The sequence below is a fragment of the Tauraco erythrolophus genome, chromosome 4 (genome assembly GCF_009769465.1).
Source record: "Tauraco erythrolophus isolate bTauEry1 chromosome 4, bTauEry1.pri, whole genome shotgun sequence".
In the NCBI taxonomy this organism is placed as follows: domain Eukaryota; kingdom Metazoa; phylum Chordata; class Aves; order Musophagiformes; family Musophagidae; genus Tauraco; species Tauraco erythrolophus.
In genome coordinates this window covers 22,564,670-22,708,848 of record NC_141468.1, presented here as the reverse complement: position 1 = coordinate 22,708,848, position 144,179 = coordinate 22,564,670, and positions in this window count along the sequence as shown.

Sequence of the window (144,179 nt, the reverse complement as noted above, 5' to 3'; positions counted from 1 at the left end):
AAGCAATACCGCGTATGTAAGTCATCCATGCATCAAAACCAATCATCTAAAGTAAATTCCAGTTCACCTTTAAGTATCAAAAGCTTTAAGCCTATTTACAGCTTGGATTTACTAATATTTAGAGAAAAAATATAGTTTAGCAAATCCTGTCTGAAGTTACAAATCACATAATACAATGTTTGTCTTCTAAATGTCAGATTGAAGGAAGTTTCTTCGCAGAGCAGAGTTTAATATGGTGGTTGAATCCAATTTCTCAAGAATCCTTGGGAACCAGGATAGAGAAAGCTCATTCATTCTCATATTTAAAGCACACATTTCTGTAAATGCATGTTTGCCTTCCCTTTTACCACAACTTTTGACATGACTAAATACTCTGAAGAATTATTTATTTGGACTGCACTGCATGTGTCCTCTTCATTATTTAAGATCCACAACATGCTGAGGAAAATAAATTTGCTTCAATTATTTTTTTCAATCAGTGCTTTAATTTTGTATGTTTTTCACTTCAGTACTTCATTGTACTAAAAGTACAAAAGTGAACAAAATATCCAGGTATTTTCTGTTAAAAAATAAAAATTAAAAAAAAATCGTTGCATCACATTCTTCTTCTTTTCCTCTTGTACGTATTGAAACAGTCACCATACAAATATGAATGTTCAAATAGATGGGCTTGTTTTTATAAACTGTAAAGAGCTCAGTGAACAGTTCCATTTATTGTGCCTACATCTTAATTATTAAAGACCCAAAGTGAGTTTGAATATCTTAGGCTGGAAGGCATACTTTTTCATATGAGACAGTTTACATACTTTAAAACTAGAGAAGATATGAGATGTTGTAAATCAGCATGTGTTTGCTGATAAAGGTGTTTTTATGAAGGCGGATCCTATGCCAGAGAAGAACAAAGAAAATTAAATTGTCTATGCATCTTATTAATGTCACCTCAATCTAATATCTTCTGCTTCCTTCTCACTACCTGGATCTCAGACAAGAAGCTGAAGCAGTTCTGTATAGTTGTGATACAAATGTAGAAAAAAACATAACTTAGCTAGAGACTGTAATTTTATATTCTTTTATTTTTTCTATGTATCATATTCAGCTATGACAGATATTTAAACACATAAGAGAGTAAAAGTCAAGTTAATAATTTGTGTTGTATAGCTATTAATGTGCTTCAAGTATCTTTCATTTTAAGTGATTAAAATCTATGGAAAACAGTATTAAATATAAACCTAAACTATAGCAAGCATGGCATACATACATCTGATTGAATATGGCATGAGGATGGATTGGTTAACACTTAAAATGTGTGCATCTGTTGTTAATATGATTCTGTGCAGTCCTGATCAAAGGCTCTAAGGAATGAACTGAAGTCCCCACTTGACTTCGGGAGACTGGATCAGTCCTTACAGTGACCATGTTGGGTCCTGAACACTCTCAGGCACTTCTCTGCTAAGGTCATTCTCTCAGGGCTGGAAATTAGTGGTTTGCATAGCCTGCACTGTACAGCCTGGGCTGTGCATGTCACATGTGCTTAACTGTGATCTGAACAGCAACAGGATTGCTCATCCGCTCTGAAGGTAAGCAGACTCAAAGCCCTTTGTTTGCATCTCCCCTGTGGGTGCTGACCGTGTCAGTTCGAGTTTAGCCAGGATCTCCTTGTTTATCCACTTTTGTTTTATTTGCTGTATGGATATGGGCCATTCTTGAGCTTGGAGGAAGTGATCCTTGAAAATAACCAACTCTCATGAACTCCACATCTCTCCACCACCATCTCTCACAGGTTTCTTCCAGGTAGATCCTTGAATAGACAAAAGTCTTCTCTCCCAAAGTCACATATCAAAGTGAATCATTGCAGTGGGTAACCACCTTTCTTCTTAAGAAAGTATATACTGTCTTTTCTATGAGGATGGACCCAAAACTGAAGCTTGTATAGATTCAGAACTACTCTAAGCTGCTCTGGCTGCTAATGGAGGCATCATGGCTTGTGCTATTTAGGCAAAAGTGGCAAGTCCCGAGGTTACTGGGAAGGTCTCTTTTCCTTCCATAGTAAGCACCTGTTTTGGTTTTTGATTTCTTCAGTCCTCTTCATTCTGAAAGGCAGCTGATGACACAGTTAAAATGTTATCTGTGTATGATGCGAAGCACTTGCTTCCCAAACACTGGAAGCCCGGATGTTCTGTGGACAGTATGAGTATATACTTATAAGAACAGAAATACTGTCAGAGTACATGTATAGAGCTGTTTTCCTACAGTTTTCTCTCAAAACGTAGATAATGAAGATAATTCTTTATACATTATAATGATGATTATTATTGCTATTGTTATTGTTCTCTGTGATATCTTGTTCTCTATGATACACTATAGATAGAATTACCTATCATTTTTTATCACAGTTATTATCATGCCTTATTGACCTGTTTGATAGGAGACATCCAGAAAAAAGAGATTTCCTGGCCCAGCTAGCAACTAATAATATACTAGTTTAACATGCAATATTCCTAAACACTAATAAGGTTTCTGTTGGGATGTCTTGAACTGCTGTGCTTACTTTACAAACTGGGTTTTACTAAATACTTAGGAAAAAGTATATTTTGTACTTAAAACTGATGTTTGAGGGTTTAGTACTCAGTAAATTATACCTATCACTTCACTATTTTAGCTGGATGATTTGATGCAATATTAACTTGTGCAAAATGAGAAACAATATTTCAACACAGTGCTCTAAGATTTAGATAAAATATATTCAAATGTTTCATACTTAGACATTTCCTCCCACTACCCCAGTGATGTTAACTTTAATTTCCTTTCAGAGAACCAACATTTCTGGTTCATGAAGTGCCAAACACATTCTCAGTCCTAAACAAGTTCTAAAATACATGACACCAATGTAAGCAGTAAGAATACTACCTATAAAAACAAATGAGGAGGATTTTAATGAAAACCTCTGCATACATTTCAGCATCTAAGAACCTTCTTAGGAATTAAATTTGCAAAACAAATTCTCTAGTCTCAGTTTTCAGAAGAGTTAATTATCAACTAGCAGACCAATGTCTCACCGCATGCAAAATGCTAGGAAAGTTAGAAAATAACATTTATGATTTAGATTAAATATCATAGCTCATGATAATAAGATTATGTTCTGTGGAAGTAAGAATTTACAATGCTGGTTTTGCAATTATATAAATATCAGCTGGATTTTTGGGTTTTGGTCTTTTTCTGTTTAACAAAAAGAACAAAATTTATCACAGTAATTCAGAAAGATATTTGCATTTTACTCCATATTATACATTTTTAACATAAGACGTCATGAACAGTTATACGGGCTCAGACCAGAGGGCTGTTTAGTATAGGATCTTGTCTCTCTAAGGCAGGCTAATAATGGATACTCACGAGGAATGTATACAAAACAGTACAAGTACACAGAAGGAGTTTATTCTTTTTATAGTCCAGCCAAAAATGGTTTCCAAGAGCTTCCTGAGTTGGTGATTACCTGCAAACCGTTATCTTCAATTGACATCAGGGGACCTGTTACAGTGAATTTGTCTAATTTTTTTCTGAATCCCCTTGTATTTTTCACCTTATCAACATCTTGTTGAAGAAAATTCGTAATTTTATTATGAATTGAATGAAAAAATATTTTCGTTGTATGAAAGTTTTCAGCTTGATGATATTATGGGATGCACTTAATATTGAGGAGAAAATGGTGAATGCTTGTTTCCTGTTCATTCTTTCATTTTACAGTCTTAGTCATCTTTTTAATATGTTGAAAAAATCTAGTTGTCCTCCATTCATAAAGAACCTTCTCATGTATATGAAAAAGAGGCTGGTTATTTTTAGTTCAGCAAGTTGCTCATCAAAATAATTTCAGTCTGACTTCCTAAGATTTTATGTCTAATTTGCCACTGTTTCTTCTTCTTACTTTTTAAATACTGACACATTTTATAGTTTCTAAACAGTATCCTCCTTTTTTTTTAGCACCTTAATTTGCTCTTAAACTCCACTGATTTTTATTTTTATTTCTTTACATTTCGGTGTTTGCATTTTTTTCCATCAAGGATATGCATGAACAGTGAACCGCTGATGTGCTAACCATAAGCAGTCTAAGTTTCACTCTTTTGTTGTTGCTTTTAATATCTCATTTTAATATCATTCTCTTTTTTGGAAGGTAAACAATATGTGGATTTTTATATGGCTCCTGTCATCCAACCAAGATAGTGAATTTTGCACCTCATACTCACTATGATAGAATGGTTCTAGAATAGGTTTATCTAGAACTGTGCCCCTGCACTGCCTAAAATTAAATCAAAGATTACTTCTGTTCTTATAAGTTTTTTGAGTGTTTTCTCCAAGTAACAACTGGGTTTCATTATTTGAAAACATAGTCTCTGCACTATGCCTCTAAATGACATTTATCTTGTTTACTTGGGTAAATGACCAGCCTAAAGAACTACTGCTGTTGCTTTACAGCTTCGCTAATCCCCCTTGACATTTTGTGGTCATAACTGTTATCTGGGTCAGACTGCTGGTCGTTTAATTCTCTGACCACTTCTTATTTGGGCAATAAGCTCAATTAATTTAAACTGAATGATACATTTTGACAGCATTAACCTATTTACTTTAATTGAATTATCCTTTTTTAGTATATACTATCCTCTAGAATTATATAAAAAAGAAGTAGATGTATGTTCATGTCAGCTGATCTACAATGCATACTTCCCCTGTAAGGGGCAATCCCAGCCTGGACCACCGTATGCTTAGTTACCTGGAAGACCATCCTTCTGATGCCTCTCCAGACAGAGTTGCCTTCTGGTGCTTAAGGAACCTGGAAAGGGTAAGTCTAACGCTGTGCTTCCTCATCCAGTGAACTTTCCATAGGAGGCTGTTTGAAGAACAGTACAAGTAGAAGTAGTTCTTCAACTGTGATGTCTGGGAGACAGTGTACAGATTGTTGGGTCTCTAAAGCACCAACCATGACACACTGACTATCCATATAGTATAGCAAGTAGTTTGGGTCTTTGCTTCTGTCTTTATTTAGATTCATAGAATCATAGAATGGTTAGGGTTGAAAGGGACCTCAAAGATCATCTAGTTCCAACCCTCTGACATGGGCGTGGACACCCTCCACTACACCAGGTTGCCCAAAGCCTCATCCAACCTGGCCTTGAACACTTCCAGGGATGGGGCATCTACAACTTCTCTGGGCAACCTGTTCCACTGCCTCACCACCCTCTGAGTGAAAAATTTCTTCCTTATATCTATTCTACATCTCCCCTCTTTCAGTTTAAATCCATTGCCTCTTGTCCTGTTACTACACACCCTTACAAAAAGTCCCTCTCCAGCTTTTCTGTAGGCCCCCTTTAAGTACTGGAAGGCTGCTATAAGATCACCCTGGAGCCTTCTCTTCTCCAGGCTGAACAGCCACAACTCTCTCAGCCTGTCTTCATAGCAGAGGTGTTCCAGCCCTTGGATCATCTTCGTGGCCCTGCTCTGGACCTGCTCCAGCAGCTCTATGTCCTTCTTGTGTTGGGGACTCCAGAGCTGAATACAGTATTCCAGGTGGGGTCTCATGATTTGCAGTTTAGTGAATTGCAAAATAATATTAGATGATGAAAAGATCAAACATACACTTTTGATATTCCACACAGTCATTTGGAGTACATTGATAAACAGGGGGTCCAGAGATGTTTTCTCCTCTTTGCATATGGAGAAGTACACCTCATCCTGTCTTATGATCTTCATTAAAAGTTTAAAGAATAAAATCTTGTTACTTTATATAGGACAGAAAGAGGGATTGTTTGATCAGAGGGAGAATCAGAAACTAAAGGTCCTGCCCAGTATATTTAATTTCTTCCTTTGCAATTTTTCAGACACATGGAGTAGTTTCTAGCACTTTTTTTTTTGTTTCCTTCCCCACTTCCTTTAAAGTATTTGACCTACGGTGAGGTAATGGAAGAAAAGGAAAAGAGTAGTGCTTCGTCCACACAAATCTGTTGGCCAATAGCATGTTGCAGCAAAAAATGTCTGCTTTCTGAGTGTTCTTTCCTCTCCATAATGCAGTACTTAGAATCATGTTGAAAAATCTGGACTTTCCTGACACTTGAATGCCAGTTTTCAGACACACCCATGGGTTTTTAAAGTCTAATTTTTATGCTAGAAAAATGACCTGATTTGAGCTAATCATGTACAACTGTTAGTGTTGTTCAGGGTGCCAGACTGAATCTGGAGTCACTCAAAGATAAATCATTGTAAATGACTCAAGAAGAGAATCAAGTGATTCTCACTGAAATGAAGCTGGAACACGTAATCTCTCTTTCATCTCTAATGCATGTAATTATAAGCATTTTGGAAAACCAGGTTTTTCTCTATTTGCATTTTAACTTACAGAAAAAATGAAATGCAGTTCTATATATTGTTTCAAATTGCATGCAGTATTTTGATAGTATCTGTATATATTTTAGAAGGAATTTTTATTATTAACATTTGGTTTACTTCTTTTGCTGTCTGATTTTGTGAAGTTCTGCATGACTCCCGACTGGGCTAAAGCATACGAGTCATATGGCACTCTTGGATTTCAGAGTCATGTTTTAAATTGTTTGTATAGTTTCTGTTCCTCATTGACTAAGTTTTGTTCATACTTTCAAAAAGCAGCAGCTGCCCAGTGTTGCAAAGGCCTAATTTCGAAGCAGAGGCGTGCGGGCTGAGAGCTGGAATGCTGGCGTAGCTGGTTGGGGATCTAGCCAGAATTCTGACTATTTACTGACAGCTGAGGTGACTGTGAGTCCACTCCGCATGAAAGGGGTCTTCTCATGTTTCTTAGAGAAGAGAATTTAGCACGTATGTGCACATGTCTTTAGTGATTCTCTTCTGAAATAAAGAGAACTTATGTTGGGTCAGACGACAGCGTGCAGACTACACAAATGTATAATTTATGGTTAGTGCTCAGGATAGCCTTTGGGAAACACACAGGCAAACACGTTCCAGGCCCTTAGGAGCTTGCATGTCTAATAGCAGACCTGACAAAACCAGTGGGAGCTGCAAACAATAGATGGAGAAATGAGAAAACAGACAGATGTAGTTTTCAAGATCAAAGGTAAATTAGGTAGTTCGTCATATGTGTCCTTCCAAAATATTTCCTCACTCTGCTAAGTAATTCACTCCAAGCCAGTGGAATTTCCTCACATGGCAAAAAACCTCTGAACTACTTCATAGGCATCTTGACTTTTTTAGTTTCCAACTTGCACCATGTCTAAGTCCTCCCATACATGCCTTTCCCCACTCCCCACCCCACACTGGATTTCACATCTCATGAAGACAAACCCTCCGTGGCTCCCCAATTCTCCCCAGGGCTAACATCCCATGAGTAAAAGAAAAGATACCACTTTGAAGAACATCCATATCTGATCTCAGTGAATTTGAATGTCTAAATTCCTCCTTCTATATTAAGATATGTGAAAAGACCCAAGGACTTCAATTGAAGAGTAATGAGGTTATGGCAATTTGTTGCCATGTTGAAAGTTCGAGATGGCTGAATTTTCAAGATTTTTATTTTCTACTAGATTTAATAATATTTACAATCATAACCTAACCTAAACCTGACCATTTCAATGGCAAAATTGTATAGATATTTGGTAACCTTTAAAATGTGTAGACATGGGCTAGCTAAAGTAGAATATAGAATTATTAATATTGTTCTCATAGTAAACAGGGAATATTTTGTGGAAAATTATGTCTAATATTAAACCTAAAGATGAGTCTTCAAATTTCAGTAACCAATCAGAAAGCTTATAATATCATTGAAGAACCATTAATAAATTTGCAGTAATAATGCAATGCCTCTTAACTTCCACAGAGCATCCGAAAGACAAAGATACTTCCCTTAGTAGTTTATCCACAGCTGCAAGAATAGGCAGATACTCTAGAATTCAGCTACTGATTTCTATTAAAGGCAAATAACAACATCCAAAAACTGTTTTTCATCTTACCCTCACTTTGGTCCAATACAAATTATTTATGTTTTTAAAATTTAAGCCTCAATAAGCCTTCTGTAGACACTTCACAGAAAACATTGCACAAAGTATGTCTGTCTCTGCTGTGTCTTCTGAGCAATACTGTGATGGAGAAAATGGCTATCAGTTTTGTGCTAACAGATTATTGATCATACCTGTCTTCTGAATCACTTGACACTGGATTTTTGCTGAAACCATTAAGGGACCAGCCTCAAACTCTCCATGCCCTGTATATACTGACAATATTCTCACATTTGAATTTGCATGCCGATAATGGCCACAAGGAGAAAACAAAATCTTAAAAAGACATTTCTGAAGTAGGTGGTTTAAGCACAGGAAATTAGAGAAAGATAAAAAATGCTTATAAATATGCAAATTTATAGCTAGTCATTCAAACAGAAAGCATGAGATGAGTGCCTAGAATGTGCATAGCATTTTTAAACAGACGACTTAAGATTCAGGCCAATTGAAAAATAGAAGAGTGGTACTAATGCATCTTTTTATTTCATCAGAAAGTCTTTAATTTTCAAAATATTTTTCTTTATGGACAGAAATAGTTTTCAGCTGTGCCGGTACTAAAGCAATGGACAGGTGGGCTGTTAACCTCTGTCTCCTAAGGCACAGGTCAGAAAAAATGGAGAACCAGTTCTATGTTCTTGTCACATTGCAATCCCTGGACTGTCAAACAGCACAGAAAATAAGTCATTGGCTGCACCACAAGTTCTGCTACACCTAAGATTCTTAAGATAAAACCACTGATATCCTAACTGCAGTCTGAGCGGGTATATGAGAGGAAGACTTCCTTCACATTCTCCTTCATTTTCTCATTCAAACAATAGTTGTTAAAATTTAACTTATGATTCATGCAATAGAAAAATACCATGTGTTGAACTGTCATCTTGTATAAAAGATGACCTTGAGTCTTCCTATTATGAAGCCCCATTTTCAGTTGTTTCCAACCTTGCCAGATTTTGACTCTTTATGCTGAACATTTCAGTGATGGGTAATTTTACCAAAAACATTCTAGTTATTTCTCATGCTAACATTCAGGAAAGAAAATGCTGTCAGTTTCTCCTAGACAATAAGGCAATATCTGAGGCTTAGCTGAGGAGAGGCAGCTGTGGGATTCAAGTAGAAGGAAGTCAATGTAAGATAATTTTGTTTCGCTGCTACCTTATTTATTGCCTGCTAAGGAGCTATCAATATTTCTGTACTTCCAGAGAGAGAAATGATCACTTAACAGGTAGGAGACAGGCGCTTTGCACTTTTGACATCTGAGCAAGAATATACTCAAAAGTATAAAACTTTGCATCTCATCAAAGTCTCAGTTCATACAAACTCAATAGCTTCTTGCTAGTAAAACTCTCAGAATAGTCTGTCTTCATGACAATAAAGGACTAAAATGAATGTGGAGAATACTGTCAGCAACCTGCCTATAGGAAACTCTCGGTGCTTCTGCTGAGACATCATTTCTTCTTTCCCTTCAGTGTTCTGCCCTCCCCATCCAGTGAATCACCACAAAAGCATTTGACTCAAATGTAGAAAGATCAAACATGATCAAAAGAAAGGGTAGGATATTCGGGTACAGGGAGGGGTGTTGAAGACTGACTTGGAGAAAGGATGAGTTAAATCCATTGTGAAGAAATTTGAGTGATGGGAAAAGGAAGAGAAAAATATGAGGAAGGTTCAGAAGAAGGTATCAGAAGGGAAATATGTATAGAATTCATGTATAGAAGCTGGAGTCGGAGCAGAGACAGAAAGGAAAAGGCGAAGAGCAGAGGGGACTAGGAATCTACCACAAGGCAATCTCAATCTATGGCATCTGTAGGAGTTTGATACGCTCCTCTAGCAAGTCACATAGCTAACACAGGAGAACCTGAGGTGCACAGTAAAGACCTCATGCCAGATGATATTTTGTGAAATTGGAGAGCAACAGAATTAAGTTCACCAGAAATCTTATTTGGTTACATGTGCATATTTGCTATGATTCAAACTTCAAATATCGTATCTTACATTTTCAGCAAGAGTTTTGCCTTATATAGTCTTCTGTGGTTTTTTCTGTTTCTTTACTGTGGTATGTTAATATTTTTTTTTTGGAAAGCAAATAGTATAACTTATTCTTTGTTTCTGTCTGTCATGTACCCTCCCTCCTTTGAACAGTTCTTTTTATTAACTGCTTATAATGAGATCTCAAATGATTAAAATTGGCTAAAACTGTTCAACATGGATATGCTTAAAGCTTTTTGTAAACCTACCCTGTTTACAAAGTTTCTTGGAGACTTGCACACCACTGTTGAAATTTGGTGAGTGTTAAGAGCCATTTTGGGTAAAATTTTACTCCCTCATGATTTTATTACATTAGTAATTGGCTTCAAAAGCAATAAAATGGTATCACATGTACAAGATGACAAACCTTAAGTTGAAATAGTTGTGTAGGAGGTTCTTAAAATGTGAATGTACTAGTCTCACCCCACCAAAACTACAGAGTATTGGATAATTCTTTGTTAAATTTTGCAACACTCTCAAAATACAGATATTTTGGAATCAGTTCTCATGCACAAGTCTTAAACAAATACTTGACATCATACTGCAAAAGGAAATTCTGTAAAAATTACTTAAAATCCATATACTGTGTAAGGAAACTTTACCTAGGTGCATTCTTCTATCTTTTACTCAAAAATAGGCTAGAGAAACGTGGTATTAAGGTGCATGGGCCCTTCACATACTGGAAGATTTAAGAGCTTCCAAATGTATTTACAGTTTCTAACTTTGGGGCCCTATTTTAATACCACTTCCTTTAGCTTTTGTTCTGATTCCCAGGATTTACAGACTTTCAGAAAGAGAACAGACTACCTACCTGTAAGAGATTTTAGATAAGGCTGCAACCGTCTTCATTCTTTGCATTTTTTGGTCTATATTTCCTGCTAATGTGATTTGAATAAGTCAATTACATTGAAATTTGGTCCATCATCATGCAAATAAGTTAATGACTGTGGATGCCTCTGTCTTCTGTGGAATTGCACGGGGAGTAAAACTGGTCTGACATTTGGTTGTACAAGGAGTCTGCACGGGATGCAGGGGTCATGCTTTGTGCTCATTTCTAAGGTTTCATTTGCACTACATTGGAAGAAGATTTCAGGCAGATAGGATATTTAAAGAAAATAAAGAAAGCTTTTAAAAAATACTGAAATGCTACAAATACAGGCTAAATTTTGTTTCTATGTGCAGGCTGCAAGTATGGAGTTTAAACGTGCAGTTTAAATATGAGATTTTCTAAAAAGTAATGCCTGGGAAAATATCTCTTGAAGCTTGATGAAAATACCCACAAATATCCATTGTGTACAGTTTAAAACTGATCAAAAGTGGTATTAAAATAAGTGTTTTATTTGACTGTTAAATCTTTTTATTGATGAGATAACATGCACAATTAAGCTTGATTCACACTAACCAGGAACTCAAGAAAAAAACTACTTATTTTTCAAAGCCATGGGACTCCTTCGTGCTCTCTAAGAGATAATGACCTTTTGAGAGAATAATTTTTCAACCACCACTTCTTCACACACTGGCACTGACAGACCTTTAACTGCCTGGCCTCTGTGTGTTACACTTGCTTCACTGCTCTGCAGGGATACCATATGAAGTCAAACAGTTGGGATTTCTTCAGGACACTATAACCCAGGCAGAAAACAACAATCCTGGTCCCTATTCTATTTGAAGGAGACGTTCCTGAGACAAAAACACTGTAGGGCTCTGTGTGCAGGGTGATGTTCACAACTGCTGAATTCCACAATTAGTTTGTAAACAATGGAGATGTGGGCTAAATCGAGAGACTTGCCAAATTTGCTGAGGTAAGGGTTGCTGGAAACAAACAGGAATAAATATAAATGCCTCGGTATGTGAACACCTACAACAACAATTATCCACTCCCTCCCTAGTTAAGCAGGTTGAGTTCCCACGTTATAATGTTCTTAGTTTTGGGAGAAAGCCAGGTATCAAATTCTGTTCTAGAGAGGAGAGAAAAAGACCAAACCACTTAGTGTCTGAGGTATTGCATCAAAAATGGTTCAATGTCATTTTATCTAAAGATACACAGCCAAATGCTACACAGTACAAACTTGATCTCGGCTACCTTTTCATTTAAAGGCAAAGTATATAACTGCAACTGCCTACATAGACATGCAAGCTGTTGAAACAAACAGCTTTGGGAGTGAAATCATGGCCACATTGAAGCAAATATGAATTTTGTTTTTAAAAAATCTCTCAAAGATAGTAGAGATCATCATTATGCTAGAAAACTTTAGAAATAATATATATATAACAGGAAAATACTTCTTTAAAAATACAGTTACTTGACATTCAGGTATTTTACCAGATCTAAATGGCCATAATAATACACCCAAACTAAGAATGACTGTAAAATGACCTTTATGTCATCATGAAAAAACTATTCCTTCTCCCTTACACTGTAATACTAAGAAATTAGAGAAAAAAAGTATCATTAAACTCTTGCACCACTCAGTCGTAGTCCTTTACAAATATGAATGTAACTTTCCTTTATTTCTAAATGAAAACAGATTCTTTCTAAGACTCCAATTTTGATGCAAGTTCTTTTCAAATTTCCTTTTGGGAGTTATGAAGCACCCTAGAAAATCTGTGATTACCAAATGGGTCTAATTTACATAGGAGACATTCTGACGTCATAGTGACAACAATAACACAAAATCTCAAGATAAGTAGATTGTTGTTTATTTTCTCCCTCAGTTTCCTATTTCTGTTCCTTGTGAGAATTCTATGTCATTAAAAGCAGAGCAAGGTGTAAGAGGCATAAGAACACTAGTGGGAATTTTTGTTGCATATGCTTTTCAATAAACATGAAAATTATTTCTGCCTAAAGAATTTTTGCCTAAATAGCTTATTTATATTTTTCTTCTGCCCAGTGCCTCCTTTTTTTGAATGCTTAATGTTCAGTCTCTTACACACGGTTTCTGATAGCAACAAGTCAAATTTTCCAAGAGATCCAAACCCAGTGTCTGAACTGTTACACACAGAGCCTGAGACTCCTGCTGTGAGTTCACAGCACTTACACATGAATACATGTCCGGAGTCCATCCAGCAAAATTTCTGTGCATTCAAAAGATAACTGTGACAAGCAACGCCAGCCTTTGAATCAGGACTCCACTTTCAGTTAAGTATATTTTTCTGTGGTAGGAACAGTGGCTCTGTATGATCTGAAACTCTTAGAAAAAAACCCAAAACTACTGTACTTGGATCTCACAAGGGGATCAAGACCAAAGAAGAGGACATTTGATCTATACATACTTTTCCCAAACTTCCCCATTGCCTTCTGCTGCAGGAAGTCCTCATATTCAAATCAACAGGACTTCACAAGTGCTTGAAGACAGGCATGTGCACAATGGCTTTCTGAGCTTGAGGCCACTCTTTAAATTTTTATTAAATAAGAGAAGCTTATAATCTGATGTTAAATAGTGGGCCAGACCTCAAGACCTACCCAGTTTTTACTCAGTCAATGCAATTCTGTTTGACTGATGACCTCAGGGTTTGGCAAGCCTGATTTTTGTGAAAAAAACTTCCTGTACAGTATGTCAAAGCTGGTATGTCCACTAGTTCCGCTAAGAACACAGACGATGGCCCTGCAGGCAAGAGCAGTAAATCAGTCACAGATTAGAGCCAGGTTCACTTATGTGGCACACAAAAGCTGTTCCTAATGTAAATGGCTGGGAAAAATGCATACAGTGTGACAGAACTAAATAACAAAAGTTATTCCTCAGTGACAATGACTGCAACACAATTTATCAGTAGTGCAAGGTACATAATACTCTCACTAAATTACAATTCAACTTTAAATACTCTTAAATCATAACTCATAAAATGACTACACAGCATATTGATTTCTTTTCTTTCTTTTTCTGTTTAATCTAGTGGGTTTTGTTTTGTTTTGTTTTGTTTTTAAATGGTGATGAGAAATTTTTTTCCAATGAGCAACTTGTTTCTCACCATGTTTATGAACTGAAGACATGCTTAATTAAAGTCAGTGTAAAGAATAACTAATGTTCATTAGTACTTTGGGGATCACAAAATATAAGTATATCAAAATATGAAATATACAATTATTTGTGTAAATATTTTATAAGCCGGTTTGTGCTCCCACCCACCTTTTTTCCTCTCTGTTGCTGATAGTTTCAAAATCAATTTAAAGTGCTTTTTGCATCTGAATAAATTGCCTCAGAACTGTCATTTGAATAATGCATAACTTCCTACTGAAACAAAAAATATTTATTTAAATCATGTAATGAAAAAAAGCATTTAAAGTGGGTGGAGGCTGTCCTGCAAGTTGCTGGAACAATTTTGTTACCCTGATGTACGTTTCCAATAGTTTGGTCAATACCTTCGAGAAGCAGTACCATACAAAGATCTCAGCCCTCCCTCGTCCCTCCCTACTTCTTGCAGTCTATCTGCAGTGGGGACACTGGCTCTGCTCAGGCTGGTTCTGTGTGGAACTCATTCTCTTAGCTCCACTTCCGTAAGAACGAGACTGTATTTCACAACACTGCTTACAGCCCATGTGCACTTAGTGTCTGTCTCATTCACTGAAACAGATAACACCAGCACATAACGACGCATCTCACTTGGACATAATTATTCCAAAACCTTAGGCTGGCCAGGCTGTGAGAAGGGGAAGTAGTGGAGAAAGGAGATGACTATTGCTTCTATTCAGGTTGAATCTCTGGGCTCTGACAGGAGTGTGAGGGCAAACGGAAACCAAAAGAAATGAGCTACTATTGTGGAGCGTTTCCTCTTGCTCATGCGTAGAAAACTGCAGCACTGTGTTAGGACAGCAGAGATATCACATCATGTAGGTTCAAATCAACAGCTTAGAACAGAAATCTCAATTTCTAGTGCTAAAAACCCAACTAAACAAAAAAAAAAAAACAAAAACACACCCCACCTTTATCCAAACCTCTCTACATATCATACATGACTAGATCCCTTGGACATCCTCTTTTTCTCCTCTTTATTCCTGCTCCTCATGGGGATCCAGTGCCTGAGGACCTCTACTTTCTGCAGCTGATCTGGCAGGCTTACATGAGAAAGGTAATAGGATAGGGGAGCACGACAAACAGGTGTTTTCTCTGAAAATTTGAATAGAACCTGTGAGGCTTATTTCCCTGTGAGTGAATTGCAATCAAATCTCAGTTTCATAATCCCAGTAACAGCTTATGTAACAGCCATGAAGTCTCCCCTGCTCCCACCCTTTATTTACAGTAAAGCCTCAAACTGTCAAAACTTTTCCATTATTATAACTTCAAGCAACACAATCGCTTCACATTTCTTAACTAACGAACTGTACCCAACTCTTTCTTTTTTTCTCCTCCTTCTCGGACATGCAATGACATCAGGAGATTATGTTTAGTTTAACCAAGTTGGGAAGATACAAATATTCTTGAAAATATATTCATTCCTTACTACTCAACAGATTAATAGCATTTGATTTGACATGGCTGTAACTTTACACACTTCAAGGAATTTTTGAAGTGATACTTTCTAAAAAAGGAAGGAATAACAAAAAAAAAATCTTGTATATTCTGCATGACTAAGTGATTAATTGTTTTTTTTCAGTATTCACAATTTGTTTTCATGCCTTGGTGCTAACAGTTGTGAACAAAAATCAACTCCAGTATTGTAGCATTAATGGGGAACAGTCCAGCCTCCACCTAACTCTGAAGATGATTATGCTAAAACAATAGTGATGAGCACTCAGCTAACTAGCTGTAACTAGGAAAGACTGCTGCTGCCATTCATCAAAAAGGCCATTTGGATAATGAGGAGAGATGGCTACTGACATATTTCAGCAGGGGAGGCCATCCTGCTGGGAACTTCTTTCAAAGTGCCAAATTCTATCAATATAAAAAGCAAACATCACGCTCTCTTTGGTTTGTCCGGTGATCTGGGGAGCAGACACAGAAGTCATATAATAACGCCCAAGTTGGAATAAAGAGCTGGAAGAGATACCTAAGGAGAAAAAAATGCTGCAGTGTACGTATCATTGTAATCATCAGTCTCCTGGAAGGACTAATCCTAATTATGAGCTACATGACTGCTGTCAGTCAGGGACAGCAAATCCCTTGCTTTCTGTAAGAAACTACTAATCTGATTATTGATTTACAATTCTGATGATTAGTTAAAACAATGTACATCTCAAGGAATCCGAACGTCCCAACTGGACAGACAATAAAACAGCCATTTAGAAGAAAAATTTTTCTTTAAATAAATGTACAGTTTCAAAACATAACATATTTAAATTAGCAAATATTGCCACAATAAAACGGAAGTAATGTCACCCATTTCTTCTGCTTTTGTAGGTAGTGTCTAATATGACAGTCACTTTGTCACAACAGAGATCACAGCTGATTTTCTAAAATAACCCCAATAGGAAAGATAAAACGGCAATGGACCATTCAACTACAAATCAGTACGAATGTGTTGTACTGGCCTGTGTTTCCTACCTGAAGGCATTTTCTTCCATTTAAAATTCGTAGCTGCCATGATGGTGAGGAAAATATTTTAATTCACCTGTGGAAAATATGTAAGAAAAGGTGTCTTTTCATAGGAAAATGGAAACAAAAGAAGTGTATGTAGTATTTTCCAGTGACTTGCTATTGCAGACAGCAAAGTTGCAGATACCTCCCACGCTGTAAACGGTCTTGACTGCTAAAGCTACTGTAGGTTTTCTCATATTCATCCCTGTCATTATCAAATACACTTTAACTGATTATGGAAAAAACACCATTGTGAACAGAGGTGCTTTCCAGACTAACCAGCAAGAACCATGTTCAAAATTTCTCCAACAACATCCATTGTCAGCTGCTGAAGACAGTGAAAATCACAAGCAGCACAGCTTCAGCTCTTCTGCTGTCAGGAAGCCAAGGGCTTCTTTCTCTGCTGACTTGCTGACAAAGGGGAATATATTGACTTTGTTAAAAGCCCACCAGAAAATCCAAGACTATAAGGCAAAGAAGATGCTGATAGGTGAAAAAGAAAAGCAGCTGGAGGAGTGGGAAATTCGGTGCTCAGATTCAAGCAAACATGACCTCAGTAAAACTAATCTCCGTAGGTTTCTTCTACAGTTCATAGAGGGTATGACATTCTTCCATGAAGTTATTCAGAGCAGGAGCTTGAGAACTGTTTCTGAAAGGACCTATCTTTCTCCACAGACTATATAAGAGACCTACGGAAACTAGCTTCAGTAGGCTAAAATTCACCTCTCGGCATACTTTGTACAAAAAGCCCACTCCTGAGTGATGGTGTTAAGGAGGCAACTATTCTCTTCTATATCCAAAGGGTCAAATTTAAAGAAGCATTTTGAGGTGCTAGAACTTAGAGCTGAAAATTGAAATTTTTGCCCTTCTGAGGGCAAAAAGTCTTTTTGCATTGTTCTGGACCCCGGTGTCAAAAAGGGTTTGTATTCCTCACTTAGAACTCAAATAAACACGTTTTTCCAGTACTGATTGTAAAGTGAGTCCATGAGTCTTTTAAGGTTTCAGTCATTACACTGTCTAGAAACAGAGTATGATACATAAAACTAAGGAGCAGTGAATAATTTTAAAATCTAAAACCTTAACATGCAGGTACCCATGTTTCAGCTACATGAATTGGATTGTATCACAAAATGGTGTATTTGTACTGAACTATGTTTGCTCCATGCTGAAGTCATTGGAAGAGGCTGATAATAATGTACTTGGTTTCTTTGGTATGTTTGAAGGCAGCCCACTGAGTGCCATTAGGAGCAGATACCTAAAGTTATATCTTGTGTAAAAACTGTTAATTGAAATCAGCTTCAAACTCATTGACTACTTTTGGCACAACATGATTTCTGCTATGTGCATTTCTAACTTGATGATCTCTGTGAAAGACAACCCTTTAACTGTTTATATTGTGTGTTCCTAATACTAATCTATGTTTTCTTAGTGCTATGTGAAAAATGAAGAAATAGAAAAGGAAAAATTATTTGCCTTTCCTTGTGTCATACATGATCATGACTAATTTGATACTAGAACTGAAATCAAAGGAACCTAGTAAACGGTCTCATATCTAATCCTTTCCCACGTTCAGTCTTACCTTGATCTCTGAAATGCTTTCATTCTCTCCTTAGGGCATGAATACTTGGTGTTATAAAATTTACATGTCTGTATTTTTGTAGGAGACACATATTAAGGCAAAAATTCACAACAAACTTCTGTAGTGAAGACAAATCATGTCATATTTCTAGCCATGCTGAACGATGGGAAAATCCAGCTCACTGCAGCTCTGTGTAAATGGTCACAGAAATACATCTTGGCTCAAAACCCAGGCATGCAGCGTAGTTTTGCCTTAATAAAGCTAACTGTCTCTAATACTGGGAGCCAGTAACAATAACTCTTTTACTGAAAGCATGGCCTTTTGGACTATATAGCATTCAAATACAAAACAAACAAACCCCTTATATTTCTTTGTGCACTAATGATAAAACAAAAGAACAGGGTGGTGCCATGTTGGCAGCACCGCCAGATTGCACCGATCTCTGTCATTTTTGGCAAATAATGAATCGACTCGGCCCCTCTAAAGACCGCATGTGAGGTTAGAGACATGCTATTAGTGTAGAGCTAAAAAATACTGCTGTGGTGTTTACAGAACTCAGATTATTCTATTTGAAGTCAATTAGAAGAATCCTCTGATCTTACTGGCATGAATTCTCACAGCAAACACTAGACAGTTGTTATCACTAACCCCAAAGAATGCAGCTATGCTGGGAGAATGCAAAGGCCGTTTTAAAGAGCTATTCACTATCTGTGTTGATGCTTATGGCTTATATGTCTGTTTTGCAAAGTCAGATCAAAATGATTGCCTCCAACCATTATGCAGACAAGCAAAGGTTGTCAAGTACCTGCCAGTTTTCACAGTACAATTCATGTATCTGCTGGGTATTGTGGTTCCACTCAGTGTTATTCTTTCCAGGAATAAGTTTTTTGAAACCTTACCAGTGTCCAACACACCACTGCTCTGAAGAAAGCAGCAACTCAAGCGCAGAAAGAGAATGTAGGTCAGTATGATATTTTCCTCATTCATTTTTAATTTGGTTTTTTTTTTTATGTTTTCATTGTTCCCACAAACTCAATTATGAACTGTTTCCTGTTCACTTTGGTGATATTGAAAAGCACTTATCTGTGAAGCTTTCCTTATAGTAGTCTTCCACACCAAAACCAGGTTACATGCACATACCTCCATCTCTCTGTCTCACCCATATGAACACAGTAAAGTATAATACAAAAAGTCACCATGTCTGCTTCATGCTTGATAGACAGGAAAGTATAATGTTAAGATCTCCTGAAGAGATCTTACCAAACTGCAAGATCTAAAATATATGTGCAAGGGAAATCTGAAAGTATTCCGAAGTAGAGGTGATGTCTTTTGTTTACCTTTTCTACACGTTTTAGTGCTTGCGACTTTGTGATGCTACAATAAGAAACAAAAGGTTTTTTAATGAATGAAATGAAATAAAGAGGTAAACATTCTTTGAGGAGAGAGAAAGAAGTTAATCTTAAGGTTATGGTCCTTTTTGTCTGCAGTCTTGTCTACTGTTCTCGAACTCAGGAGAGACTTCTCAGAAGGTAGCTTCATCTTTATGTGTTGGAGTCCCTGCTTTCAAGGCATTTTGCAAAATAAAAAGGGCAAGATCAGAGGGAGAGGAGAGAAGGATTTTCAGGTTTCATAAGTTAGATGTTGGACAAGATGTTGTTAGATGTTGCCAAGTTTGCATCATATACATTCTGATTTTGTACCCACATGAAAAACACAGGTTGATTTCAGTCTTAATTTGATGTTTCCCTTTCTAAGCCCACAATTTATATTCATGCTGTTTTCTTTCTCTGACTTTTTAAGAAACATTATTACGCTTCAGATACAGAAAACCTCTTCTCTAAATTACTGTGTTCTGAGAGCTTCAATAGTGCGCCATCAAGTACAGTTCTTTCTACACACCATCAGACATCTCTGAAGAACAACATTGAGACATCAGCCTGGAGTTTGAATGTAAACACAGAAGCCATAAAGTTAATAATAAATCCTATTAGGTATAATACAATACTATTTTGCAGAGCCAACATTTTTTCCCTGATTTTCACAGCCAAAAAACATGTACAATTCAATATCTCAGCTACACGTGCACACACACGTGCAGACATCTAGCATACAATTTACTATTTCAGATAAATCATTTGTAAAATAGAATTTTACCTACTACAAGATCAAAGTCTCAACATGCAGTGTGATTACTGATAGATAAATGACTTGCTGTATTTGTTCCCTCTTGAACATACTGAGCTGACTTTTTTAAACTCCAGAAAATTATGTGCATCTGCCTTCTAAAATGATCTCTCAGCCCTGGTTTCCAGTATCACCAATGATTTCTGTGAATTTAGACCAATATTATCATTCATATTACAAAGACAGGATGGACATTTTGAAACTGATCTAACATTTTCTTATTTGGCAAATATGAATCATAGTTTTAAAAGTCTTGCTGATAACAAGGAAAATCTTTTCACTTGTAGACTGCATGGTCTACTTGTTAAAGTATCTTCTTCAGATAGACATCTGTTCACCCGGCTCTGGAGAGTTGAATGAGCAATGACACACTTATAAAGACTTATTTAGTTGAAGCATTAATTCACCAGGAAAGCAATCTTTTTATCTTGCAGTGGATTATTTTAACTGTTGACCAAAAACTTAAAACGTTGATGTTTTTAAGACTAATGATGGGTTTACTTTCCCATGTATTTATGCTTCTGATTGCTCTTATGATATGATTAACTGAAAATAGTCATGGATAAAAAGCAAATATTTACTTTATGCTTCTATTCATCATCATCAATGAAGTAGAGATATGGGTACAACATACCAAGCACATCTTCAGAACTTTACAGCAATAGAATTGGATAAAACTTCTCTCCAGAGCACATCACTGTTTTGATAAATAAGAATGTGATAAACTTCACAAGAAAATCTTGTGAAATTGTAAGGCAATGTGTTCAATGTTCCTGAACAGACTATGTATAACAAATAAATACTATATTCCCCAAATTAGAATTGAAAATACTCCACTTATCCACTCTTACTCTCACCTACCATCTCTTCTATTCTTGCTGGCAAATGAATGTATCCTTTTATTTCAAATCTACAAAAAATATTTCATCACCTACTACTCCTTTTGCAAACATTTCATATATTTGGGAACATAAGTGAGGATTTTTAAAAAGTCCTGGTGAATAAAAATATGGGTTAAATGCGATTTTTATTTTTGTTTTAACAAAAAAACAAATTTAATCAGAACACTGATGTCTTCCTGAGTCTGCAAGCTGACTAAGTTATGGGGAACTTTGGTCACATAATTAGTTTTGGAGCTTAGTTATGGTGATTTAAATGCCTCTACTGCTAATTATTTCACTAATTGTTCTAGCAGAAAGAGAAAGAAGAAAAAATGGCAATTAATGTGCTTATTCTACAATTCCTAACTGTTTGTAGTACTTTCCTTGCCTTCAGATCCTATTTTAAAATAGATCTACAGTGATCTTCTCATTCTTCAGATCTTCTTCAATGATCTGAAGAACTTCAAGAAACCTTTCCTGTCTTTACTAACAGTCAGAAAATGAACAAAACAAAAATTCTCCTCCTCAACTTCCAATAAATACATTACCAATGACCTTTTGAGATCAAATGTTAAAAGTGAAAAAATATGAGATGTTCTTGAGAAAAATAATGATATAATCAAAAGATCATAGAGTACCACTTCTTTTTCCTTCTGGAAAAATTGAGTTGACAATCCTCTCTGACCTTGTTTGTCTGTTTTTCTCTAGAGTTATGCCAAATTATCTGAAGGTCTTTTATACAGTCAGAGACCCTGAATAGCTGTTATTTCAGAGAAGTTGCAGATGTGGCTGGATATTCACTACTACAAACACAGCTCTCATCAAGCTGCATCGCACCATTCTGTATCCGCAGTCAGCAGTGTATAAAAAGCACATAAAATTAGCAATCTGCTTTTCACAGTAAAATAGACAATATTTTAGCATGTCTGCTCTCATGCCTTTACTTTTATGCTACGTAAATTCTGGAAAGTCATCATGTGCAATAGGGCCAAGTGTTTTTTACAGTCTAAATAATGGCCAAAAGAGGTAAATTTTTTCATTATTAGAAAGGCAGAGCCACAGCATTACTGCTTGTTCATAAATTCCATTAAGATTCTGAAAAGAATCCTACTATGACAAATACATCTCCCAGGTGTGACAGTCTTCATGTCACTCTCTCCCAAGTATCTCTGCATTATTTCAGTTCAGTGTTATCTCTGTATCTCAATATATTACTGAGTCAATACACTGAAAAACAGGAAAAGATTTTTAAATGGCTCTTATCTACGCAAAAGTCTAATACATCTTTAAGAGTTACGTGAAACAGCAACTGGTAAACAAAAGCCCTCTTCAAAGACTGGTGTTTGCATAGCAGGTCATTGCATCTTAATAGAATTCTCACAGCTCTGACGTGCATGCAGTCAATGAAAGAAGTTCCCATAAGAGATTATCGCAGGAAAAAACTCATTCGTGTATGCAATTGTTTGCTATCAATAGACAGCATGTACTCTAATTTATTTTGACTTGTTGGATTTGATTCACTGCTTTTGCATATGTTTGCTTTAAACTGGATAATCAAATCTGGCTGTGTATGAGCTGAACTTTCTGCTTCTATAAAAACATGCATTGACCATTCAGTGGCAATTCTCCAAAGGGAAGTACACAGTCTTTCTCACTGACTTGACCCTTCCATATTACTTTCCCTTTCTCAGAGTGACAGACAGACATTCTCTTTGGAAAGCTCAGTAAGTAATGCACCCTCCTTTAGTCAGACTAGAGAAAATAATAAGGTATTTACTAGTATTTTTGCCTCTTTGCCTAAGAAAAAAAATTACATACGTTTTTGCATACGTTTTTTACATACGCTTTTATGATGATTACATACGCTTTGCCAAAGCGTATGTAATCATGATGTTCAGTGTTTGTCTCTCCCTGTCTAGGAGGAAGATAAAGTTAGTGATATAGTTTGATAAGATCTGAAGGACAATTAATTTCTTCTAAACATGAAGATAAATGGTTAGGGGCGACTAAATGTATCAGAATTTCCTATAAATAGCCGTGCTTAAGGGAAAGGCTGTGGTGCAAGACATTAATACTATATACAGTAAAATCTTCATAAATGTCCTAATTGAGACTGTCTGTCCAAGCTGGTAGTCAACAAGTCAGAGTTTTGTAGGAAACCAAGTTTCATTAGTGCCAATCCTCACAGAATCACCAGGAGCTACTAGTTTGGTAACAGTTGTAGAAACACAGTCTTATTTGTGGATTGCAAAACCGGTCCCTGGGAGGATGCTTAGCATCCTACTTACAACAGTGAAACAAACTTCTCCTTTTTTTACCCTGATACAGGAAAAGTAGTTGCAGAGGACAAGGCCTGGTCTCTGCAGATGCTGTGACTGATGCAAAATACACCTTCTTGAGGAAGTTTAAGCTATTTATTTTCTGAAGCTTTTACAAGAGACATTGAGGAAGAATCCTGCCTGCATTTTTTCTGGGGTTCTGGCTGAAGGGTGACAAGCCCTGAGCGTAGTTTCTATAAAGGCGGGCTTAGTCATATCGGATGGAGTTAGTTAGCAGCAAAAGCCTCTAAGCTGGTTCTGTAATCACATTGCAGGATCTGTATAGCAGGGAGCGACTAAAGCTGCTGCAAGGGGCAGGGGCCGGGAGGGGACTGACGGCAGGGACTTCCCACTTGCCTCTGCGGGTCAGCTTTGTCTTTGCTTTGTCCTGCCAGGATGTGAAGTGCACAAATGAAACAAATCACCAGCTGCGGGCCAGGTGTCAACCAGGGAGCCTTAGTGAAAGTGTCACAAGGCAACCTAGGAATTGAGCTTCCCAGAGGGGCAGCGCTGGCTGGTTAACTGGAAACGCACAGAGGGACCATCATGCTGGCTGTGCCACTGATTCACGCTCGCTTTAGCAAGCCACCTGTCTCAGCTTCCTCTCCCTGTAAAACAGGAATACTAGTAAAGACTTCCCTATACTTTGCCAGACTATCATTAGAACTAATGAATTTCTGATATAAAAGTGCACTGAAGATTAAACACTATATAAGAATTTGGTATAATTTTAAATGCATTTTTGTGTTATTAGATACATACACATGGCACTATTACTAAGTTTGTATATATGCTTACAAACAAACCAGTTGTAGTAAATATGTACTGGTATACCTTGGGCAACACAATAGTGTCCAAAAGCACCATGGAGATAGCAGCTGCATAAATTCCAGAAGATGCTTCTGTGTTCCAAAACATTATCAACTTTACCTGCTGAAGCTATAAACAATATATAAAATGTAGAATTCCATTATCTTCTGTTACTACACATTCACTGAAATAAGAATAGTTAAAATTCCATTCCTGGAATAAATGTATATATTACAAATATATGCTTTTTTATTATCCTTTTTAATTTCTTTATTATTCTTGCTTATCTGTTCCAACAAGCCTTAAGGATTTTGTTGCTGTTGTGGTTTGGTTTTTTTTATTTCTTTTTAAACTTGCTTGATTAATTAAAGAAAGTATTAGATATTTTTTTCCCTGACAGACAGTCCTCATCGTAAAAGTAGGCAGGTGGACCAGGGATAATTAATACCTTGTATTTATAAAATACCTTTCCTCAATAGTTATTCTGGTTCTTTGCAGACAAATTTTCTGTGGTCTCCATTTTGCAGATGGAGTAACTGAAATATTTCTGAAGAAAAAATGTAGGATGATAAGTAAATCCTGCATAGCCTAGGTGTCCTGCAGAAGTGTAATTAGATGAAGGAAAAAAAAACGTCAAGAATCCGCACTACAGTCATTGTTCACTATTTCATTCTCTCTGAGACTTTCAAAATTGATTTGCTTTACCATGAGAAAGAAACTGATGGATTTTTTTTCTTGATGAATTTTTGGGACAATATATGTCTTATGTATGGGATTAGTAGTAGGACTAATTTGCATTTGGCCAACCGTTCTGCAAAGCCTTGGGCTTCTCTGTCCTGGCTCACGCAACAGCCATCCCATGTGTGTTCCTCTGCTAGGGCTCCCCGCCGGCTGCCTATGCCATCACTTACACAATGGGAACACCCATTTTTTGGTTTCATGTGTTTCTTTAGACAGCGTGGTCTTGTCAGGAGGCATTGGGTTTTGGCTCCTGCTTATACAGCTGGTTTTACTGCTCAAGGTAGTTGGATACTTACTCCACCCATTAGCTTAATGAGACCTGTAATCAGCTTCAATTCCAATAGGTCATTAACACCTCTCCCACAGCAATACCAAGCCAAAATTGAGCAGGTTTGTTTTGCCTGTTACAGCATGCAGTGGAGATACTTTCTGCAGGTTTTTTAAATGTCTTTATTATAATTCATGTTCATAATAATTGCAGTGAGCCATCCTCCTTGCTACAGTAGCAACAAAAATGAGTAGCTCCTCTTGTCTTTTTTCTGTCTGATTATGCCTTGAAGTGCAAATCATTCTCCTAACCTCTGAATTCCATTTCATGAACGTATCAACCAAATAAAAGCACTACTGTGACTGGCTGTCAATTTTTGGTTCCTTACAAGAGAAAGATGCCAAGGATGAATATGTACATAGGAACTACATCTGGCTTAGAAAATCCCCACTTAGTAACTGGTGGAATAAAAGGTGTCATAAGCATCTGTTCTTGTAATTGTCTGCCAATATCTACTTTTGTCCTTTTTTGGTAAAATATACTGGTTTGGATGGATCGTGCATAGCCTGTTCTTAAAGGACAGGAAATATTTGTTACTTCAACACATGGAGTTCAGCTGCTAAACGCACCTTGCTGCAGCATCTAACATCAGGCAGCCAGTGTTTCCAGAGAAGAGAGTTGATATGTGAATGACACACACCTTCATTCATTTTTGCTGGGTTGTTTTTTTTTCCTTTCTGGGAATGAACATGAGGCTATTAGCATGATATCTGCTTTTGCCTGAGACAAAAGAGGAACATGATAGATACAAGACAGCAGAATATGACAGAGGAGAAGATAACGTATTCCACAATACATATCACAATACATCAGATCGCATCAGTGATCTGATCAGTAAACTGGGCAATGACTGCTTCTTTACACTAAAAAGGCCCTGATGAAGAAAAGTAACATTTAGTTTTAGCATATTTTCAATAACTGCCGCATGTGTAATCATTTGTCTGTGAACTATTGTTGTAACATGGAGGGCTGTACAGATAGAGTTTATAAACAAGGCTGAGCATTAGCAAGTGCTTTGAATTTAGCAATGAGCAGAGAAACAGTATTACATGCTCAAAGCCCAGCCTCCTGCCCAGGACTCCTCCGCCTGGTATGTTACATCTCTGTATTTTACTAATATAGTTACACAATATCTGTATACATCTGTTCTCTGAAAGCGAATAAGATCTATAAATAAGGGACAAGAATGGGCTCTCTTTCAGTGGATTGTCATCCTGATTTTATATCTATACATTTGCACCATCTGGAATTAGAGTTAACTGAGAGAGTTGGATCCTAGCAGAAAAATGAGCTGATTTTCACAACTGAACATCTGTCTCTTTTCCTTTCAGAAAAATATAGATGAGTATATATTAATTTGATACAGGTAGTTCAAAAAGATGGATAGCAGAAGACATAATACGTGAAACTTTTATCATTTTGTTGGTATGTGAGGTGCAGAAGAGGAATGCAGGTATTCAGTGCAATTATGATTTGACAATTGCCAATATGACAAAATCTACCATTAATTTTGTTCCACCTTGGTGAAAAGGCCAAGGACAGAAAGTATATGAAGATGGAGCTCCACCTTTCACTCCCAAAAATCTCCTCTCTGTGACACACCTCAACTGGTCTGCTGGGAACGTACAGAACCATTCAACTTCTCTGTCTAAGTCTGCAACAAAAACATCTCTGTGTTATCAACACTGTTTTCAGCACAAATCAAAAACATAGCCTCATACTAGCTACTGTGAAGAAAATTAACTCTATCCCAGCCAAAAGCAACGCATAGATCTAAGGCTGTTGAATGGAATCTTTTTAATTGAAAAAAAAAGTATTTAAAAATTTAATTTGTTAATGCCAGAACTAGATAAAAAGACAACATTGTGTTTGTATATTAATCATGGGAAGTTGGATACAATTTGTCGTGTTACAGTTTTAACTCTTCCCTCAAGCTTCCAGACAGCACTTCAGAAAGAAAATCTGAGCCTTGAGTTTCATACTTCATATGCCACAAAAATAAGTGTAGGTTATGTGACTCAAAGAGAAGATGTACTTTTTAAAAGATACAGATGCTGGTTGCACTGTTTAAAACATCTTACTGGCAAGACTATGCCAGTTTAATCATACAGAGTGGCAATGGCCCAAAAATACTCATCAGCAAAGGCAGAAAATTTACTTAAGTTGGGTGTAGATGACTTGGGTTTACATGATACTGCCAAGCTATTTTTATCGTTGTAGTCTAGGCCTTGGCCAAAAGTTAGGAACAAAATCTAAGCACATGTAAACTTCAAAGATCTTTTACATTTGAACTAAATCCAAACTGTGTTGGCATTTCCATGTCTGAGTTGAGAAGCTATCAATTTTATGACATTTTAAAACCTTTGCATAAGTTTGTGTCTGTAAATAGCACAAGAAACAAAAGAATAAACAAAACAGTAGTCCAGAGTGAAGTACTGGGGCTTTTGAGGAGCTCCAAGAGCAATCCTAAGAGACTTTTTTCTGTTGTTATATTTCCAATAGCAGAAAAAGTATAAATATATAGCTAGTTTATACTTTTGCTCATAAATAACAAGGGTCTGGTCCTAATTTCAGTGAAAGACTGCTGATTTATACACAGTAAAAATGTATCTCTTCTTTTAAAATGTAGAAATACATTGGTGTTTAGCAGGGAACCAGTCTTGGTTTATAACAGTGTGATATTGAGGGTAATCTATCTATTCACAACTGACTAGTTCTACTTGATTCTGACAACTATTACATTAGGTCTGTGGGGACTTGTTGAAACATGCTATAAATTTTCTGTTTGCTGTGTTATCACTTTAATTTCATCTTGGACTGAAAACATACAGGACTGGTCACAGGCCTAAGGAAAAAACTTAAATTTTCATGGTCCTCTATGACATGGAAACCTCTGAACAAAGGGTGGGAAACTCATGAGGACCAGTTCCTTGTTTCAAGGCTAAACTGTGGGAGAGTGGGAGGAAGCTAAGCAATAGGGCACTGACCCTGATACCTCAGCAGGGCTGATCAGGGGCTACGTTCTGACAGAACCGTATGCTGTTTTGAACAGAGAAGGTCATTTTGTGACGAGGAGAAGAAATGTAGTGTAAGAAGTAGTGGTGTTTTAGAAGTGCTTTGTAAATGCCCTGCTAAAATCCTGGTGATCTTGAAGGTAACTAAAATCTGACTATGATCCAAAATGTGTACTAATCTTGCTCTAACTTAACACATGGACATATGCTTCTTCCATATACATGCAATTTAGTGAATGAATGAAGTGCAACTGTGCAGAGATCTCTGGACATAGAATAGCAAACGTGGTTTACAAAAGTGTGAAATACAAAGTAGCAGAATTTTACTTCATGAGTTAGAGGGTCTCATGTTATGTTTATGAATATACAATACGCATAAATTACAGGTTAAGATCCAGATTCTACTAAAGAATTTAGCAACTTTTTCAGGCTAGTTTTTATCTCCTGACAGCACCTTACTACATAAACAGTCACTAGGATTATTTCAGTCTTTAATGGTTTTACATTATACAATAATGAAACCACCAGTATGCTTCACAGTGTTAATTCTGTCATGTGTTCATTGACTATATATATTGTTGCCCAGTACAAAGATATCAAAGTTTTGCCCTTTTGGAAAACCCTTTTTAAACTGGTGAGACATTTACAGAGGAAAAAGACAACTCACTTTGAATTAAAATAATAGAATATAACTCTCATTGTAGGAATGATCTCTTTAATCCTTCTAGTGATCTCCACAAGGGTAGAGTATTGATGATAGGGGAGGGAAAGCATAGAGGTTGCACTTATGTGGGAGAAACACAGCACACAATGTCGAAAGACCATCTCTAAATAGTGCTCCAGTATCCCTATAGAAAAAGCACAGCTCATTCAAAATGCAAATCTAACAGGCATAAACCTCAGTACAACCACTTGTCTAAGAATGGAGCAGAAGTGTTTACTTTTTTTTCTTCTACTCTGAGGAGTAATTTATAACAACAATATTCATTCTGTCTAAGCAGTCTCTGGCACCAGAGTATGCATATCAGCAATTGTAATACAGTTATTCACTATTGGCACTTCAGGCCAATAAAGTTTATTTCACTTGGAGTGCTGACATGGCTGTCTGCAAACAAGGCTCTGAGAACTAAGACAGCTGGAATGTCATTAAAGAATATTGACTTTCTCTCTTCTTTTTTATCTTTTTCCCTTTGGTGGAACTTTAGTGCATTTAGGAATGCTACTCACCTCCCAAACACACGAAAGCAAAACTGGTAATATCTATTTTTATGTTTTTCTCCATGCATATCCCAAGTAACGTAAAACAATGAAGAAGATTAAACCATACAACAGATTTGGGCAAGAAAATAAAAGATTTTATACATTGTCCAGATGGTTGTACCAGAGATCTCATAAAGGCTTTTTGTGATTTTAAAGCTGACTGTGTAGGGAGGGGCTGATTATTAATAATTTAGTACCTTTGACAGGATCAATATGACTAATTTGTTATGTCTGCAGAGCTAATTCCTATTCCTTTGTGAACTGAAGACTTGAAAACTTGAAGTAATAATTTAAACGGAAGAGCATTTATAGAGATTAAGGGGAATTGATTGATTCTGTCTTAAGGTTAAGAAGAACTGATAGTCTAAGAATAAATTTAAGGTCTTCTTTTACAGTTGTTAAGACGTGCAACTTGAACTTACTGCTGCACTTTTTTTACTACTAGAAGTGGATTTTGATAATTGGGTTTCACAACTAATGCACATTTGAATAACTTAAAATAAACACTCTTGCTGTAACACCTCTCTGGTCTGAGTCATAGAATCATAGAATCATAGAATGGTTAGAGTTGGAAGGGACCTCAAAGATCATCTAGTTCCAACACCCCTGCCATGGGGCAGGGAAATCCTCCACTACACCAGGTTGCCCAAAACCTCATCCAACCTGGCCTTGAACACCTCCAGGGATGGGGCATCTGATAGAGTCTGATAGAGGCTCTGTAGAAGGAGTTCTAAGCAGTCCCTACTGTGAAGATACATAGCATAATACAGGCTAGAGGAATATGAGAAGTTGAGTTCCAGCCAAAGGTGAGGGACTTTGCAAGAAACTGGTCTTTTTCCATTTCTTTCCTGAGCTATTCAATCCATTGAGCAAAGTTCATCCCAGAGCAAGTGTATGACATCCTTCATAGATGTTTCTGTGCTGACTCAGACTCAGTCGGAAGAGCCCTGAAGAGCAAATGCCACAGATAAAGGTTTGCAAGGGCAGAAAGCAGCCACACCCTCTTGTTTCATGACAGGTGAAGGGCCAAGTACAAATCTACGGCATGGAAATACCAGGCACTGCTGCCAATGGCATTCTTATTCATCTGCTCTGTCATCTGCTCCATCTACGGCCTAAAGGACTCTCATATGCTCAGCTCACAATCTTTGGTGTGAATCTTCCCCAAATGACAGACCCTCAGCAGTCCTCTCTCTTTCTCTGGTGGCAGTCATCATGGTTACAGGGCATGACTGGTTTCCTGGTCTTTCTCATTGATCTGCATTTTCATGATCTTTACATTAGCGTTTCATGGGACAGAATGCTGGTCTCTGCCACAGTTGTGGATGAACTGTCTGCCATGTAATGATGGGAAAGCACCTCTCTGCAGCATGGATTAAAAGGAAAGACAGAAATGTTTTATGCAAAAGGAGAACAAAAAATAAAAAGCACATGGAAAAATTGGATCACACTCGAGGAAATTTTCAAGAGAAATTAAGGGTGAAATTCATCTCTTGTGATGCTTACAGCTATGAAATAAAGAAAAATAATATTATATTTAGCTATAGCAAATACAAAAGGCATTATTACCCAAATGTCAGTTTTCAGTGTGTGCTAGAGTGAGTTCCATTCCATACAAAGCTGAATCAAAGCTGAAAAACTTGCAAAACTTTTGAATAATACAGTTTAAATAAATATAATAAACAATGTGGGGGAATTACAACTTGCAAAAGACAGTTTCAAGAAATATCAGCATAGACTGGCAGTACTTGGTGCAAAGAAATATATTACACTACTGCAATTAAAATACGCCTGTAAGATTCTAGTCCTCAGTCACCGGCAACAGGCTGTGAAGCACAAATTACTTCAATGCTCTATTAACACCTGAACCCTGGAAGGAAAGTTACACTAAGAGCAGTCCCTATTAACACGTTCGACCAGTTTCTCAATTTTTTTTTACAGGAAGTTGATTGTCGGGGGTTTGGGTTGTTTATTTTGTTTTGTTTTCTTTTCTTTTATTTTAATAATTGTCAGATTTGTAGTGAGGAGTGGATATTTGGACTCTTTTCTAAATCTTTATACACTTTATTTGCTGACAAGTACATCACTAACACAAATATGTGTATATATATACACATCCTTAAAAGCAGTAAAGCCAGTTGTAGCTCAACATCTGGTTGATTTGGTTTGTAAAGTGGGCAGAATAGTACTCTGAAGATTAGGATAGTTATGTTCTTTCTCCTGCAAAAGCAGTAGTTAAATAAGTTATTAGAAGAACTGGAATAGTCACTGTGAAATAAAGCTATTTTCATTTCATATGAAGAAATTTCAATTCTAATTGAAGTGATATTGGGTTTAATAGTTTTCCTACATAAAAAAAAAAAAAAAAATTGATGAAAAGAACTCTTTATAATGGTGTAAAGAATTACACAAGGATAACTATGATCCTAGCATTATTAACAAGAATAAGTAATTTTCATGCACATGTATGCATCTAATATACTCCTTTGTATACAGGTATAAGATATACAAGCATTCTGCTTTTCATATACACTTTGAAAGTACATAAAATTATATAAACAATAACACTGTACAAGGCAACAGAGAATCTAAGCCCTATATGTATAGAGGAGAACAATAATTTTGATTTTATTATAAGGGTAAATATAAAGTCTTTCTTTGACAGAAGTAATGAAAAGGATGTTGATGGAGAATCCTGTCCAATGTAATCCGCAAATGAATAAATGGCAACTATCAGAAATAATAATTATAATGGAATTGTCTTTTTTTTCAAGGTTACTTTATGGTTTTTATTTTATAGTCCCAGAATGTTCCTATGCCACTCGCTGGTGACTTCATGTGTTTGGGGGCTCATATTGCATTATTTTTGTTTAAAAAATATTAGATGATTGACTAAAGAGATTGCCAGCAAAACTGGCAGCCTTTCAGTCAGGGTTAAAATTCAGAGCTAATTTTGCATGAACCACTTACTTATGCTCCAGGATTCCTCTTATATTTCAGAGAGTTACAACACCCTTCCACAGTGTACCGACTTTTTCTTCTGTACTCCATGGCAAAAGACTTGTATATAATAACTTCAACCTTCAAAAAATTTGCGTAGCATTTTTCTTAGGTCTTGAAGCACTGAGCCACAAATTAGGACTGTGACTGTCAGGTCAACTAAAAATATAAATTCCATGCTGGGTTCTTCTCCTCAACAGTACTCAATTAGCAATTTTTTTACTAATTAAAGGGCCTCAGCTGACCTAGTACTTCAGGAACCACACCACGGAGATTTTTAAATTTTTAGAAAATTTAATTACAGCAAATAAATTTACCAGCAGGAACAAATTGATTGTTAATAGAACCTATCACCATCCCAAAGTCCTTGTGTTCCAAATAGAGAGAAATAAAAGACTGAAATAAACCTTCTGGTGAAAGTATTTCTGGACACATCTCAAATAAAATACGACTTTCAGAGTGATGACAGGGTTGTAACAAAATACTATTTGTCAGTAGCAAAAAAACCCCTACAAGTTATCCCTAATCCCTAGTCAATCCAGAAAATGTTATCTTTTGTATTACCCTGCCTTTTGTTTGTTGCATTAAATATAATGGCAAAACCTCTGGATTGCAGTGCTTCTGGAAACTTTGTTTTAACTGACCTAGACTACAGATATAACTAGGAAAATCAAGGTGAGTCAGTGTTATTTTTATATAACATATTGAAAATAGTCATGACCAAATTACAGAAGCTGCTGGAAAAGTTGTGTGTGGCTCAATACTCACGAAGGGACCTGTTGTAAATACTTCTTTTCTTCCTGGAAAACACATTACTATATTAGCTGGTTCAGGAGTTTTTACAAGGAATATTACTGGATAAAGAGGAGCTACAATGGTTTGAAAATGAGCCATGAAATATGCATTTTATAAGTGCAAGTTCAGTATGACTTCATCATATTGTAGTTCTCTTCTGGCACCTCATTCATATCCTTTAAATAACAAGCAGCAGCTCCAAAGTCTTTATATTATTCAAAGACAGTCAAGTGCTTCCTTCATGCTTACACCACATGACTTGACAGAGATGGGCACGTGGCTGGGGGAGCTCTGAAAGAAACAGGAGAGACAGTGCTGTACCACCTGGAGATAGAGCAACCAGCCTTGCAGAGCTGGTGTTATCTCTTACCTACAGACTGTTTCTGGAGGTCCCTCTCCTCTTGACTGTGTGTGGATATACCTCTTGTGTCTTGGCCTCATGAAGATTATCCTGGGCAGCTCATGGGGCAAGTAAAGTTGCTTACTCCTCCTTGAAAGAAACTTCTTGTAACCCCAAACTCTTTTTAAGCTATGCTTCATTTCACCTCTTCAGAAAGGCCAACGGCAGACTCAGCCAATTTTGCTTTGCACTAAGCTGTGTGAGTAACTGTGTTGAGGCACAATGTATTCATCCTGGTAAGGAAAAGAAATTACTAATTACCAGAAAGATTTAATTGCACTTCTTTTAAATCAATATAAAATATTTAAATTATTTCTATTATCTCTACCTCACAGAATTCTTAAACTTGCAGTCTATTTTGTTAGCTTTTTCAATTAGTTTAGCAGACCTAATCAATAGATCAGTTGCTATATATAGAATGAGCAAAGTAGGGCCTTCTAAATTACACTCCTAACTGAAGAACAGCTCTTTTCAGCTCATTAGACTTGTAGAAAAGTGTATTTAATTCATAGACTTTATAAATTTTTCTCAAACAACAGAATTTTCCTCTCTATCAAATTTAGCTTAATAGTAGGTTATTTAGAGATAAGTGAGGAAACAATCTCCAGCTTTCCACCAGACACTGATAAGCTAATTCGTTTCACTTAGCTCTGAGTGTGCTCAGAATGTCTTCTCACTGTCTAAGGACTTGGATTGTGCCATATAATCATAGTCCTATGCTGAGCGAAACTCCAGTACTGACACCTGAGGGAGCACAGAAAAGACATTGCATGCAACTGCAAAGGGGGGATATAGAGAGTTCATCTAAACATTGACCCTTCTTCCTGTTTTTAAATTCATTGTCTCCTGATAAGGAAGGAAGTTAATTACTTTGTCCAGGAACACTAGGCAGTCTTTGTCCATTCATTCCTCGTCCTGTCCATCTGGGTAAGGAGCAAGAAGATGTCATTTCACTTTTTCCCCACTACAAAAATGTAGTTTTATTGCCTTAGTAACTTGCAGATCATTCCATGCCCTACAGCTATCCCACACAGTATGGCATGGAGACATCCACGAGGCAAGAACATTTTTCATCATAAAATGATTGCTCCTGATAGAAATCTCCACTTGTAAAAATACCAGGCTCAGGGAGGACACATAGTTTCCCAAAGAAGGAAGCCTTTTACTGTAATAGAAGCCCAGAAAATGGCTCTAATTCTCCTGAAGGCAGGTCATTTCATCTAACTAACTGTTACTGCAGAGCTGTAGAAAAGCAAGTATTTCTGGGTAACTTGACCAGAGGGAAAACAATTGGGCTACATTACTGAACTGTAGTAATATGTTTTCTTGGCAGCAGACATGCCTCTGTGGTTGCCGCCACATATAATGTACCCTCTTTAAAGACCTGAGGCTGGAAAAACAAACAATTCAGAAGCGTACAGTGTCGAGTCCCACACACTGAATACATTTTAGAAAACTCTATTTCAGTTGTGGATTCATGAGCTTGCTTTACTTCATTTTACACATACTGGGACCTGCTGGTTCAGATACTTTGTTTTAGTTTAAGAATCTGGTCCATTTTCAAAACTCAGCTAAATCATTACTGAATTCCCCTAATTCATTGGCAAAGTGATGGAAAGAGAAGCAGCAAGAGTGTGTGATGAAAAGAGCAGTGAAAAAAACAGGTATTATGGATATACAAGACACACACTCATGGAGTTTGTAAATACTTCTATGCCTAAATGCACATGCAATGCTGTTAGAACTGTACTAACATATTTATTGCTCAGAGATTAGAAAAAAGCACCTTTAAGATTACCTATGCAACTTTAATTCTGCCTTCTTGTGTATTTACATTAGGACATTAACTTTAATTACATGACTATGTACTCTGGTTTTTAAGGGCCCTTTATTGCTTAATGCAAATGATAGAAGATGGTTACTCGTTTGAGAAACTGTTTAAAATTAGGTTTTAGGTTAATCAAGTGTAGTTATCAGTGAAAAAGACCAATATCCCAGGCTTTATCTGCTTCCAAGAATCCCCACGCTACACGTAGGCCGAATGTTAATTTTCAGGTTAGTACTTCTTATGGTGTCCAATACTAGAGATTAATGTTTGATTGCTTCACGATGATTCCTGGATTTATTTCTGCAACACTGCTATTAACCAAGGGCATTGTAACCTCCAGTTTGCAAATGGGAGACCAGGGTAGAAGAGAAGAGTTAGGTGTGTAAAGGTCAGAGCATCCGTAGTACTTTATAAGGTGCTTGCTTGGGACATTTATTTAATTTTCCTGAACATATGTTATACAGCTCTTCATGTTTCTCAAGTTCAGGTTCCAGTAAGTTCAGTTGCAGTTCTGACTTCTTATAGGTGCTAATATCTCATACTGGACATGTAGGACATGAGGACATGTAATTAACGATGACCTCAGAGAAGTCTGGTTTGCATGACTTGCTTAGCATCACACGGGAAGAGGGAGGGAAGGAATGAAATTCCTCAGAACCATATTCAAAGATCTCAACAAGGAAATCCTTCCTTTTCTTTTTGATGTCCCATTTTAGTTACAAACAACCTCTCAATAATAGGACCTGATTTACTCTTTGAATATGCCTCATGCACTCAATGCGCCAAGATTCCTGTGGAAATGATCCCATCACTAAAGACTGTACCATAATGCATATGTGGAAGGAGGCTGAATTAATACTACTTGAATAATTTTTTCCTAGAATTTTGTGACTTCTCAGTCCTTCAAGGTTTGTTTTCTTTCTTATATGTAGGTATGCATCTGTGTACATGTTTTGTGTGTGTATGTGTGACTCCCTTCCAGCTGCAACCTGAAAGTAGACACACTCCATCATCAGTGCCTCCCCATGTGTCCTGAGCAGGGATCAGAGTCTTGAGCTAAAGGAGTAACTAAGAGATAGTAATTGCAAGTTTTTATGCTTTGTGCAAAATAAATAAATGTAAATATTTCCCACAAAAAGTGCTTATATCAACAGATAGAAGAGTAAATTTGCTTATAGAAGAAATTTGGAATTAAAAAAATCAAAGGCCATTCTGGATTTTAGCAAGAGCTTCTATTCACTCCAACCTTCAGTCATTTTGCGTTGTCCCCTCTAATCATCCTATTGCCATTTCACCATCCTAGTCTCTTGTTCCCTCCTATTTTCCGCTTTACTTGATCTTAGTCCCGACGTAGCTGGTTCGCTATCTCTCTGAGCCTTCTGAAACTACTAAAACAAAAAAAAAAACACCACCCACTTCTTCTGTTTTACTGTTCCTACCATTTCCTTTTACAATTTTACACTCAGTTGCCGTAATATTTGGTCTGTTCCATTCTGCTTAAGCTTTCCAAACTGTCCTTCTTCCAGTCTACTGTATTATGTTCCTGTTTTACTCTTTGCCTCAGAAAGCTATTTAATCTCAGTAATCATTCTTTTCCAGCAAACCAGATGCCATTTCCTCCACTGTTTCCTTGATTCATGTTATTTTTCTTGTCAGACCAATCTATAATTTATCTCTTCTCTAGCTCATGGATGCAATCGCCCACACACCAGACTCCAGACTCATGCTCCACAGAAAACCTTGTGCAGCTTTGTTTCCCTCAGGCATTCAGTCTCAGGCTTGATTGGCCCAATTTTCTGTTTTCCAACTGTCCACCCTATTTCTCCTCCTCCCCAATCCTGTTGTCACTTGTGTTTATTCATTAATACAATTTTATTCCTCCCTCATTCTTCTGCCTTGCATTTCTCTTTTTACTGTTTGGGGAAGAGCCTGAGAGAGGGCCAGGAGCAGATTATTCAGACTGCAGGATGGGCAGGTTTACTGCCTGTGGTTGTGATGATAGGCTTAGTATTCCTGCTAGTACACTCACATAGGTATGATTGTATACAGGTTTTCCAGAGAATTAGTCAAAGCAGGCTCTTGCCTATCAAAAGATAGGTGCAGCAGGCAGAGGTCCACACAAGAGTATTCTTAGGTAAAGAGTCTGGTACAAGCTGAACAGTCTTGCCAAATAGCAGGTAAAAGAAAGGGAGCAAAAGAAGACATATTTATGGATCATGAGCTCTTCCTGTGCTGTATAATAGATAAAGCATGTAAAAATCCAGATCAGAACCCAAGTACAACGTAATATGCAAGTATCTTGACCGCTATAAAAAAATGAGGATAAAAAAACTTGCAAAGTTTTATTGGTCTCAGAAATCCTTCGTGGTGTTGCGCCAATACATGGCAAGAGCATACACGAGTTAGCATGTGTCTGTCAGAGTGTGAGTGTGTCAGAGCTCTACCCTAAATGCTGGATTTAGTCCACGGCCGTTCTCTGAAAAAAAAATAGTGCTGGAGTCCCTGGACAGCAGATTTGTCAGCCCCAAGGACTCTAAGATTATAACAGTGGTAAAAATAGTGAACTAGCAAATGCTAGACAAACAGGTCCAAGCTCAGATAAAAGCAACTCTAGCATTTGATGGGTTTTTTAAGTTTTCACATTGGACTTGTTAACTCTAAACAGACTTAAAATCCAGACAAATCTGCGCAGCTTTTCCTGAGGGTGGCAAAAGGAACATACTTGATATAAAGGCTTTTTCCTTTCCTTCAGATAACTTTTAATTTCTCTCAAAGGAAATATTTCTCTTGTTTGGTATGAACAAAGTAATACATTTTTTTCTCAAGCTTCATTTTCAAAAGTATTCAAATCATTCCAATTCAAATTAAAATATATATAAAAATAATGTAATTTTGTATAAAAAAGGCAACCAGCTTTTGAAATGTCAGCTCACTTATTTAAAATACAACAAAATTATATGTGGTAGAATACAGCATCTTATAATGTGAACCTTAATAAAAGACATAGTTACCATTTCCGTCTCTAATACTGAAATCAATTTAGAGTACTCTTTTCCTAGAGGGTGTTTTACCTGTTTTGGAATTGTTTCTATCTTTGTTTGATTTTCTGTTTTTTATCACCACAAAAAAAAAAAAACACCAAACCACAACAAACAAACAGAAAACAACTCTCTGTTTCAATTCAGATTACAAGGGAGAAAAAGTGTTGCAAAATGGACCACAATTAGTGAAAGTTGATCTGAAGAAATATTCAACAGCAACAGTTGCCTATCTGCATGGCTACAGAAGAGATTGCCCTTTACAGAACAAATTAGTCTTGGGACTCTCTTCTAGTGAATCTACCCACCTAAAACATTCAACAGTAGCAAGAATCTCAAACATCATAAAATTCACACTTTTTTTTTGACAGCTTTTCAATCAAAACCTTTCAATTTTGAGCTTGAAATATTTAAGCATTTCCAGCTCCCAGCCCATATAGGAAATATTCAGGGATGGATGGGTTAGACAATGTTTCAATTTCTTTGTTTTCTCTTCTAAAATATTTAAAGATAATTCTAAATGTTTCTGGAATCTCTTTCAACAATCTGCTTTCTGAGGTCTAGTCTACCGTGGGATTTACTGAATGGCGTAGCTCTATCCCTTTCGTAGACTCACATACATCTTTCCCTATTGTGCCTCACCCCAGCACAGCTCATATTCCAGTAAAACCACAGCTGTAAAGCTCCCATAAAACTTTTCAAAACACTGTCTTGCCAGCATGCCGTTTCCATTATCATGTTTCTGTTCAATCCTTGACATGGCCTTGGTTATGGGACCTGGTCAAACTCTAACAGCTGGATGTAAAACAGCTCAGCGGAGAGTGGAAAATCAAACAGTAGGAAAGATCTGAGGAGCGCTGGGAAGCTACAGGTGACAGAGCTCTCACAGGCCAATAACCTTGGAAGGATCCTTACACTCTGTCTGTCTAAAACCTCTTTTATCAGTTTTGCTCAGGGATTAAATACTTTGTTTTGGAAAAATGAAATCAAAATGAGATGGAAAATAAACCTGTGTCATTTGGAAGATTAGGGCACATTTAAATGCTAGACTTTTTGTCTGCCTAATTTAAATACCTGCTTTCCCTCTCAAAATATGTATGTGTGTATACACATGAACATATATACATATATGTCTATGCATGTACTATTTTGTTTATGCAAACCCTGATTTGCACACTTATAGCATAGTTAATTTCCAGTGAAATGTGGTTGAATTCTTTCTCTCAATTGTAACTATTTGCATGTGATCTCAAACTTCACAATATTTAATCTGGATATCTTCAAAACACTCTTTAAAGGGTAGGACTGCTCATGTGGCTGGAGAGACACAGTCTAAGTGATTTGCAAGAGCAATGTCTCAGATGGAATAGGAACTGAAATAGGATGAGTAAGGGCTTCAAACACTTCCTATCTTTTGATATTAAAATAAAGGCACAATCAAATGTATCTTATAACTTAAATATGAATAGACTTAATATCAAAATGGGTATTATATACATTAAAAATCCTGTGATTCAAAGTGATTCTTAAGCTTTCACTTTTTCTAAGACTTAAATCATAATAAATAAGTAGACATGTTTGCAAAAGCCTCTGAAAAGTATATGAATCTTTTAAAGAATCCTTTTGTTCTTTTGAAGAAAGAATTTGAATAGTTATTTTCCCAGTTGTATCCCCAGATTCTCAAGCTCCTTCCAAATTCTGCTCCTCATCACTTACGTGCAAGTTCATTATTTTAAAACCTGATCTCACTGTCTCTGTGCAAATCCATACCAATTACACTGTTCAAATTGTATTTTACTGACACCGAGAACATCAGATAAAAAAATTAAAAACCTGAAAAGGACAACAGCCATAACAAAAGCAGGAATAAAAAGGAAATGAGAATGATAGGGAGTTTAAAAATAAGTTCCCACATGTACGCCTGATTTATATATTCTTTTCTGTAATGACTGAAAATTTTAATCACCTTTCATCAAAGGTTATAGATGTTTTCCATTGTTACCTTTTTTAAAAGCTCCAGAGGCATACATCTCATCTTAGCTCTGGAGAGACGTGTGTTTTGTATTACTAGCAGACACCTATGGGCATTCTTCTGTTCTGTCATGAGGGACTATGGTCTAAACTGCTGTATCTGAGATCATTTCTAACACTGTTTTGGTAGCTGCCTGACAGCTCTTCAGCCAGACTTCAGGCTTTTCACCTTGCTTTTTCACCAGAGGGGAACTCAAGTACAGAGGGTTAAAGAGAACCACAGCATTCTTAGAGACTGGAACCTAAATGCCCCCAGAGAGGGATCAGTCTCAAAATTAAATAGTCTTTTGCTAACAGATGGTCTTTCATGTGATAGATGAAACATATGGATAAAGGAAGATGGAGAAGTTTAAAAAGCTGATGCCTCTTTTGAATTATTTCTGAGGTAGATAGAACATTTCACTTTGCATTGCTTTCAAAAGTATTAAAACACTTATGGAAATTAAAAAAAAAAAAAAGGAAAAAATGCCACTGCACATTTGTTTTCCTTTTGTTTGACTTGTTTTTCTGTCACAATCCAGTTTACCTGTGCTTTAATATGCTACAAAAATGCATTCTTATGTTCTTTGCATATTTTTAGCACTTCTCTCCCAGTGTAAGATCTGTACACAGACTTATTGGATACTTTCTATTTGTTGTACTCTGAATGAGCCAGCTCAAAAAGTCCTGTTCTTCCATCCTTCATAGATCAGAGTGGTTTGTCTCAGCCAACTGCTCAACAAACCAAAGGCCCAAAGTGAGGTTATCCATTTTATGAGAAGTTATGCAGATATCTCTTCTGTCACCTGTCTTGTTCAGTGTGTAGATGAGGTTGCCTGGGTAATTAGAATGAAAATCTGTGCTACACTGACATAACACACAGATCAATGTTTCTTTCTCAGCAGACCAGCGAACCCAGATGGCACGATGTCCTTGCCTTCGCAGTGTCTGGGTGCGATTGAAACTTGGCACTCAGTTCAGACAAAAGAGAGATTATCAAGGGAGACAGGAGGGGGAGGAGGTGGGCAGTAAAAAGGAATGGCTGGAATTGTTTTTACTCCTATAATCATAACTATAGCTCATCCTTATCAAAGAAGTTCATAGTATAGAGCTGTGTCATGTAACTAATTATTCTTGGTTCATCCAGTGTCGTCTTGAGTCAAATCCACTCCTTTATACAGCATAGCTTTTTGCAAGACAGAAAAAAACAAACAAAAAACAAACAAACAAACAAACAAAACCCCACAAAGTAAAACCAGCTTAGTTTTGTAAGTGCTTCAACATGCAGCTCAACATGCTGATTCAAATCTGTACATATCCAGGTTGTAGATACACAAGAGACAACCCTTTCCTGCATGTGTTAGGGCAGTGGTTTGTTTTAGATGTATTACTCATAAGTGTGATGTCCAGATATCAGACAGCAAGTGCTTGGTTTGGAAGCCATGGTAGGTGCTACCTACATGTGCTATCATATCTCAAGGTTTGAGGTGATGGAGAGACAGCACGCTAATCAGCAGACGTGTATTTCACCTTTAATATAGTTCAGTACGAATTTCATAGTGGGTAGGGCTGTATCAAAAGCAAGAAAATTCTCTTGATTCTAAACTGAAAATAGCCCATGGAGGCATATCTTTATCTCATATGATGTGATTTTGGAGAAACATGCTATCTAAGGAAAAGTGAGATCATTCTTCCGGCCATTCTGCAGTGAATAAAACCAGAGAAACTTCAGTTATCATGTCAAGGTGCTTGAGCTACTAATCTTCCTTCCCAGCAGCACTTACTCATTCAGTCTTGACATTGTTGTAACGACATCACATGGTTTGTATCCTACTATCTTGGAACTGTCATAAGCACATAGGCTCCTGTCTGCCCATATTCTAGTGTTTAGAAGTATCTTGAGTGAACCATTAGCCTGTGACATAGCTCATATCACCCTCATGCCTACGGATCAGTAGACAGTTTTCATGTGTACCTCAGAGAAAAAAGTTCTCAGGGAAATGAGTCTGAAACTAGACATTTCTGAAAAATTCAGTTATCTTTATCAAAACACTTTCTCCTGCACAAATTATGAACCAATTTTGAATCTCACCAATTCATATTCAATGTCATTAATCATCAGACAAAAATCTATGCAGTTGATATTTATAGAGAGGAATAACAGTAAAAATATAAAAAATGCGTTGATCCTGTCATTCTTTACTTGAAATAGTTAAAAGAACTGTGTGGAATAACCCAAGATGGAGGTGTAAAGCTAAAATATATCAGTATAAAACATTTCTTTTTATAATGCTATACTCCTCTTCCATTTTTTTTCTACATTACTTTTCAGGTAATTATCTCTCTCCTAGACCTTTAATAAACAACAAGGGATAAATACCTACATCAGCATTACTTTTTTACTTTCTATGATTTTTAGCTAAAAGTGTGTTTATTATGTAGAAGCACTAGAGCGTGTTAATTTGTCTTGGAAAAAAATGACATTCAGCAAACAAGAAAAAGACATGGGTAATGATGTGCATGTATCTGCTTATTAATGCTCTTCACACAAGCATGTTCTATCAGTATTTCTGGTAGTCCTGTGTGGAAGCTACTGTTGATGCACACAAATCTGAGGAACAGAGCACTTCCAATTTCAATAATTGACTGCAAGGTCTACTTCTCCAATCCCTCATGGGAGTCACGAGGACACACATCTGGCACAATGTTAATCATATTTGTTCTGACACGCAGCAGTGCACCAACTATTTCCTTTGGCAGATTACTTTCTATTACCCTGTATAAAAATGGCTGACATCTTCAAAATGCTAATGAGAGATATATCAATTTTTGTAAGAGCTTGGATGGCTTCCAGATATTTTTAAATGTACTCAACAGATTGTGAAATATACTCAGTATATGGTTATAAATGCAATATGTTAACTTACTTTGTTGTTGCATGCCTTGTAATCTACACTGGCAGAGATTAAATATAAGCGGATGAACAAATGTCAGAAAAATTATTGGTTTATTTTTATTTCTTTTGCCTCATTTCTTGCTTTTCTTCAGCCATTTCTTACAGCCTAATTGAACAAAATATAATATCTTTACAGAAGCTACATCAATTTGCACCACTGAAAAGTTTGGCCCCTTGCATTTTGAGCCAGGAGATGAAATTATGATTGGATTACAGAAATAAAACTCTAAACCAATTGGAGTGTGGAAATACTTCTTCTTACTTATTTCACTGTGATGAAAATGCTCAAAAATTAAGCCTCTACCTACTCTTTTTTAAACATTTTCCTAACAGAATAGCTTCAATTTAAGGGTAATCTGGTTTTATCTCAAGCTTTATCATAACAGAGACACTAATATTCTCAGCTGAGTATAATGACACACACACACACATAGAGTGGATCAACCTTCCAAGATGTAGACTTTGGATTAGTACTGTGATATACTATTCTTTGAACAAAATTATTTATAGACACAAAAAAAATAACAACTTGATATTTCTTCTTTACTTACTCTAATCTGACTGAAGTTAAAAAAAGAAGAAAACAATGCAAAGCAAAGCGAAGTGAGGGAGGAAGGAAGGAGGGAAGGAAGGAGTGAAGGCAGAAAGGCAGAAATGCAGGAGAGAAAGATGGAGGGAAGGCAGGAAGGTGTGAAGGTAGGCAGGAGACAGGGCAAGAAGACCAAACAGAGGGCAATTAGGAGCATGAATGAGGTGAGTTTCTGAAAGTTCTGATAGTTACTTTTGAGTCATGACCAATGAATAAGAAACTGATTTATTTAATGCTACAGTTAGCTACAGTCCAGTGCTACTGCTAAAAAATATAGAACTAAGTGTCTTTCTCTGAAACACTGGGCATGTAACCGCTCCAAAGTGAGAGTCAAAACACACGAAAATAAATGGAAAATTTATTTCTGGTTTCAGACAACTAAACTTATATTTTGAACAATTTCTCCTCTTCTTTTTTCCTTAGTTATGTGAAGGAATGAGAACACTGTAAACAGATCAAAACATTATGATTTAATGCTGTTTTTGCAGAGGATCTGCAACACATACTGATTTTGTGACATGGTCGAAAATGTGACATTGTCTTTTCTAAGTCTGATGTCATTAACAAACTATAATAATTCAGTAAGAATAGCTTTCTGATAGAAGAAGGTACTTGCACGACTTGCAAGACAGTGAATATTCTTGGAAAATCTGTACCTTCTGAACAAGTTTTAATTATTATCTATAACTCTAGGAAAAGTTTGTGTTTGGTCAGTTGGTTTCTTGGTGTTTTTTTTTTTATAATAAGACACAATAGTAATGTTGAAAGCATCACAAACTGTAGAGTACAATGCATACATGGCAAAAGATACAACATTAGTTTTAGTATAACAAATGAAAGATAAATGCCAAAAGCACAAAACACTTAGCCAAGGTAATAATTTTGAACAATATCAATAAAATAATTATTGTGCCCACAAAAGTATGTAATAAACTAAAAAAATTAGCTCCTGAAAGTATCCTGATCTTGACAATATGTAATTATTAGTTAGATTAGTTTCTTATTGTATCCACAATGGAACGACAATTGGATTGCTGTAAATGAAAAACATTTAATTTTACATCTTTGATTTTGTGCATGCATTCTGAAAAAGGCTAGTTATAGGCAAAATTATTCTGCTTTATTTCTAAAGGTTTAGCTGTAAATCTAAAGACTCTGACATACAAACATTTCTGGATTTAGGTACACAGTTGTGATGTTTCTACTCTCATCCTTCTGTCTAGTCTCCCAGAGATTTCTGCATTAGTAACACCATTAGAGAAAAGAAATGGATGTTGGCACCCTAGCCATCATGGTTCATAAGCCAGCACACTAGCTCAAACTCACCTTCAGTAACGGCTTCAGCCAAATATCTTCAGACTGTGCTCTGACATTGCTGTGGTATGGACATGTTTTATTGACTCTGCTATGGGAGCAGGAAGTTATGAGTAGTTAAAACTTCGCTTGTTGGTAGGAGTCATCAAAACTCCCTGTTGGCACATCAGCCTTGCAAATCTGTTGATCAGTGTACACAAAAACACTGGTACTATCATCACAGATACTCTAGCAGTTTTATGAGGTCATATTTTAATAAACAAAACATTCAGAAGATGTTTTGCCAGTGCTGAGGAGATGAGGGAGGGCATCTGGTTTGGAAGGTCTTATAGGCACAAGAACAGTGAACGTGTCATGATGGAAACTGTGTAGCTGCCATCCTGGGAACATTCTCCTTGAACTCATGTTATTGCAACACAGAAGTCACTGAGTAGACTGTGGGCTGTGACATGAAGAGAAATACTATAAATACCCTATAAATAGATATTAATAAGTAATAAGGAGTGTCTTGAGAACAGAAAACATACAAGATGACTAGAATCTGTGAAGGTAAGCACAGGATTAGGGGGCACTTACCAAAATCCTAGACTTGTCTTGGAAGCGTGTGAAGTTTCCGGTATGCCAAGTAGTAAGGTAGTATGAATTGGTCAGGGATGTTCCCAAAACTTTTCCAGAAACCTCAGTCTTGATTTGTAGTTTAGATAAGTTGAATCTAAATCCAGACACTAATGGGCTATTTCATCTCTAGAAACAAAAATAAAACATGTCATATTTGAGAAAGTCTGATAAAAATACATTGATTTACAGTAGATGAAGACAAAACCTGCTATGAAGAATTTTTTATGTGCTCACATAAAGGGTAAATAACCATACAAATAACCTGAGATTTCAAGTCACTGAGAAGTCCCGTGAAACAGATTTTACCCTTCCTTCTAATGATCTCCAGATTTCAGGGAAATATTCATACCCAGCCATTGAAACAATTTTAAAATATCATTCAGAACACGAGGTTCTATGAAAAGCCGAAACAGTCTGAGGTTAAATCAAACAGTAAGTTGTTGAAGAAGTGTTTATATTATGCTTTGTAAAGTATGATTCCTATAAGCATCTTGGTGCTATTGTAGCACAATATAAGAAGTATAATAATAATAATAATCATCATCATCATCATCATCATCATCATCTATTACCTTATGTAACAATACAAAACAAATTGGTTGTAGTAATAAGATTATAGCTGATCTTATGTATTAATTTTTGCTTATACAGAGCTGGTGCTTGCTGTACAATTAATTTTTGTAATCAGTTTTATTCTTTTTTTTTTTTTCTGGACATGTTAAGCGAGACACACGAACTGTTATAAAACTTTTACGACAAATATCAGTTTAGCATTGCATTGCACACTTGTAAGCATTGAAGCTGTAGCACACTTGGTAGAACTATTCCAGCAGATGAGCAAATATAAACTGTTGGAAAAGTAACAGTAAGCTGTTGACCCTCACGTTAAATTCAGCTAATTTACTGATAACTTGTTCTTAAACTCTATGCCTGCTAAATATAAACCATTGCCTTATTACAGCTGCAAGATAGACAAATTGCTGCAAAAAGCAAACGAAGTCTGATAAGAGAACTCAGCTGAATCAATGGTCAGCTAATTACCTGTGCTGGGACCTCTTCCAGTTCATAGCAGTATTGGCACATGGATAAAGTACTGAAGCATGAGAAATGGTTATCATGAAGGCTGGATGGACATTTTTTGCACTAGATACATTATTTAGTGAAGTCTTCTTCACTGCATTGAATAAAGTATTTGCAATAATTTGCTTCATATGCAAATGTACTTAATAAAATACTGTTCATGTATTTCAAGAATAGTAACAAGTGTTATTTGGACAATTTGCTAAGAATCGTTTTTGCAGATGTTTAAGCAGTGTTGTCCTGCAAAAACTGCTCTCTACTGATGGCATTTATATTTATGTGGATTCCTACTGAAATGAATGGGACCCTGAGATTATATCTATACTGCTGTATCAAAATAAGACTACAACTGTTCTCTTGTATCAGGGCAATTAGGCATGGAATGATCAATTTACATACTACCAAACACACTTAGGGTCTATGACAGGGAAGCCACATGCAAACTACCATAGTCCTGGACTATGCCGCTTCATGCAACATGGCCAAGAAAGGTTTGAACAAGGAAGAACTGCAATGTTGTATATATGGTCTATATAGTGTATGTATCAATGCCAGTGAATATCATGTGTCTGTCTACTGAAGACAGAATGTATTTCAAGATGTATTTTTACAATATTTCTGAGACATCATTAGTGTATAGGATTTTAAGCTTTTGATATATGTGCTTATGGAGATAAGTAGAGATATCAAAGCAGTGTCTTTAGTCCTTTGAGTGTGGTGCAGACATCCTAATCTTGTGGGGTTTAGAGCATTCCTTACTGTGTCAGTTATCAAGGCCTCCAAGGAGAAGTAAACTATGGCAGAATGCCTATAACCATCTGGATGAGTATGTGACATGATGGCAAATGAACCAGTGGAACAAAACATGAGGAATCTGTACTTCTTGAATGGGCTTTACTCATGCTTTTGTGCCTGGGGGTCCCTCTTGGACAACATTAAATAAATAAATAGAATGCAAAGTTTAAACAAAAGCTTAAACTAGAAGGCTGGGCTGAAGAAGGAGTTTATTCACTTATTTTTTGTTTTGTTTTCCTCAGTTTCAATATCTGATATTTTGTGGAGGAAATATATGATCATTAGATAGAGGTATGGCAGGTTAACACAGTTTGCATGAAAGCAGTTTAAGAGTAGGACACCTACAAATAATATATCAGAGTTGATAAATTTGGAGAAATACAGTGTTTTATAAAAAAAAATCAAAAAATAGTCATGTCAATGCGTTCTACGAAGGAGGCTGATATTACTATCTCAGTTTTACAAACTCAGAAATTGAGACTCAAGTATGTGAGTCCACTTGACCATCTTATGCTGCTAGCTGCCATTCTAACATCAGATTTAAGATTCAAATTTAAGATTCTTAACCCATGATTTTACCTGAATTCTTATCCATGTTTGTCAACGGACATGCAGAAATCTTATTTTGGAGAGTAAAGTTCAAATCCCAGCTTTGCTTGACCCTTTGCTTGAGAGAAATGAAAATTTCACTTTGCAAAGCATAGTCAAATGAAAAAATGACAAGATATTCTGGTTTTCAGAATTTCTCCTATTCAACCTGTGGCCCTTTCCATAAATAATCTTCTAATCACTTTTTGTTCACTGAAATTTCTATGTCCATAGAAAGAGGTTAGAGAAAATTCATGTCAAAACTTTTTTGACACAGTTAGTTACAACACATTTCAGACAGGAACTGCTGGTTCAATGTCAGCTTCATATCAAACAGACTCTGTACTTGAATCTGAATCTCTTATCTACTAGGCGAATACAAACTTTAATGACTCTGCTTTTTTAGAAAGAATAGTGTCCTTACACTGTATAGAAACTGTTAACAAGATCAAAGAAGAATGACTTCAACATTCTTTTTTAAACAGGAAAGGCAGTTGGGTTTTCCTGCTAAAATGAGAAAGTGTCAAATGCCACGAAGCTAAAATTTATTTCAGTATAAATGGAAAATATCTGCATTTTTCTAACCATATAGGAAAAATGTTAGTCATTAGAGGTCTATTCCTGCTGAAATCACCATGAAAGCCTCTACTGACACAATGAGATTTTTCAACAATACTGACTGCCTACCCAATGCCTACAGATTTTCTAGATTTATCTACATTTGCAAGTGGAAAATTGGACATCTATTGTCCTGAGCTACGGTAGAAGCCACAGAAGAAAACAGATGAAACAAATTTTATGAGTATTCTTCATGGCATTTCACTGGTTCATTGTTTTAAAATTATTTACTTTGTTCTCACCTATTTAGATTAAGCCATTAAAATTAACACCAAGCTTAGATAATCCCTGAGAAGGAAGAAAATAAGGTTGTCTCAAACTTCTCAACTGACCTGGAGAAGCCTTTGCTGCTCTCCTACAACATCTTTGTTAGCGTGACTCAGTGGAAGACATGACTGATCACTCAATTAGCATTTCTTGTTCTTGCTGCTGCACTAGACATACGGTCCCAGATGTTCCATGAATAAAATAATTGTAGTGTCCCTGACAGTGTCAATTTTTATTTGTCACTTCTCTTCCTGAATCTGCTAGGGCCCATCCCAACTCCTTTAAAGCTCATCTGTCCATTTTTTTTTCTCTAAATGGTTTCTGTCCTGTAGAAAACCCAAGAACAGAGGATATAGTCCTTCAAAGAGTTCTTCATTTCAGGGTGATGCAGATGAAGAGAGATCATCCCTGAACAGATTTGCAGTCAAGAGACTATTTGCTATTTACATTTTAATAGTAGCTAAAGCCTAAGAATTGTTAAGCACTTGACTCCATTAGTTAGTGTCTCATCCGTTTTAGGATGATTTTAGGATTCTTCTACCTGAAGAAGGTAGGGCAGGTCAAATGGTAAAACGTGCAAGCTATCCTCCAAGGTCCTGAGATTGAGGTGTAGTTTTTTGTTTCTGTTCTTTGCTTCGCTTGATACTTTTCTTTTTGTAACAGGCAAACTGAAAATAAATGTAATACAATCCCAGCTACAACATCCTGAAGAAGACTGGCACTGAGTCATAAATTAAAGATTGCTCCCACTAAAATATTCTCATCAGAACAGATTTACGTCGTGCCATTAACTAACATTATTTGGTTCATGAGAAATTATCCTTAGATTTCTGTGTCTGACTCACTGTGAATTCTATGGAGTATTGTAATATCATATTACATAGACATTCTCAATATGATGCCATAGATTTTTGTTGGCATGTTATTTTCTCTCTTCCAATGATTTTAAGTGAATCATAAACAAGGTAAGACACTAATAGCTAGGAAATCACATTACTGAATAATAAAAAGGTCTAAGGGGGACAGAACTCAGAAATTCAAAATATATGATAATAATAATAATAATAATAATAATAATAATAATAATAATAATAATAATAATAATAATAATAATAATAATAATAATGTATTTCCTGTTAATAGGAAATTTTAGTCTTAAAGATGAACACGAGAAGGAAAGAAAATAGAACTTCTGACACCACAATGAAAATAGAAAGCTATTGAATGGAATTGGCTTTAACAGAGTTTTAGAAGAAATTTTGATGTGGCCATTTACATAAGGAGAACCTGTTACTAGTGGTGTAAATATCTCCTAAGTGGAAAAAAATAACGTCCTTATATGATAAGCCTGTAAGATAAGCTTTACTGCTGTTGCATTTGAGAAGGGGTGGGAAGTGTTAGAAAAAGCTTTCCACTTACCGAACTGTTTATTCTCAACTTAGGTTCACTAATTTAAATGTCACAGTTGAAAGTTTATCTCTAGTTGTGTGAAAAGTGCAGGCACATACCTCAGGCAAGCATTTCACTTAATCTGCAACTTCTTACTGTGTAATCATTAACCTGGCTAAAACTTTACATAGTTGTTGATCATTCCATTACTTAAGCAGCTGATAGAGCAGAGGTTAAGTTTATGGAAAAGTAACAAAGTTTTACCTGGTTTTATCCTTTAGATTCTGTGCTCTGAATACTTGAGCCCAAATCTACAAAGCTTGTGTGAACTTGTTTAAGAGTATAAATGGTGTCCCTGAAGTCAAGAATATTATTTGCTTGCTTAAAATCAATATATGTTTAAGAGTTGTGATAGATGAAGGTCATATCTGATGCAGCACAATCAAGCTTCAATGAAGTTAGTGTTAAACTTTATATTACTGTATAGTTCCTACACTAAGAAGAATTTTACTTTCACAAGACAGTATTTTGAGAAATAAATTTCATTCTTTTTTTAATGATTCTTGTTAGATTGTCTCCTTTTAACTTTTCAGTTTTGATCAGATGTGTTTTACTGAGGCAGATGATAGAATCATAGAATAGAATCATAGAATGGTTAGGGTTGGAAGGGACCTTAAAGATCATCTAGTTCCAACTCCCCTGCCATCGGCAGAGAAATCCTCCACGACACCAGGTTGCCCAAAGCCTCATCTAACCTGGCCTTGAACACTTCCAGGGATGGGGCATCCACAACTTCTCTGGGCAACCTGTTCCAGTGCCTCACCACCCTCTAAGTGAAAAATCTCCGCTCTTTTAGTTTAAATCCATTGTCCCTTGTCCTATCACTACACGCCCTTGCAAAAAGTCCCTCTCCAGCTTTCCTGTAGGCCTCCTTTAGGTACTGGAAAGCTGCTATAAGATCACCCTGGAGCCAGGGGTGATCTGGGGACTCCAGAGCTGAACACAGTATTCCAGGTGGGGTCTTGCGTGAGCTGAGTAGAGGGGCAGAATCACCTCCCTCGACCTGCTGGCCACGCTCCTTTTGATACAGCCCAGGACACGGTTGGCTTTCCGGGCTGCCAGTGCACATTGCCGGCTCATATTGAGCTTCTCATCCACCAGCACTCCCAAGACCTTTTCCTCAGGGCTGCTCTCAATCCATTCTCCACCCAGCCTGTACTTGTGCTTGGGATTGCCCCGACCCATGTGCAGGACCTTGCACTTGGCCTTGTTGAACTTCATGAGGTTCTCACAGGCCCACCTCTCCAGCCTGTCAAGGTCCCTCTGGATGGCATCCCTTCCCTCCAGCGTGTCCACAACACCACACAACTTGGTGTCATCTGCAGACTTGCTGAGGGTGCAAGATGATGGCTGAAGAGCAAAAAGTATACAGGCAACATAAGACAAAAAATTATATTAGGGAAATCTTTTCTGCATCCTGAAGCTGTGAAGTTTACTGATATAGTGTGAGCATATTCCCATTGCTGTAATAGCACTTACTATTCCTAAGTATGCTACTGGGAACTCTTAGTCTCCTTTATGTTTAGTGAATAAGACTAGATTTTATTTGCTTGCAAAATTTTCCATTGTCTTTTGCACCTAAGCAGAATGGAAAAGAGTCGTAATAGGTGAGATGTATCTCAGCCTACCTTCAGGTATCACAAAAAAAACATGCATCATAAAGCAGACATCTTAAGAATTTTTGCAAAATATCAGTTCCTTCCACTTGTTAGAACAGGAGAGCTAATGAATTGCTCACATTTAATCATTTATATCATAGGCATGTAAAGCTATACAGGAGGAGTTCCCGTCAGAATATCCCATAACCTTTCTACAGGGATTACTTGTTTAACTACAGGTAACAGTGAAGGGAATAAAGCAGCCCCTAGTGCTCTTACTGCTATATTTGAGCCAACATAATTCAGTTCTTCTGCTAGCTCGAATAACAAATGGGCCACTCCATTGATGAAGAGGAGAACTAGAACATGTTAAGATTTAATGTATGATATGTTTTTCTCTGAAAACAGGGTGGCTAACATGTTGTCCTTGTTCAGGACAAGTTGTGAAATGATGATCTCGTTAAAATGGAAATAGGATTTATTTTAATAATTCCTTTTTTTAATCAATGTATTCAAAACACTTTCCAAGCTAATATTCTTAATGTTGATATACTGTAATCATGTTTTACATAGGAATAGATACAGCTGTAGCTATTAAGGTCCTCTATTTCTGTGAAATTCCTGTCCAGTAAAACCTGCTTCACTGAGTAAAGATAAAACAGGATACTGGGTTCACTTTCTAGTTTTAGCAATGACCTTCTGTGCTACAGAAATAACATTTACAACACACAAAGCAGCAGTATGGATATGCAGATTTCAATTTAATGCTTTTTCTTACAAAGTGAACTTGGATACTTCTTAAAAAAAGATGTATGCATCAATATTAATGTATCACTTCAGCATTTTGGCCCATTGTTATAAAGCCCCTAAATTTTACTTAGATGTAAGAATAGGAAAATTGACTTAAAGAGATCCAAACCAAGTTCTATTCAAGTACTTTAATAAAGTTTAACAATACAAAAAAAATATGCACATATCATTGCTTCTATCTTCCATCATTTAATCTCTGCATGATTTACATCAAGTCAGGACAGCCCTGTAAGTACAGAATTGGTAAGAGTGATTGCTGTCTGTGATCCAGTCCAAAAAGGATTAGCAATCCTAGATTTAAAATGAAATGAAAAAGTTTTCTAACAAGATTTTTGTTTAAATCAGTACTGATAATTTAGATATGTTCAAATCAACATTGGGATTATCTGCTGTATTGGGAAGGTTAGTGTGGAGGGAGAGAAGAAAAGATTCCTGACACCACAGCAGTATTCTTGAACACGAAATGTGTAGTATTCCAACCTCAAGAATATCTGACAGTATGTTTGCTCTACATAGACCTCAAATTATAGTTCACTCACTCCTGAAGTCATTGTATTCCATGAACATTCCATCTGCATTATAATTTAGATAAATCCATTTCTCATTGTTTAATTGACTAGCAGGTTTGGAAAAATACTATGAAGAAATTCTAACTGCACTTTTTTGAGCACAATGTGAGTCATGTCAGCATGTAGATCTAGTAATGTTACTGTTAAAGTTGTCAGTTCTTCTACTTTCAGAGATGGAGACTGAAGTGATAACACACAGCAAATACATTTCCCTTTTGATTTCTAGCTTGATATGATAAAGACTAATTGTATAAATAGAATTTTCTTACTAAGGATGAATTATTTAAAAAAAAAGAAAAAAAAAAGAAAAATTGTTATCTGTTGTTGCTGCTTTTGTGGGTTTGTTTTTGCGTGGGTTTTTTTTCCTCTCATTTCCAGCCACTTATAAATCCTACCATGATTGCACTAAATATAAGAAAAAATTTTATAGAAAATTCAAGCAGTTCATCTATTCAGAAAACCCGTGTTTACTTTCTCCTTCCTACTGCCTGTTGGTTGCATGTGGCAATCGCATCTCGTCTTTTAGGCAGTAAACCCTTCCGAGCAGGAACTGTGTTGTACTCCGCTTTATGGGGCCTGGCACAATGCAGCACCTACTTGATTTAGCCTCCACCTTCTCCTGTAATATAAGTTATAGTAATGTCTGGGCGTAAGAAATAGTTGACTAAAGTAATTTCTATTCTACACATAGCTTTGGGAAAGACATACAATTATCCAGTTTGTGACAAATCAGCACAGTATTTAGGTGGCACCTATTCCTCGGGCATCAATACATACACTGCTAGGGATTTTTGAAAAGATCAAGTGAGATAAGTGTGCCAGACAGTCTGACTACTGATCAAGTATATTTCAGGAAGCTAGTCCAGGTATAAGATGACAAGAACGTGTTGTAATGCTGTCACCACCTTGGCAGCCTCAGCTCCAAGATTTGCCCTTGTAAGCACCAGGTGAGCACTGCATCCATAAAGCAATCTGAGCTCGGTCTTCCTTGCACAACACACTTCTTGGCTTCTAAAAATCATCTCCTTTCCTGATGTAGGAAACAGATTTAGATCTGCTCCCTCTTTATGGCCCTGCATACTAACAAGATAGATTTGTTTCTTCCATTGAGATGTTTTGAAATGGTCTTTTTCCTCAACTCTCATCACTGCATCAAGCCTTTATCAATGAAGCATGTTCCACACTTCAATAGGACAACTCATATGCCTGAGGTACTGAAATGTTTTGCAGAATTAAGAGAATGATTGTGAATTTACATATTTTTCCTTCTTCTTCTTTTGAACTGTAGAAATTGATCTCGTTTCTTTCAGCTATGATATCTCAAAAAGTACCAAGTGTTTTATATGAACAATTTTTAGATGCATGTTTCACCTGAGGTATCACTAGACCCCAAAACACTAAAACTTCTGGCACGTGTCACATATTTACAATAAATTTTAAAAAGATGTGCTATATTCTGTGCATAATTTTAAAGACGGTAGTAACATTTTCAATCCAACTCTGTGGACTCAGTCAAGAATTAACTCCATGTGTTCAAGTGATGTCACTAACTGTATGCTGACCAACTCATAGGTGTTTATTATCAGATTTCTCTAGAATACTGTTTTGCCACAGTCTGTCCTAATGGAAATTATAATAATTACCATAAATGCTCAAGAATTTTTGATGCATGCATAAATTACTTTGGAATTAAAACAAACAGAGAGATTTGCATTTCTCTATCTGGTCACATCCACCGAAACAGCAATTTATTCTTTAAAGCCATTAATAGAATACCCAAATCAAGGCAAAACTATGATACCACCCTCAACATTAGCTGCCTGTTTTTGGAAAGCAAAGCAGAACTACTCATTTAACTCAGAGCAAAGTCTAGGACAGGCATGATGTTTGGCTTGAGGAAAACAACAAACGTATATGGCTCAACCAGTTGAATATATATGCAAAGTTAATGATGGGTGAAGCAACAAAGAATCTTAACTATTTGGCTGCTATGTGAAAAGAAGTCATGTTGAATACCTCGATCATTCTCTTCTTTTCTCAAAATAATACCAAACTGCATCATGTCTGTGGTAAGTCTCTGAAAAGCAGAGAAAATGAGCAAAGGGTATTCTCCTTTAAATATGCCGATGTTGCACTGCCAGCTCTGAGTACAGCTGTTTTCTGTGATCAGACTATATGGATGCTTGTGACAACTGAACAGAAGGAATGAGAAAGCCGGACGTGTTCTCTCTCTGTCTCGTTCTTCCACACACCACCTCCCAAATCACCTGGTCAGAGTGATGAATTGGACAGATTGCGCTCCTGTCAGGTTTGCAGATGGTATGGAATTGAGGGGAGCTGCCTGTATACTGGAGGGCATGGCTGCCATCCAGAGGGGCCTGGGCCTGCTGGGGGAACGGACTTGGAGCAACCTTACGAAATTCAAGGACAAACACGAATCCCTCCACCTTTTTTGCAAGGAAGAGCCCCTGGCAACAATACAGACTAGAACGGGGGACAGCTCTGCAGAAGAGATGCTGGAGGTCCTGGCAGACATCAAGTCGAACATGAGACAGCAGAGTATCCTGTCAGGAAAAGCGCCCAGTGGTATCCCAGACTTTTGTGGCATGGCCTGTTGATTAGGGAAGTGGCTATCTCCCTGTACTCAGCACTCACTGGGTTGTGTCTTGAGTACTGAACACTGAGTACTCTCAGTGCTGTCCAGTTTTAGCCTTCCAATAGGGAAGACACCAATGAACCAGACCAACCTCAGTACGGGGCCACCACTGCAGTTGGTGGCTGAAGCACCTGCCCTGTGAGGAGAGGCTGAGGGAGCTGAGCTTGTTCATCCTGGAGCAGGGTTGATTTCAGGGTGAGTAAACAGCAGCCCTCCAGCACCTACAGGGAGAGCATCAAGAAGATGGAGGCAGGCTCTGCATGGTGGAGCACGGGACGACAAGAGACAACAGGTATTGGCTGAACACAGTTCTGAGCAGATATAAGAAGAAACTGTTTCACGATGAGGACATACACAACGAGAATGTAGAATCTCCATGCTCACTGATTTTCAAGACTAAATTGACTAAAGCCCTGATTAATCTGTCTGGTCTTGCAGCTCACTGCTCTGAGCAGGAGGCTGAACTAGAGACCTCCTGAGGTCCAACCTGTTCTGTCTTATGAATGGCTTGAACCAATGGGGCTTACATGGCTGATAACAGTTCTCACCAAGGAAAAACTTCACAGACTTTGAGAGACAACCAGAGTGTATCACTTTTTTCTTGGTGGTGCATTTCTTTTCCCCAGATCATACATTTGTCTTTCATTTCTATGGAAATCAGAAGTTTGTCAAGATAAAGAGAAATACTGCATCCCAGAGTTTTGACCTCATGTGATGGTTTGATGGGGGAGGGGAGGTTCTGGTGGCAGGAGAGGGGATTTGCTCCACCAGATCGGACTCCCATCCCCCCTCAGGGTTGAGCCAATCGGCGCCTCTGCGAATTGCCCTATTTAAGTTGGGACAAAGGAACCGGAAAGGTGTGCCTTTGCCCAGGAGCGAGGAGAGGGGAAGAGGGTGCTGCCCCTGCTCCCCGGCTCCCGGCTGGGTGGCTGCCCATGCCGGGCTGGCACCACCTGCTGAGGATAGCAGCAGCAGAGCCGCTTGGAGAACTCGGGGAGTGCCCTGCTCCAGGGGTGCCCATTGGGCCAAGTTCACCTGGAGAGGACTAAGATCTGAAACGGCCACACAGACACCAGGTCAGTGAGGATGGAGCAGGACAAGGTGTGCCGGAGCTGAATTTCCCCTGTAACTGGTGGCGAGATGGCAGGCGGCCCCCCTGCAGCCAGGACGGTCTCGGTGGAGCAGACGCACTCACAGCCCATGGAGAAGCCCATGTTGGGGAAGAGATGCCAGAGCCTGAGAGAGATCATGGAGCATGGGATGCATGACATGGTAGAGAGGCATCTGGAGTCCGTGGGACGACCCACGTTGGAGCGAGTGGCAACGACTCCCTAAGAATCCAAGACTGTGGTAAAGCCCGCACTGAAGCAATCCGATGGGGAAGGATTGCATCCTGTGGGTAGGACTCATGCTGGAGAAGTTTGTGGATTTTCCTCGTGAGTAGGGGATCCACTGGAGCAAGGGAAAAGGGTGTAAGGATTACTCCTCCTTTGAGAAAAGGAGCGGCAGTAACAGCATGGGATGAACTGGCCTGCACTCCCCCATTCCCTGTCTTCCTGCGCCACTGAGAGGAGAAGGTAGAGCTGGGATGAAAAGAAAAGGGAAGGGGGGGGTGTTGTTTTTAAGATCTGGCCTTGTTTTCTTTTTATCCTCTCAAGTAACCGTTTTGTTTCCCTTTGTCTTTTTAAGTAATTGTTAATAAATTGCTTTGGTTTTGAGAAAGCCGAGCCTGTTTTGCCCGGCACCATGGTTGGTGGGTGCTTCCTCTCTGTTCTTGTCTCGACCCTCAGTCCTTTTATCGCATTTTTCTCCTCATTTCACTGGGGAAGGAGTGAGAGAGCGGCTGTGTGGAGTTTAGTTGCCCAATTGGCCTAAACCAAGACACCTCAGCACGGAGATGAGAGGTATGCATAGCAATGCCCCAAACCCAGTAGACAGAAAGTGTTCCAAACTCCAAAATTTTACAACTTGATATAAGAAGTAGAAAAGTGTGACAAACAAGTTTGTAAACTTGGCTGATAACCTTAGTGCAGTGCAGCACAGTAGCTGCAATTCAAAGAATTTTAATGATTAATAGAGAGATGTGAAAGATGCACATATAGGATTTAGGGATATAAGTCCTGTTGCCATATCAAATTGCACATCGGTCCACAGCATAAACATATTTTTTGATTTTGAGCCATAACTGAACTTCCAGTGTATTCACTGAATGTGTATTACTTGATCCTAAGGTATACTGTCACTGAATTTTGAGTAATGCCTTGTCAGTATGATTTTGGCTTTGAAGAAGAAATTTTATTCCTTGTTTTTCTCCTTGTGAGGCAGAGAGTGGCAACAGGTGTAAATCAGGCAAGAGATTACTTTGTCAGCAAAAGGAATTATGGTATAAGCATTTTTCTTATTGTAACACTGTTATAACTTATCATAACCTGTTTTTTACAGGCAAAGCTAATCCAGTAACCTATGCTATGCTATTTGTGTGCAACATAAGCACATAGGCTTAAAGCAAGTGCATGTATTATGTAAGTTTGATTACATGGGGAGTTTATTATCTGTCACTTCTGTACAGTGAATCGATTGGCTTACAGAATTGGTAGGATAGATTTACAGTAAGTGAAGGTGTTACGTTGTTTATTAACGATGACCGTGTATCTACCTGAAACATACAAAACAAATTTCTGGAAAGCTGAAAGGGAAGACTATTGTTTTTTGCAAATGCAGCAGCACTGAATTACAAAGAGAAACTGACTTGAATATATAGAGGAGGTAATCAGATGGGTGTATCCTAGAATGCCATCAACATTGGGCTGTGCATCATACATGGGGTAATTAAATGATGCCTGTAAGTAAATGAAGCAATGCATAATAGGTCAGCAGAGACAATGTAATGACTGACCTAACAATATTGGTGTAAACATGAAGGTAAATTAGGATGCATTTAGAGGTGGCATGCCACATGATGATATTAACAGTCATTTACAAGTTTTATTAGACTTGTTTCCAGAAGCTGCTCTTGAGCTTAAACAAAAGTTTGAGTTCGATGCAGAAATTTCTGGATAAATGTATCATCTGTATTACACAAATGGTCAGATTAAATAATCTGATTAGAATGGTTCCTTCCGGCCTGAAAATCTGCAACTTTACAAATGCATTGTAATTAACATAATGACTTTCTTGATGTGTATATCATAGTACAAAGCCAGGCTACGTGTAAGGATGCAGATAGTTGATGACCATAATCGTGTGATACCTTCACAAATTGCTGGGTCTGGAGATCACTGTGTTGTGGCATAATAACAAATGACAATTTGTGAGCTGTGAGGCAACTGTATCTAATCCATTCAGGTTCTTATCACTTGAATCTGGAGATGTGATGGGCATCCACAATTTCTAATGAAGTCAGTAGGAGGTGCAGATACTTAGCAGATATGAAAATCGTGCTCATAAAAGTTGGTAGATATCTATTTCCAGAGATAAAGTTGAATGACAATCTCATAATTAAATTAAGAATCCCATCCAGAGTAGGTCTGTTTTATGATACATATAAAATTTAATGGAACATTAAGCAATAGGCCTATTTTATTTAGTGCTACTGAGTATCTTATATGAAGAATTTGTGATTTTGGAGGCATTTATGGCTAAGCAAATTACTAAAACACTGTAGACAGCATGCAGATTTTTGCCACTAGTTTGTTCTAATTTATTCTTCTGTTGGTCTCATGCAGTGGGTTAAAAAGACAAGCTTGTATTTCATTGCAGGCTGTCCACAGGTAAGGTGGTCATATGTATTTTTTCTTATGCTCAGATGGGAATATTCTGTCTGTTAGATCTTAATGACTGAAGTAAACAGTACTGAGAGCTAGGCCTAATGACCTGGGCCTTTTTTTTAGAAAACATCTGATATGTAGTGAAATATTTAAACGGATTAATTAAATTAAGCACATGTTTAACTTTGTCTCAATTGGAGAATCCTTTCTTTGACGAGCTATTTTCAGTGGAGATGTTAGAATCATCACTTGTGCTATTTTAATATTTGAAATAGGCACTTTTGAAACATGATTTCTCGTTTTTGCAGTTTGACTAGTGTTAAAAACTGTTGTTTGTCTCAGAACTTATCTGAAGTAACATTGCTCAACAATCAATGAACTCATTCATTTATGGCAGTTTACTGTGTTTTCATTGCACTGAAACTTAAATAATCCCTAATGGGTTTTACTGCCAGACTGTAATTTCTATTATTTATTGCAGTTAGTAATTGCACTTTCTTCTTCATATCACCATGTTCTTCAAATTGACCTGTGGACTGGAGTTTTCCCAGTTGTAGCACAGGATAATACTTGTCTGATGTTTTCCAGGCAGTTGAAGCAGACATGGAAGAAGGGGTATACTCAAAGAAGGAAAAGCTTCCAACTGAGCAGAACATTTAAGTAGTTTCTTAAAGTTAATTCTCATTTTAAGTGGCTTATCCAGAAGTTATTGCTGCCTGGTGGAGAAGGACCTGGGGGTGTTGGTTGACTACTGGCTTGATATGAGCCAGCAGTGTGCCCAGGTGGCCAAAAAGGCCAATATATGTATCAAGAATAGTGTGACCAGCAGGAACAGGGAAGTGATCCTGCCCCTGTACTCGGCACTGGTGAGGCCGCACCTGGAATATTGTGTCCAGTTTTGGGCCCCTCGCTTTAAGAGAGATATTGAGCTCCTGGAGCGAGTCCAAAGAAGGGCGACTAAACTGATCAAGGGGCTGGAAAATAAAACTGATGAGGAGCGGCTGAGGGAATTGGGGCTGTTTAGCCTAAAGAAGAGGAGGCTGAGGGGAGACCTGATTACAGCCTACAAATACTTGAGAAGGGATGGTGGGGAGGTGGGGGAAGGGCTCTTTACATTAGTGATGGGTGATAGGACAAGAGGAAATGGGTACAAGCTTAGTCAGGGGAGGTTCAGGCTGGATGTTAGAAAGAATTTCTTCTCTGAAAGGGTTGTCAGCCACTGGAATAGGCTGCCCAGGGATGTGATTGGGTCCCCATCCCTGGATATGTTTAAGAAAAGGGTGGATGAACTGCTTAGTGACACGGTTTAATGGGGGATTAGGGACGGTTGGACTGGATGATCTCTAAGGTCTTTTCCAACCTAGAAATTCTATGATTCTATGTTTCTATGATTCTATGATTCTATTAGCTTCAGTATATGATTCAAGATAAGCTTTTTCATGTGTGCTGAGCTGAATCAGTGCTTTGAGGACTTGGAACTGCATTTGTCAATACACTATACACACATACCTTAACGTATTTTTGCAATACACACCTACTCAGTAAATGAGATCAACTGAACTGTAAGTAAATTATATTCTACATTGCCATGCCAGATATGAAAAGACAGAACCATAAGCAAGTCATAGAACAATATTAGGTTCCTGAAAGAGATGTGAATTTTATAATGTGCTGATTCTTGAACTCTCCATTTTGGAAAGCAACTAAGTTTCCCATAACAAATGAGATAATTCTCCAGGTAAAGGGAGGACAAGTATCATTTTTAAAGGAAATCATTTTAAACACAAAAATACAATCAAGTTATATATCAATGTAACTATGAAGTCCCTGGGATATTAACATTTTGGTAGCTGAAAGACAGTTCTGAAAGGCCTTAATTCAGTAGTAGTGTTTAAAATCTTTGTTTTTTAATTAATAGCCATAACACAAAACAAGGGATAGTTGTATCCTTTAGACTTGATTCTCATACTATAACGGATTCATGTGGTTTTGCTCTAATGAAGTCACAGAACTTATTCTTCATTTACACAACAGAAGGAGAGAAAAATTAAATCCTGCAGTGTAACGCATACACCTGGAACTTTAAATTTAATATTTTCTTTTTACTTTCAAATACTTAAGTGTATTACCACTTTATTCTCTTTCCTCTTCAGCATATAGTTCATGTGAGCATGACAGAAACATTTTCTTCCAGCATTCCACCACAGAGACTATCAAAGGAGGAGATAGGAGCGTTTTGCTAGCACAGGGAATGTGACTGAGTTAATAAACATTATATACTTCCAAATAAGATGAAATGAGTACCTCATTGTTTCACAGGTTGCTAATATCATGCCACAGTCTTGATCAGAAAGACATGCGAAACACTTATTGATTTTTCCTGCAGGACTGTAATTACTACTAGTCTGCAGGATGTTGTGGTAATGATTTCACTGCACACAGCCCACTCATTTCTAATGACTTCTTCATTTGAGATTTTAATGTTGTCAACTATATTCTTTCTTTTTTGTGTGATCTTAAAATAATATGCAACATAAAGCAAATAGAATATATATTTTAAAATTTAAATGATACATTCTAAATAAACTTTGAGATATGTGCCAGATTAACCCATTATTTTTCTACTATTATCCCCACCTTGCTAAGGGCAAGCAATCATTTAATATTTTCTCACCAAATAAATAGATCAGCACTCACCTCTGCAAACTGGATACAACCTTATATTTATTTTAAACTGGATGGCTGGAAGTGATTTTACATGGGGTGCTAATCTTCTGCTACATAGTAGTATGTGAAAACCTCCACCAGTCTGTGAACTTGTATCTCCTTTAACAGGTGCCCCACTGAATTCTGTCACATTTAGCATCCCAAGGACATATTGTCACTCTTGCTTAGGGAAAGTGATAACCTGCTCTGTGAGCTGTCCTCTTCATAACTGTAGAACTGCCATTGAATAAGGTGTTACTGAACAGGAGGGAAGGTGACAGAAGCTGAATATTTCCGCAAGAACCCTTTATGTCCAATGATCATCACTTATTTCTCCACTAAGAATTCTAAAACTAACACAAGGTCTTTATTTTTTTCTAGATATTAGTGCATCTGGGTTATTAACCGAATGGTAAGTGGTAACATAAACATTACAAAATGCTGATTGGTAAGAGTTTTCACTGTATCTGAGTAAATCACTGCACAGGACTCCCCTTAACACATCCACAGCAGGAAAATAGACGTTACAATTCCATAACCCAACTAGTTCTCTTATCACAGAGAATACAACGAGTCGATTTAGAATTTACCTCAACTTGGCTTGCTTGGCCTGAAGACTGGAGTTAAGATGATGAAGAGTGTAATGTTCACCTTGACTGGTAAAATCAAAGTAAGATTAACAGTTTGTCCTTTCTATGCCTAGAGTGGACTTTTCACTTCTGTCCCAATTTACCTTTTTATTCATCGCACTCTTGTTCTATTCTAGTTTTGTCTAGTGTATTCTACTCAATTCTATCCTAATTGTTTATTACATATAGTACACATTAATATATAACTAATGCATAACATATATTATATACTTTTATATATAAATATATAAAAATATATTATATAATTATATTCTTTTATATTGCAATATACACACATATGTATGTGTGTGTGTGTGCATGTATTGCAATATATTCTGCACATACACACCTCCCCTAATATGTATATTGGGTTTGAAGTTCCAGCCTTTGTGGAGACATCTGTAGAATTAGATTTCAGTTCTCTAATTTCACCACTCCTTCCATTGAGAAGACAGGTTAAGGCAGAATGGATAGGTAGAAAAACACTGTGACTTCAAAATACAAAGCGTCTTATTCTGCTCATTATCACCTCTTATAATACAGATAGCTGTATGTCGTGGGTTAGGTTGAAAACTTCCTCCCCCCCACACACACAGCCGGTCACTCCCCCTCCCCCACCCCCAGGAATGAGGGAGAGAATTAAGGGATAAACGGGAAACCCGTGGGTTGAGATAAGAATGATTTAATACAGATGATTTAATACAGTATAGATGCTCACCACCCCCTCGTATGCGAAGCCCGTCTCGTCCCGAAAACTGCAAATCCCGGACAAACGCGAGGCCCCGAGAGAGAGAGAGAGAAAAGAAAGAAAAAAACAGCAGAGCAACAGCGCAGCAAGCGCAAAAGAGCAAAAGCGGCGAAAGAGCCAAAGCGCAAAAGCCCTTCTGTCCGACTGACCCTCACCTTTATACTGGGCATGACGCTGCATGATATGGAATACTAATTGGCCAGTTTGGCCCTCAGTCTTAAGTTCCACACAAATCACAAGGGGAATCGTGTCCCCCTTGTCCCAACTATGCTTCCCCCTTATCCTGCCGTGTTTTTGCACTCCGGCACACTGAAAAGTCCTTGGCAGCTTGTTATCAGTGTTCTTCTCAGAGTGAGCCTCTGAGTAAAACCAAAACACGGAGCTCTTCTAGCTGTTAAAAAAAAACTCCGTCCCAGCTAAAACTAGGACACTGTATCTACGGAAAAGATTTACCAAGAATTCTCTTAAAGGAGGTTGCCTGTTTGGAGGATAAGGGAGAGAAACGAGCACAAGGGAACAGAAATTTTATCATATGTATGTGATGCATGACTCCTTTTAAACTGCATGTGTTAAGACTGGATGAGAAAGTAGAAGACATCATCCAGTTGAGAAATGAAGCTAGGTGTCATGGTTTGATGTGGATGGGGGGGTGTTTCTGGTGGCAGGAGAGGGGTTTTTCTCCCTGCGACCTCCCCTGTTTTGGAACCGGGTTAGGCTTAGTTCTGGCCACCAGATCAGACTGCCATCCCCCTCGGGGTTGAGCCAATAGGGCGCCTCTGCGAATTGCCCTATTTAAGTCAGGACAAAGGAACCGGAAAGGGTGCTTTGCCCAGGAGTGAGCAGAGAAGGGGGGAGGTCTCTGCCCCTGCTCCCTGGCTCCCAGCCAGGCAGCTGCCTGCGTTGGGCCGGTGCCGCCCACGGAGAATGGCGGCGGCGGAGCCAGCTGGGGAACTCGGGGGCACCCCACTCCCAGGGTGCCCACTGGGCTGAGTTCACCTGGAGAGGACTGAGATCTGAGAGAAACAGCTGCATCGACAGCAGGTCAGTGAGGATGAAGCAGGAGGAGGTGTGCTGGAGCCGAGTTTCCCCTGCGGCTGATGGTGAGATAGCAGGCGGCCCCCCTGCAACCAGGAAAGCCTCGGTGGAGTAGAGACACACTCGCAGCCCGTGGGGAGAAGATGCCTGAGCCTGAGCATGGTCGTGTTGGGACGCACGACAAGGCAGAGAGGCATCTGGAGTCTGCATGACGACCCACGCCGGAGCGAGTGGCTACAGCTCCCTAAGTACCCGAGACTGTGGTAAAGCCCACACCGGAGCAATCTGTGGGGAAGGATTGTTTCCAGTGGGCTGGACTTACGCTGGAGAAGTTTGTGGATTTTTCCTCGTGGGTAGGGGATCCATTGGAGCAGGGGAAAAGGGTGTAAGGACTCCTCCTCCTTTGAGAGAGAAGCAGCAGTAACAGCACGGAATGAACTGACCTGCACTCCCCCAGTCCCTGCCCCCTGTGCTGCTGGGGGGAGGAGGTAGAGCCGGGAGGAAAAGGAAAGGGCGGGGGGAAGATGTCGGTTTTAAAATCTGGTTTTGTTTCTTTCTGTCCTCTCGAGTAACCGGTTTTGTTTTCCTTTGTCCTTCTAAGTAACCATTAATAAACTGTTTTGCTTTGAGAAAGCCCTGTCTGTTTTGCCCAGGACCATGGTTGGTGGGTGCTCCCTCTGTTCTTGTCTCAACCCTCAGTCCCTTTGGTTTTTTTTTTCCTCTCCTCTCTACTTTACTGGAGAAGGAGAGACTGTGTGAGTTTTAGTTGCTGGATCAGCCTAAAACCACGACACTAGGAAAAGCAAAGTGAAATGAATATTTGACAACAAACAAAGAACAGAGAGAAGAGGTGAATGAAACATCAATGAAAATAATGCTAAGGCAAATGAATGCCCCATTAGTGATGACGCTTACAGATGTAATGTCTCAAGATGACATTCTCCAGAGAAAGCTTTCCTCCAGTAATAAGTCAGCAGTTCTTAGCAGAACAGTTTGGATTAAAATACCCTTCTTTGTCAAAGCCTTAGATTTTCCTGAGCTTTCTTTGTGTGGTAAAGCAGTTGTGGAAAGGACATGATGGATAGATGTCTTTTTATTTTCAAGACACAAGGTATTAAGGAGATCTGTGTGTTTTGTCACTGAGATGCACAAAGGGGAGTTATTTAAAAACATGATGATGACGTTGTTGTTGAATGTATCACTCGCACCAGTGTGATAAAAGCAATAGGACAGGCAAAGAAAAAGGGAAAATTTGTGTTGAATTATTTGTCGACTGGAGAGACAACTGTTAATTACCCAAGGGAGAGCAAATGACCAAGAAAACTACTTCTTAGCACACAGTGCAGATGCTTTCTCTGACATTTCTGAAGAATGTACTAGCCTGAATGCTAATTGTGAACAACCTGTTTCACTGAAATGGTCTTATATGCACTTCGTAAACAAATATACTGCCCTGAAAAGTGAGTCTTGGCAACACAATGGGTGACACATCAAGAAATTAATTCTTGACATCTTTTGACCATAAAACTGAAGATGGTGAGAAAATGGATCTAAAGTATTCCTAACTGTAGACTGTCAAGTTGTCTCCCAATGAAAAACTCTTATAAACATGCTTGGAAAGAATTAAAACAAAAAAAAAAACCAAAAACCTCGTAACTGCAAATAAAGACTATGTTGCACTAACATAGCTTTTGAAACATTTCCATTTCATCTTTTGCATATGGCACAGGCTGGAATGTGTGTCCCAGATATTCAATTCAATATTCAATAATTTTAAACAAAGGGATTAAATAGAAGGGCTGCAAAAAGAAATAAATTCTTTTAAAAGGAAATAAACCTCAAAACATCATAAACTCCAATGAGTGGATACATTACCAACCCAGATTTCATTTCTACAGTACCTGATTTTTCTTAGGAAAATTACCAAAGAATTTCTTAATTGTTTAATTAAGAAATGTAATGAAGACGCAAATGACAGTATGGTTTATTAATTTACAGATTGTTTTTAAAACATTTCTATTTCCAAAGTTCTATGGTGCAAGAAGAGAAAATGCAGCATGATTGGATTTTTAAAAATGACATCCAGTGTTTCCAGACTTTCATTTATATTTTATAGGTCAATCTCAATGCTAAGCTATACTAATCACATTCTACTTCAAGGAAATGTGGATTTTGTGCAAATGATGTGACCTTCTTCAGTTCCAGACTCACAAACTGTGATCTAACAACAATAATGATCTCCGCAAAGCAGAAAGTTGTTGATGCTGGCTTCTTGAAAATTTCATATGCCCTCAGGCTTTGCCTTGAGGTAAGCCCTTGGGTGAGTTACAATCACTAACAATCACCTCCTTCTCCTTCTACCTTCTTGGTCAAAGCCATGTTTCCCTACTGCATTTATCAATTTGTACATCTGATTGACAGGCCACAGATCTGTATTTTTAATGAAATTCAAAATTAATTCTGCTTTCAGAGGCGAACTTTGAACTCCTGTTATGAACTTCAATCCTGCAAATACTCAGACATAGGAATAGTCTTCACACATGAGTGGTCCCGTGGAACTGGAAAGGGACCACTCGGATGAATGAAGCTAATCACATGCATAAATGTTTGTAGAACTGAGCTAATGTGGGCTGCTGCTTCCAAGAGCATATACCCCTTTGTACACCTTCCACGTACGAAAATAGAGATTCTAACATTCCCTTATATTGTAAAGATATTAACAAAGCAACTTAGAAAGATGCTTACTCCATTAACATATCATGTTGAAGCAGAACTTTACTCTGCATTACAGTGCCTAGTGCTCCTGGAACCACTTGGAAAATATTTACCTGGTATATTACAGGCATAATGAGGTGTACCCACCATGCTCTGAGCAGACATGAACTCATACCATCTCCTGAGTTTCATGCAAACTAAAATCTATGCAGCTGCTGACAGTGCAATGCTACGCTTGCTAGTGAACCGTTCTGAGAGACAGAGCTCAGGACTGGTGCTATATGAATGCAGCCACACGGCTCTTGAATAAGGGCCAGCCTGCATTCAGCTGCCTTGGAGACCAGGCACAAACACACACTATAGATATAGCCCTAAAAGTACTGTGGGGTACCTCTAGGCATTCTGCCAACACTCTGTACCAGCAGCAAGTGCAACAGACCACTGTGACTTTCCCTCTCCTTCCTGACCTGCTGTGCCTCCTCCCCACCCATTCCTAGTTCGTTGATACTCTAGATAGGAAGGCAGAGGCAAAGATTCAAGAGATATACCTATGAAGGGAATTCCCCTTAACCAGGAAACTTTCTTTCACTCAATACCTATGACAGGTACTCTACACAGAAGGTTAAGCTGAAGTTTGACACATACTTCAGAGACTTGCTAAACTTGAGCAATTTGTGGGGAAAGGTGAACTAAATGGTTCATATTATTCTTCTGCTAAATTAGAAAGGAAATTATTGTTGTCATGCATAAACAAGTCAGTATAATAAAAATGTTACATACTGTTCCTGCCCCCATTCAACCAAAACAAACTAAATTCAGTTAGCATTAAACACCTAAACACTAAAAAACGAACATCTGAGCTCACAGAAGTTTCCTTTGCAATGGCAGGATACAAATAGGCCGCTCCAGAGTGCAGTTCATTTAATCTTAAAATATGTAACCAGGATATATATAATGATTCTTCATTGGCTCTGAAGTGTCAATATGATTAGGCTGGCTAATGTTGCATTACCTAGCTAACTTCTAAAGATCTGAATTATGGCAGGTGCCCTGGTGTTAGACTTTAATAACATACAGATTTTTACGGTTAGAATGACCTGTTATAATTATCGAGTCTTATTTCTTCCACAGCACAGGAGGGATCAGATAAGTAATATCAGATTGAATCTAAGAAATTTGTTCATATGAAATAATCAAAATATTAAAACGATACTCCCAAATATATGGGGGTTTTCTTATTGCCTTACTTGTAGAAAGGTGGGGGTTTTTATAGGCTAGTAGAAATAAATCTAAAGAATCTGATTTCCTTTAATCCTAAATAGAAGAACAGAGAAGAAGCAGGATTTTAATCAAAACCTTCCATTTCACTGACTGTCCACCTCACTACTTGAATTTCACACACAGAAGACCCAAAGAAGTTTAGCACTGAAAGGCAATCTGTCTTCCACATCTGTCTTCGGCACTGGCCAGTGAAGTCGAATACGTACAGAGCAGTCCTCTAACACAGTACATGTACACCTCCCTTAGAAATTATGCCAAAATCTTGAAAAATCACAGGATATCAGTCACTCAGCTCCTATATAAACAGTGTGAAACGGAGGTATTGGCTTCCAGCCTTCAGCCTTCTGGAACAGACCTTCTTAGCTGAGATGTCTGCATCATGTCAACCCCATGACAACACGACAAAAGTCAGTATGAGGTCACATTAAAGTGGCAAAGTCTCACACTGGTAATCTGCAAGGTAGTATATGCTTTAGTCTGTGCAAAGGGATGTAGGAACCTATGTTTTTCTCGTTGGTGTGCTGTTGACTCAGGATAGGTTTGCATTAAAATAGTGAAGATGTGAAGAAAGTTTGAGCTTGAATCTGGGGTTCAGCTTTCTCAGTATAGCTTTACTTGGAGTGGCTAAGGCTGTCTGTATTCCCATAAATCATTTCAGATACTGTCTTCTTCTAAGCACAAAGCCTTTAGCAGTTGCTGTCACTGTTGATGACCTCCTCAAAACAATGCGAAGCAACAATATTAGCAAAGTATTTAAAGTGTTCTTCATTTTCCCCCTCTTAATTCTATATGTATTTTCAGAAACAATTCCAGATGGGCAGTCCTAAAAGGTAGCTTTGATCTGTAGACATAGATGTGTATAGAGGTAATGCAAGATTCTTCACAAAGATTTGGAAATCCAGCTTTGACAGAAATTACAGTGTCCATACTTGCTGAGTCATGAGCATATGTTACTAAAAAAGTATGCCAGTCAGCACAATACTGTGTGTTAGCCATTTTATCACGTGAATGTGTATCTTCATGGGCCCCTGCTGTGACCACCAGCTTCTTTCAGCAGGATCAGCTGATGCCCAGAAACAGGGACTTTGGGGCCATTTGCTGATTTTAAAGACTGTCTCAGATTATCACACATCCCTGTGGGGTTTTTTTAAACCATACTTTCAGGATTTGATTTTAACTGCTGCCTGTAAGCAGAAATTTGACCCTTATTTGATGGTCCTCAGAAGGACCACATTTGCCTGTAATACATATTAGAAAAAAAAACACCTCAGGTGAGTATTTTGCTAACTGCAAATTACTATTCTAGGACACTGCTGTTGCCACATAGAATAAGAATAGAGATTGATCTTATTATTTTCTTTAGTATTGTCCTGGTTTCAGCTGGGACAGAGTTAGTTTTCTTCTTAGTAACTACAATAGTGTTGTGTTTTGGATTTAGTATGGGATTTGGTATGAGAAGAATGTTAATAACACACTGATGGTCTTAGTTGTTGCTAGGAAATCAAGGGCTTTTCAGCTTCCCGTGCTTTGCTAGCGTGCAGGTGTGTAATAAGCTGGGAGGGAACACAACCAGAGTAACTGATCCAAATTGGCCAATGGGATATTCTATATCATGTGACGTCCAGCTCAATATATAAATTAGTGTTGGCCAGGAAGCTGGCTCTCTCTCTTTTGAAATTGCAGTTTCAGGATTTTTCTCCTCCGGGATCACTGCTCAGGGATGGTCTGGGCATTGGTCAGAGGGCAGCGAGCAATTGCACTGTGCACCACTCATTTGTATATTCTTAGATTATTATTGTTGTTATTATTATTATCACAATATTTTTAAAAATTTTATTTTATTTAAATTATTAAGTTGTTCTTATCTCAACCCATGAGCCTCCTTGCCTTTACCCCTCTCATTGTCTCCCCTATTCCCCTTGGGCAGGGGAGGGTGAGCGAGTGGCTGGGTGGTGTTTGGTTGCCAGATGGGTTAAAACCACAACAAGTGTAAGACAATGTGAGAAATAATTATTTAAGAGTAAAATTTCATCTTTTCTAATAAATACACTTTTTTTTTTTAATACTAACTTCCCAGCTAGAAGTTTATGAGTCTCTGTGGGTTTTTTTATTAATTTCATGGTTGATTTCATATAACAAATATTTATCTTCTTTTAACCACTGTGGGCTGGGTCCTTGACAAGATGAGGCATTTCAGCAACAATCCTGACCCCCTTGTGAAACAAGCTTTCTCTCAGTATGACGCAAATCTTAGCCTCTTCATCAGCACTTGTAAAATAGTTGAGTCATACACCTGACTCTTCCCATACTTGTTCCTCATAAGATCACAAGTCTCATTCTGCCGAGTAAAGGTCAAGGTAAACCAAAACAAAACAAAAGCCCTAACACTCCAGTAAGAAGACAGCCTGCAAAGAGCAGTATGCAGCCTGGAGCTTCTCTGGTTTCTCTGAATTGCTGACGTACTCTATTTCCATTCAGTCTACTTGAAGTGATTTTTCGGACTGGTAGCTTTTTGGAAGTAATTTCAAGAATTCTGCCATGTTTTTTGCTGAATATATTTCTACCATCAATACTTGGCCCTCGTGCAAGTGTATAAGATGGTCTGGAATGCATTCAGGTTACCCACATAGTTGCCAAGCTTGAGACCCTTTAGTAGCCTTCCTCATAAACAGTAAAAATGTATTGTCAAAAAGTCATACCACTTTCCAAGGGCACCTGGGGGAATACACTTGCATGCCAGGTAATTCCTTCTTTCATTCTCATTCGTTTTCACTGTTCAGGCTAGTAGAATTCCCTCATGTAACCTCAGGTTGATTTCAGTATTTTATTTTCAGGGTGGAGCACTATTACGATTATTTTCTGTAAACTGCCGCAGAGTGGGATTGTGAAATAGAGGGTGAGAGAGCTCAGCTGTGTAATTTTGGCACAATGAGCAGTTTCAAGGGATCAGAATCTTTGCTATGATTTAGGGTGAGTCATTTTGGAAACTATCACAATTTACACAGAAATCTTTTCTTTTTTCCCTGCTAATATTCATTTTCTATCCATTGGGTACTGCTCATTGAAGTCCAGAGTCTTACCTGTAAGTGACATGGAAGACCGCTCAAGCAGCATGGTCCTGCCTGTAACCCCTTTGTTAATTAGCCCTTATATTAATTCCTCCTTATTTACAGGATATTTGAAATGGTGCAGGTTAATGAATAGATTTCCCAAAGATCTGGATCTCACTTTGAAGTTTAAACTGCTCTAGTATAACCACAAAGAACTTGTGCTTCACAGAGTGGATACTGTGCAGGGGAGTATACCTTAATAGATACCTACAAACATGCAGAAAAAATTGTTGGTCTGGAATTACAAGTATGTTTTTGTAAGTGTTTTCACTTTCTATTTCTCTTAGTGAAAAATCACACAAATTCCCTCTACTCACAGATTGGGACAGCTACATACGACCCCAGTAGCTTACTCTGGATTGTAGGATACTGCCATGACAAACAACACTCTGACATATGAACTATTTGCCTGCAGTAGAAAGCAAGCAAAAGGTGTTAAAACCCAGGAAGAAATGCACATCTCCAGAAAAAAAAATCTTAGAGAAAACCACAGGAGATGTTTATAGAACAACCATTAAAAGGTTCAAATTGTTACCAGTTGATATATTTATCATCATTTTTGAGAAGCCAAACCATTGCACTATAAAGAAAACTATTAAACATATGCATATTATGGAGAATAATGGTAAAATTAAAATGGCCATTTGATCTAATAGCTCTTTAATAGAAGGGAAGAAAAAAGGATTTACATCGGGACAGTGTGTACTGTCCTAATACGCACCTGTGAGTAGCTGATCATTAGTTACACCAACTTCAATGCTATTATTTATGCTACCAGTGCAGCCAGGTACTTAAAAAGCTGTGTAACTTTAATACTAGGATACACAAGTGTGGATGTCCTTAGCATTGTGAATTACGCAATCTTTATTTCAAGTACATTATTAAAGAGTATTTCATATTCTTGATATTCTCTTGTCAGTTACAGTCACTTTCCATCTTGAGCCTTTTTGCAAACAAAACACTTCGTTTTGAAGGAAGTCTTGTCAAAAGGGATTCCTACCCAAAAGCCACTGTTATTAAGATAAAGAAACGTCAGTTTTCTCTATCCGAGAACATGTCCCACTTTAGGCAACCCCTTCCTATTTTCACTTAGAATCACATCCTAATCAAGAGTATCTACAGTTCAACACTTCAACTGATTACATTCTCATATTTAAAACCGGATCTTCCACCTGCCAGCTTGTTTAGTTGAATGATTTGTTCATATTATTGCACTACTTGTACTTACTCTTTTGTGGGGAGTTTGCTGTTGATCAACACAAATCTCATGTTATCATATATCACTGTCACCTTCAGAAGCAATTTAAATAAATGTATGTAGCCATAGGGAGGATTGCATTGTCCACCCAGCTTGGTTATAGAACAATTAAACTCACTCTGGAAGAAAACCAATAATGACTTGATTAACTTACAGTAGCAGATGTCCAACTGTATTTCAGTTTGAAGTAAAGAAAAAAACGAATTTAATTTAAAAGACCAAACCCACAGTCCCACCCCAACAAGCTTAGATATATAAACAAGTGTTTTCTAGTTACTGATGTAGGAAATTTTCAGAATAGTTGAAATGGCCTAATTTTGATATTATTTTATTATAAATTTTGCATTTACATTTTTATTCAAAAGCATTTCCATTTGTACAAGCTGTAGTTATTTTAGAGGAAAGTGTTTATATCATTGACAGCATATTTTCTTTAACTGACAAGTGAAAATATTTTTGCAAAAATTTCAAAGTTCCTCTTTGTGGTGAAGCAAACTTTCTCCATATAGAAGTATGTAAAATCACTTTCTCTTTCAGAAAATCCTACAGATTTTTTTTGAACTGTATGTCTCGGTCCTGCAGGCTTCAGCAGATTCTAACAGTAGTGACTTTAACCTCTCAGGATCCATAGGAAGATTTTTCTTCCTTGCAGAGATTTGAAGCCTGGATCTGCCTTGGAGAAAGTAATCATGGTTACTTTCCACATGATTCATTTGGCTCTAGGGCTCTGTAGATGTATTGATACAAAGAGGAACTACGAACTTTTTTCAGGCAATCTGATGTGAAAATAACTATGATAAAAAGTACATGAAAATTAGAAGAAAAAAGAAAGAACAATGAGCAATTCATACTGCTTACTTTATAGGGCTTCCAGTCTTTGACATCTTAAGAAGTTGCTGAAGAGAAGGTGCCATGATGTCTATTAGAGCTGCCCACTGTAGACAGTTTACTTAATTAGCCATTGCAGTGTTTGTATACCTCTTGCTTTCATTCTGTTCCATGTTTCAGATTTCTTGGAGAGATATTTCCCATTATTTAGCATAGTGAAGGATATCTACAGTCCTTTGTAGGAATTCAATAAGAAGTTATCATGGAAGGCCAGGCCACGAAGGCAATTGAGCAGAAAGGCGGCATTAAACCTTTAAGTGCAACTTGCACAAATCACCATGGAAATCAAAATCCTCTGTTCCCAACAGAAGGCTTTGGAGTTTCATATTTTTTCATATAGTCACAAATTCTTATAGGAAAAAGTCTGAATTTATAAACTGTCCTACTGAGACTTGGAAAGAGGGAGAGCTTTTTAAAAGTGAGGCACTTCTAGGGTTTTTGCAAAGAGGGAGTTCAGGCTGGAAAGGAAGCAGTCGTAATCATCCTTATCTCCAGAAGACACAGTGCTACAGAAAACAAAGAGAAAAAAAAAGTTGTGCACTACCAGAAAAAATAAAAAACATCAACCATTTAAAAATACACCATTTGTTTAAAAATAACTGCAATATACTGTCATATTTCAACAATTCTTTCTTACCTTGCACATTTCATAAACGTTGATTTTTTTCAATATTTCTCTAGTAGAATTTGATTTTCTTCTTCTTTACCTGTCTCTCATAGACACATAGACACACACACATACATACACACATGCACACAAATCTGTAGTGGAATGTAATAAACTAGCACTGATTTCAACAACTGTTAGATGAAGTGAGCTAGTACAAAACTAATAGTTGCTGAGTTATACTTTACCTGTGGTCACTAATAGGGCATTTAAAAAATAAATACTTGCTGAGTATTTCTGTAATAACTACAATCCATTCCTACTCAGAAAAAAATCAGCAGGTCTCTATTCATGTGCTGAAGTGCTTTACTGATACAGTCATGTGTCTGGCTTTTTAATATTTTCATCAATCTGTGTAGGAAAGCCTCATGACCCACTTCATATCCCAGGTTGAGTGGTCACAGTTCTTTATGGTCTTACACTGCTGACTGAAATCATACACGTTTACACATCTGAAAGCCTTTGACAGGCAAGTCAGTTCACAGGCCAGTTCATTTCATGCTATCAATTCAATCAGTGTTGCATAACAAAACATAGTATAAATGTTAGACAAAAGGTTCCCCAAATATAAACAGCTTTAATCCACTGAAATGTTAGCCTGATGGAAGGCATCAAAAGAAGGCATCCACTACAGTGAAGAATGAGTGATATTCTATATTGAAGTAGTCAACACAAAAAGAGCATTAAGTGTAAAACTGCAAGAAATTTAAATGACTAAATGTCTAAATGACCAAGGGGCTTGCAGAGGTTCCCAGAAGTTGTCTTTCAGGCCTGCACTGCCTGGAACATCTAATATAAGAAGACAAATTAACACATATGCTATAAATACCTGCACTGTCTACAACGAAGGGCCCATGATTTTCAGGTGAATTATAATGTTTACAACTCCCCGCTAAGGATTTGCACATTCTGTACCCAGTTTCATTTATTCTGACCTGGGAAATACTGTGAACTGAGAGGAGGAGAACAATTAAAGCTTTAATTGCCAAGTCACTTTAAGGTATCGCTTAAAGCTGTTCCAGAGGTCAGGTCTACCAGAGTGCCCTGGCAGCAGTGGAGGCTAACAGCATACTGGGCTGTATCAACAGGAGTGTAGCAAATAGATGAAGGAAAGTGATTATCCCATTTTACTGGATGCTTGTTAGACCACCTCTGAATTCATGCATCCAGTTTTAGCCCCCTGGGACAACAAGGATGCTGATCATAGAATCATAGAATCATAGAATCATAGAAAGGTTAGGGCTGGAAGGGACCTTCAAAGGTCATCTAGTCCAACCCCCCTGCAAGGAACAGGGATATCTCCAACTAGATCAGGTTGCTCAGGGCCTTGTCCAACCTGGCCTTGAACGTCTCCAGGGATGGAGCATCCACCACCTCTCTGGGCAACCTGTTCCAGTGTTCTACAACTCTCATGGTGAAAAATTTTTTCCTAATATCCAATCTGAATCTACCTCCCTCTATTTTAAAACCATTACCCCTTGTCCTATCACAACAGGCCCTCCTGAACAGCCTCTCCCCATCTTTCTTGTAGGCCCCCTTGAGGTACTGGAAGACCGCTATAAGGTCACCCCGGAGCCTCCTCTTCTCCAGGCTGAACAGCCCCAACTCTTTCAGCCTGTCCTCATAGGAAAGGTGCTCCAGCCCTCTTATCATCTTCGTGGCCCTCCTCTGGACCCTCTCCAACTGGTCCATGTCCTTCTTATGTTGGGGACTCCAGAACTGGATGCAGTACTCCAAGTGAGGTCTCACGAGGGCAGAGTAGAGGGGGAGAATCACCTCTCTCGACCTGCTGGCCACGCTCCTCTTGATGCAGCCCAGGACGCGGTTGGCCTTCTGGGCTGCAAGAGCACATTGCCGGCTCATATTGAGCTTCTCGTCCACCAGTACTCCCAAGTCCTTCTCCTCAGGGCTGCTCTCGATCCATTCACCACCCAGTCTGTATTTGTGCCTGCGATTGCCACGACCCAGATGTAGGACCTTGCATTTGGCCTGGTTGAACTTTATGAGGTTGACAAACAAGCAAGTTCAGCATAGGGCCACCGTGATGGCTGGGGCTGGAGCACTTGGTCTGTGAGAGGAGGCTGAGGGAGATGAGCTTGTCCAACCTGGGTCAGGGTTGGCTTCAGTGGAACTGCCTCGCAGCTCCCAGTGCCCATGAACATTGAGGAGCTGAAGTCGGACCCTGCAGAGTGGAGCATGGATGAGAGACGATGGACATAGACCAAACCAAGAGAGATTCCAGTTGGATATATGGAGGGGATTTGCACTGTGAGGATAGCTAAGCATAGAAACATATTGTACAGAGGCCAAGGAATCTCCACCTTTGGTGGAACTGGTAAAGTCCCGACTGGGCTGATATACATTCAGTGTTGACCCTGTCTGAAGCGAAAGCCCTCCAAGGTCCCTTCCAGCCTGAATGACTCTGTCATTTGGCAGTCCAAATCAGACAGCGAACAGAATTGTTTAAGTAAGAATGACAGTGCTTACAGCAAATGAGAGATGGATGGACAGAAACAGGCAGATTCAAAATACATTATTACTATGTACTCTATTTTTGTAATCCTTTGTTTATCAACGTTTTTATTAGAATCATAAAATCATGGAATTTTTTAGGTTGGAAGAGACCTTGAAGATCGTTGAGTCCAAACATCCACCTAATGCTGCCGAGTCCACCACTAAACCATGGCCCTAAGCACCATGTCTGCACGTCTTTTAAATACCTCCAGGGATGGTAACTCAGCCACTTCCCTGGACAGCCTGTTCCAATGCTATAGTCATTCCGAATGAATGACCATAGCAAATACTTCAATGCTAGTGCTAAGAGTTGAAGGTCGGTTATTTTCTTCTTCATGAGAGAGGTTTTGGAAGTTGAGGAGAGGGGGCTATTTGTATAGGAGCTTAATATTATTCAGAAATATTAATTTGCCAGGATAACTTGTATTTAAAACCGATCAAGAAATCCAGTGGCACCATAGGGTAATATAGAATGAATTCCCTTGGGTTTCTTAAAAATGAACTAAAAAAGACAGGATTAAAACTGGCACTCGAGTAAAGATGGAAGAGCTGTAGTCCTCTGCTATTTTACCTTTCAAGCAAAAGTTTTGACAATACTCAATACAGACCAAGTTTTAAATTAACATCTAGTGTTATACTCTCTGTCCTTCACGTGCATGACAATAAGATGCATGTTTTTCTATGACTTATTTTTCCCTGGTGTATTTCTCACTAGTTCATTCCTTCCTGATTTAATTAGTCTTCCTGATTCATAATTCTCAAGTCATGTGCATTTATAGAAGATATTTTAAACATTGTATCCTCTGGTCTTCAACCTGTTAAATTTGTCTCCCCTGACTTCCAAATGAAAAAAAAAGTGATTTGTTATTTTCTTCCAGAAATAATAGTCGATGACTATGAATATGAGGGGTAGGACGACTTGAGAGCTTCAGTGATACTGAATTTAGATTAGCCTGTAAATGACTGAAAAGTCCACCTTGTCTGGAAGAGGTGGTAAAATTCATCAGTTTAACACATAGGTGAGATCCATGTAGATAAGAGGTAAACATAATGTGATTGTACTGCACTTTCAGAACAAGTTATTTCACATCTGTTTGTTAGGTTTTGGATCCTAGTTAGGTGAAACCATAATGGTTATTTGATACCAAATCCAAAAACTATTTTAATAACTGTCCACATCTTCTGGCCAGATCATGAAGCAACTAACATAGTACTAATTGGCAACTTGGGTATATGTGTACATATACAACAAAGTTGCAATAAGCATTGCCACTTCAGATGCAACGGCCATATAAGATAAAAATAAAACTGACAGCACCACGGCATAAATACCTGCATGAGATACAAATTTGAGCGTACAACCATGAAATTCCAGTGTATTGTTTCAGAATATGCTAAAATTCTGCACCTTCAGCCTGATCAGAAACCTATGGCAGCACCTCTCAGCTGCTATTGTTATCTTATTCCAGCTAGAGTCAAGAAAGCACAGTCAGACTTTGGCTTGGATATAATAGCCATACCCTATTCCAGTTTCAGTAGAGAAACAAGAGTACCGAGTCTGCATAGTGGAAACTATTCTCACCTGCTGAGACTGGAATAGGGGACGACCAGCAAGCAGAACTGGAGGAGGGAAGCACTTGCACAATACTGAAAGTGGAGGAGGTGGAAACCTCACAGGACAGTTTTGGCTTTACATTTTTATAGTATATGGTATATGCTACAACTCAGTTACGACTAGACCATCTGGTAGACAAACCAACAGTTTTTGTGAATACTGAATTCAAACAAAAGTAAGAGAGGTCATGTCTTTGTCAGGCTTTTTACTTAGATGTAATGAAACAACAGAAGTTACAAAGTATTTAATTATGAAGGAAAACACACCCATGAGTCATTTTGAAATGAGCAAAGAATATTTTGGGGATATTATAGAGAAAGAAAGACCACCTCATGCATTTTGTGTCAGGAGTGTACAGAATATTCACTTGCAACAGCTACTTTTGCTACTCTGATTTGAGACCGGTGCAGAAGGAAGAGAATTTTAAAATCTGACAAGTTTTGTTGCTGGGTTTTATTTTCCTTATTCCCTGCAGTGAGTTTTGTTGCCAGGTGAGCTCTTTTGTCAGGATGTCTCAGCCCCATTTAACAGGCTTCTACATGTTGCAGAACTTGAAAGTCGCACCCAACATATCATCAGTGTTCCCATCATTGGTCACGTTGACACTGGCTTCCTCCCAAATCAAATGTGAATGTCTTTTTTTCCTCTTCTCTTTTTTTCAAGTTTCTGTAAAAGACGTTAGTCAGTAGTGCACCAAAATAAAACCCCAAAACAAACAATCTACCCCCTTAAAAACCAAAACAAAACCCCACAAAAAAAAAAACAAAAACAAAAAACCCACTTTAAAATAGTATGTAACATACATTATTCCAGTCTTGAGTATTCAAAGTGTCCAAAGGAATAAAAATCTAAAAGGAGCAAGTAGGACACTCATCAGAAATAGTGTAAATTGGTTTTTAGGACAACAGTTTAAGCCAAATAAAGGCATGTAGTTCAGATCACTGGTGCTGACTAAATGCATCAGGGTTACTCAGCAATGTCTTCTTATTGGCCCAAATTCAGCCAAGCTCTATACATGACTAATTAGGAATACAAGCACGGAAACAGGATTTAAGGTTCAGAACAACCATATGGGTGCTTACAACATCTTACTAAATAAGGGCTTGGAGCCTTAGTTAGCAACTTTATTTGTGTAGGGTTTTACACTCAGTTTGCTGGAGATGTCATCCCATCAATCTCATGAATTTTTTTCTTTTGTGCTCTTGTATTCCACATGTCAGAGTTTCAATTTCCCCCTATATGGGGGGAAAACTGAGGGCAGAAGGCAGTCAAGATGTATTTGATTCATTTCTATGCTTACATTTGACACATACAGAAATGGACTATTTCTTTATTTAATTCAGTTATGTCTCACAGAGTTTGATATCCCAGTAAAATGAAGTGTTGTGAATGCCTGTACTTTTATGAGTGCCTCGGTACCAGATTTCAGGGCTAGAAATAAGGGGAACAGTGTTGTACAGCAATAGACTTCTGAGAAAAAAATACTCTGCATTAAAATGGCATCATACAGTTGTTTATTGTTTCTAAACGATTTCCAGATGAAATGTGCAAACAGAGAGATGGTTTTCCTAACTGCCAACTCTGCAAACACAATGTGGGAGAGTCAAGCAAGAGTTATATAACTAATTAAAAACAAATTAATTTAATCAAAACCATTAGGCACTCATTACCCGTGCAGCTGCATTATCTTTTCAGTTTTACCTTTATCCTCTCTCCCCTGCTCTATTGGTTACACCCACCTCTTATTTCTTGTCTGAAAATAAACAGTTCTTTTGGGAAAGGAAATGCACCTTTGCATGTGCTGACACATTACTTGTCTTGGTCTAGATGGAGCACAATTGTAAAACAAATAAAAACACCAGTGGAAAAAGACAAATACAAACAAAGTACATAGGTAATATGCTATTTTTGTACACTATTCAAGGTAACTAATTTGAATCTTCTCAGTCACTCATTCAGTAGATAAATGCTTTCCTAGAGTTTGTGGTCAGTCAGTTTCTCTCCTTGCAAAAAACACAGCATTTAGGATGACATAAGTTTACGGCTTGAGCAGGTGGGTAAAGATTTTTTATTCAGCCAGGTAATCAGCTTCTGAAATCTGACACCTTTGAAACTGGGTGAGGTTTTTTAAGGAGCATTGGGAAACTTCATATTGCTTCAGAACTTTGAAGATTAGCTTTATTGCAATGAAAGCCAGAGGGTTTACAAGTGAACATTAAAAACAGACAACATTTAATATAAAGAATAAATCTTGCAGACGCTGTACATAATTTCTACTTTGGGATTATTATTTAATGACATGATGGAATGAAAGACTTTGCTTTTATTTGTGTGGTGTTCTCTCTTAGAACAGATGCTCAAGGCAAAATCCTGGCTTGCAATGCAAGGTATGCCAAGTAGGGAAAAGAACACAGGTAGCCTGTTCCTTTTCCTCACGCACCTGTACAGGTCTGGGGCAGGATGGCGCCACGCGTCCTGGGCGACTCAAGGAGCGGAGTGAAGGGGTGGCCCACAATGCCTAAGTGAAATTAAAGATGTGGTTTACCACACTGATTTGCAGAAAAGGCCCCCTCCCTCCCTCTGCATATGCCTATGGAAGCTCACCTAAGGCCACGTCTACACCACGAGACAGAGTTCCATGATGGAAAACTCAAGCTGAGAGATCCCAACTAAATGCACACCAGGCCATGCCAGGTCTTGTGGGCCTGGAAACACTACAGGTACAATAGTTTATGCTGTATCCAGAGCCTTAAGTGTTGCCAGAAGACCTTCTCCAAAGAAATGACTGACATCTCATTTCTGCTATCACAAAGAAATGTCCGTGGTAAATCTAGAACTTGAAGCAAGTGCCTGGGGAACATGGAGCAAGGATGCCTGATTTGGCTGCATGCAAACTTGCAAATTGGAAAGATAACAGACCATGGCTGACAGCTGAGAAGGTCAGATTCTCCTTGTAGCTATGCCACTTCCAGACTCAAGCTTTCCTTCATCCAGCCAGCTCAGAAGTCTTTGCATGGTATTCCAAAAAAAATTCAGGAACCTCCGGAAAGGATGGAGATACATTTGTGTCTATGCCGCCACCAGTGCTATTATACATGAAGTTGCTGAAACCTAAGGCAATCCCAAAACTAAACTCTATTAAAACAGGTGCCTGGTGCTGGCTTAGGCACTTCAGAGTCTATTCCCATGACTCACCTTAGGCACTGTAGCACATCTGTGTGAGGTTGGCTAAAATGATATGAGACATTTAGGAGACCTGGGGCCCTCTAGAGCAGTCTTACACTACTCTTAATGCTGGGTCTTACACTGGTTACCTGCCATTGCCTGTGTTAAGGTGACTGAATCCTTCACTAGCTATCTAAAGGTTGGGAATACAGCCTCCAGTCAAGGGAGAGAGACAAGGATGTCCATAAAGAAGTTCATCTTACTGAAAGGTAAATTTCTAAAATGAACGAGAATATAATTTTTGAGGTACCTATCTCATTCCCTAGATAAAAAAGGAAGCCCACATGGCCCCAAGTGCAAAAACTTGAGAGAACTGAAGTGAATGAAGATGAATCTCACAATATCGATTTGTAAATCTGCTTTTCTTGATAAACCAGAATAGCAACCTCAGAATTTCACCTTATTTCATTCTTATTTTCTTTGTTATTCTTTTTCTTGAATGTAAAGATATGGTAAGATTTAAAAAGTAATTTATAAGTAATTTTAATTAGCAATTTAATGGTATCAGTAATAGTGAGCTGGCATTGGTTTCATTAGAAAACTAATCCTTACAAGAGAATTCTCTATTAGAAGAAAATATTATAATAAAAGGAAAGCAAAATTATTTAATGTGTAAAGAACACCTTGACCAATATTGTACTTACCTCAGTAAGTACTTACTTACATGAAACATGAAACTTTAAGTCTGGGTTCATTAGGAAGAAATAAATAGACCTCTCCGTGAAGAACAAACACAATTATTTGAAAGAAAGAGCAGCCTGAACTTCAGCTTTATTTACTTAATTTTTTCTGCAACACTTTTCTGCACCGTTTGATAGACACAAATGTTAACCCCAATGTGATCACAATTACTCAAATCACTGTTGTGTGTGAGATATAACACAATTCCTGCTCCACCCCATCAGAAGCGCTCCAATCCAGAAAATTTTCATATCAAGGTCTGAAAAATTGTAAAAAAAGTAACTAAGTGAAAGCTGAGGCTTATCTGTATAATAAAGCGTACAAAGCCATCAAGGATATTCTGACAAGGTACAAAATCAGTAAAGAAGCATGAATAGCAGGACATCCTTACTTGCCTCAATGCCTGTAAGGAATGAGGGAAGATAAGGCTTATATTTGCCAACAGATTTTGTAACTGAAAAATCAGTGAAAATCCCCACTGCGTTGTTGGAGCAGGACAGCTATAAGACCAGTCGTACCTCTCATTTGGAAGGGAATTTTGGAAAGAGGAAACAGTTTCCCAAGTATGTAGTCCACATTTACTGTAATGTTCGTGCTTGTGGAAAATATAGGGAAGACACAGAAAGGAGATGAGGTCTTTGAGCTGTTGTGAACAAAGCTGCTAATAATTGGTGAAATACGGCCCAAATTGCCACGTTCAAGAGAAATGCACTGAAAATCAGTATACTCTCACCTACAAATTGTATACTTACAGATATTTGTATGTTTCGTTTGAAATGAATGCACCTTTTCCAAATTTTATTGAATTGTATCATTTACAGCTATCTTACTTCATAGGATCACCACATATCACAAATGAGGAGCTAACATCCTTATCTGTTCTTAATTTCTTCATCACAAAATGTCCTAAGTCTGTTCTTACATTCAAATGTATTTTGAAAAAATGAAAGAGGGGAAAAAGCATAAGAGAGTACTCATTGTTCTTCCACTTCCTTTTCTTTCTTTTCATTGGGAGGAGGGGAAATCATTGATTTCACAGAAGGAAACTGAAAATTAGTCTAAAAGTGATGTCTGAGCAACAACAAAATGCCCAAATAGGAAGTCTGAACTTATGGTGTGTTTACCCACTTTTTTTTGACAATTTCTGTGCTAGTGAGTAGTAGCAAAATACCAAAGATAGAAAGCTGATGCAGCAGTATTCCCTGGACAGCTCAGAGGGGAGACGAGCACTAACCACAAGTATTGTTGCCGGCACCAATGATGGATCTCTAGCTAACATAACTCACCAAACTAAATCACATCTGAAAATTGGGTCATGCTACTCCTTGTGCAAAAAATACTGTTCCTTTTTTTAATTTTCTTTTTTTTTGTATGTGTGTGTGTGAAGTATTGTAAACATCACAATGGACCAAGCAGAGACATGCTTGGCAGGGCACAGGCAGTCCAGGAGGTTCCTGGAATGCGTGGATGACAACTTCCTCCTGCAGGTGATAGAGGAGCCGATAAGGAGGGGTGCCATGCTTGACCTTGTGCTCACCAACAGGGAGGGACTGGTGGGCGATGTGAAACTTATGGATAGCCTTGGCTGCAGTGACCACGACACAGTGGAGTTCAAGATCCATGGGGCAGCAAGGAAACCATTCAGCAAGCTCTGTACCCTAGACTTCAAGAAGGCGGACTTCGGCCTCTTGAAGCACCTGATGGGCAAAGTGCCGTGGGAGGCGGCCCTGGAGGGACAAGGGGCCCAGGAAAGTTGGTCCACATTCAAGGAGCACCTTCTCCAAGCTCAGCAGAGGTGCATCCCGACGAAGAACAAGTCGGGCAAAAAGACCAGGAGGCCGGCGTGGATGAGCAAGGAGCTCCTGGACCAACTGAAAATGAAGAGGTTAGCCTACAGAGGGTGGAAGCGGAGACAGATAGCCTGGGAGGAATACAGAGAAGCTGTAAGAGTGACCAGGGATCAAGTGAGGAAGGCTAAAGCCCTAAAGGAATTGAATTTGGCAAGGGATATAAAAAGCAACAAGAAATGCTTCTATAGGTATGTAGGGGACAAAAGGAAGTCCAAGGAGAACATAGGCCCCCTCCGGAAGGATACTGGTGCTCTGGTTACCCGGGACATAGAGAAGGCTGAGGTACTCAATGAATTTTTTGCCTCAGTCTTCAATGGTAAAGCCTCTTGTCTTACCACCCAAGCTGTGGAAAGAACTAGCAGGGACTGTGAGGATGAACCACCGCCCACTGTACTTGAAGACCAGGTTCGAGAACATCTGAGGAACTTGAAGGTGCACAAGTCCATGGGACCTGATGAGATCCATCCGCGGGTCCTGAAGGAACTGGCGGATGAAGTTGCCAAGCCACTGGCTATTGTATTCGAGAAGTCGTGGCGGTCTGGCGAGGTCCCCGATGACTGGAAGAGAGGGAACATAACCCCCATTTTTAAAAAGGGGAACAAGGAGGACCCGGGCAACTACAGACCGGTCAGCCTCACCTCTGTGCCTGGCAAGGTCATGGAGCAGATTCTCCTGGGAACCATGCTAAGGCACATGGAGAGCAAGGAGGTGGTGGGTGACAGCCAACATGGCTTCACCAAAGGCAGATCGTGCCTGACCAACTTGGTGGCCTTTTACGATGGGGTGACAACATCGGTGGACAAGGGTCGACCAACGGATGTCATCTACTTGGACTTGTGCAAAGCTTTTGACACTGTCCCGCACGACATTCTTCTCTCTAAACTAGAGAGTCATGGGTTTGATGGATGGACCACTCGGTGGATAAGGAATTGGCTCAATGGCCGCACTCAGAGAGTAGTGGTCAACGGCTCGATGTCCAAGTGGAGACCGGTCACGAGTGGCGTCCCTCAGGGGTCCGTGTTGGGCCCGGCCCTCTTCAACATCTTTGTCGGTGACGTGGACAGTGGCATGGAGTGCACCCTCAGCAAGTTCGCCGATGACACCAAGCTGTGTGGTGCCGTCGACACGCTGGAAGGGAGGGATGCCATCCAGAGGGACCTCGACAGGCTGGAGAGGTGGGCCCGTACCAACCTCATGAAGTTTAACCAGGCCAAATGCAAGGTCCTACATCTGGGTCGTGGCAATCCCAGGCATAAATACAGACTGGGTGGTGAATGGATCGACAGCAGCCCTGAGGAGAAGGACTTGGGAGTACTGGTGGACGAGAAGCTCAATATGAGCCGGCAATGTGCTCTTGCGGCCCAGAAGGCCAACCGCGTCCTGGGCTGCATCAAGAGGAGCGTGGCCAGCAGGTCGAGGGAGGTGATTCTCCCCCTCTACTCTGCCCTCGTGAGACCTCACTTGGAGTACTGCGTCCAGTTCTGGAGTCCCCAACATAAGAAGGACATGGACCAGTTGGAGAGGGTCCAGAGGAGGGCCACGAAGATGATAAGAGGGCTGGAGCACCTTTCCTATGAGGACAGGCTGAAAGAGTTGGGGCTGTTCAGCCTGGAGAAGAGGAGGCTCCGGGGTGACCTTATAGCGGTCTTCCAGTACCTCAAGGGGGCCTACAGGAAAGATGGGGAGAGGCTGTTCAGGAGGGCCAGTTATGATAGGACAAGGGGTAACGGTTTTAAAATAGAGGGAGGTAGGTTCAGGTTGGATATTAGAAAAAAATTTTTTACCATGAGAGTGGTAGAACACTGGAACAGGTTGCCCAGAGAGGTGGTGGATGCTCCATCCCTGGAGACGTTCAAGGCCAGGTTGGACAAGGCCCTGAGCAACCTGATCTAGTTGGAGATATCCCTGTTCCTTGCAGGGGGGTTGGACTAGATGACCTTTGAAGGTCCCTTCCAGCCCTAACCATTCTATGATTCTATGGACTGGAAGATTGTTACTCTGAACACCCAAACTCAGTATAAGAAGGAGTATAACTGGTCAGTGACGTTTCCATGAGCATTGATATGCCAACATTCATACACAATGTTTTATACTTCCCTTATGTTTTACCAAGTTCACATTGTAATAATACTGTGATGCTCTTTTCCTAGAGAGAAAAAATAAAAGTCTGGGAAAATAAATCTTGTGAAAGCAGTGAAAGCAACAGATGGAAACGCCATCAGGGCGTATGGCTTACTTTATGGATCTCTGTTCTGAACACATAACCTCCTTACAGAAACAGGAAAAACAGAATACAGCAGAAAATTCTCTGCACTCATGGAATAGAACTTCCTGATTTCAGCTATCAGTATATCTTTAGGATTCACAAAGCAAATAACGTTACCTAAGATCAGGTTCATGGAATGATATTCATATATGGCCCATGGAAATATACTTGATACTGTTTGTGATGGGTACGAAATGCAGTAGTTTGTGAGTTTCTTCTCCTTCTTCTACCCCACACGCTCTATTTATTGCTCTCTTACTGTGCTATATGTATTATATAATAGATAGAAAAACTAATTAGAAAATAAAGAAAAGGGAAAAAAGACTGTGTCTACACATGTTATGTTGGCTGACATTATGAAGCATTCTTCAATGTAATGGAAACAGTGTAATCTTATTAACTTCTTTGGCTTCTAGAAGTTTGAAAATGACAAGTCTGTAAGAGCTCCATAATCACATTCATGCATGTAAATTACAGCTGTTCCTTGGATATTTTTACCTGTACCAAATATCACAAACTTTCAAAGCCAAACTGTTGGTTTCTCCCTCCCTTACTAATTTTTCCAGGAAACCATAAGTAACAACTTGCATTTGTTGGTATGAAAATTAAACGATAAACAAATTTGCAAACTTTTGTGGCACTAGCTCATGTCAGCTCTGCCTTTATTTATATTTTTTATCATCTGATTGAACTGTTCATTTCATCCAAAGTCTCTTGAAGACCCCAAGCTACAGTTTATAATGTCAGTGAGAACACTTCCCCTGACTATAGGTAAGAATCTAGCTCTCCATACTGCTTTTGCTGCTATTTTAGAAAGCTGACAGTGGTTCTTCTCCTTTTAACCTTTTAACATGTCTACACTTTTTAACTATCATAGAAGAAAAAGAAAATCCCAAAATAAATCAGGTTGCATATAATTAAGCCATAGGGAGGAACTTTCATTTAAGCTGAAGGGGTAGCAACAGTTTTCCTCAATACTTTAAAAACAATCATTGTCCAAACATCTGCATATGGACCACCTAACTTACAAAGTCTCTCATTTTTCATCGTATTAAAAACTATTACAGAGAGTCTCTTTCCTCAGAATTTAATTGCCTGATACATGTTTTTGGCAGATTATGTTTAATATACAAGTATTTTTTTTCATATATAGCAGAAGAAAACTTGGAGATAAAGACAGTGTTTAACAAATTATGATATATAGAATTTATTTATGTTATGGAAGAATGTTAGAATATATAGACAGACCTTTATGCATATACCTTTGAGTGTATATGTAGATGCGTATAGTGGCCTGAGTCTTTAAAACCAGAGTTGAGCTGGATGCAGGTTGGCACCTCCTGTCAGGAAAATTACTATGGCAAAGCAAGTCTCCTAGACAGGACAAAGGACAGAAGCTATATGGAGCAGAGTGAATACTTATTTGGAAATCATGATGTGGAAATGGACTTGAAGCACTCTTAGACGAATACATCTTCTGAAGGGCTGCAGCGTTCTGGCTTTATTTAAATGTAAACTCTTGCAGGGTAGTGAGGGGACAGAGGGAGACACGCTCTGCCAAGGGCTTTCTTAAGCATTTCCCCTTCACCCCTGGCTGGTTTGTCTCCAGCCCTCTGTTCACCTCTGATCTGCTGGTGGAGCTGCTACTTGGCCCTTCCTACTTTACCGCAGTCCAACAGGCTGGGCTTGCAAATGTCTCATTTAGCATAAGAATAATTGACTTGCCTTGACCAAAGATCACTGTAGTCAACTCTTTTTAGCATGGGCTACTGATATATACGAAACTGAACATGGCTGGAGGGATCGTTTCTGGGACAGCCTTGTCATTTCTAGCTGCCTGCACTTCTCAGGCTTCCTGCTCTGGTTATTGTAACCAAGCTATGTTGTTTAATATTAAACTGTCCACCGTAATAATCACTTTTCAGAATTGTTTATACCTCTGGTTTATACAACATTCTGCAACATATCATCATTTAATCATGGGGGAACAATTTCCTTTTTTTGTTTTGTTTTTGAGACTTCTTGCTCACTAAATCCCAGTTATAAGGAACTATAATCCAGCTCATGAAACTGTTGGTGAATGGAAGGCTGGTAACCTCTCCAAGAGAGGCAGGGCTGAAGGTGGTTGCCATCACAAGCACAGCAAGATTTGTCTGTTCATGCTCTCATATTTGTTCAAATCCATCTTTAGATATTTAACTATAGCAGAAAGAATTTGCTAGCCTATCCACATTGAAAACCTGCACCAACGAAGTTTCTGAGCTTTCCGTTTATACCAATTTCCATTTACTCCAATTTTCATTTTGGAAATTACTTTCCATTTATATCAGCTTCACAATTTGTCAGAGTTTGTACCTGAATGAAATAAACTATACAGTAAAGGACGTTTTTGTTGATATATCTATGCTATCATTATTCACCCCGGATAGCGATGTTGCTTAGTGCTGTGATTTTTAATGTGCCTAATTTACTTAGCTATGCTGGCAGAGATTTAGCATATAGACTAAGTTTTGCTTTCATTTCTTTCTTCTTTTGTTTTGCTTCATTTAGCTCACATTTCCTCTTAATTTACCTAAACGAAATGAAAATAAGCCTTATGTACATCGAAAAAAAAAATATTTCTACTGGTTTAATTAACCTGTTTCAAAAACAAGCACTAAATTAAACAATGATATGTCTTTGTGAAGTACACAGCAGAACATCCAAAAAATAATTATAATAGGGATAACTTTGTAGAATGTGCCATGAACACGATATAGAAGAACCGCTGTAACATTGAGCTCTGAAGAAACATGGAAACTCAATTTTATAGGAGGCTGTTTGTTCTCATTATAAGCTAAGCACATGAAAGAAATCTAAAAATTGTAGCACTGCATCAAGTCAGGTCTGGAGAGATGACAACATTAGACTTCATGACTGAAGGCCATATAGCCAGCATACTGCTCACAGAAAGGATCAGAGGAGCTGGACATACCACAGGGAACGGCTGATGCTTGACAAACAGAAGATCCTCCTTCTTGCATATATATCGGTGATGTCTTTTTGAACTAGTTTTTGGTGAGTTTACAAAGATATACCCTATTGGCCCTTAGCACACATACCATTATCTGTTTTAAAGACTCACTTCCATTCCCACTGTTTCCTTCTTCAATACTGGACTTGTTGCTTTAACTATTGTAACAACTGTCTGTGTCACAGACTGTTTTGGTAAGTTTGCATAGTATTTAGCCAAAATGGAGCTCTGATACTTCTTGGAGTCATTAATATAATACCAGCAAAGAACATAATTAAATATCTATGTGACTCTTCCTTGCCATGTTTGATAAATTTTATTTTATTTTTGAATGAGATCTTTGAGCTTCAGTTTACAGCTTTTGTAAGATCACTCCAACATCTTCCTGAAGGGAAACAGTCTTTTGACCTCTTGTGAAAGGCAACCGGGGAGAAAACCGTATTTCACCCAGAAAGTTCTGACTATGACTGCAGACCAGAGGAGTATATGAAGAATTGGTTGACTATAAGTATTGACAGAATTAGAGACAAATTATATTTATGTGTCTTAAGAGTTTTTTACGTAGTACACACTATTACACCATGCGAAAACAAAGCTCTGCAGTTTTGTAAAGCTTTCTAATAATAAGCAGCTTGTTCTTATTTCTTGTTCCTGAAGAATGGTTGCTCAGACCTCTATCACAGACTGCTCCTTTCACATCTGTTCAGTGAAAACACAGGGCTTTTCAGGAGCATCAGAGATTTGGGAAGTTTCTATGAACAGTAAGGATTATATTTCTGTAGTAAAATTGTCTACCTCTTTAATTAACAGAAACTATTAAAACCAACTATATCCATATTTGCCTTGCAAAATAAAGTACTTCTATGGCTATTTCTTTACTTTCCAAGTTAGCTGAGATCTTTCCATGGGTTAATGACTTACTTTTGCTATTACAGCAACTGAATTGCTTGCTTTTCAACTACCTTGAAGTATACAAATAATAATTAGCTTGTGTTAGTCATTAGCAACTCACCATTTTAGGTCTTTTGTGCTGCACCAAAATAGATCTATTGGGAAATTATTATGAGCTTTGAATTCTTCTAATTTATGTTGTTCTACAGAAACTGGAGATGACTTGTCATACCTCAGTCACCATGTATATTTGGCAACTCTTGGTTTTCATGACTCAATGAAAAAATTAAAAGAAAGACAATTTGCATTTCCAAACATATAAAATCTGTGCTGTGTGCCTACAACATTAGGCATATATGCAACATGCAAAAGACCTGTGTCATAATTTATTTATGATCTTTAGAAATGCTGATATAACAGCATATATTCAGTGTGAAATACAGAACTGCCTAACTTCTGTTGGACTCCTTTGGCCTAAGAACTATAAACATAATGACCGTGTACACACTTGATAAGGACACAATTATACCATTTATACTAATATATTATTATATCAATATAAAAATGCTTTCCAGGTATACAGAGCACAAGCTACTTCTGCGAAAAACTTACAAATAGGACCTCTGTCAGTGCACAGCTGCCAACACTGTAGGTTTTGTAGGGCACATGTACTTTGCTGTTCCCTGTCCTTTCTCATCCTTCTCTGTCCTTGTCCCTGTCTTTCCCTGTCCCCTGTCCTCAAGGTACTGAGGCACACAGTGTGTCATAGGCCAGTACCTGAATGTTAAACGCCTATTTTTAAGTGCATTGTGTCTTCCCAGACTGGTTCTCAGACCTTATAGGAAATGTAGGGAAGGGAATTTCACTTCTCGCAGTTTTCTTTCTTCTACCTTTGAAGTTTTGAAGTAGTTTTTCAATAGCTATAGATCCTTTCACCAGTTTGCAGGATCTCTGCTGTGCTTCTATTGTCAGAAACATGGAACTGTGTGATTAATACAGTTCTTTTGTCCCTTTTAGAGTTGGAGTGCGTGGTTCTTCCATATTTCCAAAATATCAATGCCCATGCTATTCACCTGCAGTACTACAATAAAGACAAATAAACTAAAGAAAAAAGCAGTGAAAATCAGCATATGCTATAGGCATTTACAAACTAGTTACACATAGCCGTATTGTTATTCGTGGTCCAGGAGATGAGGAAATGGGTTTATACCATGGTGCAATCTGAATGAAATACCTGCTACTGCAAATATTCTTTTTGTTCTTGAAAACTACTTTCCCTGTTTACTTGCTCTACATACAGCTTTCAAATTATTATTTTTGTTTAATTGTAGTTTAGAGATGTAGAATTGAAAGAAATCTCTTCACTCACTGAATCCAATTGCCTGTTCTTGCAAACCATTTCATAGGATCCTTGTAATAAATTACTCAAAATCTATCATTTTTCTGATTTTCAACCTCAGTTGCATTGTACCCACTTCCTACCTTTTTCTTTTACTTTTGTCTTTTTTGACATAATTACTATGATGAAATATTGACCTCATTGTTCTGAAGTGTAGGGGAGTTTTGTGCAATAACCTGAGCAAACATTTTTTTTTAGTTCTCTCTAAGCCGATCTAAGCTGAGAAAGGCATGCTTTATTTTAGACTAGAATATCATTCTTTACTATTTTTATGGCACATGGAAAGAAATGTTTGGAGAGGCAAGAAGTATTTTTACTAATATCACTCCAGCCAATACATCTAAAGAAATTAGAGACAGTTTTGGACTCCAAGGTTCTTTTACAATTTCTGAAGGTTTTCTGAGTCAAGAAGTTTTTGAAGTAATATCTGTTGGTCTAATAACAGACATTATTTTGTCATAAAAGATATGTTTGGTGGTAACCTCAAAACAACATGGCTACAATCCTTCTGCTATAGCTTGTCTATGAACGTACTCTTGAAAATCTAGTAGCTTCAGCAATCTCAGTGTTTCACTGTAAGGTACTGTTTTAAATGTGTTATTTTTATGCTTAAACACTAGATTTAATATTTCTTCACTAATGCTTACTATAACTTCACTTTTTTACTATGCTTTTCAGTCTTACTGCCAAGAAAAGATGGACATTAAATTATTCTAATGTTCTCTTATTTTTCTTTCAGAAGAGATTTTTAAAATATATCACCTTCATTAGAAATAAATGTTTGGACCGAACCTTAAAATGAAGTTGGAGAAGCAAGAAAAGAGGATGTTTGGGATCCCCCTATGGAAAAAAAACTAACAAACAGCTAAGCCCCTCCAAACTTAAAACAAACCACAGTGCTGGGTTAAGACAATTTCCTTTTTTGGGGCTCCATTGTATGATTTTTCTGAGTTTCTAGTCAGGCCTCCTTTTGTAGCAGATGTTTCCTGCTTGTCCATGTAATCTACATTCACACTTGTATCTACCTCCTCAACTAATTTCTCTTTCATATTTCTCACTCCGGATCTAACCATATATCCATTTTGAAAAAAGAACAGGATTTACCAGGAAATATGGCTTAGATATAAAAGGTATTTTGTAGTCCGATGTGGTTTTATTTTCAGTTGACTTCTGCAAGCAATTTTTAAGAATCTCTTCAAACAATTTATGACACAGTTCCTTTCTCCCCAAAATATTCCTGTGAGTGACCACAGTCCTACCACCAGTACCATCTAAGAAAATCTTGGGCTTCTTTCCTTCCCCTGAATGGCAACTCTGTGCATTGGGAAGCTAAATCTTTCTGGTCATCAAGGTCATGGGCTTGCAACTGTGAGCAAACAGAAATTACACCGTTATCCAAATGTTACTATATACAGCTTAAAGAAATGTATAAAACAATGATTACTGTTGCACTTTTTTATTTGTTTTTTATTAGAGAGGATGAGGCATCTGTGTACAGATTCTGACAGCCAGCAGTCTTGAAAGACACATTCAAACTGGAATAGCTGCAGAGCTGTCCTACTACTTGATCATGGGAAAGGAAAAAGTTTGGAGGGTTTCAGTAGACTAAAACAGCTTGAGTTGTTCAGTTTGGGAAAACTGAAGGTGTTATTGCTCTATATAAATACAGTGGGGTAAATTTTATGACTGGAAAGAACTGTCTGAACTAAATATAGTGTTACTACAAAAAGAAAAGGGATAAATCGGAAAATAAATACAAGATCCTGAGGGACATGAGACGAAGTTCCTACCTTTTTGTGAGAGATTCTTGAAGAGCTTCCCAGTAAGATTTTTTTGGTGTGGATCACCTAGAGCCTTTAAAATAGATCATGATTTTCTTCTTACAGGATTTAGAACACTAAAATGTTTGAGACATCAACAACTTATATTCAATTACTCCAAAAGGGATCTTCCAGCCAGTGTAAGTAATTAATCTCATTTTTCTACAATATTACAAAATGTAGGTACCTAGACTACCTCAGACTGTCTAAACTCTACCTAAAGTTAAAGGAAAAAGATGGGAGATTTTAGAGGGCGATTCATCCCATCCTAAACTGTATATCTATTACAGGAATGATTTTTCTCTAAGGATGCTTAAGATTTCCCATTGACTGAAGGGAGCACTTAGAGATTATTTTAATTCAGCCAGCTTTAAATAGCTAAATTTTCACGAGATTAATGCCGTCATCTTTCCCTTGCATTAGGATATCAGTACAGATTTCACGGAGTCAGAATTTTGTAGCCAGTCCTTATGTTTGAACCTCACTTATTATTCGTGTTATCTTTAAATATATCTTACAAACTTTCTTTGAAATATGCTGAATAACTGAGGGAGGGGGGAAAAAAAAAGGAGATGTCTGTTTTTATAAAACAATTTGTTCTGTATATTAGAAGGCACTAATTTAAACACAGTAAGCAATTTTAGTCAATATTCTTGGAAAATGAAACAAAGTTGATGAAAAAGTAAACATGAAGTGCGGACGGTCCTGTATAGGTCCTTAAAAAACGGTATAGGTCAATGTCCTTTCTTCACCCATTAACATGGTATCTTCAATCAAAGTTATAACTCAACACTGGGCCTTCAGTAGCCATGCAGGATAGAGAAGGTATGTTAAGTGTACTTCTTCAGAAGTTTTCTACAGTGCAAGAGGAGAAGCAATTTCAGTGAAAACACTGACTCCTGCCCACAGACAGAAGATGGGGAGAGAGGCAGGAGGAATACTTAGAGCATATCAGCTGGTTCAGAATGTGCACTGAAATGCGTGTAGATCTTGAAGGTTTTATGCTACTTCACAAGAAATAATGAACGGGTAAATTGCTTTTATACTCTCTCTGTGTCTGCTGCAGAGATAAAGTCATACAATTATACAGTAACTTCTGTTGGAGGAGACCTCTGAAGGTCACTTAGTCCAACTTCTTGCTAAAAGTAGGTCTAGTTGAAGTGAGTTACTCAGAGCCTTGTTCAATCAAATTTTAAATATCTCCAGGGGTGAAGTAACCTTCTGCAGTGTTTGACCATCCTTATGGTGAAAAATTTTTGCCTCCTATCTAACCAGCATTTGCCACATTCCAATCTGTGTTCATTATTTCCCATGCTATCACTTTTCCCATAAAAACTCAGTTTTCTAAACCTGTATGTCATGTATCCCTTGTCTTCTTGGTGGCTTTTCACTGTACTCTCTTCAGGACATCCATCTTCATGTCTTGTACACAGGGTTCCCAAATGCAGCCCAGTACTCTGGATGTCATCTCACTGGTGTCACATGGTGCAGAATAACTACTTCCCTGGACCTACTGGCTACATTTCTATTAATGCAGGTCAATATACAGCTGGCTACCTTCTTTGCAAGAAGAGCACATTGCTTTTCACTCTTTGGACAAAAAAGAAAAAAAAATGTCAAAAAATATTACTAAACTACACATTTGGGAGGAAAGCTACCAGAATCTCTGAGCTTCCAAGAAAGCGAGAAACTTACTCAAAGTATCCATCTGTTAAGTAAAGATGTTGGGCATCAGGAGTGAGGACTGACTAGATCAAAATACATTCTTCCAGAGTTTCCAATAGAAAAAGAAGTGTCTTGCATTATGTGTTCTTAAGATATAAAAAGAATGCAAGGTAATAAAAGACTTTTGTCAGTGTAGTTTAAAGATGACGTTTATCTGGGACTATGAAATTATAGTAATATCAACTTCGATAAATATGAATTGTGATAGGATGAGGATGTGGATGTCTTTCTTCCTTGTCACCTATAGGTACCTAAATATCTCTGTGGTTTTGGAAGAAAAAATGTGCCTCATCCTTCTCTCACTGGATGCATAGGAGAAATCTTCATAATGTGGAAAACATCCCCATAGCATCTAAAAGGAAATTCCCACAGAAAATTTCCCCCAGTTCCACACATTTCTTCATAAGAAAGAATTAGTGGTCTCAATGTTTACAAAATTGCTTTTCATGTATTTGTAAAATCATTGTGTGAGTAAAATTTCACTGCAGCTAGATCATATGTAGGACAAAGTTCTTAAGTAGACCAACTACTGTTATACTTCATTGGACCAACAAGTACAGATGAAAAATTTTGAAAAGGTTTCAGACACAATTCATACTTCAAACTCAAAAAGGACTTGAAAAAGGACTCGTATAACCAATGCTTTACTTTTCTTTTTTTCCTCTGTTATGCTAAGATGTTATTGTTATTTACAAACCTTTCTGTGTTTTCTCTTTCAGTGAGACAACTTGCGTAAATAAGTGCTTCAGAATGAAAATTTACTCTTAATCAGTTCATTCAGGGAGAAATAATAATTTATTTTGTGTAGTGTTACTACAAATTTAAATGCAGCTTAAAGAAATTAATCATTTTTTCAATAAAATTTTCTCTATGATCACTACTCTTCACTCTTCTCAGAAACTAAGCAGAAAAAAGAAATCACATATTAGTGCCTTAGTAGATAAATAGAATATTTACTTATTTCACCTTCTTATTCCAGAGTCCTTTATGATAACTGCCTATAAAATAATCTATAATTTAAGAAAAAACAAAATTATACAAAATATATTTCAGTACCTTACAGTTTTCACTCCAGTTTTTTCTTTTTACCGTTATTTGCATATAGATACCATTTCAGCATTTTATATACCTGAAACAACTTTGTATATACATTACACAACTTTATATATGTTACAGAACTTTGTAAAAAGTGGACTTGAAGTCTGACTTGTGTCAAAGTTGTGTACGGAAATGTTCAGGGAGAATTTTTTGCTGTTTCATTCCATTTTCTGAAAGTCACTATATGCAGGGTGTTAGCAGCTGCAGGTACAACTATAACTATACTGAAGTTCTTGCTTATGTGATTATGCTAGCAACAATGACAAAAATAACTGACATTTCTACTAGTAAATCTTTTACATTCGTTGGTGTAATGTTGTAAGGTTCCAATCCTTATTGGATTTCATAATGTAAAAAAAAATTTAAAAAATATTTGAATCTGGTTAAGAGTAGTCCTGCTCTTCTCCCCTGTGTATTTACAATGATGTTTGACAGGAGGATTAGGGTGCTTATGCCTTATAGCAATGAATCCAAAAGCTCTGTGGCAGTTACAGCTCTCTGAGACGAGCAAGGTTCCTTTCTAATCTGCAACGTATATGACTGGTGAACAGAAAGTTAAGAACAAAATAGGTATAGTGTATTTCAGTAAGCGTGGAGAGATCCAACAGGCTGCAGCTTTTTAGTATTCTCTTCGAGCAACCAAAGGTCAGCTGAACTCTGGGCATAACCAGGCACACATTATAACCTGGGCAACGGGATTCAGATCTTTCCCTAAATGAACAAAAACGTCCACAATTGATCCAAGGGCTGGAGCACCTCTCCTATGAAGACAGGCTGAGAAAATTGAGATTGTTCAGCCTGGAGAAGAGAAGCCTCCAAGGACACTTTCTAGCAGCCTTCTAGAACCTAAAGGGAGCCTACAAGAAAGCTGGAGAGCGACTTTTGACCAGGGCATGTAGTGCTAGGACAGGGGAGAATGTCTTTAAACTGAAAGAGGGTAGATTTTGTTTAGATCTAAGGAAGAAAATGTTCACTCTGAGGGTGGTGAGGCACTGGAACAGGTTGCCCAGAGAAGTTGCGGATGCCCCAATCCTGGAAGTGTTCAAAGTCAGGTTGGATGAGGCTTTGAGCAAGCTGGTCTAGTGCAAGGTGTCCCTTCTTATGGCAGGGGAGTTGGAACTAGATGGTCTTTAAGGTCTCTTCCAACCCAAACTACTCTATGATTCTACAATAATTCTCTTGAGCTATTGCAAGTGGGGTGCAAAATACACTCATTAAATTCAATTCCTAAATAACACAATGGGAAGCAACGCTGAGACAATGTTCTACGTGTCCTACAGGACTTATCTCAGAAAACACGATGTCCCTTCTCAAGCAGACATTTCCTCTACAGTGTAAGGGAACTCACAGTTTTCTCTTCTACGAAACAGCAGTATCTTCAGAAACTGTCCACAAAGAAAACATCCTCCAACTCTGTCTCACATCACTGAAATAATTGGAACTACACTGAGCTGCAACAGTTAAAGGTTTTTGCCACTTATGCCTGATACAAATTAGTGCATATATGTGTGTAGCTCTCTTATTGACTTATGAAGGGCATACTTCTACATTTTAAATTCACACAGCTAAAGAAAGTTTTTGTTAATTGCTTGTATTTTAATCAGGCCATGTCCCTAAGGAGTACCAGGGCACAGGAGAAAGGCCAGCAGTAACATTCCCACTGACTTCAAAGCTATGTGAATGTAGAAGCTGTGGTGCTGTTCAATAGTTGTAAACGTTTAATGCCAGTTCAGTCAGTGGACTTCTGCTGGCATGAAACTGATGTTGTGCAAAGAATGAGACAAACCTGCAGATGTGTAAAAAATAACAGAATCATAGAATCATAGAATCATAGAATGGTTAGGGCTGGAAGGGACCTTCAAAGGTCATCTAGTCCAACCCCCCTGCAAGGAACAGGGATATCTCCAACTAGATCAGGTTGCTCAGGGCCTTGTCCAACCTGGCCTTGAACGTCTCCAGGGATGGAGCATCCACCACCTCTCTGGGCAACCTGTTCCAGTGTTCTACCACTCTCATAGTAAAAAATTTTTTCCTAATATCCAACCTGAACCTACCTCCCTCTATTTTAAAACCATTACCCCTTGTCCTATCATAACTGGCCCTCCTGAACAGCCTCTCCCCATCTTTCCTGTAGGCCCCCTTGAGGTACTGGAAGACCGCTATAAGGTCACCCCGGAGCCTCCTCTTCTCCAGGCTGAACAGCCCCAACTCTTTCAGCCTGTCCTCATAGGAAAGGTGCTCCAGCCCTCTTATCATCTTCATGGCCCTCCTCTGGACCCTCTCCAACTGGTCCATGTCCTTCTTATGTTGGGGACTCCAGAACTGGATGCAGTACTCCAAGTGAGGTCTCACAAGGGCAGAGTAGAGGGGGAGAATCACCTCCCTCGACCTGCTGGCCACGCTCCTCTTGATGCAGCCCAGGATGCGGTTGGCCTTCTGGGCCGCAAGAGCACATTGCCGGCTCATATTGAGCTTCTCGTCCACCAGTACTCCCAAGTCCTTCTCCTCAGGGCTGCTCTCGATCCAATCACCACCCAGTCTGTATTTATGCCTGGGATTGCCACGACCCAGATGTAGGACCTTGCATTTGGCCTGGTTAAACTTCATGAGGTTGGTACGGGCCCACCTCTCCAGCCTGTCAAGGTCCCTCTGGATGGCATCCCTCCCTTCCAGCGTGTCGACGGCACCACACAGCTTGGTGTCATTGGCAAACTTGCTGAGGGTGCACTCCATGCCACTGTCCACGTCACCGACAAAGATGTTGAAGAGGGCCGGGCCCAACACGGACCCCTGAGGGACGCCACTTGTGACCGGTCTCCACTTGGACATTGAGCCGTTGACCACTACTCTCTGAGTGCGGCCATTGAGCCAATTCCTTATCCACCGAGTGGTCCATCCATCAAACCCATGACTCTCTAATTTAGAGAGAAGAATGTCGTGCGGGACAGTGTCAAAAGCTTTGCACAAGTCCAGGTAGATGACATCCATTGGTGGACCCTTGTCCACCGATGCTGTCACCCCATCGTAAAAGGCCACCAAGTTGGTCAGGCACGATCTGCCTTTGGTGAAGCCATGTTGGCTGTCACCCACCACCTCCTTGCTCTCCATGTGCCTTATCATGGTTCCCAGGAGAATCTGCTCCATGACCTTGCCAGGCACAGAGGTGAGGCTGACCGGTCTGTAGTTGCCTGGGTCCTCCTTGTTCCCCTTTTTAAAAATGGGGGTTATGTTCCCTCTCTTCCAGTCATCGGGGACCTCGCCAGACCGCCACGACTTCTCGAATACAATGGCCAGTGGCTTGGCAACTTCATCCGCCAGTTCCTTCAGGACCCGCGGATGGATCTCATCAGGTCCCATGGACTTGTGCACCTTCAAGTTCCTCAGATGTTCTCGAACCTGGTCTTCAAGTACAGTGGGCGGTGGTTCATCCTCACAGTCCCTGCTAGTTCTTTCCACAGCTTGGGTGGTAAGACAAGAGGCTTTACCATTGAAGACTGAGGCAAAAAATTCATTGAGTACCTCAGCCTTCTCTATGTCCCGGGTAACCAGAGCACCAGTATCCTTCCGGAGGGGGCCTACATTCTCTTTGGACATATATATGACCTATATATGACCAACTATATGGTCATATATATGAACTATATGACCAATACTAGAAAGATCAAAAATCAGACAAGGATCTGTTGCCTTGACCCTGCAAGTGGAGCTGCAGAAGGGAGTTGTGTTTGGTCATAGCTGCTTCAGGTGTGAGGGTCCTGCATGAACAGACCCTTCATCAGTACTCACAGAGTTAAAAAACGCCTATCTGACACACTAGTATTCCCATGACTGAATGATTAAATGTGGGTCCGTCAGCTGGGATAACAGAAATAATTAAACCATTGCAGAATTTCTGTCCTCTGCTTTGGAAATACGTGTCTTTGTTTCACCTCTGTCTGTCCCAAGAAGCGAGTGACTTTCTTTGCCAGCGTGTCTGTTTCCATGCTGACTGGGTACTTGTATAACTCCCTTAATAACAATCAGGGAATTTAAGTTACCGATACACAGCTTTCCTAATGCCATATTTTTTGTCATAGCTTCTGAGAAAGTTCTTTATATGGTGGAGATAAACAACAGTGATTCTATGAAATATCAGGATACCTCCATGTTTTTAGAAAGTTACACAAATAAATACCTTACATTTCTTCAGAGAGTTCTTCATTTCCCTATACAGGATGTGGTACAGAGTTCAGCATATTTTTGTTGGCCGGGACCGTAGCATCTTAAACCTTTGTAATACTTAAAAAGCAGTGTTGTTTTGGTTTTGTTTTTTTTCCTATGAATTTTCAGTTCTCTTTCCAGACATTTTTATGGTTCTTGCGTTCTCTGCACTTTACTATGGCATCATCTGAGTACTTGTTCAATATGGAAGGTGATCATCACATTAGGTAATGATTTGCATTATTAATTAAGGAGAAAAATGGAAACCAACTGGGCTTTGATAAAACATGTCTAATTTAATTAACTTATTTTTATCTTGTTCATTTTGTTATAGCAATTATTAAGAATATGGATATTGAGATTAAAATAAATGTATTTCTTTTGCTGCAGGGTCTAAGTTTAACTTTTTATGTAGCTTTTTGTACTCTTTCGTGTGTGTGTGTGTGTGTGTGTGTTTAATTGTGTACATTTGATAATATCATAAAATGACTTGAACAAAGACTGACATGAAATTGAACACAGATCGTGAAGGAGGTTAATGAGTTCAGAGCACTATCACACAGCGGTACGTTAATTTATCTAGATTTTAAACGTGGGACCAAGGAGCACTTCCCATATCCCAGGTCAAAGTCAGCTTTCTCCTCACCTCACAGTGGGGCAAGACTTTGGGAATCCATCTTTCTACCTATTCTCAACAATGTGTTGATCTCTAGAGGAAGAGGTCTGGGTACACGAGCTAGAGGGAAATGTGGACATGCATTGTCTCTACTCTGGATCATGGGAGGTCCAGAACGCTGGATTTCTTATGGAAGAACACATGCCCTGCAATTTAGACTTGATCAATGTGCCTAGGACAAGTTATAATGCATCTGAAAGCCTTATAACTAAAAGCCTACACTAGGATTCATTAAGAAAAGGCAAGGGCTGTTAATTATTTATATTGTGATTTGAAAATAAAATCAGTGAGTGGCATATGAATTTTTCTTGTATCTTTTTGCTTTGCAGGTTGGTCTACATAGGGAGGAGTGAAGAAAGGATTAAGAAAACTATTAGCCTTCTATTAACATCATTCAGTGTGGCATAAATACAGTTTTCTGACATCATACAGCAAAAGTTCAGGGCTATACAGAATCTCTTCCTCCTCTTTCCCAATATGACAGATGTCATAAACTATTGTCATCCAAGTGTTATGAAACACCAGCTATTTGGTCTTTCTTGGACTGTTTATCTTTAGACAGAACTTGGCTTTGTTTTTATCATTTTTTTTGTGATAAAAGAGTGGAAACCTGTAGAGAACTAAATTTGTCAGTATTTCCAAGGGACAATAAATAGAAAATCTTTTAGACACATTTTCAAGCTCTGGAGTTCATTATCTACTGTGAAATCTTCCTGGTTTTGGAAAATACTTTTGCTCTTTCAAAAGAATAAATATATTTGCAGCTTGTGACATTGTAGCACTCAAATAAAATTGTTTAAATGTAAGCATATAGGATAATTTTCATTATGCAGACACTTGTAATTTTCCTGAAGAGCTGTTATCTTGCCATTTTGTGCAATAATAAGGGAAAGTAGAGAAAGAACAGGACAAGCTAGCCCTGTTCAAGTTCCAAAGGCACACAGAAACAGAAGATGTAGAAGATCAACTTATTATCATTTTATATACATAGCTGTCATGTTATGTCACCACACTTCAAACTAATAAATCACCAAACCACATTATGTCAGAATTTGAAAAATATAATACATCGCTGTTGATACACTAGACCCTTAAGGCTACATCACAATCTGCACTTTCTAGCACAGATATTTACTCTGCAATAAAGTAGGAATAGCAAAAGCTCACAAGGTCTCATGCTCTTTGGCTTCCTGGAGTTTGGCAGGCTGTTCATCCACCTGACAAAAATAATCCAAACAATTAGACAATATAACAACAGAAACATATGAACTTTTTCTGAGAACCACTTTATCATATGTTGCATAAAAATATGTGAGGGCTGGGGAACGGTCAGACTGAAAGTTCAGTTCATGATTATTTACAATACAGCATACGTTAGTCTAAATGGATTTTACGAACAGCTTTGCCATCTGTTGTTTAAGAAAACAGAAAGAAGGAAGAGAAAAATGAGCTTCATTTGCTTTAGACAGCTATGGGGTGGTCAAGCTAGAATACTTGGCACAGAAGATGTTTAGAATTGAAAAAAAGTTTACATCTGGGCTCTGCTCACAGCTTATTCAACTTGTCTGTATCTGCCTTTGTTATCCCAAGCACTAAAATGTGTTTCTGCAGTCCTCTGATGGGCTCTCTATGGCTAGTCCTGGCTACCAAGAGAGGGGCTAAGGCGGCCCTGGACCCTGTCTGGCTAGGACAGGCAGTCTGGGGCAGTAGCTTCTGTCAGCAAGGCTTTCCCTGCAGACACAGTCTGCCAGAGCTAATTCAACTGCCAAGAAAGCAGTCATTTCTCTCAACAAAAACAACAGCAGGGAGCAGGAATCCAGCTTGCTGAGTGGCAACCAAGTTCTCGAGTCAAAGTCTCTTTTTTGCCTCACAGGGCTACAACATGACAGACTAGAGTGACACTTGGATTTTCAGCAGAAGCAACTTCGGGACCAATGCACTAGGAAAAGGTGAGATGTAGTTGCGGTCATCAAAAGTGTTCATCTTGGTTGTGTCTGTGGGTGGGGGACCCAGCTGACAACACAGTTCAGGAAGTTTCAATGGTGGCAGAGCTCTCCACACCAATGTCACAAGGTGATTTGGCCTTACCACTGCTGATAAGACATCATTTGTGTTTGCACTGGAAGAAAACCCAGGACTGGAAGACACAGTACAACTAAGACGGATATTTTATACTTGTGAAATAGCTTCCTGTGGAACCCTGTCTGAAGCAAGGAGTTTAGAAATCTCCACGTAAAAGGTCTTTTAAAACTATGGATTTTCATGGATTTTAAGAGATGTTTGTGTTGGTGAGGCATATCTTACACTTGAGGAAATCCAATGCTGCATGTCTTCCTCATTACTTATTATTATGCTATCAAGAGAATATGGTGAGGCTTTAATATCTTATATAAATTCAATAGAATACACAATACACAAACCTTCTTGCAAAGTTAATAAAAAGCTCTCTGTCTACCTTTAAATTTAGCTGGCTTTCAACTAACTCAGAAGTGTAAAAAAAATGAACATTCAGTGAAATAAAATATGTTTGAGACACTTCCTGAAAACTTTGCTCACATAAATCATCATACTCTTCCTTACAGACATTTTTCCTCAGGTAATAGGTACAATAAAGACAATATCAAATAATTCAAGTGTAATGTAATAAAAGTTACTACTGCAAGTTTAAACTTTTCCTCATATTATTTTACAGGCCTAAGAAATCAGGATACTTATAAAAAATAGTAAATTATTTGAACATTTGAACAAATATTGAACTGTTGCTATATAGAAGTTTTGAGAGATGGAAACTAAGTTTAGTAACTTCCTGTCATGAACCCTTTCCCTCTCTCCCCTCCTCCTTTTTTGTTCTGACCTGCTTGGTTATGGTCTGAAGACAAAATCAAATGATACATGGAGATACATGCCAACATTTCTAGCTCAATTTTTGCAGAATTTTTCTTATGCTTAATTCAAATAAGATTTGGTGAAGTCTCTCTGTATCTAGGCTGAAATGAATTGTTAAACTTACCAAGGTTTGACCAACTCTAATAATCCTGGGCAACAAATGTGAAAGAGCTTGAGGGAGCTTCAAATCCCTACAGTAACGTGTTTGCACTACTGTTCACCTGGGAAGTTAGCTGGTGCTAATGTAGCTCCTTCTCCCCGCCCCCATTTCTATTAGGGTATATCTATACCTGCTGCATGGATAGTGAAAGTATGCATTTGTGTGAAAAACACACCAATGTGGTGCAGACCATGCCTAGCTACAGAAAAAAAAACCTCTTGGTGTAATTCGCTTGTGATTATTAAACATTGACTTGGATGGAGCTATACCTATTTACACCATTAAATGATCTTAGTTAACAATATTTTCTTCTTGAGCTGAACCATTCCATAGAAGAGCTAAACAGAAACCCTGCAAGAGATTGCCAGTGTAAAAGGCAAAGTACCTTTCCCTGGCTTTCCAGGGATGTTCAGGCTCTTGAGTAAGAAAGACTGTGCACCAAGAAGCAAAAGTATTGTCTCATTTCCCTTTTGCCCCTGTATGGCATAAACACTGATTTTAGACTCAGACGGGGCCTTCAAGTGAAATCAACCCTCATACAAGACAAGGAATCTGAAGGCAATGAGTCAAATATTTTCATATGCAGACTGAACCCATAAATTAAACCAGACTTGTATTTTTATATTACATTACAATAACACATTATTGTGCAATTATTGACTTACAATGTTCTCATCCAACATTCAGCATTGATTGAACCTGGAATAAAATGTCTCAAATCCAGCTACGTCAGGGAGTTTCTCATTGCATCTATATGCTGGATAAGATCTATAACAACGTAACGTGTTCCACACATTTTTTAAGACTTTACTATTTTGAATATTCCCTTCTTCATCGATCATTTCTAGATCATTTCAGCCTTTTTGTACCTCATTTTGACAGTTTAAGTAGGACTTGAGGGATGTCTTAGCATCAAATGGGAAAAGTTTGCTGAAAAATCTGTTGAATAATTAATAGATATACAGCACTTTGTTTTTCAGCTGGTGTAAAAACGCGTTACTCCTTTACAGTCATTTCAGATATCTGGTGTTAAGAGTGAACTGAAATATTTGCCCCAACTTCAAAAAAATTTAGTGTGGCTTTGTTTTAAAATATGCTGTTCTTTTGAAGTTGTTATATATGCTTCTACCAAAAAGTGAAAAATTTAAACATCTGGCATTTTTTTCCTATTTTCTTGTGTTTTGTCTAGGAATATGAATTCTTCAAATCATTGTGCAACCTGTGTAACATCTATTACACATAACCATTGCCCACTACAATGCTTTGACTGCAACACGTCTTATCGTTTGGATGAGGGGTCAGCCAGTTACACACATGATGTGAGTAGGTGTGCCAGCTCTGAACCTGACCTGAGGTCTTTAGCATATGTTTTACATTTCCTAGTCAGATTGGGGATTGTGTGGTTGGATGCTTTATTTTTCGTTTTCCAACTGGAACAGACAGCCACAGGATAAGAGAAAAGATGCCTTAGAATATTGTTACACTCTATCTGTCACTATCACTACCTAGAAACTGATAGTTTTTAAAGTATGTCTTTTTCAGACTTTCATCTACTTTTAGAATTCATACATGCGATGGAGTGTTCACATTCTTCTTCTGGAGATTTTTCTATTGCCTGGTATTTGCTTGAGCATGACAATTATTTTGGTATCCAAAACCTTTTCTTTTTTTTTTTCCTGTATTTCCACCTGATTTCTGAATATTTATTCTGTAATCTCATGTGGTCATACAGCTCCACTTCTTTTAATGTTTACTAAGAGAAATGAAACATAGTGCTTTTCAAATGTCAGTTTTACCCAGAGTTTTCCTAGGTTTTCATGGAATTTGCAGTCCATATATTTCTGGTAACAGCTCCATAATTGAATGAATTAATGAAATAGTTCAGATGTAGTGGTCCAAGTGAGCAAAGATGATGCTGTCCAGTAATATGAAATCTGTGCCTCTGAAATCATAGACTGATAGAATTGTTTGGGTTGGAAGGGACCTAGTTCCAATTCCATGTGGGAAGGGACACCTTCCACTAGACCAGGTTGCTTAAAGCCTCATCCAAACTGGCCTTGAATACTTCCAGGGATGGGCCATTCACAACTTCTCTGGGCAACCTGTTCCAGTGCTTCACCACCCTCAAAGGCAAGAATTTCTTCCTTAGATGTAGTTGAAATCTATCCTCTTTCAGTTTAAAGCCATTCCCCCTTGTCCTATAGCTACATACTCTTCTCAAAAGCTCCTCTCCAGCTTTCTTGTAGGCCCCCTTTGAGTACTGGAAGGCTGCTAGAAGGTGTCCCTGGCACCTTCTCTTCCCCAGGCTGAACAACCTCAATTTTCTCAGCCTGTCTTCATAGGAGGGATGTTTCAGCCCTTGGATCACCTTTGTGGACCTCCTCTGGACTTGCTCCAACTGGATCATGTCTTTTCTGTCCTGAAGACTCCAGAGCTGGGTGCAGTTCTCCAGGTTGGGTCTCATGAGAGCAGAGTAGAGGGGGAGAATCATCTCCCTTGATGTATTGGCCATGCTTCTTTGTATGCAGCCCAGGATACGGTTGGCTTTGTGGGCTACAAGCGTACATTGACAGCTCATGTTGAGCTTCTCATCAACAAACACCCCCAAGTCCTTCTCTTCAGGGTTGCTCTCAATCCATTCTCTGCCCAGCTTGTATTTGTACTTGAGATCGCCTCTACCCATATGCAGGACTTTGCACTTTGTCCTGTTGAACTCCATGAAGCTGGCACACACAGGCCCACCTCTGAAGCCTGTCAAGATCTCTCTGGATGGCATCTCTTTGCCACAGCATGTCGACCACACTATATAGCTTTATGTCGTCAGCAAACTTGCTGAGGGTGCACTCAATCCCTCTGTGCATGTCACCGACAAAGATGTTAAACAGCATCAGTCCCAATACTGACCCCTGAGGAATGACAATGAGGATGATATTTCATTCCTGAGCTGGTGTTGTTACCCTCTGCCAAATTTTGAGTTAGGTGCCTCTTCAAACATACCCTTCTGCATGATGAACATCCACACTAGTGCTAAGGGTTGGTCAAAAGCGATTGCCACCGGTCTCCACCTGGATATTGAGCCATTGACTGCAATTCTTTGACTGTGACCTTCTAGTCAATTCCATATCCACTGAGTGGTCCATCTGTCAAATCCATGTCTCTCCAATTTAGAGACAAGGATGTCATGAGGGACAATGTCAAATGCTTTGGACAAATCTAGGTAGATGACGTCCGTTGCTCTTCCCTTAAGCATCAATGCTGTAACCCCATCACAGAAAGCTATCAAATTAGTCAGGCACAATTTGTCCTTAGTGAAGCCATGTTGGCTGTCACAAATCATCTCTTTTTTTTCCATGTTCCCTAGCATAGTTGCCAGGAGCATCTGCTCCATGATCTTGCCAGGCACAGAGGTGAGACTGACTGGCCTGTAGTTCCCTGGGTCTTCCTTTTTTCCTTTTTTGAAAATGGGGGTTATGTTTCCCCTTTTCCAGTCAGTGGGAACTTTGAGGGACTGCCATGACTCCTCCTTAGATGATCTCTTAGATGATCTCCTTTTACAGGCTGAAAGAGTTGGGGCTGTTCAGCCTGGAGAAGAGGAGGCTCCGGGGTGACCTTATAGTGGTCTTCCAGTACCTCAAGGGGGCCTACAGGAAAGATGGGGAGAGGCTATTCAGGAGGGCCAGTTGTGATAGGACAAGGGGTAATGGTTTTAAAATAGAGGGAGGTAGATTCGGATTGGATATTAGGAAAAAATTTTTTACCATGAGAGTTGTAGAACACTGGAACAGGTTGCCCAGAGAGGTGGTGGATGCTCCATCCCTGGAGACGTTCAAGGCCAGGTTGGACGAGGCCCTGAGCAACCTGATCTAGTTGGAGATATCCCTGTTCCTTGCAGGGGGGTTGGACTAGATGACCTTTGAAGGTCCCTTCCAGCCCTAACCATTCTATGATTCTATGATTCTATGATCTCGAACCTGATCTTCTCCTACAGTGGGCAGTTCGTCATTCTCCCAGTCCCTACCTTTGCCTTCTGTGACTTGGGCAGTGTGGCTGGAGCACTTACTTGACAGTGAAGACTGAGGCAAAATAGTCACTGAGTACCTCAGACTTCTCCATGTTCCATCTCCCTTTTCTTTCCAAAGAGGTCCCACATTTTTCCCAGTCCTCCTGTATTTTGCAGAATCATACATTAAGCATAAGAAGCTACTTAAAAAGGTCATCTAGTCCATACACCTGTCCCAAGGCTTGCTCTGCTTATACCTATGGCAATCCTGGCAGATGTTTGTCTAACCTTTTGTTAAAGGCTTCCATTGACATCCACAATAAATGGTTCTTTATTTCTCCAGTGCAAGTGTACATCTATTTTCGTGCATGAGAACACACAAAGGAATGTTTGGTGAAAATTCAGACCTCTGTATCCCTCATATATTAAATAGCTAATTTTTACTAACTCTTTTAAATGAAATCAACAGCACTTTAAAAAGCACAGTTCTAACAGATGTACTTTTTCCTGTGTGAAGAAAGCAGTGGTTAATATCTATACGTTAGTGAAAGAATTAAAACAAAATAAAAAAACAACTCTGCAAAACCAAATTAACATGATAAGTAAGTAGGAGCTTAAAACTGACATGCAGACTCTTTTTTCATTAGGTTACTAACTAATTAGTGATGGCTGTGCTGATCAGATAGAATGGGCCAGATTCTCATTTGGATTAAGTTGCGTTGGTCAATACAGTTGTTAAGACTATTCATATAACTGGCTCAGCATTTAGCTCCGTATATAAAGAGAAAAATGAACTTGATATGTCTGGCAGAACTCATTTTGAAATATTTTTCCTTGAAATTCAACATTTTCATTTATAAAGATGAGCAGTATACATAATAGTAGTAAGTACTGCATTCTTTACATTATCTCTTTGGAAAAAATTTAATGTCATGACTGACTCATAGGGAAATATCAGGCAAACTCAGCAGTGGAAGAGCACCAATAAAAGCAATGATTCCTGTCAGAGCAAGTGCAATTGTTTCCAGTTTTTCATAGTTTAGATTCAATCAGTGCATGTCTAATTTAGAGTCAGACCTTTCCATCCTGTGCCATGCTTCCGAACTCTCTGATTCTGTCTATCAGTTGTGATCATGACAGTGTAAAGAAATGGAAGATCATGCCTCACTTAAAACAGGCATTTAGTTCTGATTTGTGTTTGTTTACCACTCGCAAAAGTGACCACTCACAGAAATCTCTCAAGGGAAATGCAATGCAGTTATAGCTCGGATGCTTATCTCACATTAAGCCAAGAGACTTAAATCAAAAATCTTTAATGGAAGAGAAAGGAAATCTTTGCCATTCAAAGCTGCACGCTGTTATTCTTGCTTTGACACTCTGTGACTGCTCCATGACTTTTCAACAAATGCTTTTCATTTCTGATGCCAGCGACATCTGATAGTAAAATACCATGTATGACAAAAGCCTAATGCTTCATAGAAAATGCATCTACAAACCCATCTAAAAAAAAATTGCTTTTTATTCCTGTGTATCACAAATCCAGTCGATCGAAGCCTGCAGCAAGTTCCTGTTAATTTGGAAATATACTTGGCCAGAATATAATTGTGGGTAATGCAAAGCTGAATGGCTGCGGCTGGCCTAAAATTTGTTGTCAGCAGGAAGAAGATTAATTTCATTTACTCTCTTTGTCATGTCTCACTGGCTTCCTGTCTTTTTTGCCTGTTATCTCCAGTGAGCTGCTGCTGTCACTCTCAATTCACTTTCTACTCAGTTATTCGTTATCTGACGGATCTGTCTACACATTTTCCCAATATGACATTTTTCCCCTCCTGAACCAGAGCTGTTATCACAAAGCCTACACTAGGGGAGAAAGCCTACGCTGAACTTAAAAATGTAAAGAAAGAAAGAATAAGATTTACACAATTCCACAACAAGGCTCCTGCCCAAGTACTCTGGCTGCCTGAGGAAAACAGCCTTTTCTCTTGTATTTTTTCCATGTAAATACAAGAAGCAGTGATAAGGTATGAAAGCATGTATTTATAGGCTCCAGGCCTTACGTCTCAATCCCTGTATCAATGGGAAAGCCCAAGAATAACAGGAATACTCCACTATGTTTGGAATAATATGGTACATAGATGAGGGATTGTTAAGGGCATATTTGGCATATTTGTCTGTATGAGCTAGTTTGCAAAGTGTTGCTGGATCACAGGATGTGGTGTGTCCTGCCTGCAGTGCTGGATTTTCACAGGATTACCCGCTGTAAGGGGACACTCATGTTTCAAAACGTTTATCGTATGTGTATATATACATGTGCATGTGGACATGCTGTTTCAATTACATTATCTCCAGATGACCTGACATAACAGATTGCTCTGTAATATGCCTCTGTAGACGTTTAAGGACAAAATGGGAGGACCAGGGTCAGACTGCCTTGTTCCTCCCCCAGAGGAGCAAAGGAAAAGCCATTGTACCATTTTATACCCTCCGGCTACACATAGGATATATTTAAGTGCTTTGCTAAATTGCCTTTAACATTTGGGCTCACTGAATGAGTATACAATGCCAAGTGAGTGACAAAAAGCTATCCTTGGTGACTATTCTTATAATATGTAAAGATCTTAATTTTATAATTTCTCCCAAGGCTAAGAAAATTTCAGAACTGAGGGTGACCTTCTAGCATGCTTAGAAACCATACGCTTTTTTTTTTAATTTTAATTTTTTTTGGTTATAAAAGTAAATTCCCAGATGTACACCAGAACAAAAAGTGTGTTATCAGAAGTGTTTGTGCATTCTCGCACCCTGCTTTGGTGCAGGACAGAAGTCTTGCTCTCACCATTGACTACAGAGAGAACCAAAGGAAATTATGCTTCTTTTGATAACATGAGTCTCTGTTAATTCTCCGCGTAAGCGTTGAGTGCCTCGAATGCTCTTCAGCAATGTGTCATTGGTTTCAGGTGTGTTAGAGATTACATTTATTTCAGATTATCAGAACCTGAGAAATAGTTGATTGATCTTATGGGGTCTAAACTTGGGCAGCAGCCGGTAACAGAAAGAGAACATAAGGACTGGGTAGGGATATAATAATGTTTTGCCAGAATCTACCACCTGAGCGTCAAGTGATTCACAGCAGAGGAAAACACAAAATGACTAACAGTTTATACTTCTTTAAAGAACAATCCCGGAAAACACTGTGACGAGAGCTCATTCTCTGATCTGTCAGCTTCCCAGTTAACAGGTTCACACTTAGGGGTGTTCCCTCACACATGCCCCAGCAGGACCGAAAGAGACAAGTCGAATTATGACGAATGCAAGCTCGGTGGCTTGTCTACTGTGCATGAATCTATCAAACAATAAAAAGGTAATATTACAGTGAAGAATTCAGATCATTCTTTGGCTATTACACAGGAAGCTCAGCCTCCAAACTCAGTCATGACCTGCAGTAAGCAGCGTGCTATGTTGAGAGCATCTCTAAGGAGAAAGTTACGTATCACTGCTAAAAGGCAAAGGAAAGTTCTCTCCCTGCTCCTGGAGCAAGGAAAGTCCTTATATTGCTTCTGGAACAATGAGCTGATAACACATTGCTGCTTATAGACAGCTGTGGCAAAGCCCCTTCTAGCACTAGTCTCATCAATTTTTGCTGTTGCCCAAGTCAACTGGAAATTTTCTGCCTGAAAGTTAATTTTACCATTCTTTAAAAACAAACAAATGAACAAAAAAAAATCTGATATCTTTTCAAATAAAAGACAGATGTTTCCTATTACAAGAAAGTGGTAGCTTTACTACCTTCAAAGAATGCTGGCTTACTTTTTTTAAAATACTACATACAATGAACAGTGAGAAACACACTACAAGCACTCTTTTTTTACAGTTTGCTCTGTAGGTGAGATATGGTCCATATAGTGCCTTTTCCAACATATGTCAACCACATAAGCACACTCTCAAGGCATCTTGGAAGGTGACTGTAGCTAACACTAAACAAACGGAAAAAAAGATCATTTTTCAAGCAGAAAGAATAAAGAAGGAGCTATAAAAACTAAAGCATTAGTTTTTAAACCAGAGCAGAGAAACAACATAGAGAAAGAGCATCGTGTGAAATTATCTAAAAAATAAAAGTATATATCTGGAGACTGTAATAATTTGTGAAATCAGGGTGTGCCATTTTCTTTCCATTGCTTAATACAAAAGAGTTGATGTTGATAATATTACAGAATATTACACGGTGACCAGAACTAACATTTCTGAGCTTTATCGTACTATTCAATTTCACTTTTGTAATCTCTGTAATGACTTTAGGTGCCATTCATGCTGTTAACCCACACGCAAACCAACCACAATATTTTTTCAAATTAGGATCAACAGACTGTCTTTGTTTTGCAGTGTTTAAGCAAGCAAGCAAAACTCATAGCTTTCCAAGATTTTTCCACAACTGTCTATTCATTTGTTTGCCGTTTTCACTTGCCATCAACAACATCATTGTTTAGTGGAGTAGACTGGGGAGAGGGTGGTAACTAATTCCTGAAACAGCATTTTTGTCACACTTGATGCAAGCACACACACAAATATCTGATCCATGAAGGTTTCCTGTTCCAACAATCATCGAATTCTGGTTTAGGTCACTCAATAAAACATAATCTTTTTTTTTTCCCCCCACTGTATTTACTACAGTCAAGAGATGAGAAAAACATCTTTGTAGCAAAGCTTTTGCTGAATTGGTACTTTTTGATGTATGAGAAAAAGGTATCTCGAAGTAACAGAGAATTGCTTTTAAAATAACTTCCACAATAGGAAGGAGAAATCCACAATATACATAATAACATCAAAAGACAAAAGTGAATTTAATTTGTCACACATACATTTCCCATACGAAAATCAGGCTTTTTTCATGGTACTTTAAGACAGAATCTGAGAAGCACTTGTGAAAGGACTGATCTCAGTAGAATATCTCGGATTATTTTTATACAGGGAGTCACACATGCACATGATACCTTTTCATATATATCTGTATATAAATCATTTTGGTCAGGCTTCATTGCCTTCCAACTGGAGACCCCAATTACTGAAAATAAAACATTATGCTAAACCACTACTATATGGGTGGCAAATGCTATATTTATTACAAAAAGACACTTCAAAGCATTAGTATTTTTATTGTGACTGCTTGCTGTAACCTTTTTGTCTATAAAAACAATTTCCCTAGATACCATCTGACCCATTTCTAAAACTGTCATTTGATACCATGAAAACCTATTAAAAAAAAATATTTTTAATTTCTTGAATTGTAAAGTTTTCTGGTTTTAAAATCTTGTGTTGCCGGGACATTCCAAGGCTAGAGGTGAATACAAAATCCCACTGGGAACCTGGAAATCTCTTCTTTCCCAGAAAAGGAATCTGTACTGGCAGAGTAAAGAGACAGGACATGTTTTTTCCTTGTCTTGCTCAAGGATAATATATCACTAGTATGTGGTTAGGGGCTGTTGCAATTTAAGGGAGTAAAGGGAAGACATTTTTGCCAACACATTTAAAAATATGCATTTCCAATTAGGAATTTGGAAACTTATTTACAATCACATAAAAGATCAATAAAGGAAGAGTACAGATACAATAGTGATGTGTAGTATAACAGGAAAAATAAATCTAGAACAATACTAAGTTTTATGATATTTATATCATCAACATAAAATTGTATAAATGTGTTACTACAGGTGTTTCTGTTATTAGTCTGATTTTTATCAAATCAGAAACATCTAAATGTTGTATATAGATGCAAATTCCAAGGTTGGTTGGATTTTTTTTCAATATTGGGAAGCACAGACATTAATACATTAATAAAAAAGTAAGTTGAAAAGTCCAGTGTAGGAGAATTCCGAGATAACAAAATATTATTTTCTGCATCTCTATTTTTCCCATTTTGCACATCATGAGTGCAATGGATGAGACATTACTCTGGAAGTTAGGAACACGTTTCTCATCTTGATGTTGACTCTGAGTTTGGCCTTGGGCAAGTCAGTCAACAGCTCTGTACTTCAGCATATTCAACTGTAGAACAGAGATAATAAAGCTGTATATACACAGTAAATCTCTGAGAGCTGGATTACAGCATCCTAAAGAAATACTTCTGGAAGGGATTGAAAAACTCTGCAATGATCTCCAAAGCTTTCTATCTTACCACTCCCCTACAGATGCAGCCCCCACATTTCTCAAATACTGCAAGAAGCCACAGTTAATTGCAAGGGCTGTACCTCAGAGTTAGCTGTTAAAACCTCAGCTAAAAGTCTTTGCAGTGCCTAGTAGTTGCTTCAACCAATTGTCTATGGTATCAACAAAAAAATTCAAGACCTTCTCACTCAGCTATAAAAAGGGTAGCTATGCCTCTGAATTGAGTCCACGCAGTTTAGCTTGGATTCTAATGTTTCCACTTTCTGCATCTGTCCTCACACAAGAACCCTGGGATCAAATGGGTGTAACCAAGGGATCAAGTAACCTCGAGATCCTCCTCCATCCTTCCAGTCTTTCCTTTGCCCTTAACTCTCACTCATCCATTTTCTTTATGGATCTCAAGACCAGCTGACAGGGCAGTGCAGAACCATCCTGCCAAGAATACGGGTCATCTTCTTATAGGAGCCTTGGAATATACTTATTTCCTTTACAAATTTTGCATGAAGAACCTAACATAAATGGAAAATACGATTACCCTCTCTCACAAGAGTGCCGTGAGTATTAAATAGTTAACGACTATTAGGCTTTGTTAAGTATCATTTTGCAATTTTGATTTCTCAATTTTAAAGTATTATTATAGTAGGTATTGCATGTAATTATCAGCCACCCCTGTCTGGAGCAAAGATCATATATTTTAGCTGAACTAGTATTGCAGAATCTCCTTTATCTCACAGCAAAGCTGTTACCTAATTTGGATGAAACAATGAAGCACTGAATGTTCTTTTCAGGTCCATTTACAGAATACATTCTTTGAATCAAGTCTTTTTGGCATGGGATTCCCTTACAAATGTGGTGTTTGAACTTCTAATGAACTTCAGGAAGTTATGTGATTGGTAACAGACTGACACCACTACCACCATGACATCAGTACAGTTTTCCTTCCTAAGAACTTAAGCTTTATTCTGAGGAACTGTAAAGTGTTTAACTAAGCAGGTGTCCTTATTAAATGTGCTTATGATATCTGGCAGGAGCAGAAAAATAAATGCCTGTATTATGTCAATAAGCCCATTATTCTTTGTAACTTCTATCTTCTTTTATTAGATTAAAAATTCCACCCAAACAAAACTTGCTTGGACATTTTTCACCACTTAAAGTTTTGTTATTGAAAGCAAAGCTTGACTCTGCTCACATAATATAAATTAAGGCCAAGCTAAGTCTTGGGAATATCTTGAAAAGATCAAGTGTTCATGTCACAGAATTATAAAAATAGAGAATTTATTTACAAAACAATAAACTTCAAAAAAATTCTCTGGATTCTCTGCATTTTAGCATGTTACAGGAATTAGATGACTAAATTAAATACTAGGTAATGTATTTTAAATGTTACTGAATCAAAAAAGAGAAGAACCAGTGAATATGAGAAGACTGCTCATCCTAATAATTACTATCCTGTAATCTATTTGTAAAATAATCTGACCTAAAATAATTGGAAGAAACTACATAAAAGCTCTTTTTTAGTGAGTAATTACTTAGTTAACTAAAATTGTTTCTTGCTTAGCCTACATAATATTTTTTCTCTCTGAATTTAAGAATCAGTTTATTTTCAAAATTTGATTTCTGAATTTGAAATTTTGCTTGGTGGGTGTATGTGTCATATTTACTTAATCACTATTTTCAAATTTTTTTCATGTATACTGTTTGCAAATAGCCTAGTGAAATTCCACTTTAAAACATGTCTTCCTTAAAACATATTTTAATATATGTGTAAAGGTATTTCTACTTGCAAATATAATGATAATTCAAAATACTATTCAGGTAGAAGAATGATCAAGGGAAAACACCTAAGAGGCTAAAAATTGAAGTTATCATAGAATCATAGAATCGTCTGGTTGGAAGAGACCTTCAAGATCATCGAGTCCAACCATTCACCCTGCACTGTCAGGGTCCCTAAACCATATTGCTCAACACCAAATCTACACGTTTTTTAAACACCTCCAGAGATGGGGACTCCACCACCTCCCTGGGCAGCCTGTTCCAATACTTCGCAACCCTCTCTGTAAAGAAATTTTTCCTGATATCTGACCTAAATTTCTCCTGGTGCAACTTGAGGCCATTCCCTCTCGTCCTGTCATTCATAACGTGGGAGAAGAGACCGACCCCCATCTCCCTACAACTTCCTTTCATGTAATTGTAGAGAGCGATAAGGTCCCCCCTGAGCCTCCTCTGCTCCAGACTAAACAGTCCCAGCTCCCTCAGCTACTCCTCATAGGACAAGTTCTCTAAACCCTTCACTAGTTTTTTCTGCCCTTCTCTGAACCTACTCCAGCACCTCAACATCCTTCTTGAAGTGAGGAGCCCAAAACTGGCCACAGTACTCCAGGTGTGGCCTCACCAGTGCTGAGTACAGGGGGACAATCACTTCCCTGCTCCTGCTGGCCACACTGTTTTTGATATATGCCAGGATTCCATTGGCTTTCTTGTCTGCTTGGGCACACTGCTGGCTCATGTTCAATCGGCTCTTGATCAGCAGCCCCCAGGACCTTCTCTGCTGTGCAGCTTTCCAGCCACACTTTCCCAAGCCTGTAACGCTGCAGGGGGTTGTTGTGGCCCAAGTGCAGGACCTGGCACTTGGTCTTGTTGAACTTCATATAGTTGGCCTCAGCCCATCGATCCAGTCTGTCCAGGTCCCTCTGTAGAGCCTCCTGACCCTCAGGCATATCAACACTACCTCCCAACTCAGTGTCATCTGCAAACTTGCTGAGGGTACACTCGATCCCCTCATCCAGATCATTGATAAAGATGTTAAAGAGAACAGGTCCCAACACTGAGCCCCACGGAACACCACTGGTGACCAGCCGCCAGCTGGATTTAACTCCATTCACCACCACTCTCTGGGCCCGGTTGTCTAGCCAATTTTTGATCCAGCGAAGCATACACCTGTCCAAGCCATAGGCAGCCAGCTTCTGCAGAAGAAAGTCATGGGAAACGGTGTCAAAGGCTTTGCTAAAATCAAGGTAAACAACATCCACAGTTCTTCCCTCATCCACTAAATGGGTTGTTTTGTCATAGAAGGAGATCAGGTTGGTCAAACAAGACTTGCCCTTCATAAATCCATGTTGACTGGGCCTCATCATCTGACTGTCTTGTACATGACACATGATAACACTAAGGATGATCTGTTCCATGAGTTTACCTGGCACTGAGGTCAGACTGACAGGCCTGTAGTTCCCTGGGTCTTCCCTCTTACCTTTCTTGTAGATCGGCGTCACGTTTGCCAACCTCCAGTCAGCTGTACCTCCCCTGTTAGCCAGGACTGTTGGTAAATGATGGAAAGTGTCTTGGTAAGCACTTTTGCCAGCTCCCTCAGAACTCTTGGGTGGATCTCATCTGGCCCCATAGACTTTTGCACATTTAAGCTGTGAAAAATCGATTGGCAGAAACCAAGAAGGGCTTGAATTAACACCTAGCGAGAATCCTCTCATTCTCCTATGAAGAATCATGGAATCACAGAATGGTTTGGGTTGGAAGGGACATTCAAGATCATCCAGTTCCAAATCCACTGCCATGGGCACAGACACCTTCCACTAGATCAAGTTGCTCAAAGTCTCATCCAACCTGGCCTTGAACACTTCCAGGGATGGGGCAGCCACAACTTCTCTGGGCAACCTGTTCCAGTGCCTCACCACCCTCAGAGAGAAGAACTTCTTCTTTAGATCTAATTGAAATCTACCCTCTTTCAATTTAAAGCCATTACCCCTTGGTCCTATCACTACATGTCCTTGCAAAAAGTCTCTCTTCAGCTTTCTTGTAGGCCCCCTTTAGGTACTGGAAGGCTGCTATAAGATCACCCCGGAGCCTTCTCTTCTCCAGGCTGAGCAGCCCCAACTTCCTCAGCCTGTCTTCATAGGAGAGTTGCTCCAGCCCTCGGATCATCTTTGTGGCCCTCCTCTGCACTTGCTCCAACAGGTCCATGTTTTTCTGTTGAAGGCTCCAGAGCTGAACACAGTTCTCCATGTTGGTTCTCACAAGAGCAGAGTTGAGGAGCAGAAGCACCTCCCTGGACCTGCTGGCCATGCTTCTTTTGCTGCAGCCCAGGATATGATTGTCTTTCTGAGCTGACCAGTTCCAGATCTACACCTGGCTTTTAAAACCATCTCCCACTTTTATGCTGAGCCAAATAAAAATCAGATGGGTGCTATCCTTAAATGCTTATGGCAAATCTACATTGAATAATGGAGCCTTTTGTAAAGATCTTTGACTTACATGCCATAGGGTTCATGCTCAAAATGAGAATAGCACGGATATGTCAGTCACAGAGACTTATTTGCTAGGACATATTGTTTTTAGGACCCCAGATCAGAGTTCTGAGCTGTGTGGTTTAGAAGGATGAGTTCCTCTGGAGCTAGCTGAGGACTCTTGTCACCATGTTGCCCAGAGTAATAAAGACATGCTCTGACACGTCACATGTAGATTGGTTGGGGCTCTCTTCTTAAAAAACTCACTGCACCTGGATCTTGGATTAGAGTCTGATCTGCCATTAATAAAAAGTACAATCAAAAAATAGGAATGCTGCATCTCATTTCCATTTGTTCTCCAGATTGTTAGAAATCCCGGACAGATGTTTTAATTCACAATAAAAAGACATGTGTAAAAACTAAAACTTAGTGTGTTTTCAAGAAGAATATGAGCATTGTGTTGACCTAGTGTTTCAAGCTTGCTTTCATACATTGTACAGTTGTCATTCCACTAGTAATTTATTTCAAAAAGTCCTCACACAGAACTCTTCAAATCAAATCAACAGCACTATCCATAATAATGATAATGATTGAAGTGTGATATTTAAACAGTGCTTGTCCTCTTCAAAGCATTTTACAAATATAACTCGTGATCAGCTGAAGAATAAGAAAATTTTGCAGGGAATATTTTAACACATAAACCTTTGAGTAATTAATATTTATAGTGTCAGTTTTATCCCTGGCAGAATTCTACAGATTTACGTGGAATTTCCTCAGAAGTATTTCCGCCCACTTTATTTCCCCGTCTTTCTGGGAGGTACAAACCTGAAACATTAATATCTGGAAACATCAGGTTTTATGCAGTGTTTTTCATAGTATGCATTTTGATTTCTGAGATACAGTGTTTTGCAGATTTCGAACAGACAACTGAAAGTAGTAACATGCAAATGCACCTTGGACCATTTTAAAATTATCCTTCCCATCGCTGATCAGCAACACTAGGGGAGATGGTGCCTTACCCTGTGCAGCTCTCCAGTGGCCACAACAACTGTACACTGTGAACATGAGTAAGGGGTAAGGGCAGATGGGAAGAAGTATGTGTGCAAAGAGTTCACAATGACAATTTCTTGATAGTAAATATTTCAGAAGAGCCAGGGAAATTATGGAGCCATAGAATGGGCTGTGCTTCTCAATGATCACCTGGAAACACAACGGGGAAAAGATTACAAGAAAGATTTTATTGCCTGCTATAGCCATTCGCTATTCTTGAGACAGAGCTGCTGTAGAGAAGTCCCTTGGAAAATTCTTCAGTGTGGATAACAGCCAAGCAAGCTGTTCCTTCAGGAGCTCTCAAGATTTCCTAGGAGCATAAACCAAGTAGGCCAAGTTTTAGGTTTTGGGAAGTTTTTTTCCTGGATCTGTTCTTTATACATCCCGATCCAAAGCAAATGTCAAGAGATCCTGCTCTTGAGGCAGGCTGAATGCTCCTAGGGCTGACTTAAACCTCCTTTCTTATATCAGATTTTGTGAAGATAGATTGAGTAGACGAGTGTGTGGGGTTTTGGTGGCACAAGAGGGGCTGTGAAAACGGCCTCTGCAAGTAGCTGTGAAAAGCTTCACTGGCTCCAAAACCAGCCACACCAGCCTCTGGCCAGGTTGGACCCCCCCATCCCCTCAGGCCCAGGCCGAGTCAATCAGCACCTCTGCGAATGCCCTATTTAGGATGGGGACAAAGGAGCCCAAACCAGGGCTGGACATACAGTGGAGAGAGGGGAGGTGAGGGACTGGCCCTTGGCTTCCCAGGAGGTTGGCTGCTTACACTGGGCTGCTGCTACCGACTGGAGATGGCTGCAGTGGTGCAGCTTAGAGCGCTTCGAAGATCCTCGCTCCCAGGGCATCAGCTGGGAGGAGTTTGTCCTGCTGGGTCTGCCAAAGTTCATCAGCCCGACACGGCTGCAGCAGAGAGAGGGCTGAGACCCGAGAGAAACAACTACACAGACACCATGATCAGTGAAGATGGAGTGGGAGGAAGTGCCAGAGCTGAGATTCCCCTGCAGCCCGTGGTGAGATGGCAGCGGCCTCCTGCCGCCCATAGGGATTAACGGTGGATTAACTACTATTAATGAGCTGAGAATTATGTACTTTTTTTTCTTAGTAGAGCTGCACTGCATCTCAAATGTTCTGTAGTGATTTGTGGAATTCTGTGTAAATGATTCTTATAAATACAAACTGTGTTATCCTGGCTTAGTCATTCTGACAAAATCCAGGATATTAATGCAGATTTTTCACTTAAGTAGTGAATCACTGGCTTTCTGTAAGGTGGTTTGCATTGCATCATCTAAAACATTTTGCTACTCCCAGTGATGAAAAAAATCACCTGGTAACTGAAAGGACAGAATTACAAAATAAGATACCAGGTAGGGGGCATTAGTAAGTTCATGGACATATATAAAGACTGTAAGTTTCCTTAGGAATTAACACAGATCCTCTTCTTTCTTTGGCATTCTCTTATGTCATAGAGACTGTTTTTATAAGCATAGATAGTGATATGGGGAAATATCTGTTCAATCTAAATTCTGTCTAACCATTTCAGGATTCTCATTAGTGCAGGTTTGTTCAAAAAACAATATGGAAGATATTAGCTCAACAATATAGAAACACTTAAACAATAAAAATAAAGTTTTCATGAGTATTACTCTACATTATAAAAGTATATTAAATAATTTTCCACTCTACATTTTGCAAGTGCTTGCTTAATTAACAGAATATGACAGCCAATTTGTAAGTATATACTGTATTTCAGTAACTCATTAAGTCTTCCTTCAAATGAAGCATTGCCTGCTTAACATTTTTACAGAATCTGGCATACACTGGTTTTTCCAGTTTCTGTTCTCAGATCACAAAATCATGCAACTTAAAAACCTCAGACATAGTCTTTTTCTGAAACCTTTCAACCACAACTGAACATCAAACAAGGGACAGGCGGTCATTAGAGCAGCACCCTTTTCCTGACTCTTCTAGTATATTAACTGGAAATTACACAATGCCTTCAGTTGTCAAATTAGAACGCGGAGATTCTTTTTCTTTGTGGTTGTTACATGGCTTAGTAACCATTGCAAAAGATTTATACCTATACTTATTCTGAAAGCATCTGTTGCTCCATTCCAAACATGCAATACTTATGTTGTTTCTTATACCAATCTTTTTTTATCTCTCCCTGTTAACTGCTCAATCTAACCAAGTTGATTGAAATTGATTAAAGATTTTTTTTTTGCATCAGTTGAGCTTCATTCTCCCTACTCTTTCACATAATTGACACAACAGGTAACCATGAGCAACCTTTAAACATCTCTTAACTAACAAAATTTTTGTATACCTGCCAGCTACTGTTAGTTCCAACAAAGGTAATTATTCTTTTATGGCACAGAAAAAATAACATACAAATCTTAGCTATATTGCAGATAATAAATTTATAAAGAACTCTCTGCAGTTCAAAAGACCAAACGAATTTTTAAAGTTTCGTGGCTGAACATTTAATCGGTGATCTCGTCTGAATATTTGTTCCAATCCTGAGTATTTGTCATACATATGGATTTAGGAGATACCAGGCAAATAAGTATGTAAGGGCTTTGCATTCTTTTTCATTGGTACTTTCTGGCAATAGTCCTGTTCCTGTGGCAAGATAATACACCTGATCCTCTTGTCAATAAATCTACAGTACTTCAGACACAGGATCATTTCTTCTGCATTACATATTTGATGGTACAAAAATGTCAGAGTTCCATCTATGGAAAAAAATAAAGAACTAATGAAGAAGAAAGTTGAGAGAAGGATGAGAGCTTGTACGCAGATTCAACTGAGATTTAGATAAAGAGGTACCTACAGAAAGTAAATTTTCCCTGTGGGAAGTTGATAACTCTGGCTTCTGTCTCAGTACTGTTTATAGAGAGAGTTGATGACAATATTAGTTCTAATTTAAACTTCTCATTAAGGTGGCTAAAATCAAGTAAGATGAATCAGAGCTTTGGAACTGACAATTTTCTGTTGCTAATGCTATAAAGCAAGTTTTGGAAACAGAGTTGAATTTCTCTCTTTTGAAAAGCTACATAGACCTTCAAAAAAGCTCAGGGCTCAAGTTCTAACTGCTCCAAACCAGTATTTTTTAAGCTTTTCAAAGATTTTCCACTTGAGGATTGTCAACCAATCAACTAGTTCCTATGCTGAAGTTTCCTCAGAAAAATGAATCACATCAGATTATGAACACTATCTGAGTTCTTCTGGAAAGATGATCCTGATTCTAAGTGCTAAAAGTATGACTCTTAAGATCTATGTCCCTAAGTTGATTTGTTTGTAGTATAAGAAACGCTTATAAGGCAACTGAATGCAAGTCAAAAGTCCATACATGCATATAAAATTTTATTTTAGGTAACAAAGCTCTGTATTCTTATCAGAATTTTCCCATCTGCACTAGTCTTTAAAATAAAAATCATCTGGAATGTTTATCTTGGGGTAAAAAAAAAAACGAAACACCAAATAGAGACTTCCCTCCCTCCCCGCAGTGATCTGTCTACAGATATTGTTATTCAACATAACCTTTTAGATCATTAAAATGCCAGAGTTGCCTTAAGAAAGATCACAGTGTTCCTTGCCTCAAACACCTCGGCGATGTTGATTGCACAGCTCGACACCGCGTTCTGCACCTGAGAAGGGAGCGTAACAGAGGAGCTGCCATCATTCACCAGTGTGCATGCAGAGTGTACCTGCTACAGGCACCTGCTTGGACACAAACAATAGCTGCTTAATGTTTTCTTCGAACATACACACACTCTGAAAAAATAGAAATGCTGGTGCTAGTGCCAGCCCAGGCGCGTATTTCTAAAGGTCAGTTGAATTCGTCAGAAGTAGTTGAAAATATGCCAGTCGAAAAGATGCCTTTCCACTGGGTCTTTTTGCTCTTGTGAACAAATGTTTCTTAATGTTGAATACCTACATAAAGAGCAAGTTCTCCCTGCAGAACTGTACAGTGCCTTTGTTATTGATACTGGGCTCTCACTCCTTATATAGACTTTTCTGTTGCACAGAAATAATAGTTTAAGTATTAAACTCAATAAACTTTGTGAGGGACTGGGGACACGTATCCCTTTTCTCCACAATATAAGTGTGGAAGTAAACAGTGGTGTGATCTCCTTTGTCATGATTTAATGCTAGCATTTTAGCAACATCTGTAGCGTCAGCAGTCTGTCCTGCTGTCCAGTAAACACATATTATAGAGGTACCAAGGGGATTTGAAGACCCAAGATGAGCACAAGCCAGTGAGGTGTTATGTACAGAGGATATAGGCTGGAGCACCTCATTTTGACTCAAGCTTCACGTCAATGCACTAAAACTGTTCCTCTGTGTGTGAGAAAGGTAATACACCAAAGGCATGGGGAGACAACGTGTGCAAATGATCAGCAGTGCAAATGTGGAAGTTGGTAATCTCATCTGCTTGGTGTGTATGAGAAATGAGTAAGCTGCAGGCTGCCCAAGAAGTCAGAGAGACTTTCAGTCTGTTTCTGGGCAAAATATGACAATGGTGATATCAACAGCAGGAACTACATGTTTATTTGCATATTCTTGTATACATTGCATGACAGTGCATTATAAACACATTAATTCATAAAGACAAAGGATTTTATTATTTTATGAATATACTCAGTGGAATCTTTTTGAATAATCAACATTTTCTGCCTGATTTTGCTATAGATCTTTTTTCAAAAGGGTAGAGCGTTCAGTTAAAAAAAAAGGTAAAGAAAAATTATCTTTATTCAAAAATACTTATTCTTTGTTTTCATTGAATTGTTACAGTTGTTGCAATTACCAGAGCGTTATATGAAGTAGATATGCATGAGATGTCAGGACAAGCAACAGAACATATAAAACAACTGTGGTGATAAGAATACCTGTAAATCTAAGAGCTATGCATGAAAGGGTTAAGAAGAAAAGTTCTTACTGAACTGCTGTCATTTTTCCAATGGGTAATAAGTAAATATGCCAACAGAATATCAACTACAGAAAACAGGTGCCTTTACATTCTACACAGTTCTTCATATCAAAGGCTAAAATGGGCTGCAAATTGCGTAAGATTCTATTTTTAATGTAAAACTCTTAGAAGTAGCAGCATATCTCTAATTAAACTTACATAACAATGAAAGCAAGGGCTAATGAATTACATAGAAAATAATATTTGTATCAAACTATTTACAAACATAATCATATGGATTCTCAGGTATCATGGCTAATGGGCAGGGAATTGGTTTGAGACATATTAAAATATCTCTTTGCTGATTTAGTTTAATACCAAACATGATTGAGAATAATACCAAATGGGTATTACTTCATTGTTCCAAAGTTTTGGAGGAAAGGACTAGAATGGAGACTGTTTTGTATGAAGTGGTGTAACAGCCACTAAGGAATACCTCTTCTAAAGTTGTAGGTATCTTCTTTGCACATTGCATGAATATATCAAGTTTTTCAGACCATTGCAAGCTGCAAAGGTTGGAACCTAAGTTTCCTTAGACAGGACTGGAGACTACTGAAAGGAGAGGGTTGAATTCATCACTCTGCTCAGGTCTCATTCTCACTAGAACTGTCTTAAACACATTAGGAAGTGAATATTCAAGACCAAGGCATTTAAGTGCACAAGGACCAATGAAAATCGATGGCACGTATACCTCTATATCACTGAACTGTTTTTGAAACTCTATCTGCAATGAATAAGGTATTTTTATATGTCACATGCATGCATGTTAAATATACACATACACATACTTACTGTGTGCAAGTAACTGCTACCTAAATGACGGCAAATGGCATGATATCAAACCAAGCATGCTTCATGCACTCTGACAAGTTGAGTGAGGAACTCAAGACCCACAAATCTTCAGGGTGATATCCTCCATTCCCCTTTTGGCAACTGCAGCTAATGACACTGGCTTGTACAGTACTTCTCAGAGTAAAGCAGCTTTTGTCAGATGCATAGAAGTGCACAAGCTGTTCAGCCTAAATGTTATGCGACCTTCTGATTGTTTGCAATTCAGAAGCCATCAGCAAAAGTGCTGAGGAAACAAGAAGATCAAGAACAAAAGGAAAAAAAAAAAAAGGAAGGGAAGAAAAAATCATTCACTATTTTTCCAGATTGAACAGACATGGTGGGATATATGTGATACCTGCACAAAATAATTACAGAGAAATTATTTCCCTGACTCAAAATCAAAATATTTTATCTGTTGGTCAATTTAAATGATGCTAATAAAAGCAAATCTTTATTTCCCTTCTAATTTCTCATTCTTGCTAAACTTCACTTTCTTCTGAATTTATAAAGTACACAGCCCAGAAACTTTGAAACAAAGCAACAGTTGTCATTTAACTGAAGGCCTTGCTACCCTTTTTTTCCCCTATCATTTTAAACTTGTTATTGTTTTCCTATTTTATATATATATTTCTGAACCCATGGACACACTTTTGTGCTACAGTTTTGTGACACACAAGGAAGCATGCAAGATGTGGAAGCTAGGACAGGTAACCCAGGAAGAACACAAAGACACTATTCAAACATGCAGGGATGGGGTTGGTAAAGCCAAAGCCCACCTGGAGTTGAAACCCATCTGACAAGGGACATGATGGACAACAAGAAAGGATTCTACAGATATAAGATGTATCTACAGATACATTGGTAAAGTGAAGTCAAAGGAAAATGTGGACCTGCTGCTGAATGGGGCAGGGAAGCTGGTGACAAAGGACAAAGTGAAGGCCAAGGTACTCAATGTCTTCTTCCCCTCAGTCTTTACCAGTAACACTGGCTTTGAGGATCCCTAAGCTTCTGAGACCAGTGAGAAAGTCTGGAGCAAGAAAATCTCACCTCCAGTTGAGGAGGATCAGATCAGAGAATATTTAAACAAACTGACCAGACACAAGTCCGAGTATGTACCCATGAATGCAGTGGAGGCTAGCCAGTGACATTGCAAAACCAATCTTGATTGCCTTTGAAATTTCAGTTACAGTGACTGGAGGAGGTTCCTGAGAACTGGAAATGTCACTTCTGTCTTCAAGAGAGAAAGTAGAGGTCAGCCTTACCTCAGTCCTTGGGAAAGAAATGGAACCCTTGCAGCAACCACAGCCAATGGTATCCAGGGCTGCATTAGGAGGAGTGTCTCCAGAAGGTTGAAGGAGGCGATCCTTCCTCTCTACTCGGCACCAGTAAGGCCCCATCCAGAGTACTCTTTCCAGTTCTGGGCTACCCAGTACAAGAGTGACATGGATGTGCTGGAGAGAGTCCAGTGAAGTGCCACAAAGATGATTATGGCACTGGGGCATCTTTCACAAAAGAAAAAGCTGAGGGAAGTGACACTGTTCAGTCTGGAGACGAGAAAGATGAGGAGGATGTTGTCCATGTGTCAAAATTTCTGATGGGAGGGTGTAAAGAAGTCAAACCCAGGCTCTTCTCAGTGGTTTCAAGGGACAAGACAAAAAGCACAAATTGAAACACAAGAAATTCTGTCTAATGTTAAAAAAAAACAAAACGTTTTCACTGTGAGGGTGGGCTCTGGCACAGGTTGTCCAGAGACATTGTGGAATCTCAATGGATATTCAAAAGCCATCTAGACATGGTCCTGGGCAACTGGCTCTAGGTGACCCTGCTTGACCAGAGAGGCTGGACTAGGTGATCTCCAAAGGCCTCTGACAATATTAGTGATTTCATGATTCTGTGACAATTGCTTCAATGCTTGAGTTATAGTTTAAAATTTTTCCTTATTTTCTTATTTTTTTCTCAGTCCCTTTGACTGTTACAGAGATGAATTTGCTAATTCTTAGAGTTGTCTTTTTCATTCTTTGTTTTTCTCCAGTGACATCAGACCTCCATGTCATGTTAAGTAACCTTCTTGTACCAACAATTTACTCCTTTCGACTTTGAATTAATTGTCTGTCGTGGTTTAGGCCGATCCGGTAACTAAACTCCACACAGCCACTCTCTCACTCCTTCCCCAGTAAAATGAAGAGGAGAAAAATATAATAAAAGAACTGAGGGTCGAGACAAGAACAGAGGGAGCACCCACCAACCATCGTCCCAGGCAAAACAGACTCGGCTTTCTTAAAGCAAAACAATTTATTAACAGTTACTTAACAAGGACAAAGGGAAACAAAACCGGTTACTTGAGAGGATAAAGAGAAAACAAGGCCAGATCTTAAAAACAACACCCCCCCACCCCCCTTTCCTTTTGTTTCCAGCTCTACTTCCTCCTCCAGCAGCGCAGGGGGACAGAGAATGGGGGAGTGCAGGTCAGTTCCTTCCATGTTGTTACTGCTGCTCCTTTCTTAAAGGAAGAGGAGTCCTTACACCCTTTTCCCTTGCTCCAGTGGATCCCCTACTCACAAGGAAAATCCACAAACTTCTCCAGCGTGAGTCCTACTCGCAGGATGCAATCCTTCCCCATCAGATTGCTCCAGTGCTGGCTTTACCACAGTCTTGAATTCTTAGGGAGCTGTTGCCACTCGCTGCAGCGTGGGTCATCCCGCGGACTCTAGATGCCTCTCTATCTTTTCGTGCCCATGCTTCATGACAGTCCTCAGGCTCAGGCATCTCTTCTCCGACGCAGGCTTCTCCATGGGCTGCGAGTGGATCTCTGCTCCGCCAAGTCCGTCCTGGCTGCAAGGGGGGCCACTGCCGTCTCACCAGTGGTTGCAGGGGAAACTCAGCTCCGGCACATCTCGTCCCCTTCCATCTTCACTGACCTGGTGTCTGTGTAGCCGTTTCTCTCAGATCTCAGTCCTCTCTGGGTGAACTTGGCCCAACGGGCACCCCTGGAGCAGGGCGCTCCCCAAGTTCCCCAGACGGCTCCATCGCCACCATCCTCAGCGGGTGGCGCTGGCCCGACGCAGGCAGCTGCCCAGCTGGGACCTGGGGAGCGGGGGCAGTGCCCTCCTCCCCTCTCTCCTCGCTCCTGGGCAAAACACCTTTTCCGGTTCCTTTGTCCCAACTTAAATAGGGCAATTCACAGAGGCGCCAATTGGCTCAACCCCAAGGGTGATGGGAGTCCGATCTGGTGGCCAGAACCGGGTCTGACCCGGTTCCGAAACCAGGGAGGTCACAGGGAGCAAATCCCCTCTCCTGCCACCAGAACCCTGCTCACACATCAAACCATCACATTGACACATTCATAAATAATTCTGTCTCCTTTGTGTGCATCTTTTACCAAAAAAAGTCAACCTTCCATATTTTTCTTTGCAAACAGGGCAGTTAATAAAAATTTCTTCTTAATTAACAGAAATACCTGAAGATAGCAAGTAGCGAGCGATCGCAGGTTCAACTCTTGAAAACTTATTTTTGTATCTCCTTTAGGAAAGGTGGCACAGAATGGTTCACACTGGCCCTGAGGTGAGGAACAAACAGTCCAACGATGCAGCCAAGCATCAGTGCTCTTCCCAGATCTTTGCAGCTCCTCACCTTTGTGCCCACAGCTCCAGGCACACACCTCACAGATGTCACTTTTTCTGAGTTTCTGTTTAACACTAATCCACTTGGCGCTGGTACTGCAGCCAGAAGCACAAGAGTAAACATAAGACACAGTGACATTGTGTATATAAAGAACACTCAGAGGAATTTTGACATAAATGTTAGCTTTCATAAGAGTAGCGTAGTGCAGTGGTTCTCTTCGCTGCACTCCATGATTTGATGTATCACTATAATTTTTCAAGGTATTTAGATCATTGGGTATTCACAAAAAACATTTCATGAACAGAAAAAGATGATGGCCATTCCCTGGCTGGAATATCAACATCCTTTAGTGATGAGCTACCCTGTAGGAATCCTAACAAGGCAATTTAAAAACTAGGTTGAAAATTATTATGAGTAGGTTTCAGTTTCATTGCCTTCTCTGATTCTTTAGCATAACTTTATTCATATGTCTATTTATACTTGTGAACAGGTTCTGGAATAACTTTGCCACTGTACTACAACATACCCATTGTAAATACTTTCCAGCAAGAACAAGAGAAGCCAGTTTCCCAGCCAAGAAACCAGACTTCAGCAGGAAGTGATCTCAGCAGGCATATCCTTCGTTTCTGGAGTTATTCGCTTGAGCCAGAAGTCAAATGAGGACACATCTAAGCATACAAACTAAAGTAAATAAAATGTGCTACAAATTAAAGGGAAGTCAGTCAAAAGAGGACATATAAAGTACATTAGGTTCTCTTTCTTTTATCAACAATACACACTTCTGCAATTAAAATAGTAAATTTTTCTAATTTACATACTGAAGTGATAAAGCATCATTTAACTCTAAAAGTGTTCCGGATATTCTGCTGTGATCTAAATACATATGTGGATTAAGGACTGTGTTTAAAAAAAAAGTGTCTGTCTTCAGATGAAGAAGGGTTGTAAAAGCTTATACAACAACATGAGGCATTGTAACACATGCACTAAATTTCTGTCAGGAAGCAAAGAAAATCTTTTCTTTGTTTGCTCCTTACGCTCAAGACAGTGTATGAAAGGTAAGTTACAGAGGGATTTGACAGTGATAAATGGAAGCCTCAGAACACATTCTTATCTTACTAATTTGTGAATGCTCATTTCATTTTTTTTATAAGATTTGAGGACAATTTACGAATCAAGGTTTTGTAGGTATCTGATGACTTTTAAGGATTTTTTTTTAAATACCATGATTACAATTATTTTTCCATAGGGCCCCTACTTATTTAGTAGTTATGATGGAAAGATACTTTGAATATTGTAGTTGATACCTTGTGGTTTCCATCACTCAGCATGGAGCCCTGCATTTACTGTACATCATTCACTTCTGAATACATCATTGTTTATTTCCTTGTGATCTTTTCTGTGCTGCTATCAGTATAATACCTGAGTATACTGGAAATGATCATGAAAAACTTGACAGCATCTGTGTGAGATTTACTGACATTATTACTTCCATGTTTCAGGGACAGGAGAATTGAGAAGCACAGAGATGATATTGTTAGAGTCCAAGTCATTCCTAAACAAAACGTTTGTCTTCAGCTAGCCTTGACCTAACTCTTCACCCTAATCTCCTTGTTATTTCTATCCCTCCTTTAACTCTTCACCACTGTTCATTCTACACATTGGTGCACCCTCCCTTTCTAGGCAGCAATATAGGAAGCAAAAGACAAGTTCATAGCCATTTTTCAGTACCTAATATGACAATGGTCCCTGATAGCTGAGAACAGCAACTCTAAGGAAAATTCTACTCAAACCTTCCAGCCTTGGATTGAAGCATGTCCAATTCAAATGAAATCTTCAGATCGTTTCTTTACTATCTCTACCAATAATCTCTATTGCGAATGTGGCCCTAATGAGCCTCTGAGATTTAAGAAGGCTTGCAATTTGGCCAAATATTCACAGTGCATTTCTAACATCAGAATGACTTCACTGTATTTGTTGCTATACAGAAAATATAAGATACCAGTGCAATATTTATCAGCAGTTCTGACATTGGCAATTAAATGCAGTTTTCTTGTCCTCAAAAAAACCTAGACAAATCACATTTGATTGAAACTTCATCTTCCTTCCCTTACCAGTGAAATTACACAGGAGGGAACATTTTAGCTCAAACAGTTAAAGTTTGGCAGCCTTATAAGCAAATGAAAACTAGAATGCTACAGTGGAAATTATTGGGCAACTTTATAGGGCTTCTGTGTGTGTTCTCCATAATGCATAATGAAGTAACTAAACCAAAAAAGCTAGGAAAACATATAAAGTATCAGAAAAAGTAAACCTTCCTAATAATGGTAGAGAAAATAAGTCAGAAGAGAGTGAAGAAATGAATAAATACATTTTACTGAGGCCTTTAAAGAGAACAAAATTCTCAGTTGAAACATTTTGATTTTAAATTCAATTTTCTATCTAATTTTTGCTCTATTATTAGTTTATAACACTTCACTCTTAGGGACTCTTATGAAACATGTAAGTCCTTTTTGAATACATTTCATACCTAATAGATAAGACATAATTGTATTAACACATTTAATCATTAAAACTCTTTAACGAACAATTATTCATTCAAAATATTAACCTATTTATAGTTAACTTTCCAAACCTGCTAAGGAACAGGACAGAAAAAGAGCAAAATCATATTGTACCTATTTTCAAAATTACTTTGTAATTTAAGGAGTAGAAATACTGTGGCCAGCAGGACTAGGGAAGTGATTGTCCCCCTGTACTGAGCACTGGTGCGCCGCACCTCGAATGCTGTGCTCAGTTTTGGGCCCCTCACTACAAGAAACACATTGAGTTGCTGGAGAAAAATGTCCAAAGAAGGGCAATGAAGCTGGTGAAGGGTGCAGAGCTCAAGTTTTATGAAGAGCAGATGAGGGAACTGGGGTTGTTTACCCTGGAGAAAAGGAGGCTCAGGAGAGCCTTATCACTCTCTACAACTACCAGAAAGGAGGTTGCAAGTGAGGTGGATATCATAGAATCATAGAATCATAGAATCGTTAGGGCTGGAAGGGACCTTCAAAGGTCATCTAGTCCAACCCCCCTGCAAGGAACAGGGATATCTCCAACTAGATCAGGTTGCTCAGGGCCTCATCCAACCGGGCCTTGAACGTCTCCAGGGATGGAGCATCCACCACCTCTCTGGGCAACCTGTTCCAGTGTTCTACAACTCTCATGGTAAAAAATTTTTTCCTAATATCCAACCTGAATCTACCTCCCTCTATTTTAAAACCATTACCCCTTGTCCTATCACAACTGGCCCTCCTGAACAGCCTCTCCCCATCTTTCTTGTAGGCCCCCTTGAGGTACTGGAAGACCTCTATAAGGTCACCCCGGAGCCTCCTCTTCTCCAGGCTGAACAGCCCCAACTCTTTCAGCCTGTCCTCATAGGAAAGGTGCTCCAGCCCTCTTATCATCTTCGTGGCCCTCCTCTGGACCCTCTCCAACTGGTCCATGTCCTTCTTATGTTGGGGACTCCAGAACTGGACGCAATACTCCAAGTGAGGTCTCACGAGGGCAGAGTAGAGGGGGAGAATCACCTCCCTCGACCTGCTGGCCACGCTCCTCTTGATGCAGCCCAGGACGCGGTTGGCCTTCTGGGCCGCAAGAGCACATTGCCGGCTCATATTGAGCTTCTCGTCCACCAGTACTCCCAAGTCCTTCTCCTCAGGGCTGCTCTTGATCCATTCTCCGCCCAGTCTGTATTTGTGCCTGGGATTGCCATGACCCAGATGTAGGACCTTGCACTTGGCCTGGTTAAACTTCATGAGGTTGGTACGGGCCCACCTCTCCAGCCTGTCGAGGTCCCTCTGGATGGCATCCCTCCCTTCCAGCGTGTCGACGGCACCACACAGCTTGGTGTCATCGGCGAACTTGCTGAGGGTGCACTCCATGCCACTGTCCACGTCACCGACAAAGATGTTGAAGAGGGCCGGGCCCAACACGGACCCCTGAGGGACGCCACTCGTGACCGGTCTCCACATGGACATCGAGCCGTTGACCACTACTCTCTGAGTATGGCCATTGAGCCAATTCCTTATCCACCGAGTGGTCCATCCATCAAACCCATGCCTCTCTAGTTTAGAGAGAAGAATGTCGTGCGGGACAGTGTCAAAAGCTTTGCACAAGTCCAGGTAGATGACATCCGTTGGTCGACCCTTGTCCACCGATGTTGTCACCCCATCATAAAAGGCCACCAAGTTGGTCAGGCACGATCTGCCTTTGGTGAAGCCATGTTGGTCACTTTTCCCAGGTAACAAGCTATAGGACAAGAGGAAATGGCCTTTGGCTGCACCGAGGGAGGTTTAGATTAGATATTAGGAAAAATTTCTTCGCTGACAGGGTGTTGAGCACTGGACAGGGGAAGTGGAGGAGTCACCATCCCCGGAGGTATTTAAAAGATGTGTAGATGTGATGCTTGAGGATACGGTTTAGTGATAGACTTGGCAGTGTTAGGTTACTGGTTGGACTCAATGATCTTAAAGGGGCTTTCCAACCTAAATGATTCTATGATTCTAGCAGAGAATTACTTATAAAAAATCAGCAGAAAAAGCTGACAATATTACAGTGTGTCAAAACACTGAATTGTGCTATAAGCACTTGTCTCTGCTGATGAGTAGTCATTTCTTGAGAATTAAGATTTATGCAAATGCGGAGTTTCTTTTGACTTCCATGAATTTGATCCAGATGCTCAATGATGATGAAACAACATGTTAAATCACTTGTTCCACCAGAACTTTCCAGTCCCAAACATTTTAAGGGTTACTCAAATCTCATACAAATCTGTTGAGAGCAGAAACCAAAGGGGTATGTAAATCCCTCATGCAAAATTTCTAATAGCTTTTTTACACATAGGTTGGAAATATCCACTGAACATCTGTACATAGCACTAATAAGAAATCTGTTAATTTATTATATGAATCTAAGAACAATATTTCCTCTGGGCTTTTAGTTCCAGTGATATAAGAATAAAGTGCAAAATAAAGAAGGAGGGGAGGAAACTGATAAAATACTTTCCAAAAAGCAAGAAGTAATTCTGTACTTTGAGATTTGTACATATTTTGGAAGAATAAAATAAAATAAAATAAAATAAAATAAAATAAAATAAAATAAATAAAATAAAATAAAATAAAATAAAATAAATAAATAAAATTAAATTAAATTAAATTAAATTAAATTAAATTAAATTAATTTAAATTAAATTAATTTAAATTAAAATACAATAAAACAAAACAAAACAAAACAAAACAAAATAAACAAAAAAGCTAAATGCAAGTGCAATCTTTCATGTTATTGAAATGATTCTTCATGAAAATTTAACTAACTCTTTTTTCACCCCTTCAAGGACTTAGGACTTGACTACCCTGTAAATTAAGATATTTTTGCAATATCAGGAATCATAGCTGTACTAGTTTTAATCTGGTTAGTAATGATAACAATAGCAATAAAGATGAGATCACATTAGTTTCAGAAAAGTCTATATAGAATTGCCAAGGGCCATAAGAAAACATATTTATTTCCCTCTTGCTGAATTTTGTGAGTTTTATTATTACTAACTAAATTAACACCAGCACGAAGATCATACCCTTCTGTTCACTACAAAGACACAGAAAAGCAGGGGTACATAACCTGTCTCTGAGTATGACAATTCATTTCAGCTACAGTACTTCCATCTGTCTGCTCTCTCTCCTGAAGGCTCACCAGATACTAGCCAGGAGCAAGGTGCAGATGTAGTGTTCTGGCTTTGGCCATTTGTTTTCTAATGCTATTTTTCTTGGGAAGGTGTGGCGTCTGTTCCATTACACAACCAGCTTTCAAATGTTGCTCTCACATAGCATTTAGGGATTGAATTGGACCTAAAGGATCAAATGGACCAAGGGACCAAAGAAAGACATTGACTGAATACAAGCTGCTATCTCCAGACTATCAAATCTGGCATGTTGTCACCTTCTTTTCAGTGATTAAAGAGCTATTGAGAAAGAAAGTGATCAGAAACAAACTCCCAATACTGTTTTAGTAACAATATGCTACTTCTGGCTACTCTTTTTTCCAGAAGCTGTACAAACAGGGAGAAGACAAGAACTGCCTTCACATAAATATGTGTACATGTATGGGGCAGTACATCTAAGTAAGTCCAGTGTTTCTATATGTGACACATCCAGTCATGAGGAAAAAGAATATCATCATGGTCTTCAGAAGCCTCCACTGGAGTTTAGGAGGCTACTGTGGCAAGAAAGTTGGCCTACTAGCTCTGAGTCTGCACAGAGAAACTGTTGCTTCGAAGAGTTGAGGTCTCTGTGCATAAGGTACAACATGTGAAATCAAGGCTTTGTTCTCTATTTAGTGAAAACAATTACTACATATAGTGATATTTTATCACTTCACAAAATATACACTCATTATTTTTATTAAGTATCATCATATTTACTCAGAAATATGTTTCTTTTTTGTGCCAACTTAGGATGGAACCAAAGTCTATCTTCACTAAATTATTACATGGCTGCCTACTAGTTACTACTAGGGATAGTAACTCGCTAAACGATTGAGAAATGTTTTAGTACATGTATGAAACACATACACAGTCAGAAAAGGTAATATTAGATTAGAACCCTGGAAGAAATCAATGATCTTAACTCATTAAAATCTGAATGCACAAGAGTAAGAAAATATCAGGAAAAACAATCAAACAGTCCAAATAGGAGAGCTAAAGAAAAAAAAATCTCAAGAATTAGATTTCTGGTAACTAAACTAAATTAAAAAAAAAGAAAAAAAAATTACTTTCCATGGAAATGCACAAGAACCCTAAAGGTTAAGCATACATATGGGATAAATTTGTTGAAAAGGTTCTTGAAACCAAAGGAAATAAAGATATTGAGCATGGATGAGACTCTTGTAGAAGGATGCCTGACTTTCAACTCTATCCCAAAGAATTTTGGCAAGTTGATACTAGCACTTAGATCTTAGAATGAGATCATATGTTTCTATCTAAGTAACTAGTCCTTCTGCAGATTTAACTGGGATGTCAGAGCACTGTCTATACAAAGGTTTACATTTGGTCTAAATTAGACATGGCACCACTAAGAATCATGACACATTTGTGTAGCCAGCAATAAATTTATAGCAGTCATAGAGTCGCTCTTCCCCCAGTTGCACTTTTAAATGTTTCCTTTGGCAGTAGACTGTGAAAGAAGCCATATTCAGTACTCTTAATTTGATGATGAAGTCGTACCATAGAGAAAAATATCGCAGGAGAAAAAGTGAATAACTCATCCTTCCTATAAAAATAAACAAATTAAAATCACAAAAATGTGCAAACCAAGGTGTCCTGATTATATGGCGGTTGCAGCTGAAAAGAAAAAAAATAATTATTTACATCAAACTTCCACAGGAATACTGAAATTTAAACCCGGTCTACCGAAACTGTCGCCAAGATTTATAGCTTTCCCAGATAGAGAAGACTTAAGTTTTAGCAAAAACAGGTCATTCATAGTTTGGGTGGAAACCAGTTGTTACTCATTATTACTCTGGTTATGACTCAAAGGGGAAAGAAGTTCCCCAGACAAAATTCAATGATATGGGTGGAGTTTTCCTTTGAATTTTTGGTTTGTTTGAACTCAGTACTCAAAGCAAAACTTGGGGGATATGAATCCACATGAAATGAAAAGTTAATGTGGACCTCTTTTGAACCAATTTGCTAAGATTACACTGATTTTGCTATAAAGCTGCAAAACAGAAAACTATTTCAAAAATGACCAAAACTCATAATAGAGAGGAGATATTTCTAATAAAATTTCTGGAATGCTCAAAAATAATTGCATGAGTCCCAGAATGCTATAATTCAATAAGAGTTATTCATTTGCCACACTGTAAGACACAGCATGTCTCCAGATTCTCACAATCCAATTATAGCACACAGAAGAAATACTTTACTGAGCTGGGAGTCAAGGTAACTAAAGCCTTAGCTTTAGGAAGATATTTTGGAAGTTGAAGCCATTAAATCAACGTCCAGGTGAAATTAATAGCTATGTCCAAGCAATCCTATAACATGATCTCTTTAGGAATATAATCTCTCTAACAAATCTCTCATATGAACCTGGGTGCGTATTAGAAAACCACTCATGTTTTATAACAACGATATAATTTTATACCCACCTAAAGTGCACCAAAGGTGGTGTGTTACTTCAGATCAGATATTCAATTTGGAAATTAGTTTCCTGATTGTCTCTCATTGAACTCTGGTTCACCACATACCACATGAAGCATTCTCAGAGTGTGAGAACTGGCTTCCCTGTGGGGGACAATGAACCAAGACAATACGGCCCAGGGGTGCCCATCGGCCCTCGGAGCTCTCGTGGGCATTCTAAAGACAGAGAGACCAGGAAGTTTCCCGAAGTGTTCCTGAAACACATATGGTGCGGAAATCACACCACCAGCACCAGCTGGCTTGCTCCACATGGCTGGGTCTGTTCTGTCACAAAACTTGCTAATGTCACTTTAATGTACTTGATTTGATACATTAAGCCCAGTCAATTTTTCTACCTTTAATCAGTGGAAAAAAGTCTTTAATTGCAACAGTCTAATAGCTTTTCCTAATCCCTTCAAACAATAAGTTCTGAGGGCTTTTTGACTCAGTCTGCATAAAATGAACCTTTCTGTTCCTTACTAAATGCCTTGAATTATTCTACACAGCATGCTTAAGTATCACCAGTGACACACAAACATCTGGGCACATACTGTGTCTGGAGCAAGCATCTCAAGAAGTTTCAGAGGGCAACATCAAGAATATCCATTTGTCAGAGAGGTGAAAATGTACAGTAAACCATGACCAGTTTATGAAGACCGTTTGGAAACAAGTAACCTTCAGAATTTTAGGTTTTAATTTGAACAGATAGATGAGAAGATAGTAGACGTCAATAAATGTGAATTTCCAGATAGGCCAAAAGAAATCTCAGACTGAGCAAAATGCCTAAAAAAGCAGTGAGTTTGGGTGACTCATAAGACTGATCAGTGCAAACATGTGGGAAACAGTAGATGATTTTGATTAAATAAGCTTGGCTTCTAAGATTGATCTTCACGTGAAAACAGTGTGATTAGGAGAGATCATGGATCTAGAATCTTTTTCTGCCCTCACTCTTTTTTTCTCTATATGTGAAATATATATCTTTGCATGTGCTTATTTATTTTACATCCAGTTATTTATTTGTATATTTATGTGTGTATATATGTACATATAATTCATATATATAATATATTCCTATATATGAATATATAATTTGTGTATTTATGTGTTATTTATGATTATATAGGGATTCTTTTGCTTTGACTTTATTTCATTCAATTATATTGTCTTCCTTCACATTGTACCTGTCTCTTCCTTTTTGCTATTCCTCTTCTCTACCGCATGTCTGATAAGTTTCTCCTCTTTTCTGCCTACCGATTTCATAGATTCGTTCAGTCATTATCAGTCTTTCTTCCACATACAGATGCAGATGCATCTTGGTGTCTCCTGCTTCAGCATCTGCATCCACTAAACCTCTCACTGCACATTTCTCTTCTCTGCATGTGAGATCAGAGGCAGCCTCTGATGGTGGTGGAAAAAAAAAAAAAAGCCAAGAAGAATGCTCTAGGCCACTAGCCAGCATTTTTGATTGTCTTTTTTCAGAGAGTATCTATTCATCTGAATTTAATTAAGAAAGATAAGTTCTCCTAAGCAGTAACAACAGATCCTTGTTTGGGTTTTTGCATTCTCAGAGGCAACTAAGTGTATTGATGTATGCAGACTTGCAGGTCTTCTGAGTCAATGATGATGAATATTTCCATATTTTACTGCATTTTAAGTAGTAGGTTATTTACAAGATGACAATAGTCTACTGAAACTAATTTCACCAGCATCCTTCAATGGAGAGGTATATTCCTCTGTAAGGGAGTTGAAACATCTAAGTGGAGAGACATGGTTAATCTGACCTAACTGTGAGCTACAACCTGCAAGAAGAGAGATCTGCCCCTCCTCCTCTACACCACATACATGCTTGCGCTGGATCTAGCAACTGCTCAATTTTGTGGTACTGAACTGACTAAAATCACTTTTTTTTTCCTCTTTTTTTTTTGTTTTGGATTGCTGGTTTTCATTTGGATCCAACCAAACTCACAATTGCACTACCTGGCAAGGATTGTGCCACCACAGGCAGGGTGCCAGGAAGGCTCAGCCACAGGCAAGATGAAGGGAGACCATGGTGTCCCATCCTGATGGATGCCTACAGTTAGGTCATACATGAAGGCATTGTCTCTGAGGAGGCAGAGCTGTTCTTCACTGACTAGAGGGGAATCCTAGAAAGTCAAGCATGCTGGTCTAAAGTTAGGGTTTATCAGTACTCTTCTTTTTCCCTCAGTATTTGTAACTTCTTCCTATGGTACCTGGAGGAAGTCTCAGAAACAAGAGAGATGTGATCAATGCTCAATAAATTAACAAATTCATTTGAAGAAAGATTTCAGATATGAAGGTAAAAGGTGTTAATGTAGTTCATTGCAGTAACATAATTAAAACTGCTGAGTTAAGTAAATAATGGCAAAAATGGTTTCCAATAAAGTATTCAATAAATATCACAAATTTTACCAACTTTAAATTCTAGAAATATAATATCTAACACTGAAGATGTAGTGCATACATTAACAGAGACAGAAGGTGTAGAATATTTCGTTGAACAATTGATATGTGAAAAAATAGCATATCTATCTAAATGCACACAAAGCAATCAGTCTTGCTATGCTGAAATCTAAATTAACTAATACATTCCATTTTGTCTTCCTTTACCTCTGAGTTTAAAATATTAATGAAATCTAGAAATTGAAATAAAATTTGGGCTTATTTCCTCTTCTAATTTGTTAGACTGTGTAAAGTCAGCTTCTACCTTGCATGTACTATTTTTCTTCATGTTCACTTCTCAAGTCAGAAATTCTACACATCCTTTTTTCCTGAAAAACTCGACAGAGAAGAGACCTAGTATTTTCATTCAATTTTAATTGCAAAACAATTAAAAACAGATGGGAAAGGAAAGCAATATTTTTATTTGGACAGTTTGAACCTGTTATCCTTTTTTATTGTTAACATTTATTTAATGCAAAAATCTGACACAGTATTAAAACAAAGGTCATTATTATAGATTAAACTGCCTTACCATTTGGCTAAGATCTTAGATCCCAAACTACAAACACGTAATATTCTTACTGTTAAGTAGAGTGTGCAGTCAAGGAATATTCAAGCTTTGTGAAGTAAGCATGTTTATAACCTTTTTGAAAACTGGGTGTAAAAGAGATCATGAACATCATTAGATCCTCCAAAGAACCAATAAACAAAACAGGAAATTAAAATACAACTTTCTTGATATTTTCCAGGTATAAGAACCAGTGCAAGAAAAAATTCTAACAGACAATATAAACCTTTTGCATCAAATATTTTAGATTAGTACAGAAGAGAAAAGGGAAGAAAACAGAAGACTACAAAATTTTTCAGTTTTCCTCATCTATCATTTTTTAGCAGATCAACCTAAAAGCTGGTTACGTAATGAATATAACTGCTGTACAGAAATGGTGATGTCTCAAAGCTTTTATTTTTGTTTTCTTGTTCTCCAGATGACTTAGGCTAACTATATTCAACTTTCACCTTTAAGGAATAAGTTATGGTTTATTTCCTTGCCAAATGGCTGAAGTAGGAAGGAATAACACAGAAGTTCTTTTTCATAGATATTTTCTATTTGTTCTATTTATTTGTATAGGTTCCCTCTCTTCTGAAAAATCACATTCCCTTCAATTAAACCAATATCCAATTTAAGGAAGGTACAATCACTTCAGCTGAAATCATGTCGAAACCAGGAAACTGCGTCTTTCTTGTTGTCAAAAATATCTTTGATATTTGTCTACAGGATACAATGACTGCACAAAAGCCAAGAGTGTACTAACATTGCTCAACAGTGATATTTCCAAGTATTAATAACAATCTTGTACAGGTTTGGCCTTCAAAATACAGTAAATACTAGAGGTAGTCTACTTCTCAGGTAACATAGTCATTATAGATGACAAATGACATGAATGAAACAGAATGTTCTTCCTCACTTGGACAAATTCCCTGTCATATTTACATTTTGTGTTACCAAACTTTTTTCTGTGTTGTAACCTGAATGCTTCCACCTTTAAAAGTAGAGAACACTAAAGCTTTGATATTTATGTACTAAAAGAGAGCAAGAAGGATCCGCTTGAGAAGTATTTGACTCTCCACAGGCCTAATCCATATATGCTCACAGCCAACGAAAACACTTTTAATGTCTTTAACAAGTTTTTGACTGCAATACATTTCTTAACCTAGACTAGTTGCAAGTACTAGTAATGTTCATTTATTATAATTTTTCTTACTAATTTCAATAAAGTTTCAGGTGGCTTCTGTCACCATAACTATATTTTTTTCCACAATTTTTTAACCATTATTAGCCAATTACCATTAATCAAAGTATCTAATATCGGATCAGGCATTCCAAATTAATCAGTACCAAAATCAGTTCATAGCACTGAACCTTTGTTAGTTTTATCATTTGTCAAGGTATTTTGTGCTCCTTAATAAGGTCACCTACTTTGTGTATAAAAAGACATACATTCTAGCAGAAATTATAGACTACTGTAAATATACTCCAAAGGGCCGGCGGAGGTGGGGAGATGCTTTTATCAAATTACATTTAAAATTAAGAGTGCAGTCGTATTTTAAATATTTCACAACATTTTCAGTTTTTAATAGGCAGCGAAATTTTCTGTTTATAATCCCTACATACCAGTGTGGAAGAGACATCAGGAGCTGAGTAAGGCACAAGTAGGGTACTCTGGAAGTTCAACATTAACCGTACATTAGCCAGGAACAAAGGTTGAAGTCAATGTTATTCAGCCTTTTGTCTTTATCATTCTTCTCAGGTGATGAAAGTCCCATAGAACCATAATTCAGTGAATATGTGTAATACTTCCTCTCCCAAAGCAACACAGCAGTCCTGTCTTGGCACTTGATGAAGATCATCTTCCTTTAATTTCAAAACTAACAGCAATTTGCTTGAGGCCATAGCTGAAAATTTTCACTCTTATGAGTAATAATATAGTACAAAAGGGTTAATAAATGGGGGGAAAAAAAAAAAAAGGAGACCTACTTAAAGTTAGTAATCTACACGTATTTTCCTAACGTACAATCACAAGATTAAGTGACGCATGTGTTAAAAATGACCCCAGGCAACTATAAATTATGCACTTGTCCTGGATGCAGTAAGAAATTCTTTAACTTCATGTTAGCATACATCAAGCTCTCCTAACCATACATAGTAGTCATATGCTATCTCACAGGTACTTTACACAGTTCATATTGTGACAGTACAGTTGGTCTGAATAATTATTCATGCATCAAAACACAGGAGAGAAAAGAATCTACATTCACTTAATGAATCAATCAAAGGGTGCTGTGTATTATAACTTACTTCTTCATTCATCAATATAACTGCAGCTTATTTGAAATAATTAGGCAGAGAAGCATTCAAAATTGTCTTAGGGAGTTTATTTAAACAGATTGCATACAATGACATGCAGGTCAAAAGTTAGGATGAAGTGTACGTTCACTTTCCACAACTGGGTATGCTGCTCGAGCACTGCAAGAGCAGCAGCAAGGAACACTTGTGGTGGGATGTAGGGAGACCCAGGGCTCAGCGCAGTCCTCCTGCAGCCACTCTGGTCAGAGCATGGCTGAAATTGTGGAGTTTACAGTCTTACTTACACACAATGTTCA